The sequence below is a fragment of the Haliotis cracherodii genome, unplaced genomic scaffold (genome assembly GCF_022045235.1).
Source record: "Haliotis cracherodii isolate W230 unplaced genomic scaffold, xgHalCrac1.p SCAF_17, whole genome shotgun sequence".
Lineage (NCBI taxonomy): Eukaryota > Metazoa > Mollusca > Gastropoda > Lepetellida > Haliotidae > Haliotis > Haliotis cracherodii.
This window is the reverse complement of record NW_027266272.1, coordinates 22,063,628-22,184,665: the sequence shown is the minus strand read 5'-3', so window position 1 is coordinate 22,184,665 and position 121,038 is coordinate 22,063,628. Positions and strand designations below refer to the sequence as shown.

Here is a 121,038-nt window from a genome sequence, read left to right as displayed (position 1 = left end):
TATTAAATATGACTATATGATATCGCATGTCTTGCATATAAAAATATACCCAAAGATACAGTTTAATGTATTAAATAATACTATATGATATCGCATGTCTTGCATATAAAAATATACCCAAAGATACAGTTTAATGTATTAAATGATACTGTATAATATCGCATATCCTAATGTGCTTTAAATTGCCTCTAAAATATTTACAATATATGTGGAAATATACGTGAATCATTAGGCAAAGAGTTGACAATTCTTTTAGCGATGCCCGTTTGCGCTAAGACGGAACCCGGTCGCAAAAAACCGGCCACGAGAGGGCCACGCCATTCGGCTTGTCCATGACTAACAGAATTTGGTCACATATGTCCTCTCTCTCTTATAATTGTCCGGCATCCGTCACCATTTGGCAACTTCCGGCGGTCGCCGTACTCCAGTGTCGTCATACGTTCATTGTTAGAGAAGAAGTGATCCGTAAATTGTATTTTCTATCGGTTTCGATGCTCATGGTATCAATCACTGGATTGTCTGGTCCGGACTCGATTATTTAATCGCATACTTTTATCATGTATGTATTTGATACATGTTATCTCGTCTATGTATACAAGCTTATACATGAATGGAAAATGTTTAACTAACTTTGGTTTTCACGCAGTAGCGGGATTATCTCGTACTCGTAGGTATTCCTCATGTATTTGAGGTTATTTTGGCACCCTCACGAATTGTACATGTCTGGTTGTAAATCCTTTGTGGTACCGTTGGTACCGATAGCTTATGTTCAGAGCTTTAGTTTGGTACTTACTTACTCCGTGTTGAGTTTGTAGTTAGTTGGCTATTCGGGTTTTCCCCATGTTCGGAGGTACCTGTTCGGAAGCACACTTTGGTAACCTCACCAGGCGATTAAATTCCCCCGGCTGACCAGTACACGTTGCCCTCTCCGACGTCCGCGCACACGGGTTAACAGTGAGTGAGTGAGTGAGTGAGTGAGTTGGGTTTAACGGCATTAATCTGGGCTAGTACAAGCAACACCCCACCCCCACACGTGACATAACACACTTACTCCTCACAGCCTAGTGTGGTGTCGGTTTATATTATTGATATATAATCTGGTTATCGGTGTATCCTTACTTAGCAATAACAGTATTGAACCAAAATATGTCTCGCTGATGAGAATTGAAGAGTCATTTAAAGTTAAAATTAACTTTGAAAGAAATATTTTTTACATTTTACTTAAAAAGCTCTTGACGACTAGGTACAGTAAACTACGTTTATAACGAACACGCTTATAACGAACTGACGGATATAATGAACTTATTTCTTAGTCCCGGCCATTTGATGCATATTTGCTGTTTATATTCTTATAACGAACTACGGTTATTACGAACTAAAATTACTGGTCCCTTTGAGTTCGTTATAACCATAGTTTACTGTTTTTGTTTTGTGTTGGCCACGTCTGCAGACGCTTCAGTCAATTCAGATGTTGCATGCCATTAATGATCAACAACAGGCACGTCAACACAACGTCCACGGAACCTTATTACAACAAAAGTATTCAGTGGGTAAGAACACAACCCTTTGAAGCGTTGACGGTTGACGTTTTGATTCTCAAAGTACGTGTCATCATGGAGACCGCCGTCGTTGGGAGCACGATAGCATAAATTGTCAGTGACGTGACTGATCTCTTGGGAGATGTTATGCAGGTGGAGATGACAATATATTCTTATCCGCAGCAATAGATGCATCAAGTCAGATACGGTGCCTGGTGATAAATACCATGTGATTCTAATCTGTCGTGCGGGGGTAAAATCGGACATGAGGTCGTACAGCGCATGGGTGGTACTGCGCAATTTACTCAAAGATGCTGCTTATTGTTAGTCAGTTGCGCAGGATTTGACAACATATCATACGTGTTGTGATTATTTTCTGGTATAAATTGACATGTTTGTCTGCGCCAAATGTACAACGTTGCTATAATGACACTCATGCGAATACAAAATGTAATAATTTGTGAATGAAAATGTACAATGTGGTTTCACGTGCCTGTCAAGACGGATCAAAATGTCCTTTTCGATTTTCAACAATGCAATTATATATTTGTGCTGTGTTGTTCTTTTACAATTTGATTATTAACAGGCCACATGCATCAGTTTGTTGACAACAAAGCAAACTTACAAAACGCACTTGTCAAAAGCGTCATAGGCGTTTAGTAAATAACATGTCTTACGCGACGTAATAATATTCCAAAAAAACATTAACTCTACAAGGGACGCCGGAATTCGCCCTGTAGAGCTGTGTCCCTCAGACAGGCCCTTTGTGTTGGGTTCGAATCCTTGAGTGACTTGATTATATGTGTAGGTATATCAGCACCATACCCGTGCTCGTGGGTTTCCTTTGTAAATGTTAAGACATGAAATAATGTTCAAATCGACGTTCAACCCAACTCAAAACACATGCACACACACACACACTTTAGCGCCAGAAATATTGCTAAAAGCGGCATAAAATTCACTCACTCGCTATGATGTCTTGTAGTACTGCGGAGAAAATGTTGCATATTTAAGTCTGCATGAAGAGATAATCTAAAAAAGTCGACACCAGAGAATAATCAGTCTCGATTATCTGCCGAAACAGACTCCAATGGCGTGATATTATTAGAATGGATCATTGAAAATCAATGACACCAGGTGTTCGCGAAAAGGGTAAACAAGTCTTCCTCACACACTTTGCATAACAGAAATAAGGGAGTGTTTATTGCTAAGCTCCTCGTAAAACAAAATGTATTTGTCTTTTATCGATGATGTTGTTATTGTGTTGAATGAGACAACCCGTTTAAACCCGGAAGTGCAATGTCATCACATTCCCCGGAATGTCATGGCGAACGAAACCAAAAGAAATAAATGTTCTATAATGTAACGTATCCATCAATATCGCCCTGTTGTGTAAGCTGAATGTAAGGCGAGGATAAATACGACGATAAAAGAAATCCTTGTGTATAAAAACATGTAACTTTGCAGCTAACTGGTAACATGGTCGCGAATGTGACATTTCAAGTCCATATATCAGTGTACGTATTATGGCTCAACTTCCTTATACTGAACAAATGTTAACAAACTTTCTCCAGTCCAGAGAGTACTTGGTGTAAACCGTAACACATTAAGGTGAATGCTGTCACAGATTCACAAAAGAAAATTAACATCAAATACATGATAACCCTATTTTTCTTTAAATCCAATTTGTGCATCTGATATTCAGTTAAACTTTATAAATAAGGTACTTTTGTAATTTTCGACTTTTGCGAATTGAGTGAGTTTGATTTTACGCCGCTTTAGCAATATTCCAGCAATATCACGGCGGGGGACACCAGAAATGGGCTTCGCACATTGTACCCATGTCGGGAATCGAACCCGGGTCTTCGGCGTGACGAGCGAACGCTTTAACCACTAAGCTACCCGACCGCCCCTTAGATTTTTGCGAGTAACTTTCCATGAGTGTATGTTATGTATTGGTGCAGTCGCTCCAACTCACCAAATTGATAGAAAATAACATGCATCTGGCAATCAGTGTCACATTTTGGCAATATCGATTCCACTATCTTCAGAGAGTAATCAGCCTAGATCACACCCGAAGCAGATTTCATTAGGCGTAAACGGCAAACTGGTGGTGAAAATGTGTGCATGTGTGTAGGGTGTTGCAATAATTCATACATGTAGAACTCATTTCGTAAACAATATACCATTTCATTTTTTCATTTTCCGACAATGATAAGGTGGACTTCTCTTTGTTCTTCAGTCGATGAGGTGGACTTGGTCTTGTTCTTCAACTGATGTTGTGGAGTTGTTCTTTTTCTTCAGCCGATGTGGGGCGGTCGGGTAGCCTAGTGGTTAAAGCGTTCGCTCGTCACGCCGAAGACCCGCGTTCGATTCCCGACATGGGTACAATGTGTGAAGCCCATTTCTGATGTCCCCCGCCGTGATATTGCTGGAATATTGCTAAAAGCGGCGTAAAATCAAACTCACTCACTCACTCTTCAGCCGATGTTGAGGGTTTGCCCTTGATCTTCAGCTGATGAGGTGGACTTATTCTTGTTCTTCAGTCAATTAGGTGGACTTGTCTTTGTTCTTCAGCCGATGTTGTGGACTTGTTCTTGTTCTTCAACTGATGTTGTGGACTTATTCTTGTTCTTCAACTGATGTTGTGGACTTATTCTTGTTCTTCAGCCGATGTTGTGGACTTATTCTTGTTCTTCAGCCGATGTTGTGGACTTGTTCTTGTTCTTCAACCGATGTTGTGGACTTGTCATTGTTCTTCAGCCGATGTTGTGTGCTTGTCATTGTTCTTCAGCCGATGTTGTGGACTTGTCATTGTTCTTCAGCCGATGTTGTGGACTTGTTCTTGTTCTTCAACCGATGTTGTGGACTTGTCATTGTTCTTCAGCCGATGTTGTGGACTTGTCATTGTTCTTCAGCCGATGTTGTGGACTTGTTCTTGTTCTTCAACCGATGTTGTGGACTTGTCATTGTTCTTCAGCCGATGTTGTGGACTTGTCATTGTTCTTCAGCCGATGTTGTGGACTTATTCTTGTTCTTCAGTCAATTAGGTGGACTTATTCTTGTTCTTCAGCCGATGTTGTGGACTTGTTCTTGTTCTTCAACCGATGTTGTGGACTTGTCATTGTTCTTCAGCCGATGTTGTGGACTTGTCATTGTTCTTCAGCCGATGTTGTGGACTTATTCTTGTTCTTCAGCCGATGTTGTGGACTTGTCATTGTTCTTCAGCCGATGTTGTGGACTTATTCTTGTTCTTCAGCCGATGTTGTGGACTTGTCATTGTTCTTCAGCCGATGTTGTGGACTTATTCTTGTTCTTCAGCCGATGTTGTGGACTTATTCTTGTTCTTCAACTGATGTTGTGGACTTATTCTTGTTCTTCAACTGATGTTGTGGACTTGTCATTGTTCTTCAGCCGATGTTGTGGACTTGTCATTGTTCTTCAGCCGATGTTGTGGACTTGTCATTGTTCTTCAGCCGATGTTGTGGACTTGTCATTGTTCTTCAACTGATGTTGTGGACTTGTCATTGTTCTTCAACTGATGTTGTGGACTTGTCATTGTTCTTCAGCCGATGTTGTGGACTTATTCTTGTTCTTCAGCCGATGTTGTGGACTTGTTCTTGTTCTTCAACTGATGTTGTGGACTTGTTCTTGTTCTTCAACTGATGTTGTGGACTTATTCTTGTTCTTCAACTGATGTTGTGGACTTGTCATTGTTCTTCAGCCGATGTTGTGGACTTATTCTTGTTCTTCAACTGATGTTGTGGACTTGTTCTTGTTCTTCAACTGATGTTGTGGACTTATTCTTGTTCTTCAACTGATGTTGTGGACTTGTCATTGTTCTTCAGCCGATGTTGTGGACTTGTCATTGTTCTTCAGCCGATGTTGTGGACTTGTCATTGTTCTTCAACTGATGTTGTGGACTTGTCATTGTTCTTCAACTGATGTTGTGGACTTGTCATTGTTCTTCAGCCGATGTTGTGGACTTATTCTTGTTCTTCAGCCGATGTTGTGGACATTCTTGCTCTTCAGCCGATGTTGTGGACTTGTCATTGTTCTTCAGCCGATGTTGTGGACTTGTCATTGTTCTTCATTCGATAAAGTTGACTCGTTCCTGTCTTTCAGCCGATGATGTGTACTTGTCCTTCACCTTCAGTGGACAACGTGGACTTGTTCTTGTCCTTTAGTCAACGATGAGGATTTGACAAATGATATATATCTTCACTTGTCTGTATACTAGTACAGTAAACTACGGTTATAACGAACCAAGAGGGACCACTTATTTTAGCTCGTTATAACCGTTGTTCGTTATAAGCATAAATACAGATTATACACAGCAAATGGCTGAGAAAAAAAGTTTGTTATATCCGTCAGTTCGTTATAAGCGTGTTCGTAATAAACGTAGTTTCCTGTACCTCGACTCTCGTAGATCTTTTTTCGATTCTCTCCTTAATCAAGCGTTGCTGACTTTTTTAATCAAGGAGAACAGTTGTATCCACGGTACTGCGTTGTTAACATGAATATATCTGTCACTAATGTAATCATATCTTGTTCGGCTAGTTCATCAAGAACATTTAATATACTCTGTCTTCAGCATTGCTCATAAAAGCTGTGTTAATAGATTATAGGAGTTATATTCAGGTGGAATACGATGTGAATCCCCTTTTGAAATCTGATAAGACATCATGATCTTCGTGGATGCAATATTATCCTGGAAGTACTGAACAACCCTTCATGTATTTAAAGACAACGTGGCGCCAAAGTTACCAAACGTTGTTCGTAAACAGAACGATTCAACTATCTAACGAATTAAAAAAGCTTGTTTATATGTAGGGGACACGGGCGACCCAGTCGTACCAGGCAATCATATTCGCTCTCATGATTCTAGGTTTGTCAGCTCGAGTGAGTGAGTGCATTTGGTTTTACGCCGCTTTTAACAATGTTCCAGCAATATCACGGCGGGGCACACCAGAAATGGGCTTCACACATTGTACCCATGTCGGGATTCGAACCCGGGTCTTCGGCGAGACGAGCGAATGCTTTAACCACTAGGCTACCCGACCGCCCCTGGTCAGCTCGAGGATTTGTCCACAGTGGTATAGATCTATGATTGTGACTTCGGACACTATGTGATGTAACAGTTAATAAAAACAAAAAACCCTTTCCGTGATCTTGAGACCTCTGCTAGAACCAGATTCCACTGTATGATTTAGACTATATAGGATATCATGAGCATCGATCCACACAATTGTGATACGATGACATGCACCCAACAAGCCAGCGAGCCTGACCCCCCGATCCCGTTAGTCGCCTCTTAGGATAAGCATGGGCTGCTGAAGACCTATTCTGACCCGGGTATCATGGCATAAGGAAACAGATCAGCAGGACGGACATCTCAGTTGGTACCAGTGAGGAGTCCTACTTCTCGAAATAGTGAGTTGGGTTTAACGCCGCTTTTAACAGTATTCCAGTTATATCAGTCAGTCAGTGAGTTGGGTTTAACGCCGCTTTTAACAGTATTCCAGTTATATCAGGGAGTGACAACTTAATGTGGGGGAAAAGCCCGAAGTGATGCAGGTCTCAGACGTTTACCACTTCGGTGAACCCTACGAGTACGGGTATGGTCCCGACAAACCTAGAACCATAATCGGGGCGAATCGGGATTCGAACCCACAATCATAGGTTTCTGGCGTGCCCAAGGGACGCCACTCTGCACAGCGAATCGCGGCGCCTTAGACGACTGGGCCATCCGTGCAAACTGTAGTCAAAACCCTAGTAACTCACTCTTATAGATGTAAATTGGGCTAGACAAAGGCGTTTTATGGGAACACAGGTGAAGATGTAATATTAGAAAATCAGACAAACCTAGTGGTTGATGTAATGTGCAACGATCCACAGCGTCGGGGTAGGATGGCACGAATCAACCAAGTCACCGAGCCTGACCTCCCAGTCCATTTCATCGCGTCTTAGGGACAACGGGCCACGTCGTCTGAGACATTGCAATTATCTGAGAAGAGTTGCGTCCCTTGGGCACGCCAAATGACTGTGATTGTGGGTTTGAATCCAGGTTCGCCCCGATTATGTTAGGTTTGTCAGCACCTTACCCGTGCTCGTGGGTTTCCCCTAAGTGCTACACACCTGAGTCCACACTTTAAGCTGACACACCCTGATGTAACTGGAATACTGTTAAAACCGCGTCAAACTCACTCACTCACTCAAGTTCGAATTGTTCCCGTTCTTGGCCACTAGATCACATTTTGTAAAAAATGGACACACAACGATTTCACATATAATTGATATTAATAATTATTATCTCGTATTTCGTTATTAACTCGTATTTCGTTATTAAGTATAACACACTCTGCATCCTCTATTGTCCTGGGTTTACCACACAGAACAGGATATGATTGTGATAAAAATCTCGCGTGGCGTTGGTCTTGTCAGCGAGTTTCCGCTACTGTCTAAAAGTCTGCGCACGATCTTCGAATGTTGATCCTATGAGCGTTCTATCAAGTGCTTTCTACGGATGTTCACGTTGTTACCTGGTTGAGCATGACCTTGACCTATGTCATGTAGCTGGGTGTAAATAACGTTGACCTATATGATGCAAATAAAAGCGACAAAACCATTTCCATATTCATAAGACATATCTGTAAAAAGTGGGGTCGAGTGTACGATTCTGACTATATAATAAGAAGGTGTTTATGATTCACCGTCAAACAGTGAAGATATCAAGTGTTCGCGAAAACATAAGCGTATCCTGCCGCACTGTTGGCACCCGTCACAAACGCATGCAAAGGCAAATCAACTGTCTGAATAGACACGGGACATGTGGTATCTCTATACATGTGGTATCACAAACGTGTTTAGGCTGAAAACAGTCACCAAAAAACTGCCATCTTTAGATCCAAGACACAGCTATGATACACAATCAAATACATCATTTTATCTGTTTCATTTTAAGCCACCATTAAACATGGGCGCATTCTTTCTTTTGACCTGTTTTATGTCAAACAATCACGCTATGAAAACGCTAAGTATGTGTAATGTCAATAAAGCGATAACGGCTGCTACATTGACAGAGTATTCACAATCCAGGTTTGTTTGTTTGTTTGTTGTTTACCGCCGCTATATGACGGCGGACTGTAAATAATCGAGTCTGGACCAGACAATCCAGTGATTGATATCATGAGCATCAATCCACGCATTTGGGATCGATGACATGCATCAACCAAGTCAGCGAGCCTGACCACCCGATCCCGTTAGTCGCCTTTTACGGCAAGCATAGTCGCCTTTTATGTCAAGCATGGGTTGCTGATGACCTATTCTATCCCGGAATCTTCACGGGTCTCACAATCCAGGGATATTGTGAGCAACGATTCACGCCCTTGTGGTACGATGACACTGAACCTGACACCTTATCCATTTAGTCGCCTTTCCGAGGAGCATGGTTCTGGGAACCAGTTGTAACCCCCAATCCCACGATGTTATCAACAGAGAATGACTTAATCTGTTATTAATGCGTCATGTACTGCTAATTAGGTTAATACGTGACTATTCATGATGAAGGATACCACCCTTAACCTGGTCGTGTAGTCACTGGACGCTGTATGACAACTTCAGGATATCTGCCCCGTTAATGACATTCTAATGACATAATCCATGTGCCGAGACGTTTACTTATTTCCTCAAGCATTGTGCTAATGTGTCTGTTCAAGTAGAAACATCCTCGTGGGTCAAGGGTCACTGCCTGATTTCAAATACGCCATTAAAACTCTGCATGGGAGTTTATATCCTCAGCGAACAGTGAAAGTAGGTTAAGTCATATAGGAGACCATGGCAACTCCCTCAACTCAACATGGCCACACACACACACACACACACACACACACACACACACACACATATAATGTGCATATACACCGGGGCATACATTCATAATTGTTTTCCGTTTTCAGAATCCTTATGACGAATTTTGAGTTTTAAAAAAGAAAAAATGATGTTTATTTTTTCGGTTAAATGACATAATATTTTCCTCAAGTAATTATAACCGAACGAAGATGATGGTTTACTTAGTAATTATCTCCCCTGACTAAATAAGTTAAGTCCAGCTTTAATCGTGCCAAGTTGTACGTCAGCGGCCCACTACAAAGCCTGTCATGCATGGATAAATAACTGTCTGGTATCTGGAAGGTTCTTTAGCTTCTTCTTCTTTAATATGGTATGACCTTTGTCATCTGAAATTACTGTCCAGAAAAAAATGGAGGTGGTCTACAGGCGGCTCCATTTGTCAAAGGACTGTCTGGAATGTCCGTTGTCCATGTTTCTTGAAATATCAAATTAACTTTCCTCAACTTCCCAGACGCGTTTAGTATCACCGTTTAGCGATTCAGTTGTGATTAGATATACTTTCCATTGGACGTGCGACACAAGAAGTTGCCCTCAACCCACAGACAATAATGTTACACCATATTCCACTTACACTCCGATGTATTACATTGATGCAATTCTTCTGTTCCGTAAAGCAGGTTTGGCATCCGGGCATAAATCATTACTTTATGCATAAAATATAGTGCCTTTGGTTGTTTTAGATATTAATGGTGTCTGCTGAGATTTGTGCCGAATCTGCTTGTTTCAGCGCTAGTACATCATGGATCGACATTTCTCGTATTTATGTTTGTGAGAAGCTTTCCTTAAGTTGAGTTTTTCGCTGAATTAAAATTTAACTCTCTGTACCATCCTTTGGTCTAATCAGCCACCTTTCATCAAAACCTTTTCATTTATATTCAATCATGAAATATCTTCTGTTTTACTTAAAAAACATTTTCAAACATCATTCTGTTTGAACGTTTTAAGGGAATGACTGGCTCCCACAGGAGATATTGCTTGGGTGAAATATCACTGCAATGAAATTGCATCACAATGCTTTGCAGACCAGTGTGACGTCATCGGTTACATGACGTCACAATAAAATGACATCACTAATGGCTCAGCTACTGAAGCTGTTAGCAGCACCTTTTACACTTAGATACATAGAGAATACTACACTCATTCTCGTTAGATACCATTTTTACGAAACGAGTGGACTTTCTATGGTGTCTGACCGAGCGAAAGCGAGGTCAGAGGCCATAGAAAGTTCACGAGTTTCGTAAAAATGGTATCTAACGAGAATGAGCGTGGTATTTTATTTATTACCCACGTTAAAAATATATTTAAGTGTAAATACATAACAACTTTCGTTCGTTGACAGACCAAACTGAAACCGGTTGCAAAATCTGGTTGCGCATGAATTTTGATATATGACCAAATATGGGCATTGTTGACATGTTTATGCATACGCATTAACAACATGCGCCTGCTGTTCTGTTGGCAAACAAACCAGCACCGACGCTCAAGATCCTTTTGGAAGAAATTCTTCAACTTATGGTAATTCAAGCGCCATGTTGTTAGTATGTAGGACCTCGATAAGAAAATTTGAAATGTCACATTAGCGCCGCGCTTTGAATATCGGACCAACAGTCGGTCACTCGCACTGCCGGGGTCCCGGCTGTGCAATCAAAATGGTTCGGTTTCTTTGATCTATAAGCTGAATTTATATCATGTCAGTACCACTTTGGAAGAGCGAAATCAGACTGTTCGCCAAAAACATTCATGTTAACTGTACCACCCTATACTGAAGACGTGAAAATCAACAAACTCAAATCTGCTTGCATGTCAGTGACAGCTTCGAACGATCGAAGGGCAAGGTCGCCATCGGAATAAGAAAAGACAACCGCGATCCACTCACAGCGTTTTACGCTAGAGATAGGGAATGTTATTGTTCACATATGGGATGTTTGAGGCCACAAAATCAGAAGTCAGGCACACTTCCACGGAGTTTTCGAATGATTTGTACGGAAACTGTTACCTTTAAGTGATCTGGTCGTGCTGTCGTGTACGTTCATTCATGAACAACACCTCCCGAAACAGCGCCACAAAATATGCTTCAAAGGGGACACCGATGGCACAACCGGATCATCCCAAGTAAGTCTAAAAATCTGTCCAGATAGTTTAAACATACTTCATTTCACCACGCTTATCCCTTTACGTTAAATCAAATTGAAAGTTGCGAAAGTGGTCGGGTGCGTCACGCTCATGGGGGCCCTCGATCGGTAGTCGTACATTGTAAATGGATATAGCTCGATTATATAATGTGTGTAGAAGCTCTATCCATAACTTATATATAATGCAAACCGAACTTGATACGTGTGACTATTTTGTTTGGTTTAATAAAGTGTTTGTAAATATCACTCGTTCTCATTAATTTCGTCAGTTCTGCCTTGTGGTTGCAAAATGAATGATGTCTCGCGATTCTTTATGAATGAAAAAAGTAGTCCCGGTGTGACAGAGGTCACGGTTATCCAATCAAAACGAATAAAACAAGGTCAACCTTGTACGACACACGTGTCACGTACGGATTTAGTATCTTACCACCTGTATCTTCACCACGTGGGTAATAATGTATTTTACTGTCTACAAACTAAAAAAGCTGGAAGAATGACATTGGATGATAAATAATTATGAATTCCTATCAAATCGTGATGACACCAGGTGTTCGCGAAAAGGGAAGCGTATCCTGACCCGATGGTAACACCCGTCACAAACACGTGTTATATCGGGGACATGTTGTACAAGGCAAACAGGGAACAGACAAAATGTTTGTCACTGATTCGTCACATTTGGAAATGTCTTACACATGACTAAGATAAAACGTTTTGATAGTTTTTCTGAGGTTATACATGTTGCAACCTTGATCAAACAACTTATGACCAGGAATATGATCCTCGTTTGTGTTCGGAGGGTTTATTTGTAGTGATTGTAGTCATTTGTAGTGGTTTTCAATGGCAGCAAATGATTGCAGGGAGTGTATGTCGGCAGCAAGTGCAAATTAGGTTTACTTCCCTTGTTGTTTACAAACAAAACAGACTGAATCGTTCGAGAAGTTTCGGGATGGTGCAGTTTCTAGAAGGCTGGCTGTACCAATCAACGAGCGCCACGGGAGCAATTCAACGCCTGTCACGACCTGGTCTGCGTCTAATCTACTAACCAACATACCTATTAGAGAACACCGAACTTTTGACAGCTTCCAACACTATTCCACATTCATGAACAGTGAGTGAGTATGGTTTTACGCCGCTTTTAGCAATATTCCAGCAATATCACGGCGGGGGACACCAGAAATGGGCTTCACACATTGTACCCATGTCGGGAATCGAACCCGGGTCTTCGGCGTGACGAGCGAACGCTTTAACCGCTAGGCTACCCGACCGCTCCTTTCAAGAACAGAGATAGAACTGTTTCAAGACATTCGACAGTCAGCATTAGTGAGTGAACAAACATCGATCATATGTACCGTTACTGCTGAAACTAATTTCACCATTGCATTGCCCCCTTTACTGAAAACTAAACACTATGTGTTTCAATATGATTTATTGATTAATCAGGATTTCGGGGTTAAAATGTTTGAATGTGGACATGGCCTCATAGCCAGTAACGAGGATACCCATACAATTATATCTCCTTCACTGGCATGGCTCAATCCAATTATTCTCTTTTCTGTGGACACCCGTGAAGATCCGGGGTAGATAGAATAGGTCTTCAGCAACCCATGCTTGCCGTAAAAGGCGACTATGCTTGTCGTAAGAAGCGACTAACGGGATCGGGTGGTCAGGCTCGCATATTATACAAATCCAGTTTCCAGCCTTGCCGAACTAGGCTGCAATTACGGAGTTACATTTTGGCTGGTGTCTATGCATAGTCCAATCAAAATCGCGTAACGAAATAGACATCCGTTTCTTTAACAACATGGATTCAACGAGCAGATTTCGGTCGACTGCAGGATTTGCAAAGCATGTGTACTGCCAGCTGGGCGTCGACAGTTGCAAATTCTTTCATGTTTTTAATCAAGGTGCTCACGTGAGTTGATGCACTTCGCGGGGTAAGTCCCGTTTTATTACAATATAGATCTTGATGATCGATCAGATCGCCTTGACTGAGCGTTTTGTTTGAAGCAAATGCAAGTGATATGAGAAATGGAATCTGATTGGTCAATAGGAGGAACATAGAAGGGACATAACTCGTAATAGCCACTGGTGGCGCTACGATCGAGCCTGGAAATTCCAGCCTAGTTCGGCAAGAGTGGAAACAGGACTTGCCTCGCCTTGCCTCGGGATGATACCAGTGAGTAGGTAAGAAAGTATTTAGCAATGTTCCAGTTACATCCCGGCGCGTTTTCATACACTCTTCAAACACATCTCAAAATGTTTGTTGTAAACGTTTATCAGCAAAACTGCAAAGGATGCACGGAAATTGCTTTCAGAAAAGGTTTTCAGCACAATGCACGTGCAAAATGTTGGGGACAAGAGTAGAGACACTGATTATAAAAGACCGTACAAAATTCATCTGTTCATTACGAATTTTCTGACGTGAACGGAGATCTAAACGTAACAGTGTTAACCGCAGCTGATCGAAATATCGCCATTGGACGTTTGGAAGCAGGGGAGTCCCAGTCTGCCGTTGCAAGACACTTCAACGTTTTACCAAAGCACCATATCTCGACTATGGGATCAATATACCCGCACTAATTCGACTCAAGATCATTCCAGAAGTGGAAGACCAAGAGTGACCTCCCCTGCTCAGGATCAGTACATCCGGTCGCATCATCTTCGGAATCGATTTGCCTGGTATGCGAAGAATTTCCGACCAAATCATCAGAAATCGTCTGAAGGAAATGGGAATTAAGCGAGACGACCAAAAGTTGGACCTGTCTTGCGACGTCTACACCGTCAACAACGTGTCCGGTGGTGCAACAGAGTACAGGCATGGGATCTCAGGAACTGGCGACGCGTTTGGTTCAGCGATGAGAAACGTTTTCTTCTTCAACGACGGGATGGAAGACAACGTGTATACCGACGTCGACATGAACGTTTTGCGCCGAAGTGCGTTCGACAGGTGGACCTATTTTTGGAGGGAGTGTCATGGTGTGGGGCATATGCTACACGGTTAGATCACATTTAGTGGTTGTCCAGGGCAATCTTACAGCAAACCGATACATAGACCAAATTCTGCGTCCTCACCTCCTCCCAACTTTGGACCGCTAGAGGGAGCTGTTCCAACATGACAACGCTCGGCCCCACACAGCACATGCAACAGTTAATTCCCTTGTTAATGAGAACATCAATGTCCTTCCATGGCCGTCCAAATCGCCTGATCTCTACCCGATTGAACATTTGTGGGACGAACTAGATCGACGCATCCGTCAACGTCACCAGCGTCCCCACACACTGGCACAACTCGCCAACGCCTTACAGGAGGAATGGCGAAGAATTCCCCACGAAAAAATCCGAAGACTTGTGCAATCTGTGCCAAGGAGGTGTCGAGCAGTGACGGCTGCACGAGGTGGTGTGACCAGGTACTGACCATGACGCCCCCTTGTGGCTACACATGTGCAATGACGGAACGGAATTAATGCTGACAATGACGACAATTTCATTTGATTGTATTCACGCATATTCTGTGTATATACTTTTACATCCGCTTAATAAATATCCTTAGTTTTTAACTGTGCGTTTCTTTTTTTTAAGAGTGTAGGTCGCTGAGACCCGGAAAGATCCGGGATAGAATAGGTCTTCAGCAACCCATGCTTGTCGTAGAAGGCTCGCTGACTTGGTTGATGCATATCACCTCATCCCAATTGCCTGGATCGATGATCATAATGCCAATCACTGGATTGTCTTGTCCAGACTCGATTATTTACAGACCGCCGTCATATAGCCGGACTATTGTCGAGTGCGGCGTTAAACAATAAACAAACAAACAGGTCGCTGACGTGTTGCACCTTTAGCCTATGCTGATGGTAAGAGGCGACTGAATAGATCGGGACTCAGTTTCGGTGACTTGGTTAATTGCACGTCATGGTACCTAGACGGGGTAGGTAGTTTCTGAGTGAGGCTTTTAACAACAAAACTACGAAGCCCACAAATAGCAATGCAATACAGGCGATGAATAAAGCTGTTAGTGGAATAGAGGTAAGCCTATTTATCATATAATGGGTTGGTTTCTCTACAGGATAAAGCCAACGGATAAAAACGATATCCGTTGGGGTCATATGCGGATAGAGATGCAAATATCAAGGTCAAGTAGGGACTACTTTTACTCTTTACAAACAAACATGGCGTCGCCCTTGTCATTCGGCGATCAAGTCAGAATTAACCATCGGGAATGTGGAGAAACTACAGGGATAATTGCTATCATTATGAAAAGAATAGTCTAATATACTGAAAACCAGTGTCTAACTGTGACGTAGCTGGGGCATTTTACGAGTTTTGTCACTTTTGGCGATCTCAATTGCGAAATAATTTTTCGAGGGCAATAGCTATCCCCAAACACACTCGCGTGATAACCTTTATTTACTGAAAATAAACAAATCTAGACAGAGGAAATACAATAATTTTATTTTCTATAGGCTGACAAATATAAAAACAATTTGATAACATGGACATGAACAATTCCTTCTTTTTCTCAACAATGAAACAATGACGATTTGCAAATAACATCATGGTCAATGTCACCCACAACATTCAATGTTTATCTCACGTCAAATAACGATAAATAAATAATTCGCACACCTCATACTACGTCAACGTGGTGATTTCATGAAAGTTTTTGAACTCTTGGACATTGTGAATTAAAATCAATTTAACAGCCGCAAAACCAAATATACCATTGTCCTCCTCGATTATAACGATGACACAGAGAACGAACAGTTGCTGATAATGTCAGCTGACCATTGTAAAAACTATTTGAGCAATAAAATGCATTGCCAAATATACCCATGACGCGACGTGTACCGTGAAACAAAACATGTATTGTCAGTCCGCCATAGCACATCATCTATTCATGTTAAGTGACCCGGTCAAATAAATGCAAAATTGTTGTATGACATTCATGTATGCCCTTAAGTACACATACCGATAGATCCAATTACTGATATGTTGATAAATAGGTACAATTTTACGACGGTGTTTTTATTGAACATGATCAAGCCTTATTCGTATCTATCACGAGTGAAACAACAAACGACAAATTCAACTTGTTAATCTCTAAAATAAAAATAAAAATTTAAAAAAAAAAAAAAAAATTCAGATCGGCTTAATACAAGAGCACAAAAAAATGTCAGTATTTATATATATCTAGACTGTGCTTTAAGCAAAGCTGTCTTATGCTTACAGAAATGGTTCTGTTGCATATATTAAAATTCTAAAAATGAAAGTTTGAAAGAGTAAAATTGAAACATCCATGCTGTTTTAAATTATGTTCTGACTTTAACTGAATTATAGCGAGTATTTAGACGCTGTTGTAACAATGAATTACGGGATGCAACTTTAGTTCATTGTAAGGTTTACGACAGAGGTGCCATCCATAAAGGAAAGAGGCCTTAAACCTTATGCTGACTTTAAAGGGGCACTAGACTCAAGCAAATTTGCAGCCTCAGCTACATTGATTCAGGTCCCTCAAGCACCACTTCCAGTGTCTGATTGTTCCAATGTAACTGTTCATGATTACCACAACTACTCACAGACAGTGGTGCTGGTATTAAATGCAAAACCTAGAACCTGGCAGATTGTTGGCACCCGACCTCGTTGCACCGACCCCTTTAACAGTTCAGTGTAGTACCTTTGTCAGCATTATTCAGCGTTTAGTTCATCGTTTACTAAGAACCTTCTTGAAAGATATGTTAGCTTAAGTTAAGATGTGTTATCTGGGATTCACCACAGCGTGAAAAGACAGGTTTCCGTTTTCCGGATTTCTTTTGGAAACCTTTGGATGCCTTTTGTTTCATAATTAATTGAGCAAAATGCACTGCAAAGGGTTTGCCAATCATATGGAAAGGCTTCTTGACGGAATCCTGCCCCCCAGAAACCTTACGCCAATGATGAAGTATCCGGAAGAATTTGAGAGCGGAAACATGACTTTCAATGCTGTGCATTTATTGACATTAGTGTGTATGGCCGCTAAGTGACCCCGTGCTTCTTGACCAACAACATGGGACTTCATGTACCCGGAACTTGATACCTGATGAAACTATCACTTGTCATCTATCCTTAAGTGACTATAACGCTATGTGAACTACTTAACACATTGACAAGACGAAAATTGAGGTATTTCAGTTATAATGATAAAATGTTTTGATTAACGCGTGATGTAATTATGATTTATGATATATAATTTGATCTATTATATATATTTATGATTTATGACGTATTTTGAGGAGTTCCATGACATTTGCAAACTAAGGTGTATATTTAACTTCAATCAGTGACTCATCACTTTTTTCTAGTTATGCGCACTGCAGTATATTTAACCAAAGACCTTGTTATTTCGTATCATCAGAACCGTCTTGTCATTACGGGATCCCCAATGACACTTCCGTGAATTTGTTATTCAGATTAAACTTACAAAGTCACAATTTTATAGTGTATTTGAGTCTTTAATGGCCTTAGTAGAATTGGAAATTAACTTAATCTAACAACAGCGTTTGGATTAGATTCACGGGAGCATTAAGACCACATTGCTCTGCAAGGTACGCGTTTTGAGAATCGAACCCGGAGTTTCTGCGCGACAAGCGAACGAATTACCCTCTAGGATTATGGAATATGTTCTTGCTGTTGGGACGGTGTTGCCAATTACTGGTACATCTTTGATATAAGCAAATTATAAAATCTATGCCTCGAAAGTGAGTTTGTGTATAACACTGTAAAGATTTACATGTTGAATGTCTGTGTTGTATTTTCACCGCCTCACATCGTCAATACCTCCCGGGATTGGTGCACTATGTTCCCCAGTTACCATGGTTACATACGGTTGCTTTTATAGTATAGTCGCTATTTTAACCAACGATTCAAGAAACGGACTGGTTCCAGCAAGTGCTCTGGCCAATGAGCGGTCGGATTACAATATGGCTCGTGCAAAATTTGCCACAGTCCTACAACATTCGTGACCAACTCGTGTTATTCCGGAACAAGCCGAATAGCGACTCGTGCCCCTCTCGTGGCCATTTTGCGACCGGGTTCCGTCTTAGCGCAAACGGGCATACCTAAAACAATTGTCAACTCGTTGTGAAATGGTTCACATATATTTCCCCGTATATTATTTATATTTCAGATGGAATTTAAAGCACATCGGGACATGCGAAATTATACAGTATGGTTGAACACATTTAACTGTATCTTGGGTTTATTTTTAGATGCAAGACGTATGTAAAATCAAAAATTATTTCTGAGGGATTCTTTGACGATGAACTTGAAATTATACGCGCATTCTGATTGGTTTGTCGTATTTTCGCACATAACATTCATCGATAGGGGGACGAGTCTTCTTGCAGGTTACGGGAAAGGGCGAGTGGTGACGAATGAGTCCTACAACTATCACTCTGCACACTGCCTCAAAATTCATTCATGGAGTAGGGCCATTTTAACTTCGAATAGACACGAGTGACAACTGCTCCGCCATGCGGCCGTAGGCATTCATGGATGATGGAGGCCCGTAGTATCAAACCTCTACAGACACGATGTGTCTTATGATATGGTTTACCTACTTTTGATAAAAAAATCGAAAGAAGTAACAACATAATAATAATGTTTGCATGCGGTTATTAGCAATACCATTTACGTTTTAATAACTTAACCCAGTATTATGTCAATGACATTAAGCGTTTTAAGAAACAGTTTCATGAATAAGTATTTTGCGACCTTATTTTGTTGCCAAATGTGGCGTTAGACTTAAACTGTCCCTCTGTCCTGCACAACTGATGAATGGACATAATGTTCTTTTTACGTATCAGTGCGTTTACAATTAGAGCTGACAATTGTTCTAGAAAATAGTTTCCCTCCTGTTTCATGAAAAATGTTGACTGGTTGTCTTTGATAAAAAGATTACAACTTCTTTCAAAGAAATATATGTATTGACTCAGTGACAGAAGACATAATAGTCGCCCAAGACTATTAAATGATCGGTACCTTACAATTGCCATCAGTAAACATGTACATGCTTATGAGAAAATCAGACAGAAGAGGCATGTTATAATAGAAACGGTAATAAAAGTTATGGTAAGAATGCTTGGTTGCATCTCAAGAATAATATGCTTTTAAGTTTCTTTCTTTCTCAGCAACATTCCGGGTCTATGACAGCGGCATGTAAATAATCCTTGATTTTTATAATGATCCACACCACAAAGATAAAACGGACTGAACGATGACACGCTATCAACCGTGTCGCCAAGCCTGGCCACCCCATTCATCAACTCGTCTCTTACAACCAGTATGTGATGCTGGGGACCTATTCTAACTCGGAATCTCCACGGAGGTTTTCACGATGTTCGTCAAACAATATTAATTATGTAATGATAATAAATATAAGTGTCATACAACTACATAAGGAATGATGATCATGGATATCACAGATTACAACGAGGTAAGCAAAAAATACACATACGATATTAATGATAGGCAAATATCTCATCAATGACACAACACGAGCTGAGATAACCACATGTGTCTTACATGAACAGCTTCTGTATCTGCCAGTCATACATTCTATAAGGGGTTGACATTCAGGCAATAAATTCCAATAAATTTTCACAAAAAATGCGCTTTCAAACTTTCTCCTTTTCTTCAAGGGCGCTTGCTGTACAAACCCGCTCACTGTCCTGTTATTGTACTTATACATTTGCACTAGCCATCATCGACCTTTACCTTGGCAATGAGACATGAGTGCAACTTACAAACCAAATATTAGGAGGTGCAATGGCACACTTCTAGATATGAAGGGACGAGGTGAGAAAAGGTAACTACTTGACTGAACTAAAATAAACAATTTAAAATTTGGTTGTTGAATGATTTCTGTGAAATTTATGTGTTCAATTGACTGACAACTAGCGTTCAGGCTTTGAAAATGTTTGCCTCAAAACATCGTGAACCCCAGAGTAATATCGTGAACGACAGAGAAAGGTTTGAATCAAAGAAAATTGACGCTTTTTTACGCTCAAACTGCAAACGTACTACATCTAAGAACAAGTCCGTGGTTCAGGTGTAGACACAGAGCAAAAATATACCTCCGGTCAAGGACTTTTTCATGGGGAAACATGTAAAAGACCATTTGAAGTCTTCAAAAGCGACCTGTTTCAGTTTTCCCCTTTTCTGTTAAAAGTTAAAACCATGAAGCTTTTTTTTCAAATACATGTATGTCCAGAACACAAATTTCAAGCAGACAGAAAATGTCCCTTTTTCATACCTCGTCCCTTGGTATTTGGCACTACTAACTTTCAAGGTCATTGGGATTGCTGAGATCCAGAAGTTTTCTTATAAATCAACGTACTACTGATGACCTCCATCCCGATACGCCGCCAAAATTATACCAACAAGGGATAACACTCATGTTGTACATTCGAGCAAACATTTAATCATTCTCCACGTCACCAAACGTCATCATCTCGTCACCAATGTGTGATGACGATGGATGACAATATCGACAGTTCATGCGAACCACCATAAAAACAGTGTCAGTCAATAACAATAACATAAATAACATCATGTTTGACAGATTCTAGAGATGTTTTACATACACATTCGTCTCTTTTCTTCTTCTTACTACAAAGATACTCCAGTTGAGACAACCTTCCATGCTATACGCTGACAATGACCCTCCTGCATGGCAACATTAAGACATTTTACAATGGCAAAAACAGAGATGGCGGTTTCATCACGTTGATAAGGATGAAACACATGGGAATTCTAGGTTGCCAATGTCAAGGACAGTTATTAAACATTGGTAACTGAGGCATTGTCCCTTAAGCATGCGCATTTGGACGAGCAGCCCCTTGAGTCCTTTACCAGATCGGCTATAGTACCTGGTGTTCACGCTTAAGTTGCATGGAACCTTTTCGGTTCGAGTACCACTTTCCAGGCAGCCACAAGGCCACGACCACAGAACTAGTAGCAGTAATGTAAATACATGACATCATCGGTGACGGTTAACATTTTGACGACATGTCTTGGTCAGGCGCCATTTGGCTTCTACTCGAGTCAAACATTTTTTGTGGCTGAAACCCATGGAAGGTCCTGTTGTCGCAGGTTGATCAGTCCCCTGGTGGACTCCTTTATCTATTAATACCGTAATGTTAAACATAGGCCTATTTGCATTACCGACAGTCACAATTTCTCACAACTAAATCTTGCAATTCTGCCCGTACTAAGTCATGGTTTTCGTCAAAGAGCCACACACTCAGTGGAGATGTTTCAACGGCACGGCATTTACCTTTCCTAGATTTTCCTCCACGTGACCTTTTGTTCCGGTTCCGATTCCGGCCTCTCCGCCGCCGGTTCCGGTTGCGACGCATTCTGGAACATCTACCGATACACCTTGAGGCATCGTATCCGCCAGGGGTTACAATGGCATCGTCTAGTTCCATATCACTAAATTCTACATACGTGGACATTCTACAGCATCTGCTGCTAGTGACTGTTCCATTCCTATATGTGAGATCGGAAGGGTTACACGACAGAGACCGCTTCCGTCGATCAAAACTCTTATATCGCTGCTCTATTATCATGAAAGGAAGTCTTTGAGTTGACACTGTAGGGGGGTAGTTTCTTGCCGTACCACAACCGCGTTTTCGACCCATTGCTTTTGGCTTCCTGCCATGCTTACCTCCCTTTTTACCCTTACTCCTTCTCTTCTTATTTCTCTTGCACTTTTTCTTCGACATCTGAGGAAGCATAAGTCTTGTTTTCCGATTACAGCGTTTACACTCAACCCGCAATATGATAGTACTGTTTTGGCTCATTTCTAGATTTCGAACAAGTGAAATTGGTAAACTGATTCGAAACCAGTTCGTCCCTTGTATCCTTGTTCGAAGTTCCGCGATGACTTTATCGTCTTTGGAACTATTGTTGTACACACTGATTCGAATCATTTTCCCTTTTCTCTTCCTCCTCGCTTGTCTCTTTTTCTCCCTCTGCCAGACATGGATCCACAAGTTGACCCGAGTCACTACGGAGGCTTGATCTTCGCCAGATTTGTTTATGGTAAATTTCAGTAGGTTTTTGCCTGGAAAATATCAAGAAATTCGATACTTTTATTTCATACAATTAAATGAAGATTAAGATGAAGCTAAGGTACATGCGTATACCCAGAAGGAGCTGCATAACAGGTAAACTGTGAAAGGTACCCCCTCAGGTGGAGATGCTGATAAAGGTACTGCGTGGAGGTGCTGACAAAGACAAAAGTTGGAGGTGCTGATAAAGGTACTGGGGGGAGAGGCTCATAAAGGATAAAGATGAAGGTACAGATACGGATACATGATGAAGATACAGATAAATGATGAAGGTACAGATACACGATGAAGGTATAGATACAGATACATGATGAAGATACAGATAAATGATGAAGGTACAGATACAGATACACAATGAAGATACAGATACAGATACATGATGAAGGTACAGATAGAGATACATGATGAAGGTACAGATACATGATGAAGGTACAGATACAGATACATGATGAAGGTACAAACACAGATACATGATGAAGATACAGATACATGATGCAGGTACAGATACAGATACATAATGAAGGTACAGATACAGATACATGATGAAGGTACAGATACATAATGAAGGCACAGGTACATGATGAAGGTACAGTTGCAGATACATGATAAAGTACATATACAGATACATGATGAAGGCACAGATACATGATGAAGGTACATATACATGATGAAGATACAGATACATGATAAAGGTACAGATACATGATGAAGATACAGATAAAGATACATGATAAAGGTACAGATACACGATAAAGGTACAGACACAGATACATGATGAAGGTACATATACATGGTTAGGATAAGGATACATGATGATGGTAGAAATAGATGATGAAGGTACAGATTCAGATACATGATGAAGGTACAGCTACAGATACATGATGAAAATACAGATACATGATGAAGGTACAGATACATGATGAAGGTACAGATACAGATACATGATGAAGATACAGATACATGATGAAGGTACAGATACACAATGAAGGTACAGATACATAATGAAGGTACAGCTACAGATACATGATAAAAGTACAGTTACAGATACATGATGAAGGTACAGATACATGATGAAGGTACAGATACAGATACATGATGAAGGTACAGATACATAATGAAGGTACAGATACATGATGAAGGTACAGGTACATAATGAAGGTACAGATATAGATACACGATGAAGGTACAGATACAGATACATGAAGAAAATATAGATACACGATGAAGATACAAATTCAGATACATGATGAAGGTACAGATACATGATGAAGATACAGATACATGATGAAGATCCAGATACCTATACATAATGAAGGTAGAGGTACATAATGAAGGTACAGATAGAGATACATGATGAAGATACAGATACGTGATGAAGGTACAGATACACGATGAAGGTACAGATACGGATATATGATGGAGGTACAGATACAGATACATGATGGGGGTACAGATAAAGATACATAATGAAGAAACAGATACATGATGAAGGTACAGATACAGATACATGATGAAGATAAAGATACATAATGAAGGTACAGATACATGATGAAAATACAGATGCGTGATGAAGGTACAGATACACGATGTAGGTACAGATACAGATACATAATGAAGATACGGATACATGATGAAGGTACAGATACAGATACATAATGAAGATACAGACACATGACGAAGGTACAGATACAGATACATGATGAAGGTACAGATACAAATACATGATGAAGGTACAGATACAGATACATGATGAAGGTACAGATACGGATACGTGATGAAGGTACAGATACAGATACATGATGAAGGTACAGATACATGATGAAGATCCAGATACAGATACACGATGAAGGTAAAAATACCGATACACAATGAAGGTAGAGGTACATAATGAAGGTACAGATAGAGATACATGATGAAGGTACAGATACACGATGAAGGTACAGATACACGATGAAGGTACAGATACATGATGAAGGTACAGATACACGATGAAGGTACAGATACATGATGAAGGTACAGATACATGATGAAGGTACAGATACACGATGAAGGTACAGATACATAATGAAGATACAGATGCAAGTATTGGATGGAAGTACTAAGTTCTGACGTCTGTTTATAAAGAGATACAAATTCCATATTGCGAAATATATCCATCCTGATATTCATATAAGCATCACACGTTCAGACCCGAAAGGAGTAAGGATATTGGTGGAATGTAGGTAATGATTTGTGTATTGGTCTTTGTTTACTCAACATAAAATTCACAAATACTGAAACAGTTACAATACTCATCGGGCATGTTGACTAATTCATGACACATAACTCCGCGTATGCAACGATTCTGCCAGAGGTTGAAGTGTTTTCTCAGCGGGCAGTGTAACCACGCCAATCAGGAAACAGAAACATGGCCGGCCATTCCTGATCGATGTGCCCGATACCGTATAACTTGGACGAGTCTCGTCAGAAGGATTATGTAGGATTTATGGTGAGACTATGTATAGAACTGACTCAGTTATCCAAGTTTCTCTTCAAGGAGGATTGTTACGTGCCATAACCATTGAGGCACTCCATCATATCAAATATTACATATCACTAAATGGGATTTAACGCTGGGCTGGGCGATTTTGTGATGATATAATTGATGTTTTTGGTTTATGGGGCAAATAGCATAAGGCACTCAGGGGACAGAACGGTATTAATAACAGTGAATTAGATGACTATTTGTTCGCATTCCAACAGCCACTCTTCTCCAGTAAGGTAGGTTTCTTATAATACTGTACATTATTTGTCACGAAATAAAGCAACCCCGTCAATCCAACTACATCGCTCCAAGTGAAATCGTCCGGATTACCACATATCCGGATTAACAAATTTTGGTCGGTAACCCTGTCTCATTAATTGCATAGATATTACAGTAATCACCCAAAGTGCAGGGTTTCCGGATTAATGAGGGTTCGGATTAACGAGTGTCCGTATTAACGGAGGTATGGAATAACGGGAATTCGGAATAACGGGGGTTTCACTGGGATATATCACTCGGAAGATCGGATTTCCGGATGGTGTTCGCTTTAATGAGTAACCAATCTATCTAGGTATATTCATCGATACGCTATTGCACTATTCACTATAGCATAACATGCAAGACGTACTATGCACTCTTTGAGTTTGGTAGCTGGAAGATCCATATGACGAACTCGGTGATGCAATGGCACCGTCATTATCAATGTTTGCCAGCGGGGGTATTAAGCACCACGGGTTGGCTACACATGCAGACAGAACAAACATGTCTCGTCGGCGTATTAATAGATTGTATGTAATACGGTTCAATGGCTAATTTATCAGCTGATTTGCCTTAATCGCGCTTGAAAAACTGTTTATAAGAAACTACCGCCGCCACACACCACGTATCATGCGAATGCTACACATTTAACACACACAATCATAGAACGTCGATGTTTAATGACGCTTATGGTAAGGTGACGAGGTGGTCTAGTGAATAAAGCGTTCGCTCGTGTCGCCGAAGGCGCGGGCTCGATCTCCATATGGGTACAATTTGTGAGACCCATTTCTGGTGTCTCACGCTTGACATAGCTGGTATATTGCTATAAGCGGCCTAAAATCATACTCACTCACTCACTAACTGCAAGAAGGTTGTTATGACGATGGTCATCATCAAGATGATGATTATGATGATGGGTACAATGTGTGAAGCCCATGTCTGGTGTCTATCGCCGTGATATTGTTGGAATATTGCTAGGAGCGGCGTAAAATCATACTCACTCACTAATGTTAACTGCAACGTAGTGAACAACGATGATAATCATCAAAATGATGATGATGATGATGATGATGATGATGATGATGATGATGACGACGACGACGAAGAAAAAGAAGAAGACAACAAAAAGCTTACCCAGTTCACCCGGCGAGTGGGAAATTACAAATTGGGTATGCGATGTAACCTTGCCCTCATTAGCGTTATCCGGTTCTGGGTCTGTTTGAACGACTCGGACCCCCGATGTGTTCCCTCTGTATTTAGCAATTTCTCGCTGGATCTTGTCCTTCAAAACTTTCAGATAAAACTTGTCCTGTAATGACGTGTTTCGTGGCACTCCGTTGACTAAACCGGGAGGTAAGGCGACATTGGCAGAAATTTCTTGATACAAGAAAGCTCCCACGAGCCAAACCAGTGATACCCAAATAGTCTGGACGCGTAACATTGCCGCTGGGGCGAGGGAGGTACAACGTGGGCCCACAAGGACTAAATCACCTTCGACACGAACTGAAAACAAAAGCGAAAATTAGTCCAAATGATCCTGGATTACGATACAGGGGTAAAGCTGGCCGCGTCTTAAAACACAGTACAACAATCAAGAAGCAATACGATAGTCAAGCGGAAAGAGCGACCGAGTGTCACCCTTGAAAGCCCGGATTCGGTTCCCTTCCTGTGTGCACTCCTTTTTTCCGACGCCAGCTCGTCGTCATATTTTATGGAATACAGCTTTAAGTGGGGAAAAACATGATAGATATGTTATATTTACATTCACCTTTACCTAACCAGACAGGCACACAGTCAATGAAAGAAACATATTTTATTGCAGAGCTTGAATGGCAATCACGTCCGGTTATCATTCGTATTGAACATTAAACTGGTTTTTCCGTCGTACAAAACATCCATTTGCGCCATGCAAACTGGAGCAATGTCGACGTATGACGCCAAGTGCTTACATAAAACAATAATCTGTACAAAGAAGTCTGTATCTCTCGACAAATGGCACAAACAAGAACTCTCATGCATCACCCGAAACGTGCATACCAGTAGACATCAGTTCAATCTAGTTATGATTGGACGTTCATTATAATTTACAACGTACCAAGGGATCAATATGATTTCCCCTCCCTCTGATACTGTAAGTAAAGTCGATAAATATAAAATATCAATGGAAGAAATATGACAAACTGGTATAACGAACACAGAACAAGATTCAGACTTGTTACATATTACTAACCTCAATAAGATTTAACTTTAGTCACATGATTTATCTTATTTCAGCAACATTTCCACATCTTTGATTTGTAACTTGTATCATCAACCTTAAGTCACGATACAGCAGATAACAATATAGATAAATATGCTTACAGTCCAAAATGTACATCCCACATGACACTAGTATTTTATCCAATGTTCGTGTAACCACGTAGATGGTCCTTCAATTAGAACTAACGCTAATCAAACACAACTGAGAGTCGAATGCTTAGTCCCACCTTGAAACCATCCAGTTATCAATATCGACGTATTCTCCCCGCCGTTGTCGATGCAGTCAGTGGAGTTCCCGTTGTTACTGTTGATTATGTAGTGTCAAAAGATAGAACAGATACCGCCCACACCGCGGGGCGAGATTGGTTGTAGCAAAAAGGCAATGAAGCATCCTCATCTCAAACAGTTGATAACGGTACAAGATGCACCCACACTTAGAGTTTAACAATACCCTCCCACCTAACTACTGAAGTGGTTGTTTATCATAATTAGTGAGTGAGTGCGTGTTTTTTTTTGTTTAAAGCGCTTTGAACAGTATTCAAGTTGTATGACGGGGCTAGTTTTAAATGTGGGAGGACAGTGGGACATGATGAAGGTTTAAGACATTTACCACTTTATCGACCTACAGACGCGGGCGTGGTTAAAGAACTTACATTACATCCGTTCTTTTCTTTCGACCAGTTCACGTTTAACAATATTCTTGCTCTTTTACGCTATAAGAATCAGAAGCAAAACTGGTTTATCAGCTAACGTTGTGTACAGCGACATCCTGTGATCGTCCTCGGTGATTGTCCAAATGAATAGTATTACCCAAGTTGGAAGATTATGAGTGAGATAGAGTTTTAACGCCGCTGTGTTCAGTATTTCTGTTATATTTTACTACAGTAACTATATTTCAGCTCAATGTGGAGGAAAGCCTGAAGTGATGCAGGTCTTGGACGTTTACCACTTTAGTTTATTTGTCTGTTTGTTTGTTTGTTTGTTTGTTTGTTGAGCAATATTCCAGGTATATGACGGCGGTCTGTAAATAATCGAGTCTGGACCAGACAATCCAGTGATTCACATCATGAGCTCGATCCACGCAATTTGGATCGATGACATGTATTAACCAAGTCAGCAGCCTGACCACCTGATCCCGTTAGTCGCCTCTTACGACAAGCATAGTCGCCTTTTACAGTAAGCATGGGTTGTTGAAGACCTATTCTACCCCGGATCTTCGCGAGTTATGGTTGATCCTATCTATAAACACGGTGTCTCTACTCAACAATTCTCAACATTCTCCTCTTTGCTTTCACCACGCACCACGCTCCCGCCCAACCACCGACCGATGCTTGTATTATTCCAACTGATTTATCATCGACTGCATCTTCCTCTACGTGACGCTGTGCGCCATGTGTGGATATGTCTGCCAACTCTACCTGCTAAACTTTATGATGTTTAAAGATAACGTCATAAGGCGGGTCGCTGTCGGTGGGAGTGGATCCTCACCTACTCGACCCAGCATTTGAAATAACCCAATGTACGTCATCCTGAAGCCTGCTTGACCATGATGATTAGGTCTGTATTGTATTTATCCACTGAGTGTTGGAATCCTGGATTACACCCGTTTTGGGCAACTCACCCCCCCCCCCCCCCCCGCCCCCCGTGACCCCCTGGTACCCAGTAGCCTATGATGGTGGTAAGAGGTGACGAAATTACTCGTTAGTAAGGCTCGGTGACGTGGTTGATCACGTGTCATCTTTGCACACAATGCCAGTCACTGGATTATCTGCCCTTGATTAGACTATTTACAAACCGCCTTCATATAGCTGGGATACTGCCGAGTGCGGCGTTAAACGACAAACAAACATAGGTGTCATTAGCCTTGTGCAATACTTGATGTAATATATTGGCTACTATACAAGTAAATAATGAATAAATATTCTAAAAAAATACATGTAATAAATCCCTAAAAAAAATCAAACAGTGAATTTATTTGGAATACATTTTTAGAAGTTTGCTGTTTCAATCAATTGCAAATTAAATGTATTTTTAAGAACGTTGAATTATCCTCAGCGTTAAAAACTTCTTGAATTCAATCTTTTTAATTACCAAGAGAGCTGATATAAACTTCAGAAAACATCTTATTGCATTATTATATTGTTTGGGGCTTGCTTTATAAAGGTAGAATTATAGTGACACAAGTAATGTTCAGACAGAGTGATGTCCCAAGTACTTGGATAGTGGGGTGAATTCTTTGTATCGTAGTATGACAGTGCGGTAACCCAATGTCGCTGAAAAACTAAAAAAAAAAGCAAAGTCAGAGGCGTTTTCTTCCATGGCCCTGATAAACAAGGATCATAATTGGAGCAAACTGTCATCAGCGGATTCTTACAGGGCTAAGGGACGCAACTCTGAAGGGAGAATTATTGGAATCTGGACCGCCTCCTCCAGGTTTTCCAGAACAGGTCTCCCATTCATGTGATAAAGGACAACATGACGTATACGGAATAGTTGAAATCGATATATCGTTTTTCTGTACGCCTATCGACATCGCAATTTAAGCGATTTGACCAGGTGCCGTACATTGAAACACACGAAAATCGATATTAAACATTGATTTATTATACTGCAAGTATTCCGATTCAAGAAAGAAACCAATTCGGGTCACGTTATTGCGCGCAGTTTATGGATATATTTCCATATAAACGACTTGAAGTCATTGAACTAAAGGTCAACCGAGTCAGGCGGTGCAACTAGTGCACACAAGTACAGTAAGGTTCCGCCCGCCTTACCCTACTGGTGCTGCTGTTCCCACTAGCAATATACTTATAAGCGATGAAATATATTCTATTCATCTAAAGCTGAGTCCAGGGGAGATGTCCAAATGGATAGTAGTAACTAGATGACCGGGCCTGTCTGAGATGTGTTCAAGTTCCACTGTTTTCTATAAGACGTAGACGTGTGTTAGCATCCTTAAATAATGTATCATTAATCACAAAGATGCGAGTCAGTAAATATACGAAGATATTACATAAAGTGCCTGGAACTACTGTCGATATTATGTTTGGTTTCCGATGCGACGGTACGGCTGTCTGGTCTTTGGCGACTTGGCCAGTCTACAGCTCCATACGTCACGATTGTAATGAAGTCAGGGATATTTGAAGCTTGCCGATCCATGGATCCACTGCCATAACCAACTCTGTGAATCAAAGGTCTTCACGCTGAGATGGAGATTAACCGATCGGCAGTGCAGCTATTACCGACCCTCTTTATTATGGTATGGCTGGTAATGCAAAAGTAATTTCACTCAGTCCGTATTGCCTCTTATAGACGACTTTTTTTGGTTATTATTCACTGGAACGCTGCATGGCCACCACACGTCGGGGCTCTACGAGACACAGCACTGCCAATACACACCCTCCCTCAAGAAGACAATGCACTTCAAAAAGTGTGGCCCAAAAAAGGCATCTCACTTCCCAAACACACCGGGCCCTTAAAAGATACTGCACATCCTAAATACACCAAGTTCCCCAAAGACCTTTCATGTACAGCTGAAGCTACTCTTAGATGAGATTTCTTATGCAAATTGACAGGGTTTCGTCGTATTTTTTCCAATACACGCCGGGCCTCTAATAGATTCCTGGTCCGAAGCAAATTAGGAAAACAGAGGCCGGGCCTCTACCACACGTCGGGACTCTTATGACGAGGGACGTCAATTAAAGCAAAAACGGTACATATAAACGTGGCTGGATTTCGAAAAGCAACATGCTGAAGCAGGTGAAGAAAACCTCGAAGAATGTATGGACTTGTTCGTAGTTCTAGATTAGCCGTGTACGGTATCAGTGAGTGAGTGAGTGAGTGAGTGAGTGAGTGGGTGGATGGGTGGCTGAGTGAGTGAGTGAGTGAGTGAGTGAGTGAGTCAGTGAGTGGGTGGGTGGGTGGGTGGGTTGGTGGGTGGGTAGCCGAGTGAGTGAGTGAGCGAGCGAGTGAGTGAGTGAGTGGGTGGGTGAGTGGGTGGGTGAGTGAGTGAGTGAGTGAGTGAGTGAGTGAGTGAGTGGGTGGGTGGGTGGGTGGGTGGGTGAGTGAGTGAGTGAGTGAGTGAGTGAGTGAGTGAGTGAGTGAGTGAGTGAGTGAGTGAGTGGGTGGGTGGGTGAGTGAGTGAGTGAGTGAGTGAGTGGGTGGCTGAGTGAGTGAGTGAGTGAGTGAGTGAGTGGGTGAGTGGGTGGGTGGGTGAGTGAGTGAGTGAGTGAGTGAGTGAGTGAGTGAGTGAGTCAGTGAGAGAGAGAGAGCGAGTTTAACACCAAATTTGGACAGTATATCTATTGACGTCACTTAACAGGTAATGAAGTCAGCAGTTCCAGAGGTAAAACCTATATAAAAATTTAATTGGAAAATGTAATACCTATTCGGGTTATTTTGTGAAATCATGCATGAATCAACATAAAACAACGTCAATAACATCAGGTTGTACGAAAATCCTTTCAATCAAACCTTCACACATATCTTAGGGGTTGTTAAGCACTTTTCGTATCTTCCCGTTGGGTTCTTGTGCTGGATCGGGTCAATCACAGAGAATCCCACATTTATGCCTTTATTGTTGTGTTGACAGGTGGAGATTTCCACACCTTGATATACGAAACAGGAACCAATTACCACAGCGGCAAGACTGTTTCTGGGTGCCTTATCAAACGTCATCTAGTTCACCGTTTGACATTCTAAAACCAATTGACTTGAACAGATGACAGATGAATTTCCTCTTCAATAAACATTCGATACTCGTCGGCAAATACACGCCATATAACTGGCTATAACGACGGAGTGACGTCTTCGACTGTAATCCGACTGTTTGTGAACTCCGTGCAGGGTTCCTGGGCACTCTCATTACACTGTGGGGAAGTTTGCACATTTTTTAAATATTATCTCAACCCCCCGGGTTATTTCAACCCTCAATGATTCCAGGCCAATAATAGATACATAATACGGGTGACGCTTGCGTGAATATTAATATTAATATTAATATGAAGGCTGGTGCTATTTTTGACGTCATTTATCTCCACCGGGTTAGTCCGAACTGGCTAATAATCATCGAAAAACAAACTATTGTTTTTTTTTTGACAGAACAATTTGAAACCTCACATGTCTTTTGTCTATGAAGATTTTTTTCAAACGGAAATGCATGATTGTGTTAATGTTTTATCGACGTAAGCACGTTCGAATCACAAAGCTTAACTTTAGTGATGCGACAAGCCATACCCCCTGAACGGCGACTGTCGAACTAGAAAGGACTGTACATAGAGATACACTGAAATAAGCTGTAAGGTTGATCCGGATACAGAGCTACGTTTTTTATTTAAATAAAATAAACTTTTATGAGAAATACACGGAATTAATGCGTATAGGAGAGAAATACCCTGATGATATCCCTTGAATATTACGTTTTAGAGGGGAGTACCGACGTTCTCAGAATGGATTGACACACTGCAGGGCCCACGTGCACAAAACGATCTTAGCGCTAAGATGATCGTAACTCCCATACTTTAACCTAGACTTACAATAGTCGTAGCGCTAAGATCGCTTTGTGCAAGTGGGCCAAGAACAATCTCCTCCTCGCCCTCATTAATATATATATATATATATATATATATATATATATATATATATATATATATATACATCGACATGGTCGTAGTTCACAATGATGGATTAAGGTAAAACTGAAAATGTAATAATAGTATTATACATTTGCATTTTAATATAACCGGTTAAGATTTGTTAAAAAGGTGCGCGTACCGACAGCTAATGACAGCTAATGGTATTATTGAATTCACATGAGAGTTCGTTGGCGTATGAATATTCATAAAGTTAGGGGCCGATTGCATAAGTATGTGAGTGAGTGAATGAGTGAGTGAGTTTGGTTTAACGTTGCTTTTGACAGTATTCCAGTTATATCGCGGCGTGTCAGTTTAATGTGGGAGGAAAGCCCGAAGTGATGCAGGTTTCAGACGTTTACCACTTTGGTGAAACTCACGAGCACGGGTATGGTGCTAACAATCCTAGGAACATTATCGGGGCGAACCGGGATTCGAACCCACAATCATAGGTTTCTGGAGTGCCCAAGGGGACGCAACTACGTGACTCGTGACCCCCTGGGCGTTTATCACTTAACTGAAAGCAGCGAATACGGATAGGGTGCGGACAGACCAACAAACATAATCATGGCGAATGGTATTCGAACCCACAACATAGATTCCAGACGCGCTTAAGAAAATAGTTCTGCACACAAACTCAACGGCCTCTTTGACGTCAGGATCATCACCATGCTGTATGAACGTCCCTGTATTCGTCATGTATTGAATAAAGAATCATGAAACATGTTTGAACGTCAAAATATATGGCGTAGGAACGTCAGTTTCGCAGTCAAGTGACGGACCATTTTTTGCCTAATAGAAAAGGCGTCTATCGTATGAATGGATATTAAAACTTAAGGCATAAATATATCTTTCAACTGTGTAACACAAACAGGTAAGATTTCAAATGTTGTACCAGATATTCTCAAGGCGGAAATTCCAAACACGAAAGACGTCGTTCTTTTTGTCAGTTTATTAAACAGCAAAACTTGGCGTTGGCGTCAAAACACCCTAACAACCGCGTTTAACTACGGCTGAATCACCGCGACAGAAACGCGGTGATGACATATTTAAAGATAAACCCAACACACCGCTGCCCAACCGGATATCCAACTGTCTTAGATTAGCATCAACGTGACTTTACTCCATCTAGAGAGCATTTGTATTGACCAAGCCCTGTTGAGATCAATCAGGAAAAGAGCTATTACAGGTGACCAGGGCTTGGTGATAAAGCACTTAGTCACCTTTCTAAAGGTTTCGTTCAGGTGACGAATTTCTGAGCTGATCACTGATCTCCAAGTTTACTGTTACATGAGTTTTATTCGTAAAACACATTTGCACAAAACTCATCTGATCACCAGGGAAACATGACGAATAGGAAACCTGATAACGCGGGTGGTGTTAGATTATTTCCATAGCTGGAGAGTTATGATAAAGGGATTTGATTGAGTGGACTGAGTGATGTCCAACAGATGACGTCTGATCATGAGAACACATAGCGCAAAACCTGTATAAACCAAAAATATGAACTATGTGTCAATCGATAAAACATGTATCAATGGACAGAGTACGTTTTATACCTTTACAGTAAACTACGGTTATAACGAACACGCTTATAACGAACTGATGGATATAACGAACTTACTTTTTGGTCCCGACTACTTGCTGTAGTTATGCTGTATATGTACTTACAACGAACTACGGTTATAACGAACTAGAATTAGTGGTCCCTTTGAGTTCGTTATAACCGTAGTTTACTGTAGTTCCTTTGTTGTTTTGACACATTTAACGTCAATTGCGAAACTTTATTTCTGAGATAGTGGACTAAAGTTATTGAAGAAACCTACAGTGAAAAAAGTGATTCAATCACTATTGTACTTTTTGGCGAATACGTGGGTTACAAGTTATTTATTTAATCGCTATTATACTCTTCAGCGAATACATAGGTTACACATTTTTTCTGTGTTTTTTTTGTTTGATTATCAAAATGCATAGCGGTATCTTGTACGTTTATGATGATGTGTACAGAATTGATACTAACAGCGTCAAAAGAGGCATCTGTGATGGCCTTTATAAAGGAATGGCGCGGCCACATGCGACCTCATAACATTTCAGACAAATGAAAGTGCAGCTGCATTTGGGTGGCGGGGTAGCCTTGTGTTTAAAGCGTTCGCTGCTCACGTCGAAAGCCCAGGGGACATTGACGACATGGATACAATGTGTGAAGCCCATTTCTCTGCCCCCAACTTGATGCTACTGAAGTATTGCTGACGTGCGGCATATAACCATACTCGCTCACACAGATCGGAAAGTGTCAACATATCAAGGGGGACAACTCTTTTAACTCTAATGCGAATGACGTCGAAGAGAAGCACAATTTTGCTTACCGTGAGTACGGTTAGGAAACGGTCATTAGTGACAGGAAGGTGGGTCAAAGGTTTTGGATGCACCAAAATACTGACATTAGGTACCCTCCCCTCATGCTTGTCATGGTTTTGGAAGGCCCTCCCCATGTCCTTATATGACATGACATACCATAACTCTCCAAAACATGCCCGTATTCGTTTTATTACCCTCCCCAGAGACTATCATAGGTTCGAATGGCCCGCCCCTGATTCCGTCTGACGCCCCCACCCCTAATAAATGACCGGTCCCTTGATATTCCTCAATATTCATATCCTAACTTGTAATCATTGTAACAAAGTCAGGGGGTACGGGTGGCCCAGTCGTCTAAGGTGCCCCGATTCGCTGTGCAGAGTTGCGTCCCTTGGGCACGCCAGAAACCAATGATTGTGGGTTCGAATCCCGGTGGTTCGCCCCGATTATGTTTCTAGGTTTGTCAGCACCATGCCCGTGCTCGTGGTTTTCACCAAAGTGGTAAGCGTTCTGAGACCTGCATCACTTCGGGCTTTCCGCCCACATTAAGCTGACACGCCGCGATATAACTGGAATAATGTTAAAAGCGGCGTTAAACCCAACTCACTCACTCACTCACTGTAACAAAGTCATCATGGAAAAAAATCTACTGAAATCATACATGATTTATTGACTGGTTTATATTGTCCCCATACACGTATTTAGTTAAATTGTTTGATAGGCATTACCTAGCAGTTGACGGATGACAAAGTAGAGACAATTTGTGGATACCAACTTCTATATTTATCGTTAAGGCGACGTTTCGGTATAGATCTTTACACCGTTGTCAAGCAAGCAACATTGACACTTGCAACACGACTGTTAGTGTGACAGGCATTATTATTATTGTTATTTACAGATTAAAATAAAACATGCAGCAAAGAGGGTTTGAGTGATCTTGGCACAGGTAGACTGGTTAGGCTCATCATCAGCTCAGGGCCCTTGCCCCCTCTACACGCAGCCCAGACAGCGAATAGGACTTCTCCCAGGAAGCGCTGCCTAGTCAAACCCACCCAGAACTTTTCGGAGCATGTGAAGACTCCCCAACACTGCAGCCTTCTGAATTACCCAGATTGTCAGAAGGGCTGCATTCCTGGCAGCAAACCCGGATACTCTCCCAATGTCAGTAAACAGACTGGGAGGTACCAAACCTAAGGCGCCGAAAACAATGGTAAGTCGGACAAATTGGTACTTGGGATCATAATGTGACATTTCGAAAGCGAGGTCCGTATATTTGCCATGTTTTTCCTGAATTTTGTCAATGAGACAGAAAATGCAATAAAATAAATGATTTCATCGGGTTTGTCAAAAAGGACAAGATCAGTTTTGTTGGCCTGGATACGTCTGAGGCTGTCTACGGGCCTATTTTAAAGAATTTTGTATTTATCATTTTCCATGACGTACCATGGGTTGACCTCTGTGTCAAAACCACAAGCATGGCGAAGACGGTACTAATAAAATGATCGAGCCACTCCATCATGTCGCTTAAGATACTGTGTTTGTGCCAAAGCTGGACATCCACTGACAATGTGTTGGGCAGTCTCATTAAATTCATTACATAATCTACACTTCATATTTACACTATGAAGCAAAATCACACATTGACGGTTTCGAGTGAGAAGAGACTGGTCCTGAGCAGCAAACAGAAAGCCTTCTGTTTCACTTTTCAGGCCAGCCGACCTCATCCAAGCGAAAAACTCTGCAGTGTTGCTGACATTCTCAACACACTGCACATAAACTCGAAGCAGTGGTCGTTCAGATAGCCTTTCATTGAAGAACTGAGTCTGGGCCGACTTGATATGGCACTTTACTTGGTTGACACTCATTTCTGTAACGTCCAGCAGTACAGAACAATCAACAAAATCAACACCGACATTGATATCATGTCCCACATCTTGGCTCCTTTTAGAAAACTGTGGAATGCCTTGTTTTCATCATGAGTCTTGACATGCTTCACAAGAGGATCATCAGACAAATAAATGTGTGCAAAAGTGGACAAAACAATTCTATCATGAAGAGCCCTAACCCTAATCAAACCACACCCTCCCATAATGATTGGTAAATATAAGCGATTGAGGGAAGAGCGAGCTTGGTGGGATCTATCTTCGTGTGAGGGTGTATATTATTATCATCATCGTCATCATCATCATCATCATCATCATCATCATCATCATCGTCGTCGTCGTCGTAATCATGATGATGATGATGATCATGATCATTATTATCATTATTACATCGCGGAACAAGTAGTTATCTACATATCTCGGTGAACTTGACACACTTTGAGACGTGAGCTGTATGAACAGCAACAGTTAGTTTAATGTGGGTGGAACGCCAATAGCCACCCAGATCGTAGGCATTTGAAAACTTCGTGAAACCCGCAAGCACTGATGCGGTGGTGGCACATTAACAAAGAAACAATGCCAAAACTGTAGAGGAACGAAACACTGTCTTTAGACGACATCCTGGTTAGCAAATGATATAACTTCAGCATGGCGTTAAGCTATGGGTTGGAGTTGTAACAACGACATAACATTCAACAAAATGTCATTCATAAGTGACACTAAAATTATTTTGGACTATTCTGGAACACATTAACATGAAACTGAACATGCATGAGGCCCACGATATCCAGTGATGCGTGAATCATTGCTGGTTATATTCCGAACGCGACACAAGTAAAGACTTAAGTGATTCTGGCATTCGTGCTTCATGCAGTGCAATATACAGCTGTGTCTTTGCAAATGGACCGACGTCATGCAACTGATGAGCAGATGACCAATACCAAAGCTAGGGGCAGAAGTTATCCAGACGGTGAATCGATCGTTTAGAGTTTAATGATTGTGAAGCTAGATTGTTGAAAGCGAGAGAAAACATCATGCTGACTCATTAATTCTAGAAATGATCGATTTGGTGACGATGTCAATGCGGTGACGATGAACATATATGAGGGGAAAGACATGACCTAGCCATCACGTTGAACCAGGTCCTCACACCTGGAACCACCGTTGATAAGCCGACACGACCAGATGCCATCTGGATGACAACGCGTAAGACCACTAACACACAGAAACAGATTCCAAATCAGACAACCAACGTTAGGTTAAAAAAAGCGACAAAAATGTTTCCATAATCATATGGAATCTCTGATAAAAGCAGAGTTCATAGTATGATTCCGGCTATATGATAAGCATGTGTTTATGAATCACAATCCAATAGTGATGATACCAGGTGTTCGCGAGGTGCGAGCTTATCCTGCCCCCATCGAAGGCACCAGTCACAAACACCAGTACATATGGCACAAGTCAAAATAGGGAATTGCATTGGACATCATATTTGTACCTGAATTGTCAAGTTTGGAAATGTCATCCACATGTTTAAAATGATACTTCTCGAAAGTTTTACTCAGACTTTGAATGTTGTAATCTTGATCAAACAAGTTTTAAGCTGTTCCGGTGTACCTCAAAAGTTGTGACATGAAGACAGCACAGGCTGGAGTTGCAGGAATACCTCTCAACAAAAAGGTAAACTTGACTATTGGAAACATCCTACACCCACACATCCTAACAACTCCTACATTCCAGCAACTCCTACATCCTAGCAACACCTACATCCTAGCAACTCCCACACCCTAGCAACTCCCACACCCTAGCAACTCCTACGTCCTAACACCTCCCACCCTCTAGCAACTCCCACACCCTAGTAACTCCGACACCCTAGCAACACCCACATGCTAGCAACTCCCACACCCTAGCAACTACCACACCCTAGTAACCCCCACACCCTAGTAACTCCCACACCCTAGCAACACCCACATGCTAGCAACTCCAACACCCTAGCAACACCCACATCCTAGTAACACCCACATGCTAGCAACACCCACATGCTAGTAACTCCCACATCCATTACAATAAAATTAAAGCGACAAGACCCAGTCCACAACCAGAAATCCACTGTGCGACCCCGTCTATATCACAAGTACATGTATGTGTTTGCCATAACTGTCAGATATTGAGGACACAAGACGTTCGTGAAAAGGGTATCCTGTCCCATCGGTAACAAACACATGCAAAGGCAAATCAATTGTTCATCTGAAAAAAAAACAACCACGGGAATATAATGATGGTCCAAATGAAAGTTGTTAGATCCCCACCATGTCTACCATGCTGTAACCCTGATCATACAACTGTTCTCTATCGGCACAAAGGGAAAGTTGACTATTGGAAAGTTGAAGTCATAATCGTCTCGTCATACAGCCTTGAGAAGAGTGATTTATCAGCTGAATCAATTCATGCATCTAAATATGAAACAGAGAAGACGGCCACTGGCCTCTTTTATTTGTTCCTTGGTAAGGTAAATCAGTGGAAGGGAATTGGTTAGTTGATGGTTATTGATCATCGATAAGTTAAGTTAATTTTTTGGGCCTAGACTTACTATCCCCAAAGCTGATGTCAATGAGGTAGTCAAGTATTTCGAAAATTGTTTCCTCAGTGAACTTCAGATGACCCGTGCTTGACAAATTTGATTTGACAAATTGACCTGACAAACTGACCTGAACCTCGAAAGATAGAGCTGCATCTGTAGCTGTGGTCACCAAGTTTTGTAACAATTTCTCCAAGGCATAAAGTTTTACCTTGAATTTCTCATGTGGCATAGGGGCGGTCGGGTAGCCTAGCGGTTAAAGCGTTCGCTCGTCACGCCGAAGACCCGGGCTCGATTCCCAACATGGGTACAATGTGTGAAGCCCATTTCTAGTGTCCCCCGCCGTGATATAGCTGGAATATTGCTAAAAGCGGCGTAAAACCATACTCACTCACTCATGTGGTATAGTGGTGTACAAAGTTGAAAAATTATTTTTTTTGACAGAATTGAAGCTGGTTCTTTTCTGACATTTCCATTCCATTGCCTTTTTGAGAATCCACATGGTATTAACTACACCTGTCTGAAATGTTTTCCTTTCAAGGTCCTTTAATGGTTGTATAAAGAACAGCTTACATCATTACCGCCTGTTCACTATACACTACTTGTTGAATGTTGAATGAAATAACAGCATCTCGTATTAATGCCAATTGAATTCAATTCCTTATTTCTCTTCAGTGGCCCAGGTCAGTGGGTTCAGAGATCAGCGTCCCATATACAAGACCGATATAATAAAACACCAATGAGAGTACAGAATATAAAGTAATCGAGAAAAGTAATAAACCAAGTATATTATTGCTTTCACCGAGGAAAGCACTTTGTATTTTATGTCATTCATTTATTCAAATATCTTTTTTAGGCCCGAGTGAATGTCGAATGCATTGAGTGCAATAAGTACATCTCGATGCTATGTCAGTATGCAGTGTTCCCTTACAATTAACCTGTCCCGTGAAGATCCGGGATAGAATAAGTCTTCAGCAACCTATGCTTGTCGTGACAGGCGACTATGCTTGTTGTAAGAGGCGACTAACGGATGTTATTAATTTTATTTTAAGAAAATCTATATAAATTCAACTTTAAACTCAGAAAGATGAACTTATGAAACTTTATGGACAATCGAGGGTCCTTTCACTCGTGCAGCCAAACAGAGGAACAAAAGCCTCACTTCTTGTTCAGTGCAGGGTTGTCCCCCTTAGTCGCGACAGGAACTGCAAGTTCAGGTTCCATTCCGCTTAGAATGTCAGAAACATGTTCGTGGATGTCATTATATAAATATTTACGACCTACTTCCTTCACTAACACACCACAACATAACGGCATACCGGCATAAAGCGGCCTTAACCCAACGCACTCACTCACTCACTCTTGAGCCCAGGGTCAGCCGGATATTAATCAATCTTTTATCAGATTCGTAGTGTCTATATAGCCGAGGAGGTCGGCAGACAAATTTAGCAGATAGTATTCATACCGGCATCTTAGGCATATGTCAACTCCACAAGCCTTCATCTACTCATGAAGCTCTATCGATTTAGCTCTACCAACTCTTACAAAGGAGGGAGGGGGGTAGCGACAGGACGGGGCAGAGTATGGAGTATGTACATATAAAAGAAGTTTAGTCTAATTACCGTCAGATATGTCGCTCGCGTGGATAGGAACGCGTGTTTATTTTCTCTGCGTGGGAGGAACAAGTGGTATGAAAACGTTGACAGACAAGACCGGTGGCAGTTGCCATACATTTCTGAATGCTCACTCCGTTCAACGTGGTCATGGATTGTGTGTATTAATGCGGGGGGGATTAACTAAATTGCAACGTCAGCAAATACGTCTAAATTTGGTACATGCAGTTGTGAGGAGATAGCAATTAAAACAATTAGGCCAGGCTATTTTTCTAACCACACGCGACCGTTGGTTGATTACCTGCACTCAATTTATACCATGTTGACGCACCCTGAAGGTCTATTTACATTGTACGATTAGTCGCATAGGACATGAATCGGCACAAGGCAAAGCGTGACACATTTTTAACTTGACGTGATTACAGTGGTTTTGGGGAAGTGATCATTATTTGTTGGTATTATAAGTCCTATACCAACTGAATCAGGGTTTTAAGACGAGTTGCAATTTTTAATGATTGTCAAGATTTAACGTGAACGTCACTTGAACAGTCTTTGAAGGCGCCGCAATTCACTCTGCAGAGTTGCGTCCCTTGAGCTTGCCAGAAATCTATGATCGTTGTTCGATTCCCGATTTTCACCAATTTTATGTTCACGTTTGTCAGCACTTTACGTGGTTTTCGCCAAAGTGGTATTTTATTAAGCATCTGAGACCTGCATTACTTCGGGCTTTCCTTCACATCAACCTGACATGCCGTGATAGAACTGGAAAACTGTTCAAAGCGGCGCTAAACCCAACTCGCTCGTTCAATATCTATTCGATACATCTTCATAATCGCTTTTGAATGACCGGCCAACTGATCAGTGATGACTGAAACTTTCATCCATCATAGATTCATTGACTTAGTCTATTTTGACGTCCTTGGCTGGGGTAGTTCTGATCAGATTGTCTTCTAGGTTACTTGTTTAACGCCGCACTCAGCAATATTCCAGCTATATGACGGCGGTCTGTATATAATCGAGTCTGGACCAGACAATCCAGTGATTCACATCACGAGCATCGATCCACGCAATTGGGATCGATGACATGCATCAACCAAGTCAGCGAGCCTGACTACCCGATCCCGTTAGTCGCTTTACAGTAAGCATAGGTTGCTGAAGACCTACTCTACCCCTGATCTTCACGGTCTGTTCTGAACAGACATGTCTCTTCCAATGATGACTTTAGTTAAATCTATTCTTTGTGCCTCAGTACAAGATATGGCAATGTAGAGCATTTGAGTATATATACGCACATGCCATCTCTCAGTTTTGAAGAAAAAGCTCGGGCGTCATACGCCAATGAACAACATGAAAGTCAATATTTAGCTACCCTTAACAGATAGAGCTGCTTCTTTGTGTGACGTCACATTGGACAGTAGTTGTTATGAACTAAGGGGAACTTAAACGACTACCGTCTTGTAATAACCATAGCAAGTCATAATTTACCGTGTTCCCATTTTAAGATACCAAACCGAACTCGCTGTCAGATATGATATTGTCACATAAACAAACGTCACCGAAAATAAATATTCTCTGTACATTGTCAACACGTAATGATAAATTTATTACATTTGATAATAGTTGGTGCTGGGATTTTACGATCTGAACACGTGGTGTACAAGCCTAGTCACGTGGGCACCCCGCTAGTGACACACGTAGCTCACAATAACTTCATATTATATGCACAATATCTTCCTATATAAGGCCGCCTCCGTGGTCTAATGGTAGAGCGTCTGCCCGGAGAGCGGAAGGTCCGGGGTTCGATCCCCAGCCGCGTCATACCAAAAGACGTTAAATGATGGTACTTTATGTTACGCTGTCTGGCGCTCGGCATTAAGGGGTTAAAACAAGGACTGGTCGGCTCGGAGTCAGTATACTGTGTCTGAGTGGGGTATTTATGTTAAACTGCGGCATGGTATCTCAGTGTGCTAGCACTATAAATCGGTCCGGACTAGTACAAGCAGCCATACACGTGCATGCACGTCGCTATATCAGTGCAATAATCTTGGACGCGACGTTAAACCCTATTTCACCCCACCTCACCTGTTCCTATATAATTTAATATAGGACGTTAAAACAACGTAGCATGAGTGAGTGGGTGAGATTAAATCCGGCGTGTCAGCTCGTAATAGAAAGAGAGAGTGAGTATGGTTTTATGCCGCTTTAGCAGTATTCCCGCAATATCGGGGCGAAGGACACCAAAAATAAAATATATACATGTTGTGTCTCCTTAAGCAAGTGACTTTGTTCGAAATATGCATCTGTTCAATCAGCAGTGAATGGGTACCCGGTAGGATGGGATGGTAATATGAATGGTAACCTTCTAGCGCCTCACAGGCAGATTGTATATTCCCCAGGGAGCTGAGAATGAAACTTGAGTACACACTGATCCGTTGACCGGGTTAACAATACAGGACTCCATTATAAATATGCACATTAAATTATTATTACATGATGCATATTCTGCAATAATATTTTTGACGTTTCATAATAAAGATATGACGGTATGGAAGATATTACGATATATATTAACACCAATCACCGACAGAAAACATGTGGTTGTATTTTTTTGCGCCCCTTGTTCTAACCGTTTGCGATAAAGTGCGGGGAACTGAACCATTCTATGACTACACTGTTACTTCTGTCGATGCATGTTTAATGAAAATCATAAAAGAACTTGGACGTACATAGATCCTGCTTGTCCTTGTTCCACAAAGGTCGGGGGTACGGGTGGCCCAGTCGTCTAATGCGCCGCGATTCGCTGTGCAGAGTTGCGTCCCTTGGGCACGCCAGAAACCTATGATTGTGGGCTCGAATCCCGGTTCGCCCCGATTATGTTTCTAGGTTTGTCAGCACCATACCCGTGCTCGTGGGTTTCACCGAAGTGGTAAACGTCTGAGACCTACATCATTTCGGGCTTTCCTCCTACATTAAGCTGACACGCCATGATATAACTGGAATACTTTTAAAAGCGGCGTTAAACCCAACTCACTCACTCACTCACTCACTCACTCCTCAAAGGTCGTCATCCCGGAAGCGGTGTATAACAAAGACGGTTGAGTGTATTCGATGGGGACATTTAAGAGCGCTTTGATCTCCGCATGTACCTGCAATTACTGAGTCGTGTTACGACAAACCTCCATTAACGAAAGCATTACCGACGTCAATACATCTTTAATCATTTGCACGGTGTCACGTGACGGGAAATCACGTGTCCTACCTGTTTGATGGACGAGAACAAGCCTTGACAAGCGTCCTTGAAATATAAGTTCTGTTACACTTCATTTAAATGAACGGAACAAGGCCATATGGCAAGGAATACAGCAGTATTTTCTCGTAGAGCGTGACACTAAAACTGTCGTTAATGCTGACAGCGCGTTATATATGTGTCTTTTAATGATCTACGACAACCAGATGGTTCAGTGGTTAAACAGCTTACTCACTGCGACAACGTTGACATGCAGAACAACCCGGGCACCAGACGCTTGAAATACAACTACTCATATTTATATAGTTTTGATTATAATAAACAAATACAGCAATGCCAAGAATATGACGTTTTTGGTGTCATTACAGACAAATATATTAAAATACGTTTTGTCTGACTTGTATGTACGAGCTTTTAAACAATCACATATGTTGGTTTGGGTCATAGTAAGTGTGTTTGTGCATATTCAAAACACGAATAATTAAAATTCAGACATTCATTTTAGAATACTTTCAATTATCTGTCTTTCGGACATTCATTCATGGCACATATGCGTTGTATTGGTATTTATCAATGGCCTTAGCAACTGCCGGTGTGTTTCATTCAAAACTATGTTCTGGCAACAGCTGTTCGATATTCATAACGGCATTTTCTATGCATAAGGATATATTTTCACCGTCGACATGTGTACTTTAAATTTAAGACACAATCAAATCCCATCATAAATCCCATTCTGAGGGGGGAACGGGTGGCCCAGTCGTCTAAGGCGCCCTGATTCGCTGTGCCGAGTTGCGGCCCTTGGGTACGCCAGAATCCTATGATTGTGGGTTCGAATCCCGATTATGTTTCTAGGTTTGTCAGCACCATACCCATGCTCGCGGGGTTCACTGATGTGGTAAACGTCTGAGACCTGCATCACTTCGGGCATTCCTCCCACATTAAGCTGACACGCCGTGATATAACTGGAATACTGTTAAAAGCGGCGTTAAACCCAACTCAGCCACCCACCCCATTCTGATCTCATGTGATGCTATACAGACACGTGAATGGTCACAAAAACGACTGGGTTTTATCACTCGCTCACCCAAAAACTATTGCTAACCCTTTGAACAGTATAGGATGCTATTTACGTCAAATAGTGTACACAATATGTTTACGTAAAATGACAGATCGATACCCAAAACACATCATTTTAAAAGCAAGCACTTTTTAAAAAAAATCCACAAAAAATGGATAGTATGAATGAAAACACTTTTTGTTGTCCTTGGCGTGTTCTTAAACCGACTCCATTCAAAAACAGTACTTGTAGGACTTGAATAATAAATTGCCGGGAAAACGAAAGCATACTCTTGAAAAAAAAGGATTCGACCCAAAACTTAGAAACGTTATCAAAACATTAGCTGTGAACAGTTGCCGAAGCACTGCAAACTTTAGGTAGCAACATCAATGATAGCCGTATCAAATACATCACCATCGGATAACCATTTTTCGTTTGCTTCATTTTCAGCTACCTTCAAACCTGGGTGTGTAGTTTCTCTTGCACGGCGGTTTATATTAACGGTGCGACATTAGTGAGTGAGTGAGTTTGGTTTTACGCCGCTTTTAGCAATATTCCATCAATATCACGGCGGGGGACACCAGAAATGGGCTTCACACATTGTACTCATGTCGGGAATCGAACCTGGGTCTTCGGCGTGACGAGCGAACGCTTTAACCACTAGGCTACCCGACCGCCCCGGTGCGACATTAGATGGTAATTACTCACTCATGGTTCATCTGACGCATATCACGACAACCCACATGACTCTCTAGTCCGACTCATCTGGAGCATTCATGATTCATTGACGTGCTGTAGTAACCGGATAACAATGTTCTATGTGTAAACAGCCTGCCCTTCGTATTCGTGCAAGTCATCGCGGAGTGGACACTGCCATTGCACAATAGCGAGAAACCCACGCCGATACTCCACTTCTAGTGGACAGTTTAATTGTTATTGTGTTCCACTAATCTATGAAACATGGTACATTGAAAAACGCCCTTGCTTATAAATATAGATTTTCATTATTTCCGGTGTATTGTTTACCTATTAAGTATTATATTCGCTGCAATATTCAATTTAGTTCAAATTTGAGCTGCACTAAAGGCCTATTTACTATCTGAACTTCTTCTCCTTTTAGTCATAATTTGTAAAAGTACTATTTGTTATGTGGTCTTAAATGGTTATTTATTTTTTGCGACACATTTTGTACGGTACCTTCTATTTATTGCTAAGGCAACTTGGGAGTGAGTGGTGGGTTCGACTCCCGGTTCGCCCCGATTATGTTTCAAGGTTTTTCAGCACCATACCCGTGCTCGTGGGTTTTACCGAAGTGGTAAACGTCGGAGACCTGCATCACTTCGGGCTTTCCTCCCACATTAAGCTGACACGCCGCGATATAACTGGAATACTGTAAAAAGCGGCGTTAAACCCAACTCACTCACTCACTGGGAGTGAGTGAGTATGGTCTTTCGCCTTTTTTTGGCAATATTCCAGTAATATCATGCCGGGGGGACACAAGGCGTGAATTTCACACATTGTATACATGTGGGGAATCGAACCCGGGTCTTTAGTGTGACGAGAGAACGCGTTAACTACTAGGCTACCCCACCTGCAGGCAACGGCGTTCCTTTTGATGATCATTAGCTAATAATAAATCCTTCAACTATTAGCGAGTGGACAGTGGTGTAAGGTGTCGTACCTAGTCGATAAGAGTTGCGCCTCTTGGCCGTGACAGGATCCGCTGGCTGCTGGGTCACATTCGCGCTGATTATGATGGTCAGTATATGAGTTCCATGCTCGCGCTTATGTCTACGGCACGCGTACAACTGTCTATAATTAATAGACCCTGATAGAACTGTTTTAAACTGAACTCACTCACTGCTATAATGGAGATAAACCTAAAACCCAAAGCGCTAAGTTTAATATTATCTGAATATAAGTTTTGAGGCTTGTCGGGCAGGCGTGTTCAGGGGACCGTCTCCAAAGTTTTCAGGAGCATATTCTCTTTGAGTACGAGAAAACGCGATGGTCCTCAAACAGCGATACAGATGAGAGATATCGGAAGTGGTCCTTTAATTTTAAGATAACGACAGTAGCACCGTTGACTGCGAGAAAATGACAGTACCACCGTTGAGTTCGAGATAACAACAGTAGCCGCAATATATTCGAGATAACGTCAGTAGCACCGTTGACTTCAAGATAACGACAGTAGCCCTGTTGACATCGAAATAACGACAATAGCCCCGTTGACTTCGGTATAACGACAGTAGCCCCGTTGACTTCGAGTTAACGACAGTAGCCCCGTTGACTTCGAAATAACGCCAGTAGCCCTGTTGACTTCAAGATAACAGTAGTTGCCCAACCGACTCCAACATAACGGCAGTAGTTCTGTTGACTTTGATATATCGGGAGCAATCCTTAAACTTCGAGATCAAGGCAGTAATCCCACTGGATTGATTCATTTAGATTTCAGTCAACTGGATCAACTGAACAGACAACAGGAGTCCCCATAATGACGAGAATATATGAATGGTCCCGAGAAATAAGTTTATGTATATTTTGACGCAAAGTAGGTTGACCAACTTCGGAAAAACAGGAGTAGGACTTCGAAATTCTGAAAGTGGTCCTTCTATTGTGGAGATATCGGTAATTGCCCTGTCCCTGCGAGATAAAGGTAGCCTAGGGTTCCTTAATTTCGAGATATCCAAATCCACACCATAGATAAAAATACACGGTGAGATTTCTGCAGACTGGGCGTAAAATATTATAAACATATACAGCTAATGCCATAATAACGTATTACGTACACTCGTCACGATATGGCTGAAATATTGCCGATGTGACGAAAAGCATTTACTCACTCACTCACTATTACGTACATGTTTATCAAGACTCGTGAAAGTCCCGGATAGAATAGGTCTTCAGCAACTCATGCTTGCCGTAAAAGGCGACTATGCTTGTCGTAAAAGGCGACTAACGGGATCGGGTGGTCAGGCTCGCTGACTTGGTTGATGCATGTCATCGATCCCAATTGCGCGGGTCGATGCTCATTATATTAATCAATGGATTGTCTGGTCCAGACTCGGTCATTTACAGGTGGCCGTCATGTAGCTGGAATATTGTAGCGTTAAACCACAAACAAACAAACAAAAAAACCCAAAAAACAAACAAACACACATACTGCACATTGTGATAAAACAGGGTTCATTCTTACCGAACATAGCTATATCGAGCTTAACCATGCAAGCCTATTCAGAAATCGGCTGTGTGTAAATTTGAAGAATTCAAACCGTTTTCCTATAAAGACGACCCCTGTACTACACAAGCAAATATCTCTGACCGACATCCTTGAAAATGTTAAAGGTATCTCAAAGCACATTTACTGACCTTTTATTGAAATAAGAAACCACATCCTCCACGCTGAGATTGTCAACCCCCTTAACCAGCTATCTCTATCTCATTGTGGTTAATGTACCTTTACTATATCATCATGTTATTGAAATCAGATAAATATTTAGTCTTGACATGAATTACAAGCCACAAATGACCACAGAGGGGGAGAGGTCGTGTTAACGTCGAGCATATAAGTCAATTTGCCCATCGCACCAATTTGCTAACACTGATTAAAATCAATAGTCAAATGAAAATCGACCCTCGGTGCAATTTAAACTAACCTTTGATATTTGCCTCACCGATGTACACGATATAAGCGCTATAAGCCGCGGCAATGATGTGTTAGCGTTCACATCAAGAGTCACTCCGAACCACGTACAGTCAGCATGTCAATAGATTTTAAGGAATTCAAGCCCGCAAGGTAACCCATTTTGTGCCTTGAGATATACCACAGCAGCAGCACAACGAAGTTACTACGGAACTATTTAACACATTTTAGAGTGAATACACACACGCACATATCTACATGAATGCCTATATATAAATTATATATCTGCCTAACCTTAATTACATCATGCCGGTATTGCTGGTTCTGCTTGACCTATATAGAAAGTGTCGACGAAGGAGAAATATTTAGTTTAAATGCCAAACCATCACACGATTATAACATCACTAATAAACACGTGTAAATGTTCAAAAAGCTAGTGACGTAGATAACTGAATTATTTCGAGACAACGACCAACGACTTCTACAACTGATGCGACACTTACGAGAACACAAACAAACGTTAATGGCATAATTCTTTTTAAATATCAAATCATTTACGACTAAGTAAAATATCCCTACTCGGCTTAAAACACAACAAGCACTGATCTCGCCCGACACTGGCCTAGTTGTAACTTGTTCTGCGCGCAGCGATATAAATGTTCACGGCGAATACACGAACACTATAGTTAGGACTGAACGACAAGAGAGACTCACCATGGTTCTGCAGCAGTTCCTTTATGAGCCACTCGCACAGAGAACAGGCCCGCGACACAAGTGTAAGAGATCGCAAACCCACCCACGCGCATCGTGGACGAGTCAGATGGATGGTTTATCAATGGAAGTGACTCCATGAATGGACGGAGTGCGCTGGGACTGTGGTTGCCTTGTACTAGGTGGGTGGAGGTTGGAGATGATGAGGTGGTAGGTGGAGATGGGTGGAGATGAGGTGGAGGTGGGTGGAGATGGGTGGAGATGAGGTGGAGGTGGGTGGAGATGGGTGGAGATGAGGTGGAGGTGGGAGGTGAGGTGGAGGTGGGTGGGGATGAGGTGGAGGTGGGAGGTGAGGTGGAGGTGGGTGGGGATGAGGTGGTAGGTGGAGATGGGTGGAGATGGGTGGAGATGGGTGGAGATGGGAGATGATGAGGTGGTGGGTGGAGATGGGTGATGAGGTGAAGGTGGGTGGAGATGGGTGATGAGGTGGAGGTGGGTAGAGATGGGTGATGAGGTGGAGGTGGGTAGAGATGGGTGGAGATGAGGTGGAGGTGGGAGATGATGAGGTGGAGGTGGGTGGAGATGGGTGGAGATGATGAGGAGGTGGGAGATGATGAGGTGGAGATGGGTGGAGATGGGTGGAGATGAGGTGGAGGTGGGAGATGATGAGGTGGTGGGTGGAGATGGGTGATGAGGTGAAGGTGGGTGGAGATGGGTGGCGATGAGGTGGAGGTGGGAGATGATGAGGTGGAGGTGGGTAGAGATGGGTGATGAGGTGGAGGTGGGAGATGATGAGGTGGAGGTGGGTGGAGATGGGTGGAGATGAGGTGGAGGTGGGAGATGATGAGGTGGAGATGGGTGGAGATGGGTGGAGATGAGGTGGAGGTGGGAGATGATGAAGTGGAGGTGGGTGGAGATGGGTGATGAGGTGGGGGTGGGTAGAGATGGGTGATGAGGTGGAGGTGGGAGATGATGAGGTGGTGGGTGGAGATGGGTGGCGATGAGGTGGAGGTGGGAGATGATGAGGTGGAGATGGATGGAGATGGGTGGAGATGAGGTGGAGGTGGGAGATGATTAGGTGGTGGGTGGAGATGGGTGGTGATGAGGTGGAGGTGGGTGGAGGTGGGTGGAGATGGGTGGAGATGGGTAGAGATGAGGTGGAGGTGGGAGATGATGAGGTGGTGGGTGGAGATGGGTGGCGATGAGGTGGAGGTGGGAGATGATGAGGTGGAGATGGGTGGAGATGGGTGGAGATGGGTGGAGATGAGGTGGAGGTGGGAGATGATGAGGTGATGGGTGGAGATGGGTGGCGATGAGGTGGAGGTGGGTGGAGATGGGTGGAGATGGGTGGAGATGAGGTGGAGGTGGGAGATGATGAGGTGGTGGGTGGAGGTGGGTGATGAGGTGGAGGTGGGTAGAGATGGGTGGAGATGAGGTGGAGGTGGGAGATGATGAGGTGGAGATGGATGGAGGTACGTGGTGAAAAGGTGGAGGTGGGAAGAGAAGAGTGGAGATATGGTTGAGGTGGGTGGAGGTTGAGATGAGGGTGAGATGGGTGGGGATGGGTGGAGGTGGGTGGAGATGAGGTGGAGATAAGGTGGAGGTTGGTGGAGGTGGAAAATACGTAGATGTGGGTAGAGATCGTTTGAGATAAGGTGTAGGTGGGTGGAGGTGGTTGGAGGTGAGTAGAGATGGGTGGAGAAGGGCTGAAGGTGTGTGGAGGTGGGTGGAGATGAGGTGGAATTGGTGAAGGTGAGAAGAGATGGGTGGAGATGGGTGGAGACGAGGTGGAGATGAGGTGGAGATGGGTAGAGGTAGGTGGTCATGAGGTAGAGGTTGGTAGAAATGGGTGGAGATGAGGTGGAGGTGGGTGAAAGTGGAAAAACAGGAGGATGTGGGTAGGGATGGTGGATGTGCTGAAGGTGGAGGAGGAGGTGGAAGTAGGTTGAGATGGATGGAGATGAGGTAGTGGAGGTTGGTGGGGATGAGGTGGAGGCGGGTAGAGATTAGGTGGAGATGAAGTGGATGTGATGGAGGTGGGTGGAGATGAGGCTGATGTGGTGGTGGTGGTGGAGATGAGATTGATGTGGTGGATATGACGTGGAGGTGGCCAGAGGTGAGGTGGAGGTGGTAGGAGCTGAGCTAGAGGTAGTGAAGGTGGGTGGAGATGGGTGGTGATGAGATGGAGATGAGGTGGTGGAGGTTGGTGGTGATGAGGTGGAGGTGGTAGGAGCTGAGCTAGAGGTAGTGAAGGTGGGTGGAGATGGGTGGTGATGAGATGGAGATGAGGTGGTGGAGGTTTGTGGCGATGAGGTGGAGGTGGTAGGAGCTGAGCTAGAGGTAGTGAAGGTGGGTGGAGATGGGTGGTGATGAGATGGAGATGGTGGAGATGGTGGAGATGGGTGGTGATGAGATGGAGATGGGTAGAATGTAGGTGGAGGTGTTGGAGGTGGGTGGAGACGGATGGTGATGGGTGGAGGTGGTGGAGGTGGGTGGAGATGAGGTGAAGGTGGACGGAGATGGTGGAGGTAGGTGGAGATGGGCGGAGATTGGTGGTGATGAGGTGGGTAGAGAGGTGGGGGTGGGTGGAGATGGGTGGAGGTGTAAAAGATGTTTTTGTGGGTAGAGATCGTTGGAGATGAAGTGGAGGTGGGTGGAGGTGGGTGGAGGTGAGTAGAGATGGGTGGAGATGAGGTGGAGATGAGGTGGATGTGGAAAAGAGGTAGATGTGGGTAGAGAACGGTGGAGGAGGAGGTGGAAGTAGGTTGAGATGGGTTGAGATGGGTTTAGATGGTTGAGATGGATGGAGAAGAGGTGGTGGAGGTTGGTAGTGATGAGGTGGAGGTGGGTGCAGCTGAGGTGGAGGTGGTGAAGGTGGGTGGTTATGGGTGGTGATGAGGTGGGTAGAGAGGTGGGGGTGGGTGGAGATGGTAGGAGGTGGTGGAGGCGGTGGAGGTGATGGAGATGGTGGAGGTTGGTGAGAAGAGGTTTAGGTGGGTAGTGATGGGTGGAGGTTGGTGGAGATGAGGTGGAGATGAGGTGGAGGTGTTGGTGGTGGGTGGAGCTGGTGGAGGTTGTGGAGGTGGGTGGAGATTGGTGGAGATTGGTGGAGATGATGGAGGTGGTTGGAGATGGGTGGAGATGAGGTGGAGGAGGAGATAGGTGGATATGAGTTGGAGGTGAGTGGAGAGGTGGGGGTAGATTGAGATGAGGTGAAGGTGGATGGAGATGGTGGATGTGATGGAGGTGGTGGAGGTGGGTGGAGATTGTGGAGGTGGGTGGAGATGAGGTGAAGGTGGATGGAGATGGTGGTTGTGGTGGAGGTGGTGGAGGTGGGTGGAGATGGTGGTGGTGGTGGAGATGGGTGAAGGTGGATGGAGATGGTGGAGTTGGTGGAGGTAGGTAGAGGTGGGTGGTGATGGGTGGTGATGTTTTAGTTGGTGGAGGTGGGTGGAGACGGGTGGAGGTGGTAGAGGTGGATGGAGATGGTGGCGGTGGCGGAGGTGGCGGAGGTGTGTGGAGATGGTGGAGATGGGTGGAGATGAAGTGAAGGTTGATGGAGATTTTGGATGTGATGGAGGTAGGTGGAGCTGGGTGGTGATTGGTGGAGGTGGTGGAGATGGGTGATGGTGGATTGAGATGGCGGAGGTGGTGGAGGTAGGTAGGGGTGGGTGGTGATGGTAGGTGATGTTTTATTTGGTGGAGGTGATTGGAGATGGGTGGAGATGAGGTGGAGGTGGTGGAGGTGGTGGAGGTGGGTGGAGGTGGGTGGAGTTGAGGTGGAGGTAGTGGAGGTGGGTGGAGATGAGGTGAAGGTGCATGGAGATGGGTGGAGATTGTTGAGATGGGTGGAGATGGAGGTAGGTGGAGGTGGTGGAGGTGATGAGGTGGAGGTGGGTGGAGCTGGTAGTGATGAGGTGGAGGTTGGTGGAGATGGTGGAGGTGGTTGAGATGGTGGAGATGGTGGAGGTGGTGGAGATGAGGTGAAGGTGGATGGAGATGGTGGAAGTGGTTGAGATGGTGGAGATGGTAGAAGTGGTGGAGATGAGGTGAAGGTGGATGGAGATGGTGGATGTGGTGGAGATGGTGGAGATGGTGGAGGTGGTGGAGGTGCGTGGAGGTGGTGGTGTTAGATGGAGATGGTGGAGATGAGGTGAAGGTGGGTGGAGATGGTTGTGGTGGTGGTGGATGGAGATGGTAGAGATGAGGTGAAGGTGGATGGAGATGGTGGAGGTGGTGGAGGTAGGTAGGGGTGGGTGGTGATGGTAGGTGATGTTTTATTTGGTGGAGGTGATTGGAGATGGGTGAAGATGTGGTGGAGGTGGTGGAGGTGGTGGAGGTGGTGGAGGTGGGTGGAGTTGAGGTGGAGGCGGCTGGAGGTGGGTGGAGGTGGGTGGAGTTGAGGTGGAGGTAGTGGAGGTGGGTGGAGATGAGGTGAAGGTGCATGGAGATGGGTGGAGATTGTTGAGATGGGTGGAGATGGAGGTAGGTGGAGGTGGTGGAGGTGATGAGATGGAGGTGGGTGGAGTTGGTAGTGATGAGGTGGAGGTTGGTGGAGATGGTGGAGGTGGTTGAGATGGTGGAGGTGGTGGAGGTGGTGGAGATGAGGTGAAGGTGGATGGAGATGGTGGATGTGGTGGAGATGGTGGAGATGGCGGAGGTGGTGGAGGTGCGTGGAGGTGGTGGTGTTAGATGGAGATGGTGGAGATGAGGTGGAGGTGGGTGGTGATTGGTGGAGGTCGGTTGAGACGTGGTGAAGGTGGATGGAGATGGTTGAGGTGGTTGAGGTAGGTGGTGATGGGTGGAGATGGTAGAGGTGGTGGAGGTGGTGGAGGTGGGTGGAGATGGTGGAGGTTGGTGAGAAGAGGTTTAGGTCGGTGGTGATGGGTGGTTGTTGGTGGAGATGAGTTGGAGGTAGCGGGAGAAGCTAGGATGTTGGAGTTAGGATGCAGGAGTTCCTGGGATGTGGGAGTTGCTCGGATGTTGGAGTTTCCAGGATGTAGGTGTTAATAGGATATGGGAGTTGCTAGGATGTGGGTGTTGCTACGAAGTTGGTGTTGGTGGGGTGTGGGTATTGCTACGATGTGAGTGTTGCTGGGATGACGGAGTTGCTAGGATGTAAGTGTTAATGGAATGTGGGAATTGCTAGGATATGGGTATTAATAGGATGTGGGAGTTGCTCGGACACGGGTGTTGCTGGGATGAGGGAGTTGCTAGGATGTAGATGTTAATAGGATGTGGGAGTTGCTAGGATATGGGAGTTGCAATGATATGGGTGTTGCGACGAAGTTGGTGTTGCTGGGATGTGGGTATTGCTACGATGTGAGTGTTGCTGGGATGAGGGAGTTGCTAGTATGTAGCTGTTAATAGGATGTGGAATTTGCTAGGACATGGGTGTTAATAGGATGTGGGAGTTGCTAGGATATTGGAGTTGCTGGGAAATGGGTATTGGTACGATGTGAGTGTTGCTGCGATGAGCGAGTTACCATGATGTTGGTGTTAATGGGATGTAGGAGTTGCTAGGATGTGGGAGTTTCTAGGATATGGGTGCTGCTACGATGTGAATGATGCTGGGATGAGGGAGTTGCTAGGATGTAGGTATTAATAGGATGTGGGAGTGGCTAGGATATGAGTGTTGCTGGGATGTGTGAGTTGCTAGGACGTCGGTATTGGTAAGAATTGAGTGTTGCTGGAATGAGGGAGTTGCTAGGATGTAGTTTTAAATAGGATGTGGGAGTTGCTAGGATGTGGCTGCTGCTAGGATGTGGGAGTTGCTAGGATGTCGGTAATGCTACGACTTGAGTATATCTGGAATGAGGGAGTTGCTAGGATGTAGGTGTTAACAGGATGTGGGAGTTGCTAGGATGTGGGAGTTGCGAGGATGTCGGTATTGGTACGAATTGAGTTTTGCTGGAATGAGGGATTTGCTAGGATGTAGGTGTTAATAGGATGTGGGAGTTGCTAGGATGTTTGTGTTGCTAAGATGCGGGAGTTGCTAAGATGTCGGGACTGCTACGAATTGATTGTTGTTGGAATGAGGGAGTTGCTAGGATGAAGTGGTGAATAGGATGTGGGAGTTGCTAGGATGTGGGTGTTGCTAGTATGTAGGAGTTGCTAGGATGTCGGTATTGCTACGAATTGAGTATTTCTGGAATGAGGGAGTTGCTAGGGTGTAGGTGTTAATAGGATGTTGGAGTTGCTAGGATGTGGGAGTTGCTAGGATGTCGGTATTGGTACGAATTAAGTGTTGCTGGAATGAGGGAGTTGCTAGGATGTAGGTGTAAATGGGATGTGGGAGTTGCTACGATGTGGCTGCTGCTAGGATGTGGGAGTTGCTAGGATGTCGGTAATGCTACGACTTGAGTATATCTGTAATGAGGGAGTTGCTAGGATGTAAGTGTCAACAGGATGTGGGAGTTGCTAGGATGTGGGAGTTGCTAGGATGTCGGTATTGCTACGAATTGAGTGTTGCTGGAATGTGGGAGTTGCTAGGATGTCGGTATTGCTACGAATTGGGTGTTGCTAGGATGAGTGAGTTGCTAGGATGTAGGTGTTGCTAGGATGTCGGTAGTGGTACGACGTGAGTGTTGCTGGGATAAGGGAGCTGCTAGAATGTTGGAATTGCTCGGATGTGGGAGCTGCTCGGATATGGGAGTTGCTGGGATGTAGGTGTTAATAGGATGTAGGAGTTGCTAGGATGTCGGTATTGCTACGAATTGAGTGTTGCTGGAATGAGGGAGTTGCTAGGATGTGAGTGTTGCTAGGACGTGGGAGTTGCTATGACGTGGGAGTTGCTAGGATGTGGTAGTTGCTAGGATGTGGGAGTTGTTAGGATGTGGGAGTTGCTAGGATATGGGTGTTGCTACGATGTGAGTGTTGCTGGGATGTGGGAGTTGCTAGTGTATTGGTGTTGCTAGGATATTGGAGTTGCTAGGTTGTGGGAGTTACTAGGATGTGGGAGCTGCTAGGATATGGGAGTTTCTGGGAAGTGGGTATTGCATGTGAGTGTTGCTTGGATGAGGGAGTTGCCAGGATGTAGATGTTAATAGGATGTTGGAATTGCTTTGAACATGGGTGTTACTAGGATGTGGGGGTTGCTAGGGTGTGGGAGTTGCTAGGATGCAGATGTTGATAGGATGTTGGAGTTGTTAGTATCGCTGGGATCAGCTTATAGAATTGGACGAACTCATTTGGAATGCTCTTAAGATGCGCGTGGGAAGCAGACATTCCCTGCAGGCTGTGTCCTCTTTGAAACAGTGTTGAGAGGTGAATGTGTCTGAGGGATAATGGTTGACCATCATGACGGAAACAGGACATACATAAATCCGACTTCACCTCTCACATCCAAGAACCCAATACACCCACAAAGCCACATCCCACCCGCACACCCACATACATTCACAGCAACATGTTGGCTCTGAGTCGCTGCAGTGTGTCTGAGTGGGGTACCCATGCGGCATGGTATCTAGCACCATCTAGCACCATCTAGCACCATCTAGCACTAGAAACCTGTTACAGGTCCTGACTGGAACAAAGAGCCACATCCACACGTGCATTCTCGCCAATATATAAGTTTGATGAACTTCCTTGTTCCTTCGTTCGATTACCTAAGAAAAGCCTACCAGTTGAACACAAATCTGGCATATTTCACTCTTATACTCAATATATCTATCCCACAATATTATATTATACACAGTATTATAATCTATTTAGACTAGCTATTACTTTCTACACACTACATACCTCCCCTAGATACTACACTGTACCAGTGCCAACACGTGACACTTTGTGTATGAATTGACATTTTTGTGAAATAAAACGTGTATTTGTTCCATTACGTAACGTAATAGAAACATATTTAAGAAAAACACAAATACAAACTCAGTTCGTGACAGGAACAAGGCTATCCACGTTCCTCGGATGAAAACACTTATGTATTATATTCAAAACAGGGTATTTATGTACACTTTATGTGGAGACGATAAAGAGGAGGTTTAATAGTAATTCAATAAAAACATATAAGCATTGAATGAGTCTCCGAAAGTAGATGCTTTCATTACTCATAGAATAATAGTAATTGAGACCTAAACACTTACAAAATATTCACGTTTAATTTTCAATTATATCAGCCAATTCTTTTCATCCATCCATAAACAAATATTAACTGACAAAAAATTACGTAGCGAAATGAATCTCTCCTGCTGGTGATGATAACATTCGAAAGACGTATCTATTCGATAAAATTCTTTGTTGGGACCACGATCATTCAAACCTTACATTCTCCTCTCAAGCGAAAATATCGCGAAGTTCATGAATAAGTCCTTGGGGGATCTATCGCGCTCGGAATTGATTGCGTGGTAATATTTCTTATCAGATAGGGGGCCATATTCATGTACATTGTCGGGATGAAGCCGAGGCACACCTCGAAAGGATGCTATTCCGTTAACACTAGGGAAAATCGTTTGAAGAACAGCTACATTCGCTGGAATGGAAAGATGGTTTAAGGTTTAAGCAATAGCTGCGTTGTACGAGTAACACACAAAGATTCATATGACAAGGACTGTATTTTAAAAGTATGCTGTAGGTAAATTTGAACTGATACAATTTAAGTGATTTGTGTTTAACGCCGCTTTTAACAGTATTCTAGTTATATCGCGGCGTGTCAGCTTAATGAGGGAGGAAAGCCCGATGTGATGCAGGTCTCAGACGTTTACAACTTCGGTGAAACCCACGAGCCCGGGTATGATGCTGACAAACCTAGAAACATAATCGGGGCGAACCGGGATTCGAACCCACAATCATAGGTTTCTGGCGTGCCCAAGGGACGCAACTCTGCACAGCGAATCGCGGCGCCTTAGACGGCTCGGCCACCCGTGCCCCCCATGGCTTTTGAGGTGGAAACGAAAATTCTATTTCTATCAAGATTTCAGAGAACATCATATAACTCCTGCTCAGAAGTCGTTTATCAAGGTTACTACATTCAAGGGGGCGGTCGGGTAGCCTAGTGGTTAAAACGTTCACACGTCACGCCGAAGACCCGGGTTCGATTCCCGACATGGGTACAATGTGTGAAGCCCATTTCTGGTGTCCCTCGCCGTGATATTGCTGGAATATTGCTAAAAGCGGCGTAAAACCATACTCACCCCCTAACTACTACATTCAAGGCCTCGGTGAAGCTTTCAAAAAGGTTTACGGCAGGGATGTTGAGGGCATTTCGAAATTGACGCCATCAGTGACAAAAATTATGTCCGATGCAATTCCCCATTTTGAGTTGTACCATATGTTTATCAGGTTAACAATTGACTTGCCTTTGCATGTGTTTGTGACGGGTGCGCCGGTGGGCCAGTTTACATGCAGCTTTTCGCGCATTCAGGAACTAATGCTCATGATATAGTCGGAGTTAGGACAATCGCCTCTGCTTATTGCAAAGATTTCTTATGAACAAGAAAGCGACAAAACCCTTTCATCTTCCTATCTATCTTAGAACGTGTCAGACTGTGTGACTGTCTACCTAGCTATCTGTGGCTGACTGTATGTGTGTCTATCTGTGTACCTTTGTGCGTATCCGACTGTATCTCTATCTGACTATTTTTTTGCGTATGTGTTTTTTTTTTTTTTGGTAATACTTTTTTTTTTTAGGGTTCAGGATACATTGTACATGATATAGTGCATATTAATACATTGACTGTTTGCACATCATTTGTAATGTGAGATTGATATTACTAGTGATAATAAATGATTTAATACATAATATATATGTATCACATGATGGAGTCCCCTTTTTTTATTTATCATAAAAACAACAGCCATTCACACTTCTCATACAAACACCATTTACACGCTTTCACACAGGGACGCCACAAGCACTCTCATACACACACACACACACACACACATTATATTCTCAAAGAGAGATCTCAAATCTCAAGTCAGTGGTTCCAATTGAATGATACGGAATGTAGACACTAACACATGGACATACCATAATATACGCATGAACACAAGCATATATATATATATATATATATATATATATATATATATATATATATATATATATATATATATACATACACACACACACACACACACACACATACACACACATACATACACATGAACACATACATATACATATCCTAAAATTCAAAAAGGTTGCGTATGTGTTTTTTTCTGTATATGTGTCTGTTGGGGTTATACCTGCGCATGACTTCCCCTTACAGGAGCAAAATGATTTCTAAATATTTTGCTTTTTATGAAATATTCAGATAAAGTTGACCACACTGCGGTCCTTTGTCTTCTGTATAACATTTTCTACTCTGACGTTGAAGAAAGCTTGATTCTGATTGGTTAAAAAGAGGTGTCCCTTTCACTTCCTGATACCACTTTAAATTAACCCTTTTCACACCAAAACCATGCGTATGAAACATCGTTCTATAGACAGCCTGTGCATCAATGCTTATAACCATGGCTGCCGATAACCCTTTAGAATATTGTATACGTTCGATGTCAGAATATCACCTCAAGGTTTCGTCTTTCACTTGCATACTGCACAAGCACTTGACAATAACTTATCAGACATGATGGAATCTGTTTTAGAACTCATACAATGAATTAAACATGCATATGTCATTGTGTCATGAAAATGAGTAGTCATTCGTGTCGCGAAGGGCCAGCTCGTCCTCAGAAAAAAACGGCCGTGTATTTCAGGGTGTTTCCGTTGGCAATGGTTGTGCCAATGGACCTTTTTCCACCAGTAAATTATCAGGTTAATGTTGAACATAATCAATTATTGGGCTTGTCCTCTGCAATATGCAATAATTCATGCAATATGTAAATTGCACTGGCACCGTGAACAACTACTTGGGCAGCGAAGAGTAAGTCAAGTTCAGCCAATTCGAAGTTCTGGCGAATCGTAATTCGAGCCCACGATCAAAGGCTCCTGGCGTGTCCAAGGGGCGCAACTCTGCACGGCGAATTATGGCGACATAAGCGACTGGGCCAACTTCTGACAAGTTGTCAAAGAAAGGATCATACTCACGAACGTTTTTTCATCCTATGCCGCAATAGGTTTTCTTAACGGATTGCTGAAGGAGAAAAAGCGTACACAAGTGTGAAATAACACAAATAACAAAATTCAGTGCTACAAAGTCGGTGCAAGTTCAGCGTCGTTTAATGTAAGCTCTTGTCGCTTTGTACATAAGTGAAGACCAAACCAAGAACGAAGTAGCGTCAGTGAAAAGAGTGTTGATGGCTACAAGTGTGTATAGATTGTAAAATTTATGGTTCACAATTCAAGTTGGGGCAATGAGATCCATAGGCATGGCCCATGTAGTAAGGGTTTCTAACAACACTACTGTCATCTTTCCTGACTTAAATACTGTGTGATGACGTCACAATAGATGACGTCACTCATACCCTTTTGACGTCATGCTGACATATGTTTCTCGTCAAGTTTATCAATAAAGAAGGCACGTTTGCACTTATCAATAAGTCTTGATAGTGATGAAAATATTACATTCTTCGCAGGTGTATACTTATCCATCGTTTTGATACAATACGGTACCGGATTGAACATTCCCACACCCACGTTCAGTGTTCAAATTGCACCCAGACTATGTATTTTTTATTATTTTACAGATTAAAACAAACCCGCAGCCCAGGGCCCCGTTCCACAAAGCGATCGTAACTACAATCAATCTTAGAGACTTACGTCGATTCTAAAATTGTCTTAGCTAAAGTTTACAACCGTTCCACAAAGCGATCTTAGGGCGATTGTAACTTTACAAGTTCTTAAGTAGCCGATCTTAACAAAGATCGAAATCTTCAGCCATGAAGATACGAAATTTTCCCTTGGAGTGGCCTCCCTTGGTCATGTTTAGCAGACGACGCATTTCCTTGCACACCATAATAAAAGTCGCCATCTTTGTTGTTATGGTACAATATTTAAGATCGATTTTAGCAATCCTAAGTTGGTCCGGAGCAACTTAGCATTTTGATCTTAACTTACAACTCTCTTAGTTAAGATTGCTTTGTGGGACGGGCGGCTGATCGTAACAAAAATTTAAGATGGCATACTTAGTGAGTTACAATCAACTTAGCCCTAAGATCCCTTTGTGGAACGGGGCCCAGGGCTCTTGCCCCCTCAACCCGCAGCCCAGACAGCGAGACGACTTCCGCCAGCAAACGATGCCTAATCGAACCCATCAAGAACTTTTCGGAGAAAGTGAAGACTCCCCAACACTGCAGCCTTCTGCATTACCCAGATTGTCTGAAGGGCTGTATTCCTGGCAACAAACCCAGGTACTCTCCCAATGTCAGTCAACAGATTGGGAGGTACCAAACCTTAGGCACGGTGAACAATGGAAAGTCGGAAAACTTGGTTCTTGGGATGCCATCGTGTCATTTCGTAAGCGAGGTCAGCATATTTGCCATGTTTTCCCATGAATCTTGTTAATCACATGATCGCAAAAGGAACAGAAAATTCAATAATATAAATGAATTCATTCGATTTATCAAACAGAAATAGATCAGATTTATTATTTATCATTTTCCATGACACCCTCTACATATAATGGGTCGTACCACAGTCAAAACCACAGGCATGGCGAAGGCATTTTGGTAATAAAAGGATCGAGCCACTCCAGAGTGTCGCTTAAGATAATGCGTTTGTGCCACAGCTAGGCATCCACTGACAATTTGTTCGACAGTCTCATTAAATTCATTGCATAATCTACATTCCATATTTTGATGCAAAATCACACATTGGCGGTTTCGAGTGTGAAGAGACTGTTCCTGAGCGGCAAACAGAAAGCCTTCTGTTTCACATTTTGGGACAGCCGACTTCATCCAAACGAGGACTCTGTAGAGTTGCTGATCTTCTCAACACACCGAAAATAAACTCGATGCAGTGGCAAGAAAATAAAATCCACGTAAACGGGAAACCGATATCGTGTACTGTTCCAGGAACAAGCCTATAATGTACAGACATCTAATAAGAAGCGATTAAACGTTTCCTCGTTCCCAGACAGGGGTTGACGAACCCTCTCTGTCTCCAGGCAGCTGTCCTGGAAGGTGCTACATTTCATATGCTCTATTAATCCTTATAAAAAGAATATGATTGCTATTGTGCATGTACACTTCCTGAATAAGCCCGATACATGCTAACTGCGTATGATGCAGACCGGTAAATGGAGGCAACAATTAAGCCTGAAGCGAAAACACGAACATATTTTGAGCCATTTTCTGAACCATAATTGCTACCGGATGTTATCCATCAGGGCTAACCGCTGAAAGTTCTTGGCTAACCATCCGATCGCTTCGTGGGGGTCACTTAATACAGTTTACCTTGCCTAGCGGAGGTTACAGCATCAGTCGCACCTGCCCCTATGCAACACTAAAATAATTCTACTGTCAGTTATTATTCTAAACAGACCGCCTCCGTGGTCTAGTGGTAGAGCGTCCGCCCGGAGAGCGGAAGGTCCGGGGTTCGATCCCGACCGCGTCATACAGAAAGACATTAAAAGATGGTACTTGTTGTTACCCGGTCTGGTGCTCGGCATTAAGGGGCTAAAACAAGGACTGGTCGGCTCGGAGTCAGTATACTGTGGGGTATTCATGTTAAACTGCGGCATGGTATGTCAGTGAGCTAGCACTATAAATCGTCATCAGTCCGGACTAGTACAAGCAGCCACATAAACACACACGTACATGCACGTCGCTATATAAGTGCAATAATCTTGGACGCGACGTTAAACCCCATTTCACCTCACCTATTATTCTAAACGTAAACTCGATCTTACGGTGATGAGAATTATGTTAGTGTTTGTGGTACTTGTGCCCAAGGCATTAGCTGTCAACGTTGTGACATTTAAGAGAGCAGATGCGGTGATCCATGTGCATGACGAAATGAAGACATGTGATAAACGTCAAAAATCTCCATAACTACACAAAGAAATTCATACTAAGGAGTCATTTATTGATTCCCATCAAGGTCGTCAAGGTCGTCAAGCTCGTCAAGCTCGTCAAGTTGAATTGTTTAAAGAACCACTTTATGATAAACCTGAATAATCCTGCCTATAAGCAATGTAAGAAGGAGATAGTATTGACTGAGTATGATTTTACGCCGCATTTAGCAATATTCCAGCAATATCAAGGCGAGGGACACCAGAAATGGGCTTAACACATTGTACCCATGTGGGAAAACAGAACCGGGTACTTGGCGTGACGAGCGAACGCTTTAACCACTAGGCTACCCGACCGCCTCCAAAGCAGAGAATAGAAAGTGTGAGTGGGGAAGTCATCTTGTAGAGATTGGGATGATGTGGATATGAGAGCCGACGAGCACATATATGATGCTTACATACCAAGCATCATCATCTGAGAGAATCAGGGATTCGAACTCACAATCAGCATATCCTGGTACAACTAGGGACCGCAAATCTGGACATTCAGAAGAGTAGACATAGCTTCTGAATTTTTCTCGTTAAATATGAATCTACGTTAGTGTCACAAAAAACACTTTAGGCATAAGACCAGATTGTAGCTTTTGACGTGAAGCATTGGGTTTGTACTCGCATAACGGTCTAAGGCGCCGTTGGGGTACGATGGCACGCTTTTTGAAACATAAAGTGTTCCTCTTTACCTATTTTAACGCGGAACCCCCTATCAAGTTATTCATGGTGGTCTTGAAGTAATATTAATTTAGCCAGCCCATCCATTAAGTAGCCTTTTTCAATAATGATACGTGGTTGGGGACCTATATTAGCCCGGGGATGTTGTGAAAAGAAGCAGATCCCCGCCACGAGCTTCTTGTTGTAACTAGAGTAGTCCTTAATTTGGTCCAAGGTATGAATGGTGAGTGGTGCGGTAGTCCTTAGTCGTGAGTGGTGCGGTATCCCTCCACCCACAACTAAGGACTACCACACCACCCACAACTAAGGACTACCCCACCACCCACGACTAAGGACTACCCCACCGCCCACGACTTAGGACTACCCCTCAACCCACAACTAAGGACTACCACACCACCCACGACTAAGGACTACCACACCACCCACGACTATGGACTACCCCTCCACCCACGACTAAGGACTACCACACCACCCACGACTAAGGACTACCACACCACCCACGACTAAGGACTACCCCTCCACCCACGACTAAGGACTACCGCACCACCAACGACTAAGGACTACCACACCAACCACGACTAAGGACTACCACACCACCCACGACTAAGGACTACCACACCACCCACGACTAAGGACTACCACACCACCCACGACTATGGACTACCCCTCCACCCACAACTAATTGTTGCGGTAGTCCATAGTCGTGGATTGTGCGGTAGTCCTTAGTCGTGGGTGGTGCGGTAGTCCGTAGTCGTGGATTGTGCGGTAGTCCTTAGTCGTGGGTGGAGGGGTAGTCCTTAGTCGTTTACGGTGGGGTAGGCCTTAGTCGTGAATGGTGCTGTAGTCCTTAATCCTGGGCGATGCGGTAGTCCTTAGTCGTAGGTGGTGTGGTAGTCCTTAGTCGTGGGTGGAGGGGTAGTCCTTAGTCGTGGTTGGTGGGGTAATCCTTAGTCGTGGGAGATGTGGTAGGCCTTAGTCGTGAGTGGTGCAGTAGTCCTTAATCCTGGGTTGTCCGATAGTCCTTAGTCGTGGGTGGTGCGGTAGTCCTTAATCAGGGGTGGTGCGGGAGTCCTTAGTCGTGGGTGGAGGGGTAGTCTTTAGTCGTGGGTGGTGCTTTTGTTTGTCCTTAGTAATGGGTAGTGCTGTATCCCTTAGTCGTTGGTGTAGGGGTAGTCCTTAGTTGTGGGTGGTGTGGTAGTCCTTACTCGTGAGTGGTGCGGCAGTCCTTAGTCGTGAGTGGTGCCTTAGTTGTTAGTAGGGGTAGTCCTCAGTCGTAGGTGATGCGGTAGTTCTTTAATCGTGAGTGGTGCGGTAGTCCTTAGTCGTGGATGGTGGGGTAGTCCTTTAATCGTGGGTGGTGCGGTAGTCCTTAGTCGTGGGTGGAGGGGTAGTCCTTAGTCGTGGTTGGTGGGGTAATCCTTAGTCGTGGGAGATGTGGTAGGCCTTAGTCGTGAGTGGTGCAGTAGTCCTTAATCCTGGGTTGTCCGATAGTCCTTAGTCGTGGGTGGTGCGGTAGTCCTTAATCAGGGGTGGTGCGGGAGTCCTTAGTCGTGGGTGGAGGGGTAGTCTTTAGTCGTGGGTGGTGCTTTTGTTTGTCCTTAGTAATGGGTAGTGCTGTATCCCTTAGTCGTTGGTGTAGGGGTAGTCCTTAGTTGTGGGTGGTGTGGTAGTCCTTACTCGTGAGTGGTGCGGCAGTCCTTAGTCGTGAGTGGTGCCTTAGTTGTTAGTAGGGGTAGTCCTCAGTCGTAGGTGATGCGGTAGTTCTTTAATCGTGAGTGGTGCGGTAGTCCTTAGTCGTGGATGGTGGGGTAGTCCTTTAATCGTGGGTGGTGCGGTAGTCCTTAGTCGTGGGTGGAGGGGTAGTCCTTAGTCGTGGTTGGTGGGGTAATCCTTAGTCGTGGGAGATGTGGTAGGCCTTAGTCGTGAGTGGTGCAGTAGTCCTTAATCCTGGGTTGTCCGATAGTCCTTAGTCGTGGGTGGTGCGGTAGTCCTTAATCAGGGGTGGTGCGGGAGTCCTTAGTCGTGGGTGGAGGGGTAGTCTTTAGTCGTGGGTGGTGCTTTTGTTTGTCCTTAGTCGTGGGTAGTGCTGTATCCCTTAGTCGTTGGTGTAGGGGTAGTCCTTAGTTGTGGGTGGTGTGGTAGTCCTTACTCGTGAGTGGTGCGGCAGTCCTTAGTCGTGAGTGGTGCCTTTGTTGTTAGTAGGGGTAGTCCTCAGTCGTAGGTGATGCGGTAGTTCTTTAATCGTGAGTGGTGCGGTAGTCCTTAGTCGTGGATGGTGGGGTAGTCCTTTAATCGTGGGTGGTGCGGTAGTCCTTAGTCGTGGGTGGAGGGGTAGTCCTTAGTTGTAGGTGGTACGGTTGTTCTTTAGTCATGGGGGGAGGGGTCGTGGGGGTGGGATAGCCTGGGATATATAGCATGCCCTGACCTCCTCGAAGTCATTTTATTCAGACTTGGCATTACAGAGGAAATCTATAACCAACATGAAATTTACTCATATTAGTTTGTGAAGAAAGTGTGTTATGTAGGCCCAGCGATCTTATACCAAGAGGTAGTCTACAGAACTTAATGTGCTCGATTGAAAAGCTGAAATATACACTATGCTTCTTATCATTGGTGACAAGTTTGTTTACTTAAGATATCTGTCACTCGTACATGTCTGACATGTTTCAAGCCCAAGTTGTGTCCCGTCACATCTAGGGGATTAGCTTTGCCCGAACAGCTGGTTCATACCTTGCCCTCTAGATAATCATGTCTAGGTAATTTATTGCCGGTGTGTTACTATTTCCAGCCTGGAATGTACACACCAGAATGAAGGCACATGTGACTGGATAGAGCCACCTACAAATGCACTTTTAAGATCGGACTCCTAACATTCGTAGAGGGACACATACTGCTTAGGCGACACTGAGGGAAGAACCAGATGATATTCTGGAGGGTTGGGATTTTATCGAAAATATATATTGTCCAAGTACAAGTAAACAATTATCTATACTTCTAACTGATGAAAAAAACAGAAATTGTCCGCCACGAGAAATACATTGATTTCAAAACATTTAGGCTCATAGTCTTAATTAACAAATATCTGCTTTTGGTGGTGTAGCTGAATAAATATATCTCGTTTCCATGCAAAGACCGAGAACTCTCCCCAGAATATCAAACAGTGAGCACCCTATGAACATTATAAACAATAGGTTATCGATATGAGGAAGATGTAGTATTTTGTCAACAGTTAGATCTGTCGCCACCAATTTTATACTGACACGGTAGACAAAATTTTATGGATAACAACTTCTTTAATACTGTAAAAAGCGACGTTTCGGTATAGATCCTTATATAGTTGTCACGCAGTTGTTGTCCATAAAATTGTGTCTACCTTGTCACCCATCAACTTCTAAGTAATGCCTATCAAACCATTTACTTTTCTACTATTTCTATCGGAATTTCTTTGCAACAGATTTACATTAAAAACATTACTATATATAAAGAAACAATAGATAAATATGTTTAATATTCAAAATATATAAATTTGTGTTCGTGCTGATTAAATTATATTTTAAATAATATTGTTTGTAGAAAAGGTTTGTCAAACGTTTCAAATATGTTACTTACTCGAGCTGAGTGTGTTCTCAACAGAAACCACAGGAGCAACCCTGGTGTATATCTATTCTAAACCTCTTGACACATTCACAAATAAGTCAAGTGTCAGGTATTTCAGTGATGGCTTTGTATGCTTTTAATGTCTTTGCTTATTTGATAAAAGCGTTATATTAGGGTAGATAGTCAGTGTAAAGAGGTTATTGGTAAAAAGACATGTTCATAGGCCGGGCGCTGACACAGCGTGGAACAGAACTCTTCACATCCATCTGCAGGGTAATAGTGCAATAACTACAATGGAACTGTCCAGTGCTATGTTGCAAGGTAAAGGTGACGGATTTAACGTCGCGTGCAATAGTAGGCGGTGAGGTGAAATGGGGTTTAACGTCGCGTCCAAGATTATTGCACTTATAAAGCGACGTGCATGTACGGGTGTGTGTTTGTGAGGCTGCTTGTACTAGTACGGACTGATGCCGATTTATAGTGCTAGCTCACTGACATACCATGCCGCAGTTTAACATGAATACCCCACTCAGAAACAGTATACTGACCAGTCCTTGTTTTAGCCCCTTAATGCTGAGCGCCAGACAGGGTAACAACAAGTACCATCTTTTAACGTCTTTTGTATGACGCGGCCGGGGATCGAAACCCGGACCTTCCGCTCTCCGGGCGGACACTCTACCACTAGATCACGGAGGCGGTCCGTGCAATAGTAATGCACTTATATGGCGACGTGCATGTTCATGTGTGTGTGTGTGTTCGTGCGTGCCTGTGTGTGCGTGCGTGTGCGTGCGTGCGTGTGTGTGTGCGTGCATGCGTGTGTGCGTGTGAGTGTGTGTGCGCGCGCGTGTGTGTGTGTGTGTGTGTGTGTGTGTGTGTGTGTGTGTGTGTGTGTGTGTGTGTGTGTGTGTGTGTGTGTGCCTGAGTGCGTCTATGTGTCTGTTTGTATGTGTCTGTGCGTGTGTCGGTGTCTGTGTGTCTCTCTGTATGCGTCTGCGTGTGTGCGTCTGTCTGTGTGTGTGTATCTGCTTGTACTAGTTCCGGACTAAAGAAGTATTTTTTAAACAGTGCCTGTCAACTGTAAAAGTGAATCTTTGATATCTTAGTCTACGAGGTCAAACCTGTCAAATTAGCACACGCTTTTTATCAAACAAGCAAACATTACATGCATACAAAGTCCATCACCGAAATACCTGACACTGGTCTATTTTATGAATATGTCGAGTGGTTCAGAATAACCCGTGGTGCTTGCCTTATCATGGACGAAAATTCCAGGTGTGAACAGACGCGACAAAACCCTTTCCATAGCCACGAGAAACCTCTGCTAAAAGAAGAGTCTATAGTACGATTACGACGTATTCATGAGCATGTGTTTATAAATCACTGTGAAATAGTGATGACACCGTATGTGTTCGCGAAAAGCTGAGGGGGTCATGTCCACCGGTGGCACCCGTCACCAAAATAACATCGAGTACTTGATAATAAACCAAACTGACAATATTCATGTTGTCTGATTACAATGTCAATAACAGTACAAGGACACTCCACCTGGATGACCGGGGCACGGTGCAGTGGTTGGTTAACGCCACGCTCAGCAAAATACCAGCTACATCACGGCGGCATGTAAGTAATTGTGTCTGGACCAGACAATTCAGTGATTGATGGTGTACGCAACCAACCATGACAAGCCCAGGTTGCTGGGAACCCACTCCAGCCTTGACCGCCCCTCCCCCGGTGGTAGAATTCGTGAGTGGGTGGTTTTTTTCTCCGCTTTTAGAAATACCCCCGCTGTAACACTATGGGGTCACCAGAAATAGGTTTCACAAATTAAAGAGGGTGGTAACGCTCTAGGTTCAAGTCCAGTCTAGGGCCAGACATGAGAAGAAGTGACTTGTGGAAATGTATTCGTTATCGATAGAGTTATGAGTTGGCGTAGAAAAATAGGGGAATTACTGTGATACCATGAAAGTATGACAACATGGTACCATAATAGTATGAAAGTATGACAACATGTTACTGTGATACCATGAAAGTATGACAACATGGTACCATAATAGTATGAAAGTATGACAACATGTTACTGTGATAACATGAAAGTATGACAACATGGTACCATAATAGTATGAAAGTATGACAACATGTTACCATGATGTTATGAAAGTAGACAACATGTTACTGTGATAACATGAAAGTATGACGACATGTTACCATGATGTTATGAAAGTAGACAACATGTTACTGTGATAATATGAAAGTATGACAATATGTTACCATGATAATGTGAAAGTAAGACAACATGCTACTGTGATAATATGAAAATATGACAACATGTTACCATGATAATATGAAAGCATGACAACATGTTACTGTGATAACATGAAAGTATGACAACATGGTACCATGATAGTATGAAAGTATGACCACATGTTACCATGATAATATGAAAGTATGACAACATGGTACCATGATAGTATGAAAGTATGACAACATGTTACCATGATATTATGAAGGTATGGCAACATGTTACCATGATAATATGAAAGTATGACAACATGTTAATGTGATAATACAAAAGTATGACAACATGTTTACATGATAGTATGAAAGTATGATAATATCTTACTGTGATAATATGAAAGTATGACAACATGTTACCATGATAATATGAAAGTATGACAACATGTTACCGTATAATAGGAAAGTATGACATGTTACCATGATAATATGATAGTATGACAACATGTTACCATGATAATATGAAAGTATGACAACATGGTACCATGATATTATGAACGTATGGCAACATGTTACCATGATAATATGAAAGTATGACAACATGTTACCATGATAACATGAAAGTATGACAACATGGTACCATGATATTATGAACGTATGACAACATGTTACCATGATAATATGAAAGTATGCAACATGTTACTGTTATAATATTAAAATATTACAACATGTTACTGTGATAATATAAAAGTATGACATGTTACTGAGATAATATGAAAGTATGACAACATGTTACCATGATAATATGAAAGTATGCAACGTGTTACTGTGATAATATAAAAGTATGACAACATGTTACCACGATAATATGACGGCATGCAAAATGCTACTGCGATAACATGAAGAGATCGTGCTTAAATAATATGCTACTCACTGCCTTCTATCCGGGACACAATACCGTCATAGTGTACAGTAATCCTCCACATGGCGACATCCATTGCAACACACGCATAAAGGTGGCATGATGTGAATGTCAGGCCCCTGTTTCCGATGACAACTGATGAGTATTATGACAGCTTCTAAATCACCATTGACCTGTAGTAGGGCATTTAACACGTGTGTGCCTGTCCATTTCCGTAGATATTGACCCGTACAGGTGCATCGGTGTCGCCGTGTTAGCGTCAGCTTCAGAAGGTGTGACCTATGGGGTTATCGCTGGATTACGTATAAAGCTTCAGAGGGCCCAATACCACCGAATAATATAGCTATTTCAGGTTACATGGGCTGAGTCAGAGAGTAGGCGCCTTTGATAAGGAGGGACGTAGAGAATGTAAGTCATTTTCTAAGGAATGTAGACTTGCTTGGTTCTTTGGAAATTATAATACTACATTCCAATGACACTGCGATCTACGGTTTATTCGAAACGATAGGTAGTTTACCGTACATTAACTATTAACATTAACAGACATTGTGAGTCTATGAATAAAAGAATTTGGGTCTGGCAAACCAGTGGTTGAGAGCATGAGCAAGAATCCGCGTGTGATCACACGCACTCAGCAAGGTTACTGCCTCATCCTTAAAAGGATGCTCCCAGGACACATATGGTTAAGGCGATCTCGTAGAATCTTCACGGAGTGAATTTGTGAATCATTTGTAGCAAGACTATCACCCTCCCTTTTAAAAAAATATGCAATGGATTAAATCCTTGATGGTTGCGAATCTTATTCGAATATAATCGAAAAAAGTAAACTGTTAAATTGAATAACAAAAATAATAATAATTGAGATGAGGATAAGCATTACGAAGTATTCAGCTGATATGATGGACATTTACCTCACTGGTGACATTCTGATGTTCCAATTCAATTTACTTGGTAAAACTAAGTTGACAGTCCACATATCAGCTGACAGTTCCATTCGTATGACGTACAACCGTGTAATGAAAGGCAGTAAATTTCACTCCATTGAACACATCCATCCCGTATACATGTCCGTCAAGCAATGCTTAACATATCATCTATTACATGATTATATACTGAACAACAAAAGTTCCTGTGACATTGAATAAGATTTAATGCAAATTATGTTTTTTACCAAATCTGAAACAATTTCGGTTTGCAACAGATAAAAGACTCCTGTATGTCTTCAAATGGTTTACTGACTTCAGAAAATGCGTGATTTCATAAATTAACATGAACATGCCAAAATGTCAATTTACAAATCAATAGCGTGAGTGTCCACCTCTGGTTGAGATGCAAGCAACACATATTCGTCTCATGGAATGGACCAGGCGTCGCACAAAGTCTTGTGGGATATCTGTCCATATCTGCTGGAGCATGTTTCGAAGTTCCTGGAGTGTCTGTGGAACACGTGGTTGACGTCGAAGGCGCCGATCCATCTCATCCCACATGTGCTCGAGTGGTGAGAGATCAGGGGAGAGAGCCGGCCAGGGGATGACATTCACGTTGTTTTGTTGAAGAGAATCCTGAACAAGTCGAGCAATATGAGGCCGAGCGTTGTTATGTTGAAAGGTAATGCCTGGGCCATGACGACGCAAAAAAGGTAAAAACAGGGCCGATGATCTCGTCGCGGTAGCGCTGTCCATTGAGATTTCCCTCTACCACTATCAAATGGGTCCTCTCTCTTGCTGTAATCCCACCCCATACCATAACGCTGCCGCCCCCGAACTGATCTTCTTCCATGACACAATGATTGACGTAACGTTCACCTCGACGTCGGTACACTCGAATCCGTCAAGCGCTGTGGCTGAGGTGAAAACGAGACCAAATGGTGTTTCTGTGGACATTAAATTGTCTTGCATCTTCACGTTGACTCGATCCTGCTTCAAGCATACCAATGGCTCGCAGACGCTCATTTTCGGACAGGCGTGGCATTTCGAAATGATGAATAATTGCGTACTTTTGTTGCTTTTCTGAGTGGTTGTTGTCAGCACGATGTTAAACAATCCATATGGAATCCCGTTAACGCACATGTTTTTATTCCCATTCTTGGGTAGTGAAATGCATGGGGCTGGCATAAAAGTCAACTTTTGCATGGAATGTATGCTTTTCAGTAGCAGATTTTTCCTTGTGACTTGATTCAAAACACTACAATAATGAAAACCAAACTTTACTTGTTTGAAAAATACACTAAAATATTGGTGTCACGGGAACTTGTGTTGTTGAGTATACATCAGTTGATTCAGCCATGGAATATTTTAAGTTCAAAGACCTTCCTTTACGCTTATCTACCAATCAAGCGAACAAACGACTGCTCCATTTGAGAATAAATGAGTACCAATTAAAGTCTGTTTTCCGATTACAACTTGTACATGTAAGGCACTCTGGTCAGTGTTGACATGACGACAATTAACGTGTAGATAAGACACGAGCAAAGGCTACTGACACAGCTACATTTAGCCCGCCAGGATCTTAAAATAGACCTGGGTCTATAGATATACCACGATGTAAGTCAGTGTACCTATGTCATTGCTGACCGTGTATAAAAGTACATGTATCCTTCACATGTTTGCCGTATCAGCTCGTAGAGCTACCATAAGTAGTTGCGCGGAACGTAGTGTCACTTTTTCTTTTTGAGTTCTAACATTGTCAAGTAGTTAGTTTTAAGTAGGTATATTTCATATAGATATCATCTCCAGTAAGGTTAAGATATATGCATGCACAACTTCATTAGAGTTGGGAGCGACGTTTCGATGTAGGTACTGACACCGTTATCAAGCAAGTGATGCTTGATCACGGTGCTTGATAACGGTGCTAGATAACGGTGCTTGATAACGATGTTAGAACCTAGAACTTCTAAATGCCTCTCAAAGAAGTTATTATCCCAAGTGAATGAAATTTGTTCATGGATTACGTCAAAGTACTTCTATGGACAAATATTATGGGTTTTCAATAAGAAATTTGTCTGACCTGCGAATTTATCAAATCTGATCCCGTACGTGAATTAAAATGACGAAAAATGAGAGTATTTGGTAAAACGCACCCCTTACGCATAATATTTGTGTATATGCGTGTGGAAGAAGTGTAGGAGTGGGATCTTGGATTTTCTAGAAATATCAAAGGAACATTATAATTTATTCTTGATGCAAATGTAGACAATGTAATTTGTCCCCCTACCCCCTCATCACCCCTCCTCCCTAATCACCCCACCCCCGTCCCCAGTAAAATGTATGGCGAGTACCTTATAACTTTGCAAATGATATAACTGTCCGTTAGTATTAAATTCAATGTAACCCCGACTATCCCTATCACATCCGGGTTATTAGAGCCCTCCTGGCAGCACTGGTGGACATCGGTGGTTACGTTGGTAGGATATGGGTCAGTATTTATTACCAGAAAAATTCCACCATGATACCAAGTATCAACGACTTCAACAACAACTTATTCCGCCCAATCTGTGCCGCTAGGAATGTCCTGCCATTGACTCTAACCTTTATCCGCCAGGCGCACTCAGCATGCTAAGCCAAGAGGCCATCATGATTATCGTCTATTGGATAGAGGTAACGTCGAGCGTATTTTTGGAAGGGTTAAAACGTCAGGGTGTATTCATAGTACTATCACATACAATAAAACCAATCTGACCAAAAAACACCCAGCACACTCACTCATTGATGGAACCGGGTGTTCCGAAACGATTAATTCAGCCCTACCGGAAGGCCATGGTAAAGGGAGATAACCGACGTAGATTTTTGGAACTGACTGAAAAGTCGAATCGATCAATTGTTTTCCGAATACTACCAGACTGTATATGACTAACTACATGTTACATGTTTCCGCAAGAGATGTCGATGTATAAGGGGGAATGAGTTGTGTTGTCAGCTAACGCGCCGCATGTCGCTGAGACGAGTTACGTCCCTTGCGGTCGGAAACAATGATCGTGGCTCGAGTCCCAAATTCACCCTGATTATATTGCTGGGATTGTCCGCTCCATAACCGTGCTTGTGGATGTCACTTTGGGTTGTAATTCCCCATGAAGCTGACACGCCTTTATGATAACAGTTACTACAATACCCTATTTCAGAACGTGGTTAAACCAAACTCACCCCTTTATTCACGCTGAACTCAGTTGTGTATGTGTATATACATACATGTTTTGGCTCTACATACAATTACGCCTACATGCATGTCATCGTCATTATGTAATAGTGAGTGAGTACTTTTAACAGTTTTACAGTTATTTCGGTGCCTGTCAGTTCTGTGGGAGGAAAGTCTGAAGTGATGCAGGTCTCAGACGTTTACCACTTCGGTGAAACCCATGAGCACAGGTATGGTGCTGACAAACCTAGAAACATAACTGGGTCTAGTACTGCTGCTGTTGCTGCTAATACTACTAATGTGCTAATGAAGTAGAACAATAATATCAATCATATATTATTAGACAAACATTTGACTCCACACAGGGGGACGTGAACCCCCCCCCCAAAAAAAAAAAAAAAATACCACAAAAAAACCACCTACCCACACCCACACCCACACCCACACCCACACCCCAGCCCCAGCAGAAGTCAACAGCTGGGGTCGCCGTTCACCCCGCAACAGGACCCCCTGGTAGGTACACGTCGCATAGACGAGATTGGCGTAATTCCACAGGAGGTACCTGTGGTAGCTCATTTTCACAATACATCCACCTGTTTGCTGAAGCTTCTCGTGAGGCGTAGCGCATTACCGAGTTTCTACAAAACACGATGAAGCCAAAGAACCCCAATATTTTTTTTTTATAAATGTGACATTTCTATGTTTTATTTACTTTAGTTCAAGTAACATGCGGATACGTTAATGACGTGCCCGGCCATACAAAATGCCGTTCTTGCTTTTTGCCTTAATGTCTATAGTCGATGCTGCTGTAATGTCGTTTACGTACAAGGATGTAAAGTGATCCTCGTACAAGTATGACACCAACATATTCGTTAAACAGCCGCCCCCATACGACGCCGACGTAACGTCACTCACTGCACCCTATGGGCGGTTGACATCGACGCTATATAAGTGCAATAATCTTGAAGGCGACGTTAAACCCCAGATCATCCCAACACCACGCATTATTGGGTAGGAGGGTCACATCTGTGACCTTTGCGTTTATCCGGGTGGTCCAAAAGCGGTAATCACTGCCATACCTATGATGGGCCGTTCCTACAGAAGCACAGGCCCGCGTTGTTCTACATACACTCGCGCTTCATACGCCCTGTTGTGACGTCATGCGGTGATGACGTCACACTTGTCACTTGACACCGTCATCGTGCTGGCTTGAGAAAGGTGGCTAGTTGTACGGGTGGTCTCACTGCAGAGACGTAACTGTTGGGGTTGTTATTTGAATCTGTACAAACAAGTGTCAAAGAAGTTATATTTGCTTTACCTCATAATCATCAGACAGTGAGAAAAAGTTAAGAAAGAATAAGCCAAGGTGATGTTCTGACACCTTTGCAGCTGCCAAGTGACAGATCCTATTTCAGAATCAGGGGATGATTTGAGTATCACAGAGGAGGCTCTGTCTGTATTGTTATACTTCGTGTGTTCATAATAATAAACTATTTTGAGATATCATGTTTGCTTACATTGTAAAATAGGCCATTATCCCCCACTCGAGTGCACAGTGACTCGTAAAAGTACGGTTGCTTTCCTGCCCATAATTGATAATAGGTATATTTTTTAATGCGGCGTTAAACCACACACACCCACTCACTCATAAACTCGACCACATTGAATAATTTTCTATGAATGATTTTAAGTTGAAGCCAATGATAACATCGTCCAAATGTAACACCCTTTGCTGAGCGTGTACGTGAATGAACGAGTCACATTAACGCAACTTTGACCACTGTGTAACGATTGGAATTTATGTCAAATTTACCGTTATTCATAACAACTCGCAATGTGAGGGAGCACGGGTGGCCCAGTCGTCTAAGGTGCCGCGATTCGCTGTGCAGAGTTGCCCTTGGGCACGCCAGAAACCTATAATTGTGGGTTCGAATCCCGGTTCGCCCCGATTATGTTTCTAGGTTTGTCAGCACCATACCCGGGCTCGTGGGTTTCACCGAAGTGGTAAACGTCTGAGACCTGCATCACATCGGGCTTTCCTCCCACTTTAAGCTGACACGCCGCGATATAACTAGAATACTGTTAAAAGCGGCGTTAAACCCAACACACTCACTCACTTACTCACTCACTCGCAATGTGAGATTGAGATCTACCACATCATCGTCCTTGAAATAGTCGTAAACCATGGCAGTTGCCAGTCACTGTTATACTATCGACCACGTTCCTGTCTGTCTGCATGTAGCAATAAACACGTATCTTACACCGCCACTACATACACTTATATATACCCCCAGAGACTATGTGGTTAAGCGGGCAAGTGGCTCCACAAACAGGGAGATGTTTGTTGTGTGCAACCCCTCCTACTCGATGAGCTATTTACACTTGTTGGTTGTTCAACAAGTCTCTCTTCCTTCCGTTAAATGCCTGACATGTGAAGGATCCTGGGACCTCATGCATTGCATGGTAACAGGTATGGCTATTGTTTATATTGAAAGTGTGAAAGTTTTTTCCGCTCAAGTACGGTATATTTGGTGACGGTGAACACAACATACCTATCAAAATGCCAATGCATATCGTGTCATCGCAAAGTGTGTGTGTGAAAGCTGGTTTACGTCACCGGCTGCGTTGTTTTGGATAATCGAGGCGGCTTAAAATCTAATCGACAACACCTTTCCATGTCAAAAGGAATATCCACTAAAACACGGTCCAGTATACGATTCCGACTATATCATGAGCTTGTGTTTATGATTCACTATCAAATAATGATGACACCGGGTGTTCGCGAAAAGGTGAGCTTATCCCGCACTTGTCACAAACGCATGCAGAGGCAGGTCAATTGTTCACCTAAAAGTAAGGGAGTGAGTGCGGATGGTTTTACGCCGCTTTTAGCAGTATTCCAGCAATATCACGGCGAGGGACACCGGAAAATGGGCTTCACACATTGTACCCATGTGGGAAATCGAACCTGGGTCTTCGGCGTGACAAGCCAACGCTTTAACCACTAGGCTACCCCACCGACTCTTCACCTAAAAGAAACACGGGAACATATGGTACATGTCAAAATAATGCATCGGAAATATATTTTGTCAATGATGCGTCAAATTTAGTGAGGCCATGTATGGCCTAACCCTGATCAAACAGCCTATGAACAAGGGTAAACGAGTTTGGACAAGACAAACTAGTGCTTGACAGCATGAACATCGATCCATGACTGGGGTACTGTGACACACTATCTAGATCCACTGAAGACCCAAACACATGCACATTAGCAACAAGATTCTTTCCATAATCATGATGTAAAACTACCCGTGAAGATCCGGGGAAGAATAGATCTTCACCAACCCATGCTTGCCGTAAAAGGCGACTATGCTTGCCGTGAGAGGCGACTAACGGGATCGGGTGGTCAAGCTCGCTGACGTGGTTGATTCATATCATCGCATCCTTATTGCGTGGGTCGATGCTCATGATGCCAATCACTGGATTGTCTGGTCCAGACTCGATTATTTACGTGACGTGCAGTCATATAGCAGGAATATCATTGAGTACTGCGTTAAACAATAAACAAACAAACAAATATAATGTAAAACATCAACGCTAGAGAACATGCCAGTCTCGATCAACAGTCGAAGCAGATTCCACGAGGCTCAAAAGGCAAAACAGCAGAGAAAACCACATGTGTGGATCCCAGAAACCAGCGACACCAGGCGCTATCGATAAGGGCATACCACGCCCCACCGGCAACACCGCCGACCACACACAATTTGCACCAAAAGGTGAGGTGAGGTGAGGTGAGGTGAGGTGAGGTGAGGTGAGGTGAAATTGGGTTTAACGTCGCGTCCAAGATTATTGCATTGATATAGCGACGTGCATGTACGTGTGTGTGTGTGTGTGGCCGCTTGTACTAGTCCGGACTGATGCCGATTTATAGTGCTAGCACACTGAGATACCATGCCGCAGTTTAACATGAATACCCCACTCAGACACAGCATACTGACTCCGAGCCGACCAGTCCTTGTTTTAGCCCCTTAATGCCGAGCGCCAGACGGGTAACAACAAGTACCATCTTTTAACGTCTTTTGGTATGACGCGGCCGGGGATCGGACCCCGGACCTTCCGCTCTCCGGGCGGACGCTCTACCACTAGACCACGGAGGCGGTCCTTGCACCAAAAGCAAGTGGTTGTTCCTGACAGCGCACATCAGAATTCCTGCCAAGAAATCCGTGCTTAACCACTACGCTATCCTATTATCCCCTAGGTGTTTACTGAAATCAACATGTTTATTAATTTGTGTATACACTTGAGACAGATTGTCTGTTAATATTGGAATTCATATTCACATCTAAATTGCACTTAGAACGGATCACGCTTAGAACCTGAAGATCGATTGGTATACGCTTTCCTGTTTATGAAGAGGAAGGAGATTAATTTCCACAAAGGCTTATCCTGCAGATGGGTTGGGTTATGAATGTCCTGTCTCGTATATAAAGCATGCGACCTCTTTTTCACCAGCGTTATATGAGATGTTACTTTATTTATAACATGTTAAGTAAAGTGCTGATATTGTGTCACACAAACAAAGTGACATTAAGTTAGAAATCTGATTACAATATCATCTGGAAGTAGATAGTAATAGTTGCTGATATGATTCAACTAAATATACACATTAAAAAAGGTTAAGCACCTCTCCCCCGTCAGTAGACTTGTAGAAACCCTTACTACACGGGTCATATCCATTAATTTCATCGCCCCAACTTGTATTGATCATGAAACTCTACAATCTCTACATACTTGCAGCCATCAACACTCTTTTCACAGACGCTACTTCGTTCTCGGTTTGGTCATCACTTATGTGCAGAGCGACAAGAGCTTACATTAAACAACATACTAACATAGATGTCTATACTTTATAGCACCTTCGACACTTTCCGGATACCTTCAATACACTTTCCGGATACCTTCCACACACTTTCCGGATACCTTACGCACTTTCCGGATACCTTCCACACACTTTCTGGATACCTTCCACACACTTTCCGGATACCTTCCACACACTTTCCGGATACCTTCCACACACTTTTTCCGGATACCTTCCACACACTTTCCGGATACCTTCCACACACTTTCCGGATACCTTTCATACTTTCCGGATACCTTCCACACACTTTCTGGATACCTTCCACACACTTTCTGGATACATTCCACACACTTTCTGGATACCTTCCACGCACTTTCCGGATACCTTCCACACACTTTCCGGATACCTTCCACACACTTTCCGGATACCTTCCACACACTCTCCGGACACATTCCATTCACTTTCCGGATACCTTCCATTCACTTTCCGGATACCTTCCACACACTCTCCGGACACATTCCATTCACTTTCCGGATACCTTCCATTCACTTTCCGGATACCTTCCACACACTCTCCGGACACATTCCATTCACTTTCCGGATACCTTCCATTCACTTTCCGGATACCTTCCACATGCTTTCCGGATACCTTCCACACACTTTCCGGATACCTTCCACACACTTTCCGGATACCTTCCATACACTTTCCGGATACCTTCCACACACTTTCTGGATACCTTCCACACACTCTCCGGACACATTCCATTCACTTTCCGGATACCTTCCATTCACTTTCCGGATACCTTCCACATGCTTTCCGGATACCTTCCACACACTTTCCGGATACCTTCCACACACTTTCCGGATACCTTCCATACACTTTCCGGATACCTTCCACACACTTTCTGGATACCTTCCACACACTTTCCGGATACCTTCCACACACTTTCCGGATACCTTCCATTCACTTTCCGGATACATTCAACACAACTCATTTCTTATTATTCCTTTCAATCAAACGGTCTTCGAAAATTAAATTCGGTGCTAATGTGCTTGTAAAATAGAATTTAACTTTCCTGCCAGGGGAGACTGTTCAAACAGGAGTGAGTGAGTGAGTATGGTTTTACGCCGCTTTTAGCAATATTCCAGCAATATCACGGCGGGGAACACCAGAAATGGGCTTCACACATTTTTCCCATGTCGGGAATCGAACCCGGGTCTTCGCCGTGACGAGCGAACGCTTTAACCACTAGGCTACCCGACCGCCCCTTTCAAGCAGGAATATTCATAGTTATGTGACAATTGTCTGTCTATTAACCTGTCTGCTTGTCAATTGTGCTTTCTGATGTGAGTTTAGTACTTATCTATCACATATATACAAGACAGTGAGTCAGAGACAGACAGGCAGACAGACAGACGGACAGACACAGACAGAAAGACAGACAAACAGAGAAACAGATAAACAGATAAACAGACAGACAGACAGACAGACACACACACACACACACACATGCATACATCATTTGACAAAACTGTGCTTTAATATACATAAAACATTTGAATGACAGCTCATTTAACATATGTTATAGATAACCATAGTTATGCGCTTCATATCATTATCAACGTTAACTGTGTGGCCTCACGAATTAGGATGTCTCTCCATATGTGTAGTTTACCAAGTACACATATCAACTGTGATAACACCATTGTCACAGCGATGGAAGCGGTGAGGTAACCAAATGGTTAAAGCGTTCGTTAGTCACACCAAAGGCCAAGCTTCGATTCCCCACAAGGGTCCCCTGCCTTGATATTGCTGAAAATATTGCTAAAGCGGCGTAAAACAATACTCATTCACAGCGGTGTTTCCGCCTTCTGCAAAATTGTACCGATAATATGCAAACGAGATATAAATCCGAGAGCAACAATTAAATGACCAGTAAAGTTATTTATTTGTCCACACCAACTCGTCACCATAATTTCAGATATGAAAGTGTAGAACAAGTTTAACAAACTATCATGTAATTGCTGGTAGATTAATGCATGCTGTTCCAAGGGCGTCTGCACAATAAACATAACAGCTGAAGGGCATCGCGGAACACAGGGATGGTCTCAAAACTTCCACTCTGAAATATTTTCATTGTCACTGTAACTGTCAACCGAAATAATAATTTGACTGACAGTTGCATGATTTAATCCATCACTTGTATGACATGAAGCTCTATTTCTGGTCTTAACTGTGTCATTGAACCCCCTGACTTGCAATAATTATAGCCGTGACACACCAAGATTTTGAATCATCTGTGAATTTCATCATGAAGGGTATTGTAATGCTACATTGTACTCGTTCTGTTTATTTTGTTTATTTGCATTTGTAATTAGCTGCGTAGCAACACCGAGAACATCATTGACACTTAGAATATCACAGATTCCCATTGTATATTCGGTTTAATAACTACTACAGAAAGATGCGCTTATGATTTAGACTTTTCATTTGATAGTATTTGATTACAGAAGAAACGGTAGTAGTTTGGTCTAACACGGTCGAAAGTCACGTGCGAATGTAGGGCTGTTCTGTTAGTAGTGAAGAACCCCCTTGTAAAAACGGACATTAAACCACCATCAATGACATGAAAGTTAATTTAACAACTTTTCCCACCCGTCATGAGAATGTCTGAAATTATGGGGACGAGTTATGGGACTAATAAATAACTGTCATGCTATTTAAGACGAATTGTTGCTTTCGGGTATAAATTAATGTTGCATTTCCTCGGTACGATTTTGCAGCAAACGGATTGTATATGCAAGTACATATTCTTATAGGTTTGCACTAGACAAGAGATCCTAAATCAAAAGTCAACAAGAATATTAACGGTCAATAGTGTTATGGCATTCACACTGTAACATCATATACTATTCAAAACAAGTTACAGAACACTCACAATTACAAGATTATGTTTGCTCTTTAATCAGCCATGACTGATTTACCATAGTCACATTGAAAGAATAAGGTGTTCTTTATCTTCTTTGGTTTTTTAGAGCGTATTTCCATGACCCGTCACGCGCTGACGGCGTGATGGTCCCATTAAACTCCTGAATAGGGCCATAAATCAATCAATTACTATTTCCGCAGAAATACGGTTTAAAATCACCTACGTCTGTACAGTCAAATTATGTTAAAATAAATAGTGAGAAAAATTCAACATTTAGGTATAATAGGTATAATTTGAAATGAGACTGGATAAAATCTCAGCTCCCTTTTAAGACTCCCTTTTAAGAAACAGATAACACATGAAACCCCTATCGTTGTCAAGAGGGGATATTGCTTCACTGCGAGAAAGCGTGAAAGCGAAAAAGCGAGAAAACGAGAAAACGAGAAAACGATAACACGAGACGAGAAAGGGAAATTTATATCATGGCTTTCTCATCTCGTGCTATCGCTTTCTCGTCTGGTGTTATCGCTTTCTCGTCTGGTGTTATCGCTTTCTCGTCTGGTGTTATTGCTTTCTCGTCTCGTCTTATCGCTTTTTCGTGTCGTGCCATTGCTTTCACGTGTCGTGTTATTGCTTCATCTCTTTCTCGCGGTCATAATTGAAGGCGAAAAAACGATGTCTCTTCTCGGCCACCATAGTTATCGGCAGCCATTGCTGTATGCACCAATGCCTAGGCTGTCGACTGACCGATGTATCTATCATACGTCGTGATGGACCAGTTGATTTCGGATGATGTATTTCAATATGAGAATGTCTTTTTGTGAACAAAAACAAATACGCTTCATCTGCATTTTAATTGAGGATACGATTAAAAAATATTAATATATTATTATTTCGTATGGACATATATGGTAGGCGGTCATCTGAACATCATAATGTAGGAATTCATACAGCATTGTCATGGAGTATATCCCCGCTCAAAATCGCTTTCGTATGAGGAAGAGTGTTCATCAAGATTTCAATTACGGTTCATTATCTATATTGGGATGTTGTCACACAGTGTTGGGCCGGTTTATGTAACCACCGATTGACAAATGGTATTGTGGGGACATTTCGTACTCTTGTCCCCCCTCAAATTTCAAATCGACGCTGTATGATGTCTGTCTGCCAATATTCGAGTCTGGACTAGACAATCCAGTGATTGACATCTTGAGAATCGATCTACGCATGGGATGAGATTATACGCATCAACAAAGTCAGCTAGCCAGCAGAAGGCCAAGGCTAACACGGATGTTCTGGGGATGCCAGCTTAATGTTTGTTTGTTTGCTGTTTAACGCCGCACTTAACAATATTACAGCTATGTGACGACGGTCTGTAAATAATCGAGTCTGGACCAGACAATCCAGTAATTGACATCAGTAGCATCGATTCACGCAAATTGGAGCGATGACATGCATCAACCAAGCCTGGCCATTCGATCCCGTTAGTCGCCTCTTACCACAAGCATAGTCGCTTTTTACGGCAAGCATTGGTTGCTGAAGACCTAGTCTGACCCGGATGTTCTAGGGATGCCAACATAATGTATATAATATCTCCATGGTAATGCAATTTGGGATACTAAGATATGGTCAGTGAAAAATTGTAAACTGCGACCTATAAAAGAAGATGATCAAGTATGGGACTTAAAGCATCTCAAATCCTTTCATAGTGTCACGTGACACATACACATGACCAAACTCAATTAGCACTCAATATCTAACATGCCGATCAATGAACCCTCCGTCCTCATGCACCCACTTATCAACGACCTTAAGCCATTGATGTCATTTACAAGTCCATTAATGCCAAACTGATTTATGGAGAACGAATACATGATATTTTACAGGTGAAACACAGGGCTTCGGGGATATCATGAAAAAAGAGAGATTATGTAATACGTCTATCTTGTTTATAGTTCGTTTGACTCTGTAGAACTGCCTTGAGTTGCGAAACGGTTATTGCACTCCGATATTGTCCGGTTATACAGGATTTCCTTATGATAAATAGTTTTTACTGTTACGTTTAACGGCCTTGACATTCACATAAACTTTTAACCATTTCATACGTTAAATTTGAAGTACTATTCAATATAAGATTAGGATACATTGCTTCATTTGCAATGCTGCTACTTTCATCGTCTGTAATGAACAATCGTGCATTTTGTCCATTTACAAGTTTCCATGTGTCCATCCCATCGTATCCATTATGAGTGAGTGAGTGAGTGAGTGAGGTTTTACGTCGCTTTTGGCAATATTCCAGCAACATCACGGCGGGGGACACTAGAAATGGGCTTCACACATTGTACCCATGTCAGGAATCGAACCCAGGTCTTCGGCGAGACGAGCGAACGCTTTGACCACTAGGCTACCCGACCTCTCCGTATCCATTATGAATTAACTCAACATAGCGCAGAGTGTGCGACGCTGAATTGTAAGTCCCGAACTCGGCAGTGCTGTTATAGAATGAGTATTCAGTGAGTGAGTGAGTGAGTGAGTGAGTGAGTGAGTGAGTGAGTGAGTGAGTGTTCTAAAAGGGCGCAATATTTCAGCAAATGTACGACGGCTGCCAGTCTGGGAAAGACGAATGAGTTAGAAATCTCCTAATCAAGACAACGGATTTTGATGACCAGTATTCGCCATGTCACAGAATAAGCCCACCCGATCCACTCTTTAATAAGCCATGTCACAGAGCCTGACCACCTCATACCAAGTAAAATCAGCGCTTACGGCAAGCAGGTAGTACTAGACACACGTTCTGACTCTGAATTCCACTAGGAGATGTTCCTATCGATACACTGCTCAAGTCTATCCGTAGGTCAGATAACTGAGGCGTCTTGCGATGTGTCTATTGAAAAATGAGTTTCTCGAATTAGACGCTCGAAGTCGTATTTCCCCTGGGCCATGTGGGAAATGTGCTATATTTGTGATGCCACGTCGCTCCAAGGCCATGGCAGGTATGTCTTGAGTATACAAGTAAGTAAATATTTACATCTATTGCCCATTAATGACGGAGAGGTTATCTCAAAGATACGTCCTAGGACAACACATCTGGGCAGCTATAGCGAGGATGTAAGGGGTCTTCAAAACGGGAAGGCAATATGAGGGGTTCAAAACGAATATTATTTCTTTTGTGTCTCTATTTGCGTATGAGCAGCAGAATCTGTGAACTTACATGTATACCCAGCAGAGGACTTCAAAGTTCACATATGGTTTTTAGTTTAAAAAAGCTCAGTAAATGCGCTTTCATGTCACTGGATTGTCTGGCCCATCACTGGATTGTCTGGACAAGACACTATTGTTTCTAGGCCGCCCTCGCATGGCAGGAGTATTACCTGGGTGCTGCGTTGGGCAAAAAACAAACATATTTCATGCAAATAGTGCCAGTGGTGGTACGACCTGAAAGCGAGATGAGCCCTTTTCGTGAGCACCTGGATTTTCAGGGATCCATTCATATAATTGGCATCACTATTTTGCCTTTTATTCTCAATGGAATCTGTTTCGGCAGATCATCGAGATCTCTGGCGTTGATGCATTTGACCATGTAAAGAATATACAGAGGTGAAGTACCTCACCATGTAAAGAAGATAAAGGGGTGAAGTATCTCACTGTGTAAAGAAGATAAATGGGTGACGTATCTCACCATGTAAAGAAGATAAAGGGTAAAGGAGTTGACCGCGCAAAGAAGATAAAGGTTGAAGTATATGAATGGGTAGAGAAGATGAAGGGTGAACTATTTGGCCGTCCAAATAAGATAAAGGGGTGAAATCGTTGTCCGTGCAAATAACATAAAGGGTGAAGTATTTGTCCGTGTAAAGAAGATAAAAGGTGAAGTAGTTGGCTGTGTAAAGAAAAGAATGGGTGAAGTAGTTGGCTGTGTAAAGAAGACAAGGATGATGTAGTTGGCTGTGTAAAGAAGATAAATGATGAAGTAGTTGGCTGTGTAAAGAAGATAAAGGATGAAGTAGTTGGCTGTGTAAAGAAGATAAAGGATGAAGTAGTTGGCTGTGTAAAGAAGATAAAGGGTGAAGTAGTTGGCTGTGTAAAGAAAATAAAGGATGGAGTAGTTGGCCGTGTAAAGAAGAAGGGTGAAGTAGTTGGCTGTGTAAAGAAGATAAAGGATGAAGTAGTTGGCTGTGTAAAGAAGATAAAGGATGAAGTAGTTGGCTGTGTAAAGAAGATGAAGGGTGAAGTAGTTGGCCGTGTAAAGAAGATAAAGGGTGAAGTAGTTGTCCGTGTAAAGAAGATAAATGATGAAGTAGTTGGCTGTGTAAAGAAGAAGGGTGAAGTAGTTGGCTGTGTAAAGAAGAAGGGCGAAGTAGTTGGCTGTGTAAAGAAAAGAACGGGTGAAGTAGTTGGCCGTGTACAGAAGATAAAGGATGAAGTAGTTGGCTGTGTAAAGAAGATAAATGATGGAGTAGTTGGCTGTGTAAAGAAGATAAAGGATGAAGTAGTTGGCCGTGTAAAGAAGATAAATGGTGAAGTATTTCACCATGTAAACAAGATAAAGGGCGAAGTAGTTGGCCGTGTACAGATGATAAAGGGTGAAGTATTTAACCGCGTAAAGAAGAAAAAGGGTGAAGTATTTCACTGTGTAAAGAAGATAAAGGGTGAAATATTTCACCTGTAAACAAGATAAAGGGTGGTGTATTTCACCATGTAAACACGATGAAAGGTTAAATATTTCACCGTTTAAAGAGGATAAGGGGTGAATTATTTCACCATGCAAGGAAGATAAAGGGTGAAGTATTTCACGATGTAAACAAGATAAAGGGTGAAGCATTTCACCATGCAAGGAAGATAAAGGGTGAAGTAATTGTATGAGTAGAAAAGACAAATGGTATAAAGCATTTCGACTTCCATAGAAGCTAATGGTTTGAATTATTTGCACACTTATATTAACGATGGATAGTGTGAAGAATTTTGATGTAATAATAATAATAATGATAATAATAATAATAATAATAATAATAATCATCATCATCATCATCATCATCATCTTATGTAACAAACTACATGAAGTGTTCCGTTTAAAATAGAACTTCGTGTTGCCAGTAATCTCCATGTGTGTGCGCAATTGCCGAGCCAATCTGAATACACGGGAAAATAGCACCAGTGACGTCTGTGACGGACATTTCGAACCCAACATACATCTGCGGTAGCTGCATTAAAAACGGCATTGTCACCCGAGGCAGACACAAACACGCAGTGATTGACCCAAATGAAAAATTAAATTCCTCGTCACGTGACCGGAAAACATGGAATTACAGCATTCGCGGGGGGTCTTTGTGGTCCCGGGGGCACAGACGCTGTCTGATCTCGCAGAACGGACATTTATCAGCGAGGCACGCACATCTGCCTTGATAACTTCCTGGATATAGTACCGTGAAGGGATACAAGAGAAGCGGGGGTCTGGATGTTTCCGGGTGTGATTTCTTAACGCTAATCCCATTTAATCTCTTCTTCCCACGAGCGACTGTTCAAGCATGACTAAGGCAATATCATCAAACTGATGTTTTCCGAATGAGTGGAGAAACACTTCAGTCGAGTCAGCACTACTTGAAAAAACATCCGTCTTTATGCCATGTAATAGTTTTCCATGTAAGACGCTTTAGTTTACTGAAAATGGCCACTTTGTTATAATTGCATGAATTAAACTGATTAGACTATGTCTTTGGTCGGCATCAGATGCGTAAACCGCAATTATCCGTCACATGATGGGTTCGAATCCCGAATTAACCAAAATGTAGATCCTTCAATTGCCAGCAAAATATACTAAGGACTAACATTTGAAGAGTACAACACCTTTGACTAAAGATGACTATATTAGTCCTTAGCAAATTTTAAGTGGTACATATTATCGAACTCGTAGAATTAAGCAAAGCGATAAACGTCTCCTATAGTCCTATATCAGTTCGGGCTTTTTTATTTGTTTTTTGTTGTTTAACGGCGCACTCAGAAATATTCCAGCTATATTACGGCGGTCTGTAAATAATCGAGTCTGGACCAGACAATCCAGTGATTGACATAATAAGCATCGATCACGCAATTGGGATCGATGACATGCATCAACCAAGTCAGCGAGCCTGGCCACCCGATCCCGTTAGTCGCCTCTTACGACAAGCATAGTCACGTTTTACGACAAGAATGAGTTGCTGAAGACCTATTCTACCCAGGATCTTCACGCAATTGGGATCGATGACATGCATCAACCAAGTCAGCGAGCCTGGCCACCCGATCCCGTTAGTCGCCTCTTACGACAAGCATAGCCACGTTTTACGGCAAGAATGCATTGCTGAAGACCTATTCTACCCCGGATCTTCACGGGTGTCCCGAGTACCTAATGTAAAGAATTAGCGGACAACGTAAAATGAAACCATGTAAGAGAAGTTAAATCATAATTAACATCACCTGAGCATTATTTTTATCACCCCAAACAATCTTTCGAGGACCGTTTGTCTCCCTCTTCATTTACAGTTGTTGTAAAGGTCACTACGCATGCGCACCTATAACCGGAAATGGGAATATTTGAACCACATTTGTTTGGGTCGTAAATATTTGAAAATGTTAGACGTTTCTATTTACTCACAAGCAGCAATCTCTATACTTGTGCACAGAAGAAGTCTTAACAAAATATCTAGTGGTAGAGCGTCCGCCCGGAGAGCGGAAGGTCAGGGGTTCGATCCCCGACCGTGTCATACCAAAAGACATTGAAGACGGTACTTGTTGTTACCCTGTCTGGCGCTCGGCATTAAGGGGCTAAAACAAGGACTGGTCGTCTCGGAGTCAGTATACTGTGTCTGAGTGGGGTATTCATGTTAAACTGCGGCATGGTATCTCAGTGAGCTAGCACTCTAAATCGGCATCAGTCCGGACTAGTACAAGCAGCCACACAAACACACACACGTGCATGCATGTCGCTATATAAGTGCAATATTCTAGGACGCGACGTTAAACCCCATTTTACCTCACCTCATCTTAACAAAATAACATATCGTTGTAACGCGTTTTAAATACAGCCGTCGCATGGCAGGAGCACTGATGTTTTGTTTGTTTGTTTGTTTGTTTGTTTGTTTGTTGTTGAACGCCGCACTCAGCAGAGCACTGATGTGCGGCGTCCGGCATCAAACAAGCACTAATTTGTTATGCAGGTGCTACCGGTAGGGGCAGGAAAGGCTTACCCTTTTCGCGAACACCTGGTGTCATCATTAAATTTGATTGATATTTCAATTAAATTTAACCGCTATTTTGTCTTTTACGCCCACTGTTTAGGCAGATAATCGAGACTGATTATTCTCCATATCTTACCGTTTGCTGAAAGCGCAAAGCAGGGGAACCAGTTTAATGCAGTTCAAAGAACCGTTTAATCCTCACTCACTCACTCACTCACTCACTCACTCACTCGAGCAGGGCGGACGTGAGTCATATAATGGTCATGGTCCGTTTCGTCCGTTTCGTATTTTGAACCCACCCGACTTCCATTTCAGGTGAACATTTGACTTGCCTTTGCTTGTGTTTGGGATGGGAGCCACCTGTGTGCAGGATACGCTTACCTTTTCGCGAACACCTGCTATCATCACTATTATTTCGCGAGCACCTGCTATCATCACTAATAGAAGATGAACACATTATTTCATATACACATGCTCTGGAGGTTCGTTCTTTTTTTTCCAATACATAAAAAACCCTTCTTTTTACCCTTTAACCCATGGAACTCGAGGCGATGCTGTTTCGCATCTTTGAACATATAAATACATGTGTGTGATGTCTATACTATCATACTGGAAACTAGGCTTGGTTCTTCTACCCGTGTATATCACTACAAATAGTCACGTAGAATTAAATTACATTGACAAAAAGAAAATACGTGACAAATCTAAACGCTTCACGGCAAGACGTGAAACCAGAAAAAGGGCGGATTTCATTCTCCCAGTCACCACAACAGTTACCATAAGAGAATTACCATGCCTTTGCATGTGTTTGTGACAGGATACTCTCACCTTTACGCGAACACCTGGCATATCACTATAGATTAGTGATTCATAACAAAACATGCCTATGATATAGTCGGAATCATACACAGGACTCAACCTTTAGTATATATTTCTCATGATTATGGAAAAGGCTTTGTTGCAATTATTTATTTGAAAGTATTTTTATAGAGCACAATGTCCATGGTTTCATTTTTAGCCACACTACGTGTGAATTCTGATAGCTACATCACAACAAATCCTTCCAAATTGATGTGATCAGCCCATAAAGAAAGCATACAAATAGAGGTTTGAATAAATGCAATTTATCATGTTTCAATGGACGTTGTTGTTTCATTGCCCAAAGAAGTTAAGCCATAAACCTTCTTAAATAAGCTGTATAATAAAGTTGTCACTATTTCCTACTTCCTGACAGATGATGCCCCCACGACTAACGAGTCGTAGCATCTCCTGAAGCTAGATTTGCAAAATAGCATATTGTTCTAACCGCGTATCTATATCTGTCCGTCCAGATACGTCTGTATCAGTATAGACACCCGCGTCTCAATGACTCACGTTGCTAGGAACGAAATGTGCCACTCTAATCCCTACATAAGCCTTGTTTTGATCAAAACAGCATAATAGCCAATATGTATTCATGTTTTCGGACAATCTGGTGCTTGTTTGCGATATGTTTTTGTACACTACTCGGTGTTTACTCCTCCACAACATACCTTCGTTTAATATCGGTATTTTGTTTAGAAATGGTATTCTTGCAAACAAAAAAATCAATGACTCCTCCCGAATCCAGACAAGGGTTTGAAAAAGTACAGTCCGGTTTAACCTGTGTCTTGACTAACAAAGAACGTGAAATTTTAGAAAATATGCTAGAAATCCACAGGGTAATCGTTTAGAAACTAGGGTTTTCGCGGGTGCAAGGTCCAGATTAACAGATTTAGTTAAACCGGGGGCTTAATCCAAACCATCTATTTGGATGGTTGCGTGACATCGTACGCTAAAGGCGTGGAGCGCTGCTCATGATATCAATCCCTGGTTTGACTGGACCAGACTCAATCATGGACGTGCTATCGTGATTAATATTGCAAACTGCCAATACGCCAACATTGTATGGCGGTGTAATTACGGCATAATTCCAAATAACCAACATGAAGTGCGATACAATTCCCTACTTAGACTTATATCATATGTTCCCGTGATTGTTCAGGTTGACAATTGCCTTGCCTTTGCGTGTGTTTCCGACAGGTGCCACTGGCGGGGAGAATACGCTCATTGTTACACAGACACCTGGAATCATCACTATTTTGATAGAAATTTAAAAAACCAGCATTCTTATGATATGGTCGTAAGAGGTTTTGTTGAGAATCTGGAAAGGGTTCTGTCGCTTTTATTATCATGATTATGAAATGATATATGTAACTTTTGACGATTTTAATTATAGTGTTAGTGTGGGACCAACTTCTCCTTTATATTCCTAGGTAGTGTTATAAAGGAAGATTTTTTAAGTGGCACCAAACTATGGTACTGGTGTATATGGAGAGTCGGTTGATCTTTTTATCATTTCAATATTAAGTCAACATAAGAACACACCGGTTCGTAGTGTGACGTTGGTTGACGCCGCTTTGGAAAATATCATTAATATATGATATGTTTGCATTACATAGCGTGTCGGTTTAAAGAGTGTCCCTTGAAACAGTCATTTCACTGATCCTCGGTAGTGAGTGAGTGAGTTGGGTTTAACGCCGCTTTTAACAGTATTCCAGTTATATCACGGCGTGTCTGCTTAATGTGGGAGGAAAGCCCGAAGTGATGCAGGTCTCGGACGTTTACCACTTCGGTGAAACCCACGAGCACGGGTATGGTGATGACAAACCTAGAAACATAATCGGGGCGAACCGGGATTCGAACCCACAATAATAGGTTTCTGGCGTGCCCAAGGGACCCAAGATCCTCGTGAGACGGTTTCGTACTCAAGATTAGTAAACACTTATTGACGATAAGCTCTTATTTACATTATACATTCATTTCTTTCCGTAAACATCTTCGATGAATACTAGTCATTAGTGCTGTGGCCTTGGGAACGACTTCTGCTAACAAACAGAGATTACCCAATCAAAGACATTATGTTATCTGTAAGATGCTTCTTGTCATATCCAGTGCTCTCATAGGTCACAGACTGTCATGATTGACACAGTTAGAGAGAAGACCACTCGGACGCCTCCCACGCTCAACAGTTAGGAGCGAAAGTAACTACCATTTACAAATTCATTAACCATGACAGAAGGCAATTTAGAGCGTTTTTTTGTATAAATTGTGAATTTGCGATGACCCTTTATGGCACATCGTGTTGCGACATCCATGCAAATAAGGTGAGGTGCAGAGGTGAGGGGTTAACGTCGCGTCCAAGATTATTGTACTTATATAGCGAAGTGCATGAAAGTGTATGTGCGTGTTTGTGTGGCTGCTTGTACGAGTCCGGACTGATGACGATTTATAGTGCTAGCTCACTGAGATACCATGCCGCAGTTTCACATGAATATCCCACTCAGACACAGTATACTGACTCTGAGCCGACCAGTCCTTGTTTTAGCCCCTAAATGCCGAGCGCCAGACAGGGTAACAAGAAGTACCAGCTTTTCAGGTCTTTTGGAATGACCCTGCCGTGGATCGAACCCCGGACCTTCCGCTCTCCGGGCGGACGCTCTACCACTAGACCACGTCATACGACGTTTTGAAACAACATTGTGATGTTTCTATATAATTTCGTTACTTTCATCTTATTAAAACGCATCTCAAGAGCACGATGTTAGGCAGCATAAGCCATCTATTGGATTGTGGGGGATTCACATAACATTTGAAAAGACATTATATAACTATCAGATGAATGAAGAAACAGCATTGCAACTCCAGTCCCTAGCAACATCCGCATCCTAGCAACACTCACATCTAGCAACATTCACAGCAGCAGCACCAGTATCCCAGCAACACTCACATCCTAGCAACATTCACATCTTAGCAACACCCTCATTTTAGCAACTCCCACATCCTAGAAACACTCACATCCCAGCAACACTCACATCTCAGCAACACTCACATCCCAGCAAGACACACATCCTAGCATCATCCATATCCAAGCAACACTCACATCTAGCAACACCCACATCCTTGAATGTTGACTATTGGGAAGTTTAAGTCATCCCTCTTGTAATAGACTTGTGGAGAATCGTTGTCATACTGAATCTTTAAGCATAGATCTTTACATGAGACAGACGAGCTCAGATGGGTGAATCAGTGGCTGGGAATTGGCTACTATTATTCGAAATCGTTTGGTTATGGTCAACATGTAATATCCTGTCCAACAGGCGACACCTGTCATGGTTATGGTGGAATCGATCATAAGACTCAACACGCCAAACGTTATTGACACAAAACACTACGTGGTACTGGTCAGTTCCTGTTTCTACCTTTTACTATAGAAGGAAAGTAGAGCAAATTATAGTTTATATGTTTTTCTTATATATTATCTGAGGGTTAACCGGAATTAATTATTCTAAATCAATACAAAAGCAAAACCCAACTCACTCACTCTCAGTAACTGACGGCATAAGTTTTCCAATTTACTTTGTATATCTAGGAGGGTAAATTGGAAAGTTCGTGGCCTCCTAGATATGGATTTGTTTAATTTAGTTTGTTTGAGGAATGTCAGCTCTTTGCTTTAGCAACTGTTTTCGAGACGTCAACTGGAGAATTTAACATTGATGAGAGAAACTACGAAAATAGAGAAAACTGAGAAACGAGCTGTTATTAAGAACCTGCATAACGAAGGACACGTCACAAAAAGAAATACACGTAGATATCCTGGGGGATAACTGCCTTTTCTTAACCGTTGTGAAATGGGCTGCTTATTTTTAGCGTGACAGAAGTAACACAAAAGGTGACCAGATATCTGGTATCCAAAAGATCTCACGTCAGAAATTAAGGCGGAATCGACAACATATCGCTGACACTATTGGAATCAGTTTTGGGTGAGAACAGTCGATATTAACTGTCACACTCCACATGAGTAAGGTTTCCCCTTGAAGAAAGTTGAGACCGGATCAGAAGCTGACCTGAATAAACTTATCCAGAGACCTTTGACGAGTTGTGAGCAGAATACCGATAAATTCTTTATATGGCTGTACCCAAGGTTTGAACCTGGATCAATCACCCTTAAACCATCGTTAAAACGTTTTGAGAAAACAGTAGAGACATCTGGTCTCACCCCTATCAAAGACAGTAAGAGTATACTCATGATTAACTATTTGCAAGGCTATCAATGGACAATACAACTGTGTCAGCTGATAAACCTATGTGGGAACAACATCGAGGAACGCCCCATCCAGATCTGCTTCTGCTCCAGAAAATGCACGTGTGCACACAACACAAGTGTCAGTGGCTGCAACTGCAGAATGTGGCTCTGAACTACTCCCCCAAGCCTCATACTCTCCTGACCATGCACCCGTCAAGTAACGACAACGTGATTGTCGACGTCATGGCTTCCTTGTGATTCCAAGATGAAGACGTCTATAAGGCATGGGTTACATTGATGGAGCATCGCTGACCCAAAGGTGCTAAAGTCAAGGGAGACTATGTATGTTGTAAAATACAGTGTGAACAATTTGGATTCGGGACCATTTTGTGTGTGAGGCCACGAACTTTTCTATCTAACTTTTCGTAGGAAAAAAGAGTTTTTAAAAAGAACAGTGAATTTAATTTTATCACATTGTAACCGGAGTAGACCAATCCATTGTTGACAATGAAAACTGAAAATAGTACAAGTGATTTGTTATTTGATTTACTAAAACTAAACAATTTGATCCGAAGTCATAAATCTGATGTATAATAACTCAATCTGGATAATCCTGTATGTAGGCAGTATCCCTTTAAAGATACATCCTGCATGTTATAAACTGGGTTGGCGGAGTCGTATAAGACCCTGTACAGAGTTGCGTCCCTTGGGCACGCCAGAATCTTATGGTCGTGGGTTCGAATCCCGCTGTTTCTAGGTTTGTCAGCACCATACCCGTGCTCGTGGGTTTCATCAAAGTGGTAAACGTCCTAGCCCTGCATCACTTCCGGTTTGAAGATCTTTCCTCCCGCATTAAGCTGACGCGCTTAATACTGTTCAAAGTGGCGTTAAATCCACTTCACTCACTCCAATCATACCTTACGAAAACCACGGATTCAAGAAATCCAGGTCCATATGTCATCGATCCTGATGCGCTATTCATTTGAGTGAGTGAGTTGGGTTTAACGCCGCTTTTAAAGTTTTCGAGTTATATCATGGCGTGTCAGCTTAATGTGGGAGGAAATCCCGAAGTGATGCAGGGAATGATGCACGAGCAGGGGTATGGTGCTGACAAACCTAGAAACACAATCGGGGCGAACCGGGATTCGAACTCACAATCATAGGTTTCTGGCGTGCCTATAGGACGCATCTCTGCAGAGCGAATCGCGACGCCTTAGACGACTGGGCCACCCGTGCCCCCTATTCTTTTGAACAATAACACCTTAATTCTTACTTGATTCCATGCCGTACTGGCCCACATGCACAAATATTTTCACATACTGCATACCAGCGTTAGAGAAACAGTAAATCAGTGCCAAAATGAAATTAAAAGAGTTATCACTTTCTACAGTCTGTCTGGGGCATTTCCTGCCTCGTGTGTAATGAATAAATTAATTAGCGATATACACAATGCAACTTCCCTCTTTACTCAGCCAGATGAATGTGGGTTGATCTTGGTTGAACGTTTTAAAATAATATACTGAAGGGTCACCAACCCTGCCTTGATCTTGCCGTTATTATAACCATTAACTAACACGTGTTCGCAGTTAGCGCGACAGAATCAACACGTACGATTAAACATGTATCATGCTATTGTTTTGGTTATTGTTCTACACCATATTTATGTTTCTCTTTGAAGAACCCACATTAAGTGAACGTTGTGAATTGACTTAAGAGACGTTATTGTCCTATGTCATTGGTGTGGCAGACGCATATCCTACGGTTTACCCTTGTCTCTCTTTAATCTGAGCTTGGGTTCAGTTTAATATTATTATTTATTCTGCATCGTGCTAAAACACCAAACGTACTTACACAATACATGTTGCGGCCCCAAATCTGTACATTATCGAGTCTGGACCAGACAATCAAGTGTTTGATATCATGAGCATCGATCCACGCAATTGGGATCGATGACATGCATCAACCACGTCAGCGAGCCTGACCACCCGATCCCGTTAGTCGCCTCTTACAACAAGCATAGTTGCCCTTAACGGCAAGTATGGGTTGTTGAAACCCCGGATCTTCACGGGTCTCTGAGTATTTGAGTAATAACGGAGAGTGTGTAAACAAAATACGTATATAATTATATTATTTAACAAGAAAATAACCATATTAACAAAATATATAAAAACGCATGCAAAAAAGCTTACATGATAACAATCATAACCAATTATAGGTAATACAAGTCTATATCATGTGACTCGTAGATGGAAAGTAAATTGATGGTATAAATACAGAACCCACTCGCGTCCACTCGGCTTATTCCGGTGCATCGGCTAGCATTAAAGTAGTAATATTGCATAGTTCGTATAACTTGGCGGCCTTTTGTGAAGACTTTAAAGACGCTACGACTTGAAGACAAAAGCGAACGGAAAAATAGTTTGCACAACTATGTTCATGACTGAATTTTGCCATGTCATTCCATATGACATAAACTGGCGGCCCAAAGAAACGTTACCACTTTAAAAATGAAATTGCAATTTTGTTTAAAACACAAGTTTAAACTAAATCAATGCACACCACATCGTCCAAACACAACGATGATATATGCAGAAAGTGATATACGAACACGGCACGCTTTTTTGTAGCAAATGTGAAATATACAAAACACCTGCAGCCGGGCAGCCGCACGGTATTTAATGATACGGACGGCATGTCAGACACTCACGCTCATAAACAACCACCGCAGAAATGCCACGACTCACACTCGACGTCGCGAGCGGGCCCTGGGTATGATACAGATGGGAGGCACCAATGCCCACATTGCTTGATCTTTTGGTCTCTATTAGTTGCTGTAACTAACCTGATGCAACGTTACAGACCGGACAAATACCAGACAGGCTACGAACAGGCAGATCCAATGGTACTACGCTCAATGAAGACCTGTACTTGCGACAGGGACGCCAACAGCGACCAATGCCTAAATGCATATGGTAAGTCGTCAGACAGTGGCCAGGCGACTGAGGACAGAAGGAATTAGGGCGTATATTAGATGGGCCCGGACAGCGACATTACTGACAGAGGGTCGTCCTCTTGTTAACCGCTGAAGGGGAGAGCGTACCACTGCATATTGTGTTCAGAAGGTCGTGCCGTATGGTGGAGGGGGTGTTATGTCGTGGGGAGGCATTTGTGGGCAGGAAAGAACACCACTGGTCATCGTTAACGGACATTTGACAACTCAGCGTTACATGGATGACATTCTTCGTCCGATTGCCCTACCATTTCTACAACAGCTGTCACGTGGTGTCCTTTATCAGCCCGACAACGCCAGACCCCATACAGCCCGAATGGTACAGTTTCCAAAAGAAAACCTCTGAGATGTCATGGATCGTCGTATTCGACAGCGACCCCATCCTCCAGTCAATCACCCTCCAAGAAGAATGGCGACGTAACCAACGTGACGTCATCAGACTTTTTTCTGCACCGGAGAGTTTTGTGTGTCTTGTAGCAGGGGTCGGTCATACACGCTATAAATGTGACGTGTCATTGAACTTGAGCGATTTAGAAGTGTGTGCCCTTTGTCCATAACGTTGGAAATTTGTCTTTGATCCCCGACTCAATTCAGGCAACTGTCATATCAATAACGGATGCTGTATGATTTTTAGTTTTTTTAATGTTGATTTGTTTGAGATTTTGATCTTTTCAATACATTTTTCTTCAAGCATCTTGTGTGGTTTGTAAAGAGTGTTTCAACACAATGGCAAAGTTTCTTTTGGTCGTCCGTTTATGTTATGTTTGACCACTTAATATAAGGCACTCTCCGGTAAAGGCTTGTTGTGTCATGTGACAGTCACGTGCACGACATTTCATGCAGTATGGTCCCTGCATTCAGTATGCCGAGGGGCGGTCGGGTAGCCTAGTGGTTAAAGCGTTCGCTCGTCACGCCGAAGACCCGGGTTCGATTCCCGACATGGGTACATTGTGTGAAGCCCATTTTCTGGTGTCCCCCGCCGTGATTTTGCTGGAATATTGCTAAAAGCGGCGTAAAACCATACTCACTCACTCACTCAGTAAGCCGAGATACTATAAGACTGAGAGTATCCAAGTATTCTGAACTCTCCTGAGTTTTGTAAGAACATATTTCTCAAATCAGCTGGTATATTATCACCATGCATGGTAGAAGGTTAGCGTGGATATGAAAAATCCGTGTATTATAATGACGCGTTCTGTAGAACCATTATTTAAAAGGTGTAATGACGTCACTGTAGATAATGATGTCACAGATAATCACTGTTGACGTCATGAACACAATCAAAAATCAAAACTTCCAAAAATCCTCTTCATCACTACAGTTTTTTATTAAATATGGATAATAAAAAAGATTTTATATTCGTATCACTCATTCACGTAATAATCCCTAGTTAGGTGGTAGTATATGCATGACTGAGTACATTGGAAGCGTCGTAACGTCTCCTCGACATCCGGTCTATATCCGAGTGTGTGGAAGCATCTCGATGAAATTAAGTCTGAATAACACATAAGTCCTCCTCTGGAGATTCCCGTCGTTTTAGAAAGTCCCTATGTCATACGTCTATCCCATGGATCATATAGATGCCTCTAAAAACATTTGATTACAGTTGATAGGCCTCCTGAAATAGTATACCCATTGCGATATCATCGAGGTAACGAGGAAGCGCAAAACGTAATGAGAAAACACCTTAATCACTGCGCGTTAAGGCTTTTATATTGAGTATATCATCAATGATTAGACACCCACGCCTCCGATTATTGTCATTTTTGATTGTCTGCATGGCGCGTTGGGCTATTTTAGTTTCAGATTTTACGACAATTCCCCAAGTGGCGTAATTTACCCTGGAATTATTTTGGCCAGTAAGACGTATCATGACTTCCAAAGAAAACAGAAGGTTTTTGTCTGACCTTGTACATCACGAATGTATCCTTTGTGAAGGACTGGACCGAATGTTCTTATTAGCTATAAAGCAGCTTCAGCATTGATGAACATGTTTGAAATGTATTACTTGTGAGAACAATCTCCAAATTCAACAACATATGTCGGATTTGTAAGTGACGTTCCACATAGAAACACATGACACATGACACATGGCACATGACATGACGTGGGAGGCAGCACAGTGGTTCTAGCGTTTGCTCGATAAACAGATGATGGCCCGGGTTGGATTTTTCACATTGTGATATTGCAGGAATATTGCAGGGAAAACGTTAAACATTCATCATGACTTAACTGAACATACAAGGGATGACTGAAAAGTTCTGAGCCTAACTACGAAGGATGTATAGCACACACTTGGATGGCTGTTTCCATTTATGAAGTACATTACTATCCACTATTACTTACAGGCTGCATTTGAACCAAACACACAACCAGGCAGCATATTTCTGCAGGCGCGAAAGTGAGCTGAACATGAATTGGAGAGATATGTCTTCCACTCTGTCATCAATGGACCGCCTCCGTGGTCTAATGGTAGAGCGTCCGCCCGGAGAGCGGAAGGTCCGGGGTTCGATCCCAGGCCGCGTCATACCAAAAGACGTTAAAAGATGGTACTTGTTGTTACCCTGTCTGGCGCTCGGCATTAAGGGGCTAAAACAAGGACTGGTCGTCTCGGAGTCAGTATACTGTGTCTGAGTGGGGTATTTATGTTAAACTGCGGCATGGTATCTCAGTGAGCTAGCACTATAAAATGGCATCAGTCCGGACTAGTACAAGCAGCCACACAAACACATACACGTACATGCACGTCGCTATATAAGTGTTATAATCTTGGACGCGACGTTAAACCCCATTTCACCTCACCTCACTTCACCTGTCCTCAATGATCTCCATCTAATAGGGCTAAATCCTACAGCCACCCATGCGGAAATTGTGTCAGCATTAAGGAATGGTCCTCCTTCCCTTGGCACCGTTAAAAGGTGGTCACGAAGATACCCCAAGATCAGGAAATAAAAGTGATAAAACCCTTTCCATATTCATAAGAAATATCTGCTAAAGTAGAATCGATTGTACGATTCCGATTTTATCATGAGCATGTGTTTATGAATCACTATCAAATAGTCATGATACCAGGTGTTCGCGAAAAGGTGAGCGTATCCTGCCCCGACGGTACCATCCGTCAAAAACACATGCAAAAAACCCAAGATAATGGTTCGCCTGAAAAACAAAACAAACAAAAAACACCGGGAAATATGAAAATGTCCTCCGCATGTCTACATAAAACATTTTGAAAGTTTTAATTAGTCCTTGAATGCTGAGCTGCTAGAATATTTGCTCGATGTATAGGGAAAGTTGACTAGTGGAAAGTCATCCCTCTTGTCATATAGTCTTATGGACACAGTTTTGTCACTGTGAATCTTTATGCATAGGTTAAGGACCATCAACTGCCATTGGTGAGGATACTACCCCACTACACCACTACTCTACTAGCCCACTTCTCCACTACCTCACTACTCCATTACTCCACTACCCCACTACTCCACTACCCCAATACTCCACTACACCAATACTCTACTACCCACTACTCCACTACCCCACTACTCAACTACTCCACTACCCCACTGCTCCACAGCCCAATCACTCCACTACCCGGCTACTCCAATACCCCACTACTCCACTACCCCACTACTCCACTACCCCACTACTCCACTACCCCACTACTCTACTGCCCCACTACTCCACAACCCAACCACTCCACTACCCCGCTACTCCACTACTCCACTACCCCACTACTCCACTCTCATTGCGATATGGCTGCACTATTGCCGATGCGATGTAAAATTATAACTCACTCACTCACTACTCCACTACCCCACTACTCCACTGACCCACTACTCCACTGCCCCACTACTCCACTACTCCACTACCCCACTACTCTACTACCCCACTGCTCAACTACTCCACTACCTCACTACTCCATTACTCCACTACTCCACAACTCCACTTCTCCATTACCCAACTACTCCACTACCCCACTACCCAACTACTCACCACACGTCACACAACCAACTCAGAAGGTATCAGGAGAGTGTTGAGAACATTCGTTGGAATGAACTGGGCCTGACAAGGGGTTCATCAAGCTTGGTTCCAAGACTCCTGATCAGAAACGCTCCATGTACATCATCATTTGTGAGAATTTACAACGATTTGAGTGAGTGAGTTGGGTTTAACGCCGCTTTTAACAGTATTGCAGTGATATCACGGCATACCGGCTTATTGTGGGAGGAAAGCCTGAGGGGATGCAGGTCTCAGACATTAACTACTTCCGTGAAACCCACGAGCACGGGTATGGTGCTGACAAACCTAGAAACATAATCGGGGAGAACCGGGATTCGAACCCACAATTATTAGGTGTCTGGCATGCCCAGCGAATCGCGGCGTCTTAGACGACTGGGCCACCCGTGCCCCCGGCAGATGATCGAGAAGTTGACGCTTTGAATTTACTAGCAGGATGAAAAGGGTTAAACTGTTATGGCAAAGAGGTACCTAAACCAGCGTCAGTACATTAACAAACAGAGATTTATTCTATTTAAAAGCCACTTTTGTCTTCATATAGTTTCGATCCCAAAGCGGGGGAGGATTATTCCCGCCGATAACCCATGATCAGTAACGCCCAACGAGGAAACATTAAAACCCATGGCTACTAGTAACACATAACGTGGATACAGTAGGCCCAATATGCCAACAAGCACGTATGTGATTGTATAGAAAGCAATACAAATGGATTCACATTGATTTTCTTGCACAGCATTATTTCACATTTGTCGCGTCGACAGCATGTGTACAATGAGCTAATCCTAAAGTATCCATTATCAAATATTGAACAATCTCTTTTGCCGCTAAATATCCAATACAAGCAAAACACACCTTCACATTACCGAATTGTTTTACAAAATGACAATTAAGCGTCGGAAAAAAAAGAAAAGCGTCGTTTTCAATGGCTGGTATCAGTCCCTATAGATTGACCAGGATGAATTGGAGATGCTTTTAAAGTGTATATGCTGGAATGGATTATGTATACATTATGTATAAAGCCGAGCTTGGGGATTGCATGTTTTACCATTGTAGACTGACAGGAACGATAACTCGTGTAGCATGTGTAGTTGAACTGTGGGAACTCACAGTGATATTCAACAGCAAAGATATTCCACAGCAGGCAAAGCGTCTGTTTACTATATTGTGTTACCGATGGCTATCATGATAGCGCTATGCTAGAGACTTAGTTGACCGAGTAAAAAATTCGGGTTTGATTCCCAATAGAGTGCTTAGCAAGAACTCCATCAAATGTCTCTGATTTCTGGTTGTAAGCTCAGATGTAAGTCTAGCGAACCCACTTGACCCACTCACGAGCGGTTTGGAACACCGTGGATCTCAGAAACACTTGATCCAATGCACCAATTTCCGTTTGTGACATTGGAATGGATCATTGTCTCCGGATCACTCGATCCATGACACAAGACAGAATATCAAATTAATCAACTTATGGACAAGTGTTTGCACTGTTATGGCTTGGTGCGGGATGGGCATTTAACAGGGAGTGAGCATGGTTTTACGCCGCTTTTAGCAATATTCAATTATATAGTGTTTTATTGGATATGTGACAACCGTTCAATCTACAGGGTCGTCACCGGTTTAATTATGAAATCATCAACAATCACAAGGCAACAAAAAACACACATATTTTTGGGGCAATGTGTGTGAGTAGAGGGTGCTACCGCTAGAGCTTCGCTAACACCTGGTGTCGGAATAGTCAGGGGCGGTCGGGTAGCCTAGTGGTTAAAGCGTTCGCTCATCACGCCGAAGACCCGGGTTCGATTCCCGACATGGGTACAATGTGTGAAACCAATTTGTGGTGTCCCCCGCCGTGTTATTGCTGGAATATTGCTAAAAGCGGCGTAAAACTATACGCACTCATTCATTCATAATAGTCAAGTTCGTAATGGACGCCCAGTTCATGCTCCACGCAAGGCACAAAGGCGGCCCAGTCGCTGAAGGTCGTCAGGACTGAGGGTCAGTTGATGTAAGCCACTATTGTTCCGTTTTCGCCCAATGAAATCTGTTTTGCCGGACAATCGAGACTGGTTATTCTCTGGCATTGACGCTTTACATATTGTAAAATAGGCGACATGTTTTCGTTTCAGAAGTAAACTGTGGTTTTACTGGGAGATAACTGCAGTCGAAAAATTCCGATGTCGATGCAAGTTGTTTCCTTTAAGTAAACACTGCAGCCCCTTCGTATAGCGAGAAAAAGGGATCTCTGACATAAGCTTTACTCAATCTGTTAAACACTATTGGAAGTACCCGGGCAAATTTGGAGAGTTAACAATCTTGCGAAGCAATTGCTCTTCAACGCCATTCATAAAATATCGATCAATGAAACTCAGTGACATATTGATGCTGTGTTAACGGGACCCGATTGCGATAAGAGGCGAATATCAACAACGCCCCCGCTCCAAGCATTGATCCTACATGACAAATTGTATTGAAAAACAGATCAAGTTGAGTCCACATTCCATGTACATTTACGCCTTGTCAACACTTAAGCTTGTTAATTCCTCATCCAGTGGCACAGCGAGCCACCTGATTGACAGTTTCAAGGAAGGAAATGTACGATATTGGTTATGAAATATAAAAGTGCCTGACCTTTATCCCTCTACATTACCTGATTGTGGGTTTGTAATAAAAGACACAAATGCGATGCTTTATTAACATCTTTAGGGCACAATCAAAATGGAAATTGTGTGAGTTATTTCGAGAAATGCTAACAAGAAGCAAACGTATGCTTCCCATGTCAATAAAGCACACAGACAAACAGGAAAACGTCGATTTTCTCAATCGTTCTGAAAATAAGAGGTCAGATGTGCTGCCACGCAATTTTTATTTCTTTCTCGCTTGGTAGAGTGAAGATTACCTTGATATCATTTCATCAGATGAACGATTTACACCAGATTCACCCGTTGCACGTGGACCCGAGCCGTAATAAATGGCATGGAAAAGATGAACTTGATGTCTTTCGGTAAACAAACAAGAGTGAATAAATCATGTTGTATGCCTCCTTAAGCAACATTTTTTCCACAATAAGGCCTACACTGGTCTTTCATTTTTGGATTACATACTGTTCACTTGTTGGGACTCGGACCCAGGTATTAAACATGACGAAATGGCACATTTGCATTTGGGTAGCCCAGCCGCACACATTCACACCGGCCACATGTTTTGAAAATAAAGGGCCAGTGGGGAATCCTTGTGGTTAAAGCGTTCGCTCGTCACGCCGAGGACCCAGGTTCGATTCCCAGCAGGGGACAATGTGTGAACCCCACCTCTGGCGTGATATTATTGGAATATTGTTCAAAGCGGCGTGAAACCATACCCACTCATTCATTCACATTAAAAAAAATAATATAAGTGCTTTGTACGTGACCGGGAGCAATCGGGCATCCCAGTGGTTAAAGCGTTCGCTCGTCACGCCAAAGACGTGGGTTCGATTCTAGGCATGGGTATAATGTGTGAAACCCATTTCTGATGTCGCCCGCGGCGTAAAACCAAACTCACTTTCGCACGTGACCGAACAGTCCTGTTCACAGTAACATACTGTCTGGAACGAGTGAGTGAGTGAGTTTAGCACCGCTTTTAACATTATTTCAGTTATATCACGGCGTGTCAGCTTAATGTGGGAGGAAAGCCCGAAGTGATGCAGGTCTCAGACGTTTACAATACCCACGAACACGGGTATGGTGCTGACAAACCTAGAAACATAATCGGGGCGAACCGGGATTCGAACCCACAATCACAGGTTTCTGGCATGCCCAAGGGACGCAACTCTGCACAGCGAATCGCGGCGCCTTAGACGACTGGGCCACCCGTGCCCCCTGACGTTCATAAGTGTATGAACGACACAATTTGATGTCCATACACTTTTCACGAGACTGTGTTCCTAAAACATCTCTCCATGGCAAGGTAGTTAACTGACTGTAAAAGTCCAACTTCCACCCTTGCCGTACTAGGCTGTAATAATGGAGTTATAGTTTGGCTGGACTAACGAGTCTATGCATAATCCAATCAAAATCGCGAAACGAAACATCCGGTCCGTAAACAACATGAATTTCAAAGTGCTTTTAACAATATTCCAGCAATATAACTGCGGGGGACACCAAAAATGGGCTTCACACATTGTACTAAAGTCGGGAATCGAACTCATGTCTTCGGCGTGACGAGAGAACACTTTAACCACTAGGCTACCCGACCGTCCCCATTCTATTAGGACATATACCCTTGATTCCTTTACGCTTTATGCCGGGAAAGACGTTTTTTCAGTTATCACTAACTTAGCACAGAGTTACCCTCGCTCGTGTGTGCAATATGATTGGACGGCTAATTTGGAAGTGTATGAATTAAAAGAAACTATGGTGGTGAAGGGGCCCTGGGTGTTTATCCGAAAAAAATGGACACTGTATAATCGGAGTTTCCATTTTCATCAGCGTTTCTGAGTTGGCAGGTGACTCAAACCACACTGCCATGCATTGTATTTCTCCACAGATGACAGTGGACGAGGGAGTTCATCATATTCGAGGCGACTGTCACATTTCTAACACATTCAGTGTTGAAAAAAAATGTTCTAAATCTTCTTCCTATCGATATAAAAGATCTTACCTAATCTCTCTTTAGATTGAATGCAAGAACACGTTCTTAAAATCGACCGGCCAGGCTTAAAACCTTTTCTGTCGGATATGGGTTTAGGTTCGTGCCTGGGAATTGCCACAATTGTGAGATTAGAGAGACTCTGGTAGAAACATGTACAACTACCAATCTCTTTTTTAACCGAAAACAAACCAACCCAAAAATTATATCACCTAAAATCAAACAAATTCTCTTTCGAACGCGTACACACGTACTTTTGCAATCTGCCAATTAGGACAACAGGTAGCTGTAGCAGCTGTGCATGGGGTAGGGTAGGGTAGGGTAGGGTAGGGTAGGGTAGGGTAGGGTAGGGTAGGGTAGGGTAGGGTAGGTAGGGTAGGGTAGGGTAGGGTAGGGTAGGGTAGGGTAGGGTAGGGTAGGGTAGGGTAGGGTAGGGTTTTAGGGTGACTTCGACCATTGTTTGCGCCTAATACAACAATGTCTTTAAATAGGAGGAACGTGAGTATTGGAAATGAAATGATTAACCAGTCTGCTTCATGATGTAGTTCATATTTCAAAATCGCAAGTTATCATTTCATTACTGAAATCGCGGGGTCAAAAACAGAAAATTCCGTCCCTTGTGAAATGCCCATTCTATACCGTGGTAAATAAAACATAAACATAAAACACCGAGCAATTAGATGAGTGTGAGTGACAATGGTTTTACGGCGCTTTTAACAACATTCCAGCAATATCATGGCGGGGGACACCAGAAATGGGCTTCACACATTGTACCCATGTCGGGAATCGAACCGGGTCTTCGGCGTGACGAGCGAACGCTTAAACCACTGGGCTACCCGACCACCCCGAGCAATTAGATAAACAGAGAGGGATCATCATTTCTTCGTTTTGGGGTGATCGTCAGACGGAGGGACGAGGCAAAATGTAAAAATGACATTGTTGCCGAACTGGAGACCAATTTGACAAGTGTTGAAAAGAACAGCGTTTAACTTGTTTAAATTATAGCCATACCTTCTTGTGTCGAACATGCATATGTCGAATTCTCGGTTGGATTGAACTCACCTTCCCTCCCTGCAAATTCCTTCTCTATTTATCATCATCTATACTCGGATCTGTCGAGATGGATGTGTCTATTTCCCGGTTGTCACGAACTCCCATGTATACAAATTAAGCATAAAATTCACCTGAATACTCGAACGTCCATACACCCGCACTCCCCGAACATCCACTTTCAACCCACTTCACACACCATTAACCTTCACTACCAGCAGTCTGGGCATTGAAATTTACGTACGCCTTGACATCTAGTGTTGCGTCCAGATCTGGTAATAATTTCTCATAACATGATGTTTGATTTTCAAAAATTCACTTTGCTTGTTGTCTCGAACCCCAGATAATCCAGCTATATGACGGCGGTCTGTAAATAATCGAGTCTGGACCAGACAATCCAGTAATTGACAACATGAGCATCGATCCACTCAATTGGGATCGATGACATGCATCAACCAAGTCAGCGAGCCTGACCACCCGATCCCGTTAATCGCCTCTTACGACGAGCATAGTCGCCTTTTACGGCAAGCATGGGCTGCTGAAGACCTATTCTACCCCGGATCTTCACGGGGCGAGAGAGAGAGAGAGAGACGTGCACGTGTAAAGGGAGATAACTCAAGACCAAGGATAATAATCGGGTCACATGAAGGATTCGAACGCATTGGTCAGGACAAACAATTGCCCCGTTGTGTTATCACTCCAGAAAGAAAGGGAGCATTTAGGTTTCCAACTGGTCTAAGGTGCCACCGCTCCTTAGTAGTTGCGCCCCATGGTAGTACCAGGATCCGCTGTACGCATGTTCTCCTTTATTATCATCCTTGTCGGCACCCATGCTCGTGGGTTTCACCAAAATGGTCAAAAATGTGCATGGTATTCTTACATTGAGGGACACGCCGTCATAATGCTGAAAATGCAACTGCGGTGTCAATAAACTCGACAATTTCACTCACCACAAATGTACCCTTATACAAATTGTCACCACGGGATAACATCACAAGTTTGAATGAAGGCATTTCCAAAGGGGAAGATCCATTTATGTGCCACTGCAGAGTGAGTGAGAGAGTGAGTGAGTGAGTGAGTGAGTGAGTTGGGTATAACGACGCTTTGAACACTATAATAGTTATATGGCGACTTGATGTGGGAGGAAAGTCCGAAGTGATGCAGGTCCAAGATGGAAGTGATGCAGGTTCATACTTCGTGAAAGTCACGAGCTCTGGTATACAGCTGACGAAACTGGAATTAATATCAGATTTGATTTGATTTGGTAGGGATTTGACCCTACCATCACCGGTTTCTGGCACGCCAAAGGGAGGCAACTCTACACAGTGAATTCCGTCGCTTACGATGACTCGGTCACGGGTACCAGGTTCTTCTGTACATGACGTTGCTCCGATATGTCCATGGCTTAGTAGGATTAACCTTGTCCCTGATAAAGCACAACAGGAATGCCATAAGGTGACCAGGGCCTAAACGAGATCCTGGACATACCTTAATCAGCCATACAATAAAGCCATAATTTACCACCGGGTCAACACAATTAGGAAACTAGTGACGTCACAAAGCACTGGATCCCCTCTCGGAGAACTAGCTTGTTTACACGATCTCTGAAAGTCCGGGTCATGGCATCGACTGTTGAAGGACGGTAGGACACCAGCAAGATGACATTTGCAATTATCGAGCTGGGGATGGGGGTGGGGGAGATGTTGGATACGCCCGTCCGTGAATGATATTAAAGCATGACGTTCTTTTAGCTGCATTCTAGTCAAATACCGTATCCATTCACAGCGTCATTGAATTATTTATATAGCATTCGGTGCTCTGCCCTAAGAATAGGAATATTAATCAAGGCTCATTACCTCCCTCCTCGTGCTGGGTGATAGATTGCAGTCAGGACTATTCATTTGCTTGCATTCTATAAGGAGATGTTTCCTGTGTGGGAGAAGTACAAGCTGCTGGTTGTACAATTTTCAGGATATTTTAGCCATAATGTCATTACCCTGGCGTGCTGTTTTGTCTCTCTATGTATGTTGTCCAACCTTGTCAGTCGCGGGTAATTGCGTCACCCTAAGAAGCATGGACGGAATATGAAAGTAGGCCTGGGTACTTGAGAGTACTGGGTACTGAGTACTGGGTACTTCTGAGTGAGTGAGTGAGTGAGTGAGTGAGTGAGTGAGTGAGTGAGTTGGGTTTAACGCCGCTTTTAACATTAATCCCATGCTATCGCGGCGTAACAGCTTAATGTTGGAGGAAAGCCCGAAGTGATGTAGGTCTTAGGCGTTTACCAGTTTCATGAAACCCACGAGCAGGGGTATGGTGCTGACTTATCTGGAAACCTAACCGGGGCGAATCGGGATTCGAACCCATAATCATAGGTTTCTGGCGTGTCCAAGGGACGCAACTCGCGGCGCCTTAGACGACTTGGCCACCCGTGCCCCCACTTGCCTTTCTGAAGGAGTAGCAAGTGTGGTTTCCATGGTGTGTAATTCACATTCAGTGCAATGTACACACGGAATGGGCGGTTTTAATTTTCTTGTAGCTTTTCGTTTGAATTTGAAAGTTGAGTGTTACGTAATACACCAATGCCTTAATAACTGTCAGAACATAGCCTGATGGATGAGGGGAATACGACCTTTATGCTTATTGTCAAATATTTTACTTTAATCATGGGTGGCATGGTCGGCCAAGTCGCCATAGGGCCGCGATTCGTTTTGGGGAGTTGTGTCCCTTGGGCACGCCAGAAACCTATGATTGTGGGTTCGAATCTCGGTTCGCCCCGATTATGTTTCTAGGTTTGTCAGCACCATACCTGTGCTCGTGGGTTTCACCGAAGTGGTAAACGTCTGAGACCTGCATCACTTCGGGTCTTTTCTCCCACATTAAGCTAACACGCCGCGATATAACTGGAATACTGTTAAAAGCGGCGTTGAACTCACTCACTCACTCGTTCCAGACAGTATGTTACTGTGAACAGGACTGTTCGGTCACGTACGAAAGTGAGTTTGGTTTTACGCCGCCTTCACCACTTTTTCACCGAAGTGGTAAATGTCTGAGACATGCATCACTTCGGGCTTTCCTCCCACATTAAGTTGACATGCCGCGATATAACTGGAATACTATTAAAAGCGGCGTTAAACCCAACTCACTCACTCATTCACTTTTACCGCGGCAGAATAACATCATGAATGTGGAACGGCAATAACGGGACAGGTGTAAGACGTGTACCAATTCAGTGAGGTGAGATGGTGTTTAACGTCGTGTTCAAGATAATTGCACTTATAGGGCGACGTGCGTGCGTACGTGCATGCGTGCGTGTGTATGGCTGCTTGTACTAGTCCGGACTGACGCCGATTTATAGTGCTAGCCCACTGAGATACCATGCCGCAGTTTAACATAAATACCCCACTCAGACACAGTATACTGACTCCGAGCCGACTACTGGGGGCCTTGGCTGCTACCTTGATCTATGAGATGTCCCCTCTGCTTGTACAAACAGGATTACCGTTAATCCTGTTCAGCGTGGTAGCAAACCAGGAACAAATCCCAAGACCACCCTGCCATGAAAGATGGGGATAATGGTCTATTAGTACCTGCTGTACGCACGTGAGGTATAACTGTCGGGTTATCACGATACTGGTGTCCATCTTCCCGAGGCAAGGGCGTTAACTGACTTTAAAGGTCCAGTTTCCACCCTTGCCGACCTAGGCTGGAATTCATGGGCTCGATCGTTGCGCCACCAGTGGCTATTACGAGTTGTGTCCCTTCTATGCCTCTCCTATGGACCAATCAGATTCACCCCTCGTATCACTTGCATTTGCTTCAAACAAAACGGCGGCGCCCAGTCAAGACGATCTGATCGATAATCAAGATCTATATTGTGATAAAATGAGCCTTACATCGCGAAATGCATCAAATCACTTGAGCACCTTGATTAAAAACATGAAAAGATTCAGAAAATATCTGTTGACAACGAGTTAGCGGTGCCCATCCTTTGCAAACCCTGCAATCGACCGAAATCTGCTTGACAGTTTACAAACCGGATTTCGATTTCGTTGCGCGATTTTGATTGGACTATGCATAGACTCGTTCAGCCAAAATGTAACTCCATAATACCAGCCTAGTTCGGCAAGGGCGGAAACTGGACTTTTATAGACAGTTAATTCTCTTGCCTCGGGAAAATGCTGGTCTCCACGCTGACACAAGTAGTTTGTCTGGTTTACTAACTTCACTGATCAGTTAGTATTATGTGGATTATCGTAACAAAAATAAGTCGAGTAGTAATCCGATTTAGTGTCATTGTCAACTTACTCTAGACAATACTGTTTGTTGTTTAACGCCGCACTCAGCAATATTCCAGCTATATGACGGCGATCTGTAAGTAATCGAGTCTGGACCAGACAATCCAGTGATTGACAACATGAGCATCGGTACTCGCAATTGGGATCGATGACATGCATCGACCAAGTCAGCGAGTCTGACCACCCGATCCCGTTACTCGCCTCTTACCACAAGCATATTCGCATTTTACGGCAAGCATGGGTTGCTGAAGACCTATTCTACCCCGGATCTTCATAGTTATTTAGACATACTAAGGCATGCAAGAACAACACATTGATGAACATAAAGAATTTTAAACATCGATGGGATTCGAACCTGCACCCTCTTTCTACTCCGTCACGCTACCACCAAGTTCCCTGTACGTCCTGGTGGTAAATGTGTTATGAAATCGTCTGTCAATCTGATTTGCACATCTAATTTCAATGTATATCAATGACAAACATCTCATCCATATTTGACTTATGGCCTGATATATGTACTTTATTAAACAAGTTTAAAGGCGTTCAAATTCTAAACATGTTCAAAATGTTTAAGCTCTAAACATTTTGATTATGGGTATGTTGTGTTTAGGTAATGTTTATTTTAAGTGTTTAGAGCCTAAACGTGTTTAGACAGTGAGTGAGTTGGGTTTAACGCCGCTTTTAACAGTATTCCAGTTATATCACGGCGTGTCAGCTTAATGTGGGAGGAAAGCACGAAGTGGTGCAGGTCTCAGACGTTTACTACTTCGGTGAAACCCACGAGCACAGGTATGGTGCTGACAAACCTAGAAACATAATCGCGGAGAACCGGGATTCGAACCCACAATCATAGGTTTCTGGCGTGCCCAAGGGACGCAACTCTGCACAGCGAATCGCGGCGCATTAGACGACAGGGCCACCCGTGCCCCCTGTTTAGATAGAACAATCCAAGGTGCATTAGGATTGAAAAGCATTCCTAAACATGTCCTGTGTGTGTTTACATTCTTGACACATAGTTTACAGTGTGGTTTAAGTAGTGAATAATACTAATTCATCTGTGACATCATTATCTGCAGTGACGTCATTGCACGTGATCAATTAATGGTTCTACAGGACGCGTCATTATAATAAATTTATTTTTCATATCCACGCTGACCTTCTACCATGCATGGTGATAATAAAAAAGGGCATTTGAGACATGTCCTAACAAAAATCATGAGAGTTCAGAATACTTAGATCGTCTCGGTCAGATAGCACCTGGACCTGCACCTGCAAAGGCCATAGTGCATCAAGTGCATGTCGTGAGTGTCACATGACACAACACAGCCTTGACCGGACAATTAAGAATTGACTTTCACTTTGTGTGAATTCATTGGAGTATGAACCTTCATAGAGTGAGTGCCAAACATTGTATGAACGTCGTCGCAGGCTCCGAAGGTTCATACTCAAATGAACTCGCACAAAGTGAAAGTTGATGCTTACAAATTTTTATATCACTATTTTTTACCTCGAAGGACGCACGCCTAGACCTGTACACAATATTACTATGTATCTAGATCTCTACATGTGAGGGGCGGTCGGGTAGCCTAGTGAGTAAAGCGTTCGCTCGTCATGCAGAAGACCTGGGTTCGATTCCCGACATGGGTACAATGTGTGAAGCCCATTTCTGGTGTCCCCCGCCGTGATATTGCTGGAATATCGCTAAAAGCGACGCAAAACCAAACTCACTCACTCACTCCACGCGTGACTCCGTGTTTACGCTCGCGACCATAAAACAATCAGCTGTATCGCGGAATAAAATAGTTCCTCAAAAAGAGAGGTGACGTGAGCGAATGTATGCTCAACTTGTTCCAAAGGCACATCCATTGTAGTTTGTTCATAACAAATGTATTCAAATAATATCATCGCTGAATGAGAAAGGTTTGTTGAGATCTACTTTACAGTAAGTAAGTCACAACGACCGCGCGTCGTAATACATTTACATCAAGTACAAGACGTCAAAATGGCCGACACGATAAAAGTGACAGAGAGATTTGCGGTAATGAGTCTGTGACGGTTACATGTGTTAATCAAAAGGCTCAGCATTGAAAGGTGATAATAAAGATGTGTTAAATAGACACTAAGGTAAATTCACAGATTGATTAGACTATAATCGTCAGGCGATCGGGTAGCCTAGTGGTTAAAGCGTTCGCTCGTCACGCAGAAGACCTGGGTTCGATTCCCGTCATGGGTACAATGTGTGAAGCCAATTTTTCGTGTCCCCCGCCGTGATATTGCTGTAATATTGCTAAAAGCGGCGTAAAACCATACTCACTCACTCACTCACTAGACACCGAATACCGAATAGTTTGGAAGTGCATTTCTTCGTTTTGTTAACTAGGATGGGTCGTAGCGAGGATATTCGTGAACGATCGTGCAGTAAAACTCTAAAACTTACTAGCGTACTAAAACGCTGAGTTCAAGATTAAAGGGTCTAAATGATCACAAACAACGCTTCTGTATGTATTCGTGATTGGGAATTCCCAGGTGTTCCCCCGGGAATGACTATGTGTAAGTAGTCCGTCTGTGTTAACGTCATTTCAAGAATACAGTCTCGAGAAAAAGGTATGAACGTCAAATTGTGTCAAATTCTTGTTACCGACCTCTCTTCCAATGGAAAAGCCTTCTATCGTGTAAACTTCACATAAAAGTGCCCACAGGCAAAGTGCAGGCAAAGTGCTAAGATGTACAGTGCACACCTCTGTTGGATCCTTTTATCCCCAGAACTTAACTGACCCGCCACAAAAGCTGTCATGTTCAAACACAAGCAGTTCGCAACGAGCGCATGCAAAAATACGTTGTAATATGGTACTTGTTGTGACCCTGCCTGATGCTCGGCATTGAGGGGATGAAACAAGGACTGGTCGGCTCGGAGTCAGTATACTGTGTTTGAGTTTGGTATCCATGTTAAACTGGGGCATGGTATATCAGTGGTCTAGCACTATAAAACTGCCATATATGTGGACTAGTACAAGCAGCCACACACGTACGTGTCCACACGTGGCTATTCGTGAAGTAAAAAGTTAACCCATTTCACCTCACCAAGCAGGACGTCATGAAAATACTGACATATGAACAGTGAGTGAGTGAGTGAGTGAGTGAGTGAGTGAGTGAGTTTTAACGCCACTGTCAACAGTATTTCAGTTATATTACCACGTGTCTGTTTCGTGTTAGCAAACACACAGGTCTTCAACCACTTTGGTGAAACCAACGAACACCGACCAGGATCATACTCACGGCAAACCTGGGACTCGAACCCAGGATCAACTGATCCTAACAGACGCAACTCAGCGGCCCTATATACCATAGGGCCACCCTTTTAAAGTTTTTTTTCTACTGTATAATGGTGAAATGTCAAATCGTGGTCTATGCCTGTCCTTCTGTGTAATTTCTGGAAAGCCCGGGGTGATTTCGATGTTTAATGCTTCAGACAAACCACTGCTCTGGTGGCAAAACACTTTTGTCCAGCGTTCACTTGAAAACATTGTAACGTTTGTACTTTTGGTACATTTTCATATTCCTCACACATGCCACGGAGCATTTGAGCAGCCTACGCACATTTTGAACTCTGATTGATAGTGGGGTGTTGTAGAGCCATCGGTTTATGGATGTACACAGCTACCCAGCAACAATGAATTATATCTTGATATTTAGATGACATAGATTTGCCATTACCGAGTGTTTGTCAATGAGAATAGTGGCAATTGTGACGTTACCTTATAATGAATGGCCAGTGCCGTTATTCCCTTGTATTTGTTTAGCATCAGGGAAAATTGCGTCAAGCGAGATTGTGAATGATGGCCCAGTAACCTTTACGCAGAGTGCAACCAATCACATAACACGTTATATATCACCTCCCACGTCTCCTTTTTGCTTCAGACAGCCAATCAAAACCCTTGTCTCAATCAGCATTTCGGCTGACGTGCACTAATGAAATAATCATATCGTTGATTTGCCCAGTGGTTGAAACGGCTTGTCTTGAACACTGATTCAATTAGTTTCTTTACACATGACGTATTGGAGAGGTGAACTTCAGGCAACAAGAGATCTCTTTTAGGCTTCATGTCCAACGTGCTATTTCGTGGCAAAAAACTTCATATTTTATGTCTGCAATTACTGAGAAAGGCTTTTGACATCTTTTGAAATTGCAAATCATTTGAATTGTTCCCATGAACACAAAATATGATCTGTAATTGTGGCTGCCATTTCTCATGTCATTTGATAATATCTCCAGTTTACCAAATGAAGTAAACTTTATGGTTAGAAATATACGATTGTTGTATGTCAAAATGCGTTTAACCCTTACTCAGTAGTAGAAGAACGAACGGATGTAGATGCAGGCATTAACTACCGACTTGGATGACCCACGACATTATCATCTTCCGGCTTAATTCTTAGGGTGTGTGAGTATCGTGTTACGTCGCTATTAGCAATATTCCAGTAATTTCACTGCGGGAGATGGGCTTCACACACGGGGAATCGAACCCGGATCTTCGGTGTGACGAGCCAACGATTTAACCATCAGGCTACCTCATCGCTCCTCCAAGAAAGAAGTAATAAAGTCATCATTAACATATATGACTAATTATATTTAATGCTTCATTGAGAATAATATTATCCCGTTATATCATTTGTTTGTCTGTGTATTGTGTTCTGAGTTCCTGGAGTTCTTTTCACAATTGGCACCCTTAAGGATACACGTTTTTTTGTAATAGTGAGTGAGTGAGTGAGTTGGGTTTAACGCCGCTTTTAAAAATATTCCAGTTATATCACGGCGTGTCAGCTTAATGTGGGAGGAAGCCCGAAGTGAGGCAGGTCTCAGACGTTTACCACTTCGGTGAAACCCACGAGAACGGGTATGGTGCTGACAAACCTAGAAACATAATTGGGGCGAACCGGGATTCGAACCCACAATCATAGGTTTCTGGCGTGCCCAAGGGACGCAACTCTGCACAGTGAATTACAGCGCCTTAGACGACTGCGCCACCCGTGCCCCTATGAACATGTATCGTCGAGGAACAGAAGCATGGCTAAACATTTTCAACTCTTCTGTCAAGAATATGGTGACTGTACGAAACAGAAACAAGTACCACACTGTATCGTTACAACATCCCACATAAACTATTGAAACCCAAAGACGCATGACTCATATTGTCAAAGAAAACGAATGATACATAGAAATGGGCATCCGAAAATTAACTTTGTATGAAGGGCCGACCAATTTAAAGTCAAGTTCCGCCCATGCATCACGAACATTTTCACTCAATAAAGGACAGAGATTCACAACAGCCGTATCACCTTTCGCTTAAATAAAATAAAAGCGACAAAGCTCTTTCCATAATCATAAAGAAATCTCTGAGTCCTTTGTACAATTCTGACTATATCACGAGCACGTGTTTTGAATTTTTATCGGGGGCACGGGTGGCCCAGTCGTCTAAGGCGCCGCGATTCGCTGTGCGGATTCGCGTCCCTTGGGCACGGCAGAAACCTATGATTGTGGGTTCGAATCCCGGTTCGCCCCGATTGTGTTCTGGGTTTGTCAACACCACACCAGTGCTCGTGGGTTTCACCGAAGTGGTATACGTCTAAGACCTGCATCACTTCGGGTTTTCCTCCCACATTAAGCTGACACGCCGTGATATAACTGGAATACTGATAAAAGCGGCGTTAAACCCCAAACACTCACTCACTTACTCAGACGAAGCGACACAAGCACAAACTCGATCATTTGAATACTGTTTTCCTCGAATATATACTATTAGAGTTTAGTGTTAAAATTGATGTCCTATTATAATGTTCAAACAGTACCCGACAATAAACTGCCATTGTTCATTCATTAATATCAACACGAACAATTATTTTCCACAAATTGAAAACACCACGTTCACTAACTTCATGACTATGCCTCCCTCATTGCTTGCAAAATATAGCACACTAGCATCCCCCCCAAAAATCGAGCTTGTCCGTATGATAAAGTTTGTCGAGATCGTGAGGACAAGTTAGCAAGTGTCTCCTCGATTGTACCCTAAAACTTGTGAATGTAGAAAGCAGGGATTGGACGATTGCTCGACGTAATAATGAATGAATAACGATCTTGAAATAAACTTTAAATAACTGACCTACTGAATAAGTACTTGAGACCCTTAAGCTTAAACTTTGAGAAAACTCCAGATGAGGGTGTAGCTGAAAGGTAAAGGGCAAACAAGGTAAAGGCCAAACAAGGTAAGACCAAACAAGGTGAAGACCAAACAAGGAAAAGGCCAAACAAGGTAAGACCAAACAAGGTAAAGGCCAAACAAGGAAAAGGCCAAACAAGGTAAAGGCCAAACAAGGTAAGACCAAACAAGGTAAGACCAAACAAGGTGAAGACCAAATAAGGAAAAGGCCAAACAAGGTAAGACCAAACAAGGTAAGACCAAACAAGGTAAGACCAAACAAGGTGAAGACCAAACAAGGAAAAGGCCAAACAAGGTAAGACCAAACAAGGTAAAGGCCAAACAAGGGAAAGGCCCAACAAGGCGAAGGCCAAACAAGGTGAAGGCCAAACAAGGCGAAGGCCAAACAAGGTAAAGGCCAAACAAGGTAAAGACCAAACAAGGTAAAGGCCAAACAAGGTAAAGGCCAAACAAGGTACGACCAAACAAGGTAAAGGCCAAACAAGGAAAAGGCCAAACAAGGTACGACCAAACAAGGTAAAGGCTAAACAAGGTAAAGGCCAAACCAGGCGAAGGCCAAACAAGGTAAAGGTCAAACAAGGTGAAGGCCAACCAAGGTAAAGGCCCAACAAGGTAAAGACCAAACAAGGCGAAGGCCGAACAAGGCGAAGACCAAACAAGGTGAAGGCCAAACAAAGTAAAGGCAAGTCAAAACAACATGTGTCACAATTTATCCATACTTAAAAGGTTACTTCAGTGTAACTCAAATAACCCAAATGACTTTCCAAGATGGCCGCCTTGACGGGCTTTAAGAAGTTTCGGTCAAGAGAAATATATTTTCCTCAAGCCAATTCCTCCCATGTTTAACTGCCACTCGCGAACCAATGCCAATTTTGCATTGTTCATTACCATATTCCACAACATAGTTTTATTCACTTCATTGGCGCACAGTGTTTATAAAGTGGTTACATGTGCTTCGCGAAAAGACGACTTTATCACATTGAGACAAGCCTGTGACAGCATCCTCGACCATCCTCAAAACAAGCTGTGGTAGCGGATGAGCCCTGGGTATATACTGCACAAAAAAGTTCAAGGACGCCCGCTATAGCATGAGGACCCGTGAAGAACCGCTGTAGAAAAGATGTTCAGCGACCCATCTTTGCCGTAAAAGACGACTATGCTTGTCGTCTGATAAAATGGACAAATGAGAAGAAAATGGTTCTCATTCTCTATTAGCTGTAAATTATAATTCTACATGATCAAGTTTTCTTACAGATTTTGGAATATCTTCCCGTTTCAGTATTAAATTCACGTGATGAGCATCTGTATCCAGAACATGCCATTCTATATTTGTACAAGATTCGTTTCAAAAGACATTCTGGAGTTATACAATGTGTTTTAAGCAAAGTAAAGTGCTGACAATTTGACGATGAAGGCAACAAACAATTCTTTATCAAGGTTGTTTCGATGAATCAATTAATCATTCATTAACTCTAGCTTACAAAACATGACATTAAAATGAAATACTATCCACTTCATAAAAATGGACTAGCATCTTCGTGCTGAGAAAGATCCTCCAAAATGGATGTGACAAAGGTAGGCTATGATCACTGAGTGAATATTCCATTCGTGTTCAAAGAATAATCCGCTTCGCTGTACCACGCACAGTAAAACATACCAGACAACACCGTCCACAAATACCGAGCAAGTCGGCCATTCGCAGTGTAAAAGTGGACTCCGAGAACCATTTATCTATTCATACGTGTTAGTTCCATGTATTTATTTTGTTGCTTA

General features: G+C 42.8%; 3 protein-coding genes across 4 annotated transcripts; all 3 read right to left on the bottom strand.

Annotated features, from left to right (window-relative positions):
* Positions 1-16,800: 16,800 nt before the first annotated feature.
* On the bottom strand, positions 16,801-116,883 carry LOC139464962 (inhibin beta A chain-like). Of its 2 annotated transcripts, none has more exons than XM_071246594.1 (3): positions 116,806-116,883; positions 26,606-26,974; positions 16,801-22,682 (listed from the first exon to the last, which is right to left on the bottom strand). In XM_071246594.1, exons 2-3 carry the CDS (start codon positions 26,910-26,912, stop codon positions 21,775-21,777), a joined length of 1,215 nt encoding a protein of 404 aa, XP_071102695.1. In that variant the 5' UTR covers positions 26,913-26,974; positions 116,806-116,883; the 3' UTR covers positions 16,801-21,774. The 2 variants fall into 2 exon arrangements, with proteins under 2 accessions (XP_071102695.1, XP_071102694.1); XM_071246593.1 differs by lacking the exon at positions 116,806-116,883 and adding an exon at positions 27,833-27,875.
* On the bottom strand, positions 50,447-52,273 carry LOC139464688 (uncharacterized). Its single transcript, XM_071246206.1, has one exon. The coding sequence runs from the start codon at positions 52,271-52,273 to the stop codon at positions 50,447-50,449; it is 1,827 nt and encodes a 608-aa protein (XP_071102307.1).
* LOC139464687 (uncharacterized) lies at positions 52,782-54,893 on the bottom strand. Its single transcript, XM_071246205.1, has one exon. The coding sequence runs from the start codon at positions 54,891-54,893 to the stop codon at positions 52,782-52,784; it is 2,112 nt and encodes a 703-aa protein (XP_071102306.1).
* Positions 116,884-121,038: the final 4,155 nt, after the last annotated feature.

What these genes read in the sequence shown, in the direction of transcription:
- LOC139464962 (XM_071246593.1), bottom strand. An exon ending in CCACTCGCCGGGTGAACTGG is followed by an intron (nt 22,683 to 26,605) that starts GTAAGCTTTTTG and finishes GATATTTTCCAG; the next exon opens with GCAAAAACCTACTGAAATTT.
- LOC139464688 (XM_071246206.1), bottom strand. Translation starts at nt 52,273, where the DNA reads ATGACCACCTACCTCTACCCATCTCCACCTCATCTCCACCTCGTCTCC.
- LOC139464687 (XM_071246205.1), bottom strand. Translation starts at nt 54,893, where the DNA reads ATGCACCTTCACCTCATCTCCACCCACCTCCACTACCTCCACCTCAAC.